At 48.9% G+C, this 136,838-nt stretch overlaps 31 protein-coding genes across 31 annotated transcripts in view; 20 read left to right on the top strand and 11 right to left on the bottom strand.

The window, feature by feature from the left end:
* Positions 1-8,539: 8,539 nt before the first annotated feature.
* LOC309682136 (uncharacterized protein) lies at positions 8,540-8,947 on the bottom strand (the record flags this gene model as incomplete). Its single annotated transcript, XM_082496160.1, has 1 exon — positions 8,540-8,947. The coding sequence occupies one exon, from the start codon at positions 8,945-8,947 to the stop codon at positions 8,540-8,542; it is 408 nt and encodes a 135-aa protein (XP_082352286.1).
* A 3,268-nt stretch (positions 8,948-12,215) lies between these two features.
* Positions 12,216-12,623, bottom strand: LOC309682131 (uncharacterized protein; the record flags this gene model as incomplete). Its single annotated transcript, XM_082496155.1, has 1 exon — positions 12,216-12,623. One exon carries the CDS (start codon positions 12,621-12,623, stop codon positions 12,216-12,218), a length of 408 nt encoding a protein of 135 aa, XP_082352281.1.
* A 1,646-nt stretch (positions 12,624-14,269) lies between these two features.
* On the top strand, positions 14,270-14,677 carry LOC309682140 (uncharacterized protein; the record flags this gene model as incomplete). Its single annotated transcript, XM_082496164.1, has 1 exon — positions 14,270-14,677. The coding sequence occupies one exon, from the start codon at positions 14,270-14,272 to the stop codon at positions 14,675-14,677; it is 408 nt and encodes a 135-aa protein (XP_082352290.1).
* A 2,043-nt stretch (positions 14,678-16,720) lies between these two features.
* Positions 16,721-17,128, bottom strand: LOC309682130 (uncharacterized protein; the record flags this gene model as incomplete). Its single annotated transcript, XM_082496154.1, has 1 exon — positions 16,721-17,128. One exon carries the CDS (start codon positions 17,126-17,128, stop codon positions 16,721-16,723), a length of 408 nt encoding a protein of 135 aa, XP_082352280.1.
* A 1,614-nt stretch (positions 17,129-18,742) lies between these two features.
* Positions 18,743-19,150, top strand: LOC309682139 (uncharacterized protein; the record flags this gene model as incomplete). Its single annotated transcript, XM_082496163.1, has 1 exon — positions 18,743-19,150. The coding sequence occupies one exon, from the start codon at positions 18,743-18,745 to the stop codon at positions 19,148-19,150; it is 408 nt and encodes a 135-aa protein (XP_082352289.1).
* Positions 19,151-21,597: 2,447 nt separating this feature from the next.
* Positions 21,598-22,210, bottom strand: LOC309682178 (uncharacterized protein; the record flags this gene model as incomplete). The annotated part of the gene is made up of 2 exons (XM_082496202.1): positions 22,111-22,210; positions 21,598-22,005 (listed from the first exon to the last, which is right to left on the bottom strand). Exon 2 carries the CDS (start codon positions 22,003-22,005, stop codon positions 21,598-21,600), a length of 408 nt encoding a protein of 135 aa, XP_082352328.1. The 5' UTR covers positions 22,111-22,210.
* A 1,441-nt stretch (positions 22,211-23,651) lies between these two features.
* LOC309682138 (uncharacterized protein) lies at positions 23,652-24,059 on the top strand (the record flags this gene model as incomplete). The annotated part of the gene is made up of 1 exon (XM_082496162.1): positions 23,652-24,059. The coding sequence occupies one exon, from the start codon at positions 23,652-23,654 to the stop codon at positions 24,057-24,059; it is 408 nt and encodes a 135-aa protein (XP_082352288.1).
* A 2,043-nt stretch (positions 24,060-26,102) lies between these two features.
* Positions 26,103-26,510, bottom strand: LOC309682137 (uncharacterized protein; the record flags this gene model as incomplete). The annotated part of the gene is made up of 1 exon (XM_082496161.1): positions 26,103-26,510. One exon carries the CDS (start codon positions 26,508-26,510, stop codon positions 26,103-26,105), a length of 408 nt encoding a protein of 135 aa, XP_082352287.1.
* Positions 26,511-28,484: 1,974 nt separating this feature from the next.
* LOC309682132 (uncharacterized protein) lies at positions 28,485-28,892 on the top strand (the record flags this gene model as incomplete). The annotated part of the gene is made up of 1 exon (XM_082496156.1): positions 28,485-28,892. The coding sequence occupies one exon, from the start codon at positions 28,485-28,487 to the stop codon at positions 28,890-28,892; it is 408 nt and encodes a 135-aa protein (XP_082352282.1).
* Positions 28,893-31,223: 2,331 nt separating this feature from the next.
* LOC309682135 (uncharacterized protein) lies at positions 31,224-31,631 on the bottom strand (the record flags this gene model as incomplete). Its single annotated transcript, XM_082496159.1, has 1 exon — positions 31,224-31,631. One exon carries the CDS (start codon positions 31,629-31,631, stop codon positions 31,224-31,226), a length of 408 nt encoding a protein of 135 aa, XP_082352285.1.
* A 2,374-nt stretch (positions 31,632-34,005) lies between these two features.
* Positions 34,006-34,413, top strand: LOC309682133 (uncharacterized protein; the record flags this gene model as incomplete). Its single annotated transcript, XM_082496157.1, has 1 exon — positions 34,006-34,413. One exon carries the CDS (start codon positions 34,006-34,008, stop codon positions 34,411-34,413), a length of 408 nt encoding a protein of 135 aa, XP_082352283.1.
* Positions 34,414-59,866: 25,453 nt separating this feature from the next.
* Positions 59,867-60,172, top strand: LOC309682168 (feather beta keratin-like; the record flags this gene model as incomplete). Its single annotated transcript, XM_082496192.1, has 1 exon — positions 59,867-60,172. The coding sequence occupies one exon, from the start codon at positions 59,867-59,869 to the stop codon at positions 60,170-60,172; it is 306 nt and encodes a 101-aa protein (XP_082352318.1).
* A 2,838-nt stretch (positions 60,173-63,010) lies between these two features.
* LOC309682170 (feather beta keratin-like) lies at positions 63,011-63,316 on the top strand (the record flags this gene model as incomplete). Its single annotated transcript, XM_082496194.1, has 1 exon — positions 63,011-63,316. The coding sequence occupies one exon, from the start codon at positions 63,011-63,013 to the stop codon at positions 63,314-63,316; it is 306 nt and encodes a 101-aa protein (XP_082352320.1).
* A 3,385-nt stretch (positions 63,317-66,701) lies between these two features.
* Positions 66,702-67,007, top strand: LOC309682169 (feather beta keratin-like; the record flags this gene model as incomplete). Its single annotated transcript, XM_082496193.1, has 1 exon — positions 66,702-67,007. The coding sequence occupies one exon, from the start codon at positions 66,702-66,704 to the stop codon at positions 67,005-67,007; it is 306 nt and encodes a 101-aa protein (XP_082352319.1).
* Positions 67,008-70,110: 3,103 nt separating this feature from the next.
* LOC309682177 (feather beta keratin) lies at positions 70,111-70,407 on the top strand (the record flags this gene model as incomplete). The annotated part of the gene is made up of 1 exon (XM_082496201.1): positions 70,111-70,407. One exon carries the CDS (start codon positions 70,111-70,113, stop codon positions 70,405-70,407), a length of 297 nt encoding a protein of 98 aa, XP_082352327.1.
* A 3,461-nt stretch (positions 70,408-73,868) lies between these two features.
* LOC309682173 (feather beta keratin) lies at positions 73,869-74,165 on the top strand (the record flags this gene model as incomplete). The annotated part of the gene is made up of 1 exon (XM_082496197.1): positions 73,869-74,165. The coding sequence occupies one exon, from the start codon at positions 73,869-73,871 to the stop codon at positions 74,163-74,165; it is 297 nt and encodes a 98-aa protein (XP_082352323.1).
* A 2,671-nt stretch (positions 74,166-76,836) lies between these two features.
* Positions 76,837-77,133, top strand: LOC309682172 (feather beta keratin; the record flags this gene model as incomplete). Its single annotated transcript, XM_082496196.1, has 1 exon — positions 76,837-77,133. The coding sequence occupies one exon, from the start codon at positions 76,837-76,839 to the stop codon at positions 77,131-77,133; it is 297 nt and encodes a 98-aa protein (XP_082352322.1).
* Positions 77,134-80,594: 3,461 nt separating this feature from the next.
* LOC309682176 (feather beta keratin) lies at positions 80,595-80,891 on the top strand (the record flags this gene model as incomplete). The annotated part of the gene is made up of 1 exon (XM_082496200.1): positions 80,595-80,891. The coding sequence occupies one exon, from the start codon at positions 80,595-80,597 to the stop codon at positions 80,889-80,891; it is 297 nt and encodes a 98-aa protein (XP_082352326.1).
* Positions 80,892-83,563: 2,672 nt separating this feature from the next.
* Positions 83,564-83,860, top strand: LOC309682174 (feather beta keratin; the record flags this gene model as incomplete). Its single annotated transcript, XM_082496198.1, has 1 exon — positions 83,564-83,860. One exon carries the CDS (start codon positions 83,564-83,566, stop codon positions 83,858-83,860), a length of 297 nt encoding a protein of 98 aa, XP_082352324.1.
* Positions 83,861-86,661: 2,801 nt separating this feature from the next.
* LOC309682171 (feather beta keratin-like) lies at positions 86,662-86,958 on the top strand (the record flags this gene model as incomplete). Its single annotated transcript, XM_082496195.1, has 1 exon — positions 86,662-86,958. One exon carries the CDS (start codon positions 86,662-86,664, stop codon positions 86,956-86,958), a length of 297 nt encoding a protein of 98 aa, XP_082352321.1.
* A 6,239-nt stretch (positions 86,959-93,197) lies between these two features.
* Positions 93,198-93,548, top strand: LOC309682163 (feather keratin 4-like; the record flags this gene model as incomplete). The annotated part of the gene is made up of 1 exon (XM_082496187.1): positions 93,198-93,548. The coding sequence occupies one exon, from the start codon at positions 93,198-93,200 to the stop codon at positions 93,546-93,548; it is 351 nt and encodes a 116-aa protein (XP_082352313.1).
* A 4,911-nt stretch (positions 93,549-98,459) lies between these two features.
* On the top strand, positions 98,460-98,810 carry LOC309682165 (feather keratin 4-like; the record flags this gene model as incomplete). The annotated part of the gene is made up of 1 exon (XM_082496189.1): positions 98,460-98,810. One exon carries the CDS (start codon positions 98,460-98,462, stop codon positions 98,808-98,810), a length of 351 nt encoding a protein of 116 aa, XP_082352315.1.
* A 6,235-nt stretch (positions 98,811-105,045) lies between these two features.
* Positions 105,046-105,396, top strand: LOC309682164 (feather keratin 1-like; the record flags this gene model as incomplete). Its single annotated transcript, XM_082496188.1, has 1 exon — positions 105,046-105,396. The coding sequence occupies one exon, from the start codon at positions 105,046-105,048 to the stop codon at positions 105,394-105,396; it is 351 nt and encodes a 116-aa protein (XP_082352314.1).
* Positions 105,397-113,976: 8,580 nt separating this feature from the next.
* LOC309682125 (uncharacterized protein) lies at positions 113,977-114,744 on the bottom strand (the record flags this gene model as incomplete). The annotated part of the gene is made up of 1 exon (XM_082496149.1): positions 113,977-114,744. One exon carries the CDS (start codon positions 114,742-114,744, stop codon positions 113,977-113,979), a length of 768 nt encoding a protein of 255 aa, XP_082352275.1.
* Positions 114,745-118,648: 3,904 nt separating this feature from the next.
* LOC309682126 (uncharacterized protein) lies at positions 118,649-119,416 on the top strand (the record flags this gene model as incomplete). Its single annotated transcript, XM_082496150.1, has 1 exon — positions 118,649-119,416. One exon carries the CDS (start codon positions 118,649-118,651, stop codon positions 119,414-119,416), a length of 768 nt encoding a protein of 255 aa, XP_082352276.1.
* Positions 119,417-121,392: 1,976 nt separating this feature from the next.
* On the bottom strand, positions 121,393-121,758 carry LOC309682162 (scale keratin-like; the record flags this gene model as incomplete). Its single annotated transcript, XM_082496186.1, has 1 exon — positions 121,393-121,758. The coding sequence occupies one exon, from the start codon at positions 121,756-121,758 to the stop codon at positions 121,393-121,395; it is 366 nt and encodes a 121-aa protein (XP_082352312.1).
* A 4,714-nt stretch (positions 121,759-126,472) lies between these two features.
* LOC309682161 (feather keratin 3-like) lies at positions 126,473-126,838 on the bottom strand (the record flags this gene model as incomplete). The annotated part of the gene is made up of 1 exon (XM_082496185.1): positions 126,473-126,838. The coding sequence occupies one exon, from the start codon at positions 126,836-126,838 to the stop codon at positions 126,473-126,475; it is 366 nt and encodes a 121-aa protein (XP_082352311.1).
* Positions 126,839-128,667: 1,829 nt separating this feature from the next.
* LOC309682160 (feather keratin 3-like) lies at positions 128,668-129,033 on the top strand (the record flags this gene model as incomplete). Its single annotated transcript, XM_082496184.1, has 1 exon — positions 128,668-129,033. The coding sequence occupies one exon, from the start codon at positions 128,668-128,670 to the stop codon at positions 129,031-129,033; it is 366 nt and encodes a 121-aa protein (XP_082352310.1).
* Positions 129,034-131,594: 2,561 nt separating this feature from the next.
* Positions 131,595-131,960, bottom strand: LOC309682159 (feather keratin 3-like; the record flags this gene model as incomplete). The annotated part of the gene is made up of 1 exon (XM_082496183.1): positions 131,595-131,960. The coding sequence occupies one exon, from the start codon at positions 131,958-131,960 to the stop codon at positions 131,595-131,597; it is 366 nt and encodes a 121-aa protein (XP_082352309.1).
* Positions 131,961-133,789: 1,829 nt separating this feature from the next.
* LOC309682158 (feather keratin 3-like) lies at positions 133,790-134,155 on the top strand (the record flags this gene model as incomplete). Its single annotated transcript, XM_082496182.1, has 1 exon — positions 133,790-134,155. The coding sequence occupies one exon, from the start codon at positions 133,790-133,792 to the stop codon at positions 134,153-134,155; it is 366 nt and encodes a 121-aa protein (XP_082352308.1).
* A 2,561-nt stretch (positions 134,156-136,716) lies between these two features.
* The window catches only part of LOC309682157 (feather keratin 3-like), a gene marked incomplete at both ends in the record, with an annotated part of 366 nt that continues 244 nt past the window's right edge, over positions 136,717-136,838 (bottom strand). Inside the window, one exon of the mRNA XM_082496181.1 lies at positions 136,717-136,838. This exon is cut by the window's right edge and continues 244 nt beyond it. Coding sequence (XP_082352307.1) covers positions 136,717-136,838 — 122 coding nt within the window.

The following is a 136,838-nucleotide window of genomic DNA, read 5'->3' as shown; positions in this document are numbered from 1 at the left end:
ACTTTAAGCATCTCTACTCCCTCCCTGTCACGTGTCCTCCTGTTAATTATGGGGAAGAAGACGCTTCCCCTCCAAGCCTCGCCTTATCTGGAACTTGAGTGCTTGTCATCTTCCTTTTAAGACAGTTTTTCCTGATGACAAGACCTGGCAGACACTTGCACGACGCGTGCCCGAAAGCCAGCCCGGCCAGGGCGGCATTGGGAAGGACAAAACTCAGGGCTCAAACACAGAACGGCAACAACACAGAGTAACCTCTGGTGGAGAAATGGCAATATTTAAACTTTGATACATGTTGGGAAGAGGAAAATGCGGGCTCCTGTGTGTTCTTGTGTCAGATATCTATTTCAGAACTGCAGATAGCTTAGGGAGTCTGGTATTTGGTGTCTCAGTACATTTTGGATCCTCAAAAGCAGCATAACATGGGCTGGAATGTAGTCAGCAAGAGCTGATTTAATTTTCTTAAATCTTCACATTTCTAAGCTAGTATTTTGGAAATAAGCAGTGTTTGGGCATGTTTGGTGGCAGAGGGGCAGTGTTAAGACACAGCAAGATGTGAGTTTTCAGGACTGTCTTGGAGGACACAGAAAATGAAGCGTTCGTTATGTCCTCAGGCACCTCAGGCTCCACAGGATGCTTGAAATTGCAGATCTGGAAAGCTAGCGTCTCCTTTTTTGCCATGTGTCAGGTAAATAATTAGTAAAGCACAAACTTGAGTATAGGAAGTTCCATCTAAACATGAGGAGGAACTTCTTTACCTTAAGGGTGGTAGAGCGCTGGAACAGGCTGCCCAGGGAGGTGGTGGAGTCTCCATCTCTGGAGACATTCAAAACCCGCCTGGACGCCGTCCTGTGCAACCTGCTCTAAGGTGTCCCTGCTCTGGCAGGAGGGTTGGACTAGATGATCTCCAGAGGTCCCTTCCAACCCTATGATTCTATGATTCTATGATTCTAAAGTCACATATAAAAGACAAAAGACATAAAAATAGAAAGAAGTACTGCAATGCAAGATCTTTTAATGAGAGTAAGAAGGACTGTACACAGCGGTTACAGCTTGTAGCAGTACAGAAGAGGAGTATCCAGAGATTCATACATTCTTTAAACAAGGAGTGACTACATGTCACAGCAGATGCTTTTGGTGGTGGTTGGTGAAGAGCAGAGCCGTCAGCGCAGCATATGGCGCGATGAGGCGTCTGCTCCGGTCTGCATCTCCTGTTGCAAAGCTACACATCAAAATACACAGCATATCCACCAACAAAGGCTATGAAGGAAGAGTTGACGCTGAAAGCAGATTATTTGAAACAACTGCAGACATTGAAGAGAGATGCTAAGCACTCAGGAACATTCCGGAGTGCTGTTGCTGTCGCGGGAGCTTAGCAGAGGGAAAATTCATACAGGAGCCATAAATCACTATTTTGCCGTTCGTTTCCTATCTGGTCGTTACACGGATGGGTTTAGCAGGGGTAGCAGGGGTAGCAGCTCCCATAGCTGTATCTACGGCTGTAGCAGGAAGAGTAGGGGTAGCAGTAGCGGGAGCTGTAGGAGGGGTAGCAGTCCCGGTAACCGCACAGGCTCCCGTAGCCCCGGTAGCTGCAAGGGCTGCCGCAGTCGTAGGTCCGGTAGCTGTAGACGCTCCCGTAGTTGCAGGGAGAGTAGCAGACGTCGTCGCACTGGTTCTGGTAGTAGTAAGTCATCTTGGTGCGATGGAGGGAGGTGGGTCTGAAACTCAACAGGAGAGAAGATAAGGTCTGCCCCAGAGAGCAAGCAGCAACTCGCTGCTTCCAGCACACCCCGTGTAAGCACGGGAATGAAGGAGAGGAGCGGAAGACGAACACGGGAACCAACCCAACGTCTCCATTCAAGGCTATACCCTGGCTCTTTTTGCCCAGCTCACTCCTTTCTAGGTTCCCCACTTTTTTTTTCTCCATAAAAATACTTTACACTGCTTTTCTTGTTGCCATTGCTTGGAATTGGCGGTCTGGATTCAGATAATATTTTAGAGAGGGTATTGTTAGGATTAGGTTGTCTGTACCGGTGTTTGATGTTTCTCTAAAAACCGTAATTGAACAGACACTAGTTCAGGAATGAATTCTGCCAGTTTTGACTGTCAAGATCAGACACCACAGAAGAAATCCTCCCCTTGTGCAAGTCAGCAGTGCCCTGCCGAAAAAAGCCGCTTCTTTGTTTGGACCCATGTCCATGCCTTAGTTGCCAGTTGAATATATACTAGCTTTTTGTTCAAAAGAATCAAAAAACTGTAATGCGTTGTCAGCTTCAAAATAAAGCAGCCTGAAATATTTCAGTATATCATAAAATAAGGTAATTTCTCATAGTGCATGGCCAGATGAGACTGTCTCCTAAGTTTATGTGCGCATCTTAATATCCTATTTTTAACGAAAAAGAATTGTATTTGCATGGCTGTGGAATCACAGCCTTCGTTTTTAAAGTTTAACTGCTGTCTGTACAGCAATAGAGCGAAAACACAGCACCTACACAGCACCTACACAGCAATAAAGACATCGTAGCAAGTCTGACTTACCAAGTTCAGTGAGAATGTAAGTCTGGAGATGCGAGTAGAGAGCCCTGAATTTCTCTGCCTTTTATATATTTATCTGACCAAGCACACTGCGCTTTAAACTCGTATTCATCACAAAACAAATTCACTTATGCACGTCATTCCTTCAGTTGATGTAATTGTTTTTCTCAGTTTGTGATTATTAGTCAGTCCTTGGCTTCCAAAAGCATGACATTGCATTGCAGTTTTCTTTCATGTTCAGACTTCCTGGGTCAATTATATTTGTAGAATTAGTGTGGCGAAATCTGAGTTATAACAGGAAAGGGAAGGAAGGATATTGAGAGCAGAATTGATTGATGTTCACAATCCCAGTTTTGGAGGAATGGACAAATGTTGGTATGTGAAGCCCGCGATGACTCTGGACTGGTTTGCGTAAAAAATAATTTTGAATTTTTTGCAGGAATAATAATTTCTAGAAAGCATTTCTTGTTTATTTTTTTCTTTATTTCAAATTTGCATTTTTACTTCAGAATACTGGCATTTTTTGTATTTATCATATTGCTCGTATTATTTAGAGCTCAAAAGCAGAAGTGCAAGAAAGGGGTTCGCATTAGAGGACGAGTCTGGTCTGTGTCTTGCTGCAATGAAATATGTATGGACGTGTAAATTGTATACTGTGACCTGCCACAGGAAAGTCATTCAGTAGAAAATTCGATTTACTTGCTTGTTATGCTCTATCAATTACTTTTACCAAACTTCAACAGCCACCTCCTAAGTCGACATAGAAGCAAACTGGGGTCCTTTTGGTGTAAGAACAGTGGAAATATTTTTGAATAAGGTAAGGAGTCGGTGACAAGACTTTATGAGAACTGAAAAGCAGGTAGCAATCAATAATAAACCTAAAGGCTTTCAAGCAGAAATAACGATATTTGAAATTTCCAGGCTCTGCACCATAGATGAAATAAACTTAAAAACTCCGTCTTCTGGAGAACCAGCCCAAGTGACGCAAATTTAATTGAATCCAAAAATATCTGCTTAGTGATTGTTTACACTTAGATCAGAAAATGATTCACTCAGGGGTTCATTACAAGGAACAAGATAAAACAACCAGGAACATATCTCTGTAATAACCGTAGTTTTCTCGAGAAGTCCCTCAAATGCTAAATATGGTTCAACGTGGCATCTTCTTAATGGTGTTGAGGTGTTTAACTTAATGTTGTTAATGACAGTGAATAATGCAGAGCCCTGTGAATGTGACCTGGTAAGCAGCAACATCCCAGTCTTCCCTGGTGACCTTCAGCTCAAAACACTGCTGTTTACTGGCATCTAAAGGAAGGATAATAACAGGCATGTCAGATGTTCTGGGCCTTTCTCTAAATTTTGAATATCAAAGCCTTCATTAATACTTATTAAAGATTTACCTGTACAAAGAGATTTATGATTTAAATATTAATACTACGTTACTGGAAACCGCCCCGGTGTTATGTAACACAGTTTCTAAAAACGTATATCAGGCTATCCTGATTCTATGCTTTATTAAGGTTGTAATTTATAGCTTCGGAAGATTTTTCTCCAAAAATACGTCATACACATGACATTTTAATTCTTATAGGCCAATTTTCTAGCTGAATCAATCAGCACAGCAATATCCTATTTGCGTGACGGCATCAAATCAAAGAAATGGTCTTTCCCCCTTTGCTGGCCACAGGAAATTTTGGAAGGGATTGGCAAGAACGTGCTGTTTCATGTGTCATTAAAGTTATGAAATACATGAAAAAGAGAGGCTACCCCTTCCACAAGTATTTCAGGAAAAAAAGGTACAACAAATTACGTGGGCCAACACACGTGGCGAGGCTGGTCTTCCAAAAGTGGTGTGTTTGGTAATTTGTATGTTTTTGCATAGTCTGTCAATTTGTTGCTGTACTGAAGAAGGGAATTCAACATGATGATACCAAGACTTAATTGCCCTATATAGTTTTGAGATGAAAGAAACCTGGAGGGTGTAGCCTGCATGTCACAGTGCCGGACCAATAATCAGAAACCCCGGGGAGAACCGGTATATCAATGAGAAGGAGTCATGAAGGAAGCAAAATGTGTTTGGTAATTGGAGACATGCCTCTCGCGCGCTGGGCGGGACCGGGCGCTCTATAAAAACCCACACCGCTGAGAATAAGGCATTCGCTTCTCCTGCCTTATCCTCCTTGCAGTAGTGGGTAAGTCAGAATAGATTTAGAAAATCTAGTGAATAATGAAGGGAAGGATTTGATACTGTTTCCCTCCCTCTTCCCCTCCCCCTCTCCCCCGGTTACTAATCTAGATTAATGCATTGGGAATTAAGATTGTGATTTGATGAGAATTATTTATATGTAAGTTATTATTTCCTCACTGGATTTCCATTAATATTTGCGGGTTTGAAGCTGTGTCCTGCGTGTATCCCTCTTTTCCCTTAAAGTCTTTATCTCAGTACGGCTATGAAGGATTTTCCAGTTTATTTCCCGGCGGCTCCCTTTTGACACAGGCGTCACGGTTGACAACCCCATCTCCCATCATGATCCATGGGCACAGCCAGTGGGGCTGTGCAGGAAAGCTCAGAAAGGCTGGGCAGGAGGGAGGATGAGGGGGAAGACCCGGCATTAAAAATAAGGATAGAACAATAGATGAGCACAGAGGGTGTCTGGCAGGGTGCCTGGGTTTGTTGGCTCTCCTGCCCTCCCTTGCAGCGTTTATTTGAGATTTACTTGCTACTGGGAGCATTGTCTTAGAGGCTTTTTTTCCCCTGTTGAGTTTCAGACCCACCTCCCTCCATCGCACCAAGATGACTTACTACTACCAGAACCAGTGCGACGACGTCTGCTACTCTCCCTGCAACTACGGGAGCGTCTACAGCTACCGGACCTACGACTGCGGCAGCCCTTGCAGCTACCGGGGCTACGGGAGCCTGTGCGGTTACCGGGACTGCTACCCCTCCTACAGCTCCCGCTACTGCTACCCCTACTCTTCCTGCTACAGCCGTAGATACAGCTATGGGAGCTGCTACCCCTGCTACCCCTGCTAAATCCACAAGGATTTAGTGGGAAATGAGGACTGGGAATTAATTACTGGATTGACGGCTGCTGTTAGGGGAGAGGGTCTGCAGGAGCACTGAGTCCAGGACTGCGGCTGAAAGCCGTAGTGCTTCGGGGAGCTCAGTGTTTCTGTAAAACTTCTCCAATGTTCTTCCAAAACGTTTTGTCTTCCTTTTTCCCTGCTGACTTCTTAACCCTACATGGATTTGGTGATGTAAAGGGAACTGGCCTTAACGTGGCCAAACAACTTCTTAACTCATTAATAGCTCTTTCCCAGCTAACATTAATGAAATCTAGAGTCTACCTGTACTAGCCTTCCTATGGATATGTTCCCGACTTAACTGCTTTGGAAGCTATACCAAAGAAACTGTAAATCATCTGATCCGATTTGTTTCATTGGACTTAAAGCAAATAGAAAAGTTTGAAAATGGAAATTGATCATCAAATGTTACAGCTGTAGCAGCAAAACTGGCGCCAATGGAACTGGGAGATTTTCTGCAGATATAAATTAGTCTCTGTAAGCCTTCTTTCTGCTTCTGCTTTCTGTATTATCTTAGATTGTGTTTGTGAGCTTTATTCTTATTAAAAATGTTATAGCATCACTATATGTCCCTCCCTGTTTTTCTTTTTCTGACTTGGATGTACACAGATTTTTGGCCCCTGCTTGATGTGTTTTACGGGGGCATACTGCGCTCTGTAGCTTTTATGAATGTCAGCTCAGCCTGAGCACATCTTTTGCAAACTAATAACCCAGTACTATCTCAGAAAATGAAGTCACCCATTCTGGAATTTCCTAGGAAGGATTTGGAAATATTCTTTTAATTTTGCCTTAGCATCACAGTGCATGTGCAGACATTGGACATAACAGCACCACATCTTAGTGATTTGTAAATGCACAGACTGCCTGCAGGCAAACTCAATTTAGCTGGGGAATAAGCCAAGAAGTTGGGAGAAAATCCCTTTTTCTCCAGTGCTTTTGTTGCTGGATTTAGAGACCTGATCTGTTAGAGAGCAGAAAGTTGCAGACTTTCCGTTCGCCTTATTAAGTGCTGGTAAGGACGAGTTTGCAAGCGTTACTACAAGGCTGCATTTGAATGACAATGAAATGGGGAGAATTTCCCAGGCTGCACAATCACACAGTTGTTATTAGGGTGAGATCCCTTGATGCAAGTCTGAAATGACTCTATTATTCATGACTGAAGTACCTAACTGGCAGCAGCAGTAACCTCTTAATAGTACGATGCTGTAACAGAGTCCAGGCATAACCCAGCCAGTGAAGTGCTTTGAAAGCCCTGTTAAACCGTAGAACCCTTGTTGTGAATGTAATTGCTGTCCTTTGAAGAACACACACAGAGGCACTTTGATTGCAGTCTCACAAGAGGAACGGAGCTCATTTGGGCTACGATACAAAACACCAGCACAAACCACTGAAAACCTTTGCAAGGAAAGCCGTGGATTACATTTCCAGCAACTTTGGGGATGGAGCTTTCTCATGGCTTCTGAGGAGCTTTGTTCCTAGGAAAGCACTCGCCAGCTTTGGTGCCTGACGTGTTCCCTGCAGAAGACCAGTGCGAATTGATGTTCAACCTGTATCTTGACATTAAGGTCTATAAATTTAGCTGGCTCTGTTCATACTTTCCATTGTTCATTAGCGAAATCAAATAAAACCTGGAAGTTATGAATAAGTTAGTAGATAAAACTGGAAAGTAGTAAGTGTCTCAGTGCACAAGTAAGAGACAATGTTAGCTTGAAATTATTGCTAATATCTCAGTAGTTCTACAGACCATTTATGGATTTAGCTGCTTTAACAGGGGACCTAGTTAAAAGAAAGAGTTAGAAATTCATTGAATGACACACACATATATGGTTCTTCAATTCCAGGAAATCTTAAGATAAAACTAGAAAGAAATCCAAATTTCTGGGATGACACAGCAAAATAAGTAATTGTAGGGTCTATCATGGTTGTTTGTACAGAACCACATTTGAATGGAAAATATGAAGGCTATAAAATCACATTCTGACTAAAGCGTATATTGCAATGTCTCAACATGTACTTCAGAAGTGACTATTATTCAATAATGAAGTACCTAACAAGAGCGGTAAGCTTTTAATAGAGTAATAACACACTATAAATGTATAAAATAGTCATGAGCATCTGAGAAGTGCTTTGAACTTCTCAGGCTATCTAGTGTGGAAAAATGTGAAGACGTATATTTCTGCTTGAGAAAAGGACCACAAAGTAACAAATAAATTCAACGATATTTTTTTTCCTTCAAAAGCGGTCCCTTCCACTGGGGCTAATAGCTTCTTCATACCTGTTGTGTGTGACAACACAAGGGTGTCCATCACAAGCTGTTGAACCTCTCAGAAGCCCTGTTCACTAACCCGCGTGCCATCTGATATTTGAACACGGGGCTTAAGCTTCATTATTAACATATCCCTGGCCAAGATGGAAAATCAGAAGAGCGAACTCGTACAAAGCAAACAAAAGCCGGGTTATTTGTGCAAGGTGGGTTCTTTAATGTGGATGGAAAATGCAATAGACAGTGACAGCAGGAAACAAAACAACACAGAAACAATGAATTGGAATCAGGAAAATCCTAAAGCTGCAGTGAGGCACAGCCCAGGGCTCCAGCCCAGAGGTTTCCCCCTCCTACTGCAGGTTGGGGGTCTCAGACCCGGGCAGAGCAGGGCAGACGCATCCCGGGATGAGTACAGCTTCGCTGTGGGGCAGATAGCGAGGAGCTCTGGGAGGCAGTGCTGGGAACCCTAAAGCTGCCAGCTGGAGATCGGCAAGGTTGCTCTGTGCAAATAGGCAAGGACCATAAATTTGGCGTCGCTGCTTTGCCACAGCCTGAGCAGGGGCTGGGAGCTTCGTTCTGCATGTGGTGGGAGGGGAGAAGAGGTGCGGCCCAGGGAGACTGAGCGTAGATGCAGCATTGAACTCCACGGACTTTTGGGGTTTAGCAGGGCCCGCAGTTGCCACTGAGGTACCTGTGGCCGCGGCGCCAGCCACCATAGCCGCAGCTCCCAAGGCCTCCGTAGCCCCCATAAAGCCCATAGCCTCCATAGCCCCCATAGCCCCCAAGGCCTCCGTACACCCCATAGCCCCCAAAGCCTCCAAAACCACCTCGGCCTCCAAAAGTGCCACCATAGCCCCCTCCAACGCCGGGGGCTCCCGCTGAGCCAACAACGCTGTACTGCGGGAAGGAGCTAAGGATGGGCCCGGGGAAGGTGACCACCGAGGCCGGGGGCTGGATCACCACCGTGGAGTCGGGGCACTGGCGCACGCAGGGCTCGTTGGCGGTGTCAGCCAGCGGGGCCGGGGCGGCCACCCCACAGGAAGGGATGCAGAGGCTGGAGCAGGACATCTTTCAGGCAGGCAAGGAGTCCTGGAAAAGACACCAGGGATTAGGCAAAGGTGTGGGGAAGGGTCTGCATGGAGGGGGACAGGGAGAGATCGCCAGGAGGCTTCCAGGATCTGGACTTACCCAGTTGATGAGGAGAGTCAAGCGGAGGAAGGTGGATGGAGGGCTGTGAAGCCCTCAGCTCTTTTATACATGTCCCAGACTGCCTGGGGCATTGGCCAGGGGGCGGTGGCGGAAATCCCAGGTCATCGTGAGATCAAGAGGACAAGCTTCATGACACTGATTTCATGTGATGTGGGAGAATTATATGCCTCTTCATGGGGGACATTGGTGTACAAACGTGCCCTGGAGAAGAAAGAGGTGATGGGAGGGACAGACTGTGACACATCATTACATGAAAAACAAAATGCTGCTGATGTAGCTGTCCTGGCGACACCAATAAACCCCGATCTCTGCCTAATCCCTCCGCTTTGCTTCTGTGCCAGAATCCTGAGCATCTTGCAGAAATGCTTTGCAATCCTGCGTACAGCCATCATGCCTGTCATTACGTGTCTTTTATGAGCTGGTAAAATGGGGCACTGGGAGGTTGGGCAAAGGGAGAAGCCATCCCACCTGCTTGGGGCGGCTCCCATGTGCCCACCATCTCCCCGTGCTGGCAATGGTTGGGGGGCTCACACGGGCCTTTTGGGACATCCCCGAGCCTTGGCCATCTCCAGACCATTGCTGGCTATTTTTGGCTTGCAGGTCCCCTTGATGAAAATGCAAACAGGAGGCTGCTTGACAGGCCTGTGCCTGCAGAGAACATGGGCACGTGCAGCCTGCCTCGCTGCGGCTGCTCAGGCAGGCGGCCTTGGCACAACCCTTGCTGCCCCGCGGAGTAATGAAGACCCTCCAGAGAGAACTTGAGGAGGACCACGCTATGCTGTGCCCCACAGTACATCACTGAGGGTGGGGGCTGCTCCATGGCCCCCAGTGTAAACTGGCGCTGGTAATCCCAGGCTTTGAGGCGAGGCATGTGCTGGCGGTGCAGAGGATGCCAGACATTACCCTGCAGCCTCAGGGCAGCTTTTGTTGCGAAGTCTCCGGCAGCAGGGCTGCGGCGAGGCATAAAAGCTGTCATGGCCCCGGGCTTCCCTCACTTCACATCCCAACCGCCTTGACTCACCAGACATGGTAAGCTACCAGGCCTGCTCCTGACACTGGCCCACAGAGCTCATAGCCCTGGTAGGAGCCAGCCTGGGTGCTGTTGGTGCTACCGAGTTGGGGATGAGAAAGGTCCTTGCCGCTGCTGGGCTGAGGAAGGGCATTCCTTGCATGCAGTGTGGCCAGGACAACAATGCAACACTGAAGATTTCATTGGTGGCCACAGGGTGGTCCCAGTGCCAAAGCACTGCAGGATGGGTGGTGTTGTACTGGGCAGGTGCAAGAGGTGGTAGGAGGATGCAGGAGAGCAGGGCTGGTGTGTGGCAATGACCAGGAGGCATGATGTAGACCGTGCAGGGAAGCAGTGGGAGGATGTGGCTCAAGGTCCTCCTGGGCTGGGAGCACTGTGAAACCCTGTCCATGCCAGCAGGTACCCTAAACACAAGCTCTGCCTTATCTTGCAGCTTCACCTCCTGAACCAAAAGATGTCGTGCTCGTGATTAGGTGGGGTTTCTGCCACCACCCCCATGGCCAGTGCCCCAGACAGTCTAGGACATGTATAAAAGAGATGAGGGCTTCAGAACCCTCCATCCACCTTCCTTCCCCGAGTATCTTCTGATCTTGTAATCCCGGTACTACAAGGTTGTCTTGGACAGACAGTGTTGTGGCCGTAGCCATGAGGAGGGGCAGTGCGTCAGCACATTGGTCACTGCTGGGGATCTCAAGCTAAGATGTCTCATCCACAATGGTGAAACACAGAGGATGGGAGAAAAGGCAGCAAAATTTCAATAGCAGGCATTATTTTTTTCCACCGCTTGTATTGAAGTTTGCACCAGTTCTCTCTGTGGAAGTTTCTGTGTCTGAGCATCCCCTCATCTGCTCAGTTCCCCTTGCACTGTCTCTCAAACATCTACCAAGTCCTGGTTCATGTGGTTTACTCTGCATCTCTGCTGTGGGCACAGTTGTGGAAACGGTTCCTGGTGACACAATCACAGCTGCTACGGGTTGGTGCCTTGGTGCCTGTGTAGAAGTGTGAGCTACATTGTAGGCTGGTGTGTGGGGAAGAGCAGCATATGGCCAGCCAAGTGTGGTCCAGAGCACGGGGCTGTGGGAAGCTCTCCTGCCATTCCTGGGCAGAGCCTTGTCACCAGGCTGCAGATGAGTGACGTAGAGAAAGCGTGGAAGACCTTCTCTCCCACCAGTGGGGGAAGACAGCACCAGAAGTGCTCCAAGGAGGATTGGGAGATGGAAGAAAAAAGGGAGGAGGATGAGGAGGTGTGCAGGAGTGTGGACAGGGTAGAATCAGGGTATTTGGGGAAGTGGAGGGGTTTGCTCATCTTCTCTGTTGACCTGTGGCCATGGAAATGGCTCTGACCTGGGCCTTTGCCCTTGACATGGCCCCATTGGCGTCCCAGTCCCTGTAGACCTGGGGCTGCAGGCGGCCTGTGCGGAATGGCCAAAATTGGTGGCAAAAACACTGCTGGGCTCAACAGCTCTTCTTGGGCTGCAGCGTTCAGGGGGCTAAGGTGGAAAGGACAAGGAGGGCAAAGAGGGAGAAGCTGTTGTAGAAGATGAGGACTGTCCGTGCTCAGGATCACCCTCCTGCAGAGGGGTGTTATACCCAAGGGCTCTCAGGAGGAAGCCGGGGAGCTCCTCCAGATACCCCTGGCAAGGCCCTGGGTGGGAGCTGGATGGGAGGCTCATGGGAACTCAATGCCACTTGGGGCACTGGGTATGGAGGAAGAATGAAATAAACACAAGGGTCGACATTGTGATGCAAGACAGCTTTTATTGTAGTTGCAAGGGATGAGGGAATTGGGAGAAGAGCAGGGCCTTGGCCAAGGGCAGCACACATCTCCTGGCTGTAGGCACAGCTACAGCGAGCATCAGCCCTGATGCAGGAATTTGCACCCAGCATGGGGCTACATCTTCAGGTGGCTGTGGGTCCTGGAGTGAAGCTCAAGTGGGGAAGGAGGAAGGCAGAGTTAGGGTCCGAGCAGGTACAAGCTTTCCAAGCTCTGGAGCTCAGCAATGCCAAAGAGATGTCTTTTCTTCGGGTGCAATATTCTGATGTGCCAGGGGCTTTTCCATAGCTCTCCTTCCTCTGTGGCCTGACCCAGTGCGGGGCTTAGCAGGGGCCGCAGTTGCCACTGAGGTACCTGTGGCCACGGCGCCAGCCGCCATAGCCGCAGCTCCCAAGGCCTCCGTAGCCCCCATAAAGCCCATAGCCTCCATAGCCCCCATAGCCCCCAAGGCCTCCGTACACCCCATAGCCCCCAAAGCCTCCAAAACCACCTCGGCCTCCAAAAGTGCCACCATAGCCCCCTCCAACGCCGGGGGCTCCCGCTGAGCCAACAACGCTGTACTGCGGGAAGGAGCTAAGGATGGGCCCGGGGAAGGTGACCACCGAGGCCGGGGGCTGGATCACCACCGTGGAGTCGGGGCACTGGCGCACGCAGGGCTCGTTGGCGGTGTCAGCCAGCGGGGCCGGGGTGGCCACCCCACAGGAAGGGATGCAGAGGCTGGAGCAGGACATCTTTCAGGCAGGCAAGGAGTCCTGGAAAAGACACCAGGGATTAGGCAAAGGTGTGGGGAAGGGTCTGCATGGAGGGGGACAGGGAGAGATCGCCAGGAGGCTTCCGGGATCTGGACTTACCCAGTTGATGAGGAGAGTCAAGCGGAGGAAGGTGGATGGAGGGCTGTGAAGCCCTCAGCTCTTTTATACATGTCCCAGACAGCCTTGGGCTTTGGCACAGGGCGCAGTGGTGGAAATCCCAGGTCATCATGAGATCAAGAGTACAAGCTTCATGACACTGATTGTGATGAGAGACAATTAAATCCCTCTGCAATGTGGACATTGCACTGTTACTGTGCCCTGGAGAAGAAAGAGGTGATGGGAGGGACAGACTGTGACCCATCATTACATGAAAGACAAGGCACTGCTGCAGCTGACTTCATGGCATCAATAAACCCTGATCTGCCCCTAATCCCTCACTTTGCTTATGTGGAAGAATCCTGGGCATCTTGCAGAAGGTTGCTGTGCTCAGCCATGCTACACTCAGCAGAAGCCCAACCATGTGCCCAGAGCCCGCAGTGCCCAACATGCCTGTGCCTTTGGGGAGCGTGGCCACGTGCAGCCTGGTGCTGTCTGGGTGCTCGGCCAGTATCTCCTGGCACAGCCCTCAAAGCCCAGTGTAGAAATAAAGTCTCTCCAGAGAGCACTCACAGGGACCATGCTCGCAGACATCAGGCTGAAGGATCTAGCAGTAACCCGGTGCCATTCTTCTTCTGCTCCGCCACATATGTCCCCACTCTCAGAGGTCTCCTATGCTCTATCCCACTGCTGTATCTATCATGTCTCTACTTGCCCCCTGTGCATTTGGTGTTTTGTCACGCACAGGATCCATCTCCTCCACTCTTTCTCCAGAGTTAAGTGAATCCAGGACCTAAAAATCCCAATGTCCTCCAGAATCTTGGAGGTGGGCAAGTAATAGAGGTGTCATTGTACACCAAGACTGAGATGCACAGCTGTTGCAGGAAATCAGAGATGGTGAGAATTTGGGAGTGAATCAGAGCAGGTGGGATGGCTTCTCCTTTGCCCAACCTCCCAGTGCCCCATTTTACCAGCTCGTAAAAGGGATGTAATGACAGGCATGATGGCTGTACGCAGGATTGCAAAGCATTTCTGCAAGATGCTCAGGACTCTGGCACAGAAGCAAAGCGGAGGGATTAGGCAGAGATCGGGGTTTATTGGTGTTGCCAGGACAGCTACATCAGCAGCATTTTGTGTTTCATGTAATGATGTGTCACAGTCTGTCCCTCCCATCACCTCTTTCTTCTCCAGGGCACGTATGTACACCAATGTCCCCCATGAAGAGGCATATAATTGTCTCACATTACAATTGGTGTTATAAAGCTTGTCCTCTTGATCTCATGATGACCTGGGGTTTCAGCCACCACCCCCTGGCCAATGCCCCAGGCAGTCTGGGACATGTATAAAAGAGCTGAGGGCTTCACAGCCCTCCATCCACCTTCCTCCGCTTGACTCTCCTCATCAACTGGGTAAGTCCAGATCCTGGAAGCCTCCTGGCGATCTCTCCCTGTCCCCCTCCATGCAGACCCTTCCCCACACCTTTGCCTAATCCCTGGTGTCTTTTCCAGGACTCCTTGCCTGCCTGAAAGATGTCCTGCTCCAGCCTCTGCATCCCTTCCTGTGGGGTGGCCGCCCCGGCCCCGCTGGCTGACACCGCCAACGAGCCCTGCGTGCGCCAGTGCCCCGACTCCACGGTGGTGATCCAGCCCCCGGCCTCGGTGGTCACCTTCCCCGGACCCATCCTTAGCTCTTTCCCGCAGTACAGCGTTGTTGGCTCAGCGGGAGCCCCCGGCGTTGGAGGGGGCTATGGTGGCACTTTTGGAGGCCGAGGTGGTTTTGGAGGCTTTGGGGGCTATGGGGTGTACGGAGGCCTTGGGGGCTATGGGGGCTATGGAGGCTATGGGCTTTATGGGGGCTACGGAGGCCTTGGGAGCTGCGGCTATGGCGGCTGGCGCCGCGGCCACAGGTACCTCAGTGGCAACTGCGGCCCCTGCTAAGCCCCACACTGGGTCAGGCCACAGAGGAAGGAGAGCTATGGAAAGGCCCCTGGCACATCGTCACACAGCACCCGAAAGAAGGACATGCCTTTGGCATTGCTGAGCTCCAGAGCTTGGAAACCTCGTACTTGCCTGGGGCCAAGCTCTGCCTTCCTCTTTCCCCGCTTGAGCATCCCTTCAAGACTCGTTGCCTCCTCATGACAGAGACCCACACTTGGTGCCTACTCCTGCAGCACAGCTGATGCTCGCTGTAGCTCTGCCCACTGCCAGGAGACAGGGGAAGACCCTGGCCAGGACTCTGCTCTTCTCCCAACTCCCTCCTCCCATGCAACTACAATAAAAGCTGTCATGCATTGCAATGTTGACCCCTGTTTTTCCTTGATCCTTCCTTCTCCTTTCCCTCTCCCCCCAAACATCGGGACATCTCAGAGTGGGCTGCATGAATCTCCCACAGCAGTGCCCTTGGAGCCTTTGGGCAGTTTGCTCAGTGTGTTACAAGTGATGAGGAGAGTCCCAGCTGGGTCTCGTAGAGCACGTCCCACTGAGCTTTCTCTGGTGTATCACCAGCAATGAACACAGCACATTCCCAAAGCCCACTTCAGAAATGTGGAAGTGCCAGAGGTGTCTTGCAGAAGCTCTTCCAAATCCGCTGCAAAACCTTAATGCCTGGCATCCCCTCCCTTTATTGCCTTCTTCGTGGTCACATGTGGAGGTGCAGGGAATTGCAGAGACAAACAAGGCATGTACAGGGCTGCTGGCCATGCCCCTGTGCCCAGCTAGAGGAGGGGGCCACTGGGAAGGGATAAGATAGACACAACTAAGTTTCCTCTCAGAGACATGATATGGCCATGGGTGTTGAGTGACATGAGCACAAAGCTCTCAGAGCAGGCGACTGGACTGCCTACCCTCCCGATTTCTCTGCTAAGTATCTTCTGATCTTGTGATCCCGGCACTGGAAGGTGGTCTTGGACAGAGAGAGTTGTGGCCAGAGCCACGAGGAGGGGCAGTGTGGTAGCACATTGGTCACTGCTGGGGAGCTCAAGAAAGATGTTTCATCCATCCTTATATCTACCCAGGTCCCCCTTGCACTGATTCTCAGCCATGTGCCGTGTCCTGGTACACGTGGTGTGTCCCGTGTGTCTGCTGTGGGCACAGTGGTGGAAACTGTTCCTGGTGACACAATCACAGCTGCTATGGGTTGGTGCCTTGCTGCATGCGTGGCAGTGTGGTCTACTTTTTGGGCTGGTGTGTGGGGAAGAGCAGCATATGGCCAGCCAAGTGTGGTCCAGAGCACGGGGCTGTGGGAAGCTCTCCTGTCATTCCTGGGCATGACTCCATTGGCATCCCAATCCCTGTAGCCCTGGGGCTGCAGGCGGCCTGTGGGGAATGTCTTACTTGGGCTACAAACTCACGGCTAGGCCCAATAGCTCTTCTTGGGCTGCAGAGGGCAGGAGACTAAGGTGGGGAAAGGTGGGCAAAGACGGAGAAGCTGTTGTAGAAGGAGATGAGCGTGGCATTGCTGTAGGCAACTGGCTTGTGTAAGAATGTGCTCTCAAGGATAGGCAGGAGGAAGAGAGGTGGCTCCAGCAAGTTCCATGTGTGGCAGCTACTGGGAAGTCTTAGGGAGCCAAATATGCCACTGGGGTATTGGGTATGGAGAAATGATGAAGAAAAAACAGAATTCAACATTGCAATGCAAGACAGCTTTTATTGCATTTGCAGGGGAGGAGAGACTTGGGAGCAGACAGAGTCCTGGCCAAGGGCAGGTCACATCTCCTGGCTGTGGGCAGGGCGATGGCAAGCAACAGCCATTCTGCAGGAATAGGCAGTCAGTGCGGCTCTCTGACATCAGGAGTCAGGGAGCTTTGAAGGATGATGATGAGGGCAGAAGGAAGGCAACGGTGGGTTCAGAGAAGGCACAACAAATCGAGGTTCTGGCTCCCAGCAGTGTCGAAGGATGTCCTTCCTTTGGGTATCGTGTCGGGATGTGCCAGGGGCTATTCCAGAGCTCTCCTTCCTCTGTGGCCTGACCCAGTGTGGGGCTTAGCAGGGGCCGCAGTTGCCACTGAGGTACCTGTGGCCACGGCGCCAGCCGCCATAGCCGCAGCTCCCAAGGCCTCCGTAGCCCCCATAAAGCCCATAGCCTCCATAGCCCCCATAGCCCCCAAGGCCTCCATACACCCCATAGCCCCCAAAGCCTCCAAAACCACCACGGCCTCCAAAAGTGCCACCATAGCCCCCTCCAACGCCGGGGGCTCCCGCTGAGCCAACAACGCTGTACTGCGGGAAGGAGCTAAGGATGGGCCCGGGGAAGGTGACCACCGAGGCCGGGGGCTGGATCACCACCGTGGAGTCGGGGCACTGGCGCACGCAGGGCTCGTTGGCGGTGTCAGCCAGCGGGGCCGGGGCGGCCACCCCACAGGAAGGGATGCAGAGGCTGGAGCAGGACATCTTTCAGGCAGGCAAGGAGTCCTGGAAAAGACACCAGGGATTAGGCAAAGTGCAGGGAGGGGTCTGCATGGAGGGGGACAGGGAGAGATCGCCAGGAGGCTTCCAGGATCTGGACTTACCCAGTTGATGAGGAGAGTCAAGCGGAGGAAGGTGGATGGAGGGTTGTGAAGCTCTCAGCTCTTTTATACATGTCTCAGACAGCCTGGGGCATTGGGCAGAAGGTGGTGGCGAAAACCCCAGGTAATGATGAAATCCACTATAAAGCTTCATGACACTGATTTCTAGAGAATTATATGCCTCCTTATCTGGGACAGTCATGTGCTACCTCCCTGGAGAAAAATTAAGTGATGGGAGGACAGAACTTGACAGGCCATCACATGAAAGTCAAGGTGTTCCTCTACCACCTATAATTATAATTGTTTCTCTAATCCTCATTTTTCCTACCTAGAAGAGTCCTGGGCATCTTGCAGAAGACTTCTGTGTTCATCCACACCACACGCGGCAGAAGCCCAGTTGTAAGCCCAGAGCCAGCAGTTACAAACGTGCCTATGCCTGTGACGAGCGTGGCCACATGCAGCCTGGTGCTGTCTAGGTGCTCAGCCAGCATCTCCTGGCACAGCGCTCAATGCCAGATGAGTAATCAAGCCTCTCTAGAGAGCACTCAGGGATGACCACGCTCACAGACACATTGCCAAGGATGCAGAGAGTGTCCCCTTCCTCTTTCTGCACTTCAGCTCCGCTCTGCACATCCACCCTTCACACAAGACCTTGCTGCCTGATCTCACTGCTCCCCACCGTGCCCCCATGTATATGGGTCTTCACACCACAGAGCAAAGAGTGCCCCTGCTGTTCGCATGGCTATAAATTGGGGAGACCCAAATACAGCCCTCAAGTACAGCCATGGAGATGGCCAAGGCTGAGGGATGCTCCTAACCTGTTTCCTCAAAAGGCCCCCAGCCCCCATGGGCACTGGCAGGTGGTGGGCATTTGGGAGTCACTGAGAGCATGAGGGATGGCTTCTCCTTCGCCCAATATCCTGTTGCCTCATTTTACCAGCTTGTAAAAGGGATGTAATGACAGGCATGATGGCTGTACACGGGATTGCAAAGCATTTTTGTAAGATGCTCAGGACTCTGGCAAAGAAGCAAAGTGGAGGGATTAGGCAGAGATCGAGGTTTATTGGTGTTGCCAGGTCAGCTACATCAGCAGCATTTTGTGTTTCATGTAATGATGTGTCACAGTCTGTCCCTCCCATCACCTCTTTCTTCTCCAGGGCACGTTTGTACACCAATGTCCCCCATGAAGAGGCATATAATTCTCCCACATCACATGAAATCAGTGTCATGAAGCTTGTACTCTTGATCTCACGATGACCTGGGATTTCCGCCACCGGCCCCTGGCCAATGCCCCAGGCAGTCTGAGACATGTATAAAAGAGCTGAGGGCTTCACAGCCCTCCATCCACCTTCCTCCGCTTGACTCTCCTCATCAACTGGGTAAGTCCAGATCCCGGAAGCCTCCTGGCGATCTCTCCCTGTCCCCCTCCATGCAGACCCTTCCCTGCACTTTGCCTAATCCCTGGTGTCTTTTCCAGGACTCCTTGCCTGCCTGAAAGATGTCCTGCTCCAGCCTCTGCATCCCTTCCTGTGGGGTGGCCGCCCCGGCCCCGCTGGCTGACACCGCCAACGAGCCCTGCGTGCGCCAGTGCCCCGACTCCACGGTGGTGATCCAGCCCCCGGCCTCGGTGGTCACCTTCCCCGGGCCCATCCTTAGCTCCTTCCCGCAGTACAGCGTTGTTGGCTCAGCGGGAGCCCCCGGCGTTGGAGGGGGCTATGGTGGCACTTTTGGAGGCCGAGGTGGTTTTGGAGGCTTTGGGGGCTATGGGGTGTACGGAGGCCTTGGGGGCTATGGGGGCTATGGAGGCTATGGGCTTTATGGGGGCTACGGAGGCCTTGGGAGCTGCGGCTATGGCGGCTGGCGCCGTGGCCACAGGTACCTCAGTGGCAACTGCGGCCCCTGCTAAGCCCCACACTGGGTCAGGCCACAGAGGAAGGAGAGCTATGGAAAGGCCCCTGGCACATCGTCACACAGCACCCGAAAGAAGGACATGCCTTTGGCATTGCTGAGCTCCAGAGCTTGGAAACCTCGTACTTGCCTGGGGCCAAGCTCTGCCTTCCTCTTTCCCCGCTTGAGCATCCCTTCAAGACTCGTTGCCTCCTCATGACAGAGACCCACACTTGGTGCCTACTCCTGCAGCACAGCTGATGCTCGCTGTAGCTCTGCCCACTGCCAGGAGACAGGGGAAGACCCTGGCCAGGACTCTGCTCTTCTCCCAACTCCCTCCTCCCATGCAACTACAATAAAAGCTGTCATGCATTGCAATGTTGACCCCTGTTTTTCCTTGATCCTTCCTTCTCCTTTCCCTCTCCCCCCAAACATCGGGACATCTCAGAGTGGGCTGCATGAATCTCCCACAGCAGTGCCCTTGGAGCCTTTGGGCAGTTTGCTCAGTGTGTTACAAGTGATGAGGAGAGTCCCAGCTGGGTCTCGTAGAGCACGTCCCACTGAGCTTTCTCTGGTGTATCACCAGCAATGAACACAGCACATTCCCAAAGCCCACTTCAGAAATGTGGAAGTGCCAGAGGTGTCTTGCAGAAGCTCTTCCAAATCCGCTGCAAAACCTTAATGCCTGGCATCCCCTCCCTTTATTGCCTTCTTCGTGGTCACATGTGGAGGTGCAGGGAATTGCAGAGACAAACAAGGCATGTACAGGGCTGCTGGCCATGCCCCTGTGCCCAGCTAGAGGAGGGGGCCACTGGGAAGGGATAAGATAGACACAACTAAGTTTCCTCTCAGAGACATGATATGGCCATGGGTGTTGAGTGACATGAGCACAAAGCTCTCAGAGCAGGCGACTGGACTGCCTACCCTCCCGATTTCTCTGCTAAGTATCTTCTGATCTTGTGATCCCGGCACTGGAAGGTGGTCTTGGACAGAGAGAGTTGTGGCCAGAGCCACAAGGAGGGGCAGTGTGGAAGCACTTTGATCACTGCTAGGGATCTCAAGCGAAGATGTCTCATCCAGAATTGTGAACACAGAAGATGAGACAAAAGGCGACAACATTTCAAGAGCAGAGATTTTTTTTTTCACCGCTTGAACTGAATTTTGCACCTCTTCTTGTCTTGTGGAAGTTTCCCTGTCTGGACATCCCCACATCTGCTTTGTACCTGTGACACTGATTGTGATCCATACACCAGGTCCCTGTTCACGTGGTTTTCCCATTGTGTCTGCTGAGGGCACAGTGGAGGAAGAGATTCCTGGTGACACCATCACAGCTGCTGTGGGTTGGTGCCTTGCTGCATGCGTGGCAGTGTGGTCTACTTTGTGGGCTGGTGTGTGGGGAAGGGCTGCCAAAGGCCAGCGAAGTGTGGTGTAGAGCATGGGGCTGTGGGAAGCTCTCCTGTCATTCCTGGGCAGAGCTGTGTCCCCAGGCTGCAGGTGGGTGACATAGGGAAAGCCGGAAAGAGCTTCTGCTCAAGCAGTTTGGGCAAGGCAGTTCCAAAAGTGCACCAAGGAGGAGGTGGAGATGGAGAAAAAACAGGAGGAGGATGAGGAGGTGTGCAGGAATGTGGAGAGGATGGAGTCATGGCAGTTGGGGAGGTGCTGGGGGCTTCTACCCCTGTCCCCTAGGGACCTGTGACCACCCAGGTGGCCCTGACCTCGGCCTTTGCCCATATGGTGCCTCCTTTCGATTTCCAATACCCACAGTCCTGGGGCTGCAGGCAGCCTGTGGGGAACAGCTAGAACTGGTGTCAAATATACTGCTGAGCCCAGCAGCTCTTCTTGGGCTGCAGCGTTCAGGAGGCTAAGGCAGGAAGGACAGGGAGAGCAAAGAGGGAGAAGATGTAGAAGATGAGGACTGCCCGTGCTCAGGATCACCCTCCTGCAGAGGGGTGTTATACCCAAGGACACTCAGGAGGAAGCCAGGGAGCTGCTCCAGATACCCCTGGCAAGGCCCTGGGTGGGAGCTGGCTGGGATGCTCATGGGAACCCATGATGCCACTTAGGGTATTGGGTATGGAGGAAGGACAAAATAAACCTAAGGGTCGACATTGCAATGCAAGACAGCTTTTATTGTAGTTGCAAGGGATGAGGGAACTGGGAGAAGAGCAGGGCCCTGGCCAAGGGCAACACACATCTCCTGGCAGTGGGCAGAGCTACAGTGAGCATCAGCCCTGAGGCAGAAGACGGCACCCAGCATGGGGTTGCGTTGTCATGGGAAATGAGTCCTGAAGAGATACTCAAGTAGGGCAGGAGGAGGGCAGAGTTGAGCCCCAAGCAGGCAGGAGATGTCTATATTCTGCAGTCCAGGAATGCTAAAGGGATGTCCTTCTTTCGGGCGTCGTGTTGGGATGTGCCAGGGGCTTTTCTGGAGCTCTCCTTCCTCTGTGGCCTGACCCAGTGTGGGGCTTAGCAGGGGCCGCAGTTGCCACTGAGGTACCTGTGGCCGCGGCGCCAGCCGCCATAGCCGCAGCTCCCAAGGCCTCCGTAGCCCCCATAAAGCCCATAGCCTCCATAGCCCCCATAGCCCCCAAGGCCTCCGTACACCCCATAGCCCCCAAAGCCTCCAAAACCACCTCGGCCTCCAAAAGTGCCACCATAGCCCCCTCCAACGCCGGGGGCTCCCGCTGAGCCAACAACGCTGCTCTGCGGGAAGGAGCTGAGGATGGGTCCAGGGAAGGTGACCACCGAGGCCGGGGGCTGGATCACCACCGTGGAGTCGGGGCACTGGCGCACGCAGGGCTCGTTGGCGGTGTCAGCCAGCGGGGCCGGGGCGGCCACCCCACAGGAAGGGATGCAGAGGCTGGAGCAGGACATCTTTCAGGCAGGCAAGGAGTCCTGGAAAAGACACCAGGGATTAGGCAAAGGTGTGGGGAAGGGTCTGCATGGAGGGGGACAGGGAGAGATCGCCAGGAGGCTTACGGGATCTGGACTTACCCAGTTGATGAGGAGAGTCAAGCGGAGGAAGGTGGATGGAGGGCTGTGAAGCCCTCAGCTCTTTTATACATGTCCCAGACTGCCTGGGGCATTGGCCAGGGGCCGGTGGCGGAAATCCCAGGTCATCGTGAGATCAAGAGTACAAGCTTCATGACACTGATTTCATGTGATGCGGGAGAATTATATGCCTCTTCATGGGGGACATTGGTGTACAAACGTGCCCTGGAGAAGAAAGAGGTGATGGGAGGGACAGACTGTGACACACCATTACATGAAACACAAAATGCTGTTGATGTAGCTGATCTGGCAACACCAATAAACCCTGATCTCTGCCTAATCCCTCCACTTTGTTTCTTTGCCAGAGTCCTGAGCATCTTACAAAAATGCTTTGCAATCCCGTGTACAGCCATCATGCCTGTCATTACATCCCTTTTACAAGCTGGTAAAATGAGGCACTGTGAGGTTGGGTAAAGAAAACACCATCCCACCTGCTCTGAGTGACTCCCAAATGCCCACCACCTGCCATTGCGCATGGCATCTGGGGACCCTTTGAGGCAACAGGTCAGGAGTGTCCCTAAGCTTTGGCCATCTCCATGCCACTGCTTAATGGCTGAATTTGGGTCTCCCTGATTTACAACCATACAAAGAGCAGGGGCACTCTTTGCTCTGTGGTGTGAAGACACATATGTGTGGCATCCCAACACAGAAAGGGTGGGGAGCAGAGAGATCAGAAGGCAAGGTCGTGTGTGAAAGGGATGCGAAGGGTGGGAGATGGAGGGCGGAAGGTGAAGGGGAAACTCTCTGCATCCTTGGCAATGTGTCTGTGAGCGTGGTCGTCCCTGAGTGCTCTCTAGAGAGGCTTGATTACTCAGCTGGCATTGAGCGCTGTGCCAGGAGAAGCTGGCTGAGCACCTAGATGGCACCAGGCTGCACGTGGCCACGCTCGTCACAGGCACAGGCACGCTTGTAACTGCTGGCTCTGGGCTTACAACTGGGCTTCTGCCGCGTGTGGCGTGGCTGAACACAGCAGCCTACTGTAAGATGCCCAGGACTCTTCTGTGCAAGCAAAGTGGAGGGATTAGAGGCAGATCAGGGTTCATTCATGATGAAAAGTCAGAGCAGCACCTTGTCTTTCATGTAATGATGTGTCATGGTATGTTACTGCCATCACCTCTTTATTCTCCAGGGCATGTTTGAATACAATGTCCCCAATGAAGAAGCATATAATTATCTCGCATCAAATGAAATCAGTGTCATGAAGCTTGTATAGTGGATTTCATCATTACCTGGGGTTTTCGCCACCACCTTCTGCCCAATGCCCCAGGCTGTCTGGGACATGTATAAAAGAGCTGAGGGCTTCACAGCCCTCCATCCACCTTCCTCCGCTTGACTCTCCTCATCAACTGGGTAAGTCCAGATCCCGGAAGCCTCCTGGAGATCTCTCCCTGTCCCCCTCCATGCAGACCCTTCCCTGCACTTTGCCTAATCCCTGGTGTCTTTTCCAGGACTCCTTGCCTGCCTGAAAGATGTCCTGCTCCAGCCTCTGCATCCCTTCCTGTGGGGTGGCCGCCCCGGCCCCGCTGGCTGACACCGCCAACGAGCCCTGCGTGCGCCAGTGCCCCGACTCCACGGTGGTGATCCAGCCCCCGGCCTCGGTGGTCACCTTCCCCGGGCCCATCCTTAGCTCCTTCCCGCAGTACAGCGTTGTTGGCTCAGCGGGAGCCCCCGGCGTTGGAGGGGGCTATGGTGGCACTTTTGGAGGCCGTGGTGGTTTTGGAGGCTTTGGGGGCTATGGGGTGTATGGAGGCCTTGGGGGCTATGGGGGCTATGGAGGCTATGGGCTTTATGGGGGCTACGGAGGCCTTGGGAGCTGCGGCTATGGCGGCTGGCGCCGTGGCCACAGGTACCTCAGTGGCAACTGCGGCCCCTGCTAAGCCCCACACTGGGTCAGGCCACAGAGGAAGGAGAGCTCTGGAATAGCCCCTGGCACATCCCGACACGATACCCAAAGGAAGGACATCCTTCGACACTGCTGGGAGCCAGAACCTCGATTTGTTGTGCCTTCTCTGAACCCACCGTTGCCTTCCTTCTGCCCTCATCATCATCCTTCAAAGCTCCCTGACTCCTGATGTCAGAGAGCCGCACTGACTGCCTATTCCTGCAGAATGGCTGTTGCTTGCCATCGCCCTGCCCACAGCCAGGAGATGTGACCTGCCCTTGGCCAGGACTCTGTCTGCTCCCAAGTCTCTCCTCCCCTGCAAATGCAATAAAAGCTGTCTTGCATTGCAATGTTGAATTCTGTTTTTTCTTCATCATTTCTCCATACCCAATACCCCAGTGGCATATTTGGCTCCCTAAGACTTCCCAGTAGCTGCCACACATGGAACTTGCTGGAGCCACCTCTCTTCCTCCTGCCTATCCTTGAGAGCACATTCTTACACAAGCCAGTTGCCTACAGCAATGCCACGCTCATCTCCTTCTACAACAGCTTCTCCGTCTTTGCCTACCTTTCCCCACCTTAGTCTCCTGCCCTCTGCAGCCCAAGAAGAGCTATTGGGCCTAGCCGTGAGTTTGTAGCCCAAGTAAGACATTCCCCACAGGCCGCCTGCAGCCCCAGGGCTACAGGGATTGGGATGCCAATGGAGTCATGCCCAGGAATGACAGGAGAGCTTCCCACAGCCCCGTGCTCTGGATCACACTTGGCTGGCCATATGCTGCTCTTCCCCACACACCAGCCCAAAAAGTAGACCACACTGCCACGCATGCAGCAAGGCACCAACCCATAGCAGCTGTGATTGTGTCACCAGGAACAGTTTCCACCACTGTGCCCACAGCAGACACACGGGACACACCACGTGTACCAGGACACGGCACATGGCTGAGAATCAGTGCAAGGGGGACCTGGGTAGATATAAGGATGGATGAAACATCTTTCTTGAGCTCCCCAGCAGTGACCAATGTGCTACCACACTGCCCCTCCTCGTGGCTCTGGCCACAACTCTCTCTGTCCAAGACCACCTTCCAGTGCCGGGATCACAAGATCAGAAGATACTTAGCAGAGAAATCGGGAGGGTAGGCAGTCCAGTCGCCTGCTCTGAGAGCTTTGTGCTCATGTCACTCAACACCCATGGCCATATCATGTCTCTGAGAGGAAACTTAGTTGTGTCTATCTTATCCCTTCCCAGTGGCCCCCTCCTCTAGCTGGGCACAGGGGCATGGCCAGCAGCCCTGTACATGCCTTGTTTGTCTCTGCAATTCCCTGCACCTCCACATGTGACCACGAAGAAGGCAATAAAGGGAGGGGATGCCAGGCATTAAGGTTTTGCAGCGGATTTGGAAGAGCTTCTGCAAGACACCTCTGGCACTTCCACATTTCTGAAGTGGGCTTTGGGAATGTGCTGTGTTCATTGCTGGTGATACACCAGAGAAAGCTCAGTGGGACGTGCTCTACGAGACCCAGCTGGGACTCTCCTCATCACTTGTAACACACTGAGCAAACTGCCCAAAGGCTCCAAGGGCACTGCTGTGGGAGATTCATGCAGCCCACTCTGAGATGTCCCGATGTTTGGGGGGAGAGGGAAAGGAGAAGGAAGGATCAAGGAAAAACAGGGGTCAACATTGCAATGCATGACAGCTTTTATTGTAGTTGCATGGGAGGAGGGAGTTGGGAGAAGAGCAGAGTCCTGGCCAGGGTCTTCCCCTGTCTCCTGGCAGTGGGCAGAGCTACAGCGAGCATCAGCTGTGCTGCAGGAGTAGGCACCAAGTGTGGGTCTCTGTCATGAGGAGGCAACGAGTCTTGAAGGGATGCTCAAGCGGGGAAAGAGGAAGGCAGAGCTTGGCCCCAGGCAAGTACGAGGTTTCCAAGCTCTGGAGCTCAGCAATGCCAAAGGCATGTCCTTCTTTCGGGTGCTGTGTGACGATGTGCCAGGGGCCTTTCCATAGCTCTCCTTCCTCTGTGGCCTGACCCAGTGTGGGGCTTAGCAGGGGCCGCAGTTGCCACTGAGGTACCTGTGGCCACGGCGCCAGCCGCCATAGCCGCAGCTCCCAAGGCCTCCGTAGCCCCCATAAAGCCCATAGCCTCCATAGCCCCCATAGCCCCCAAGGCCTCCGTACACCCCATAGCCCCCAAAGCCTCCAAAACCACCTCGGCCTCCAAAAGTGCCACCATAGCCCCCTCCAACGCCGGGGGCTCCCGCTGAGCCAACAACGCTGTACTGCGGGAAGGAGCTAAGGATGGGCCCGGGGAAGGTGACCACCGAGGCCGGGGGCTGGATCACCACCGTGGAGTCGGGGCACTGGCGCACGCAGGGCTCGTTGGCGGTGTCAGCCAGCGGGGCCGGGGCGGCCACCCCACAGGAAGGGATGCAGAGGCTGGAGCAGGACATCTTTCAGGCAGGCAAGGAGTCCTGGAAAAGACACCAGGGATTAGGCAAAGTGCAGGGAAGGGTCTGCATGGAGGGGGACAGGGAGAGATCGCCAGGAGGCTTCCGGGATCTGGACTTACCCAGTTGATGAGGAGAGTCAAGCGGAGGAAGGTGGATGGAGGGTTGTGAAGCCCTCAGCTCTTTTATACATGTCCCAGACTGCCTGGGGCATTGGCCAACGGGGTGGTGGTGAAAAACCCAGGTCATCATGAGATCAAGAGTACAAGCTTCATGACACTGATTTCATGTGATGCAAGACAATTATATGCCTCCTCTTTTGGGACGATGATATAGTACGTCCCTGGAGAAGAAAGAGGCGATGGGAGGACAGAACATGACAGGCCATTACATGAAAGACAAAGCGCTGCTCTAGCACCAATAAACATTTTTCTCTAATCCCCATTTTGCATACCTAGAAGAGTCCTGGGCATCTTGCAGAATACTGTTGTGCTTAACCACACTACACTCAGCAGTAACCCACCCATATGCCTAGAGCCAGGAGTTACAAGCGTGCCTATGCCTGCGATGAACATGGCCACGTGCAGCCTGGTGCTGTCTGGGTGCTCAGCCAGCATCTCCTGGCACAGTCCTCAATGCCCACCTGAGTAATCAAGTCCATCCAGGGTGCTCTTGGGGAGGACCATGCTCACAGACACGTGTCCAAAGATGCAGAGAGTGTCCCCTTCCCGCCCTCCAGCTCCCCTCTGCACAGCCACCACTCAAACAAGACCTTGCTGCTTGATCTCTCTGCTCCCCATCCACGTCTGTGTTGAGCCCACACACGCATGGGTCTTCACCCCACAAAGCAAAGAGTGCTCCTGCTCTTTGCATGGCTATAAATTGGGGAGACCCAAATACAGCCCTCAAGTACGGCCATGGAGATGGCCAAGGCTGAGGGATGCTCCTAATCTGTTTCCTCAAAAGGCCCCCAGCCCCCATGGGCACTGGCAGGTGGTGGGCATTTGGGAGTCACTGAGAGCATGAGGGATGGCTTCTCCTTCGCCCAACCTCCCAGTGCCCCATTTTACCAGCTTGTAAAAGGGATGTAATGACAGGCATGATGGCTGTACGCGGGATTGCAAAGCATTTTTGTAAGATGCTCAGGACTCCGGCACAGAAACAAATGGAGGGATTAGGCAGAGATCGAGGTTTATTGGTGTTGCCAGGACAGCTACATCAGCAGCAGTTTGTTTTTCATGTAATGACGTGTCACACTGTGACTCTCCCATCACGTTTTTCTTCGCCAAGGCATGTTTGCACACCAGTGCCCCCACAAAGAGGCATATAATTGTCTCCCATCACAATCGGTGTCATGAAGCTTGGCCTCTTGATCTCATGATGATTACCTGGGATTTCCGCCACCACCCCGTGGGCCAATGCCCCAGGCTGTCTGGGACATGTATAAAAGAGCTGAAGGCTTCACAGCCCTCCATCCACCTTCCTCCGCTTGACTCTCCTCATCATCGTGGTAAGTCCAAGTCTTTGCTCCATCTTTCCTTCCTCAGCAGTGGCTTTCTCAAGGCCTCCTTTGCTCAGGGTTCTACCACACATTCATAGTGCATAGTTAAGATGTGATGGGGCTGTTTCAGAGCTATGCTATTGATGGAGATTTGGACTTGTAGGTATAGCACTCTGAGTCTACCAATGCACTCAAGTCCTTTGGGTGCGCTGTGACTTTCCATCTGACATGGAGGAGGGAGTTTTTTCCTGTCTCCTGTGGGCAAATCAGGCCCAGGGAGGATGAGGGAGAGCAAGCGGTTTAGAGCAGCATTTCAACCCTGGAATGTGTTTTTGCTCTGAGTGCCTGAGATGATGCAGAGGATGTCCTGGGACAGAGGTCCAAAGGGTGAGTGAGCCAGGAGGGATTTGGGATGAGGTCTTGCACTAAGCCATAGCTCTGCCTTGTCTTGCAGCTTCACCTCCTGAACTGAAAAGATGTCCTGCTCCAGCCTCTGCATCCCTTCCTGTGGGGTGGCCGCCCCGGCCCCGCTGGCTGACACCGCCAACGAGCCCTGCGTGCGCCAGTGCCCCGACTCCACGGTGGTGATCCAGCCCCCGGCCTCGGTGGTCACCTTCCCTGGACCCATCCTCAGCTCCTTCCCGCAGAGCAGCGTTGTTGGCTCAGCGGGAGCCCCCGGCGTTGGAGGGGGCTATGGTGGCACTTTTGGAGGCCGAGGTGGTTTTGGAGGCTTTGGGGGCTATGGGGTGTACGGAGGCCTTGGGGGCTATGGGGGCTATGGAGGCTATGGGCTTTATGGGGGCTACGGAGGCCTTGGGAGCTGCGGCTATGGCGGCTGGCGCCGCGGCCACAGGTACCTCAGTGGCAACTGCGGCCCCTGCTAAGCCCCACACTGGGTCAGGCCACAGAGGAAGGAGAGCTCCGGAAAAGCCCCTGGCACATCCCAACACGACGCCCGAAAGAAGGACATCCCTTTAGCATTCCTGGACTGCAGAATATAGACATCTCCTGCCTGCTTGGGGCTCAACTCTGCCCTCCTCCTGCCCTACTTGAGTATCTCTTCAGGACTCATTTCCCATGACAACGCAACCCCATGCTGGGTGCCGTCTTCTGCCTCAGGGCTGATGCTCACTGTAGCTCTGCCCACTGCCAGGAGATGTGTGTTGCCCTTGGCCAGGGCCCTGCTCTTCTCCCAGTTCCCTCATCCCTTGCAACTACAATAAAAGCTGTCTTGCATTGCAATGTCGACCCTTAGGTTTATTTTGTCCTTCCTCCATACCCAATACCCTAAGTGGCATCATGGGTTCCCATGAGCATCCCAGCCAGCTCCCACCCAGGGCCTTGCCAGGGGTATCTGGAGCAGCTCCCTGGCTTCCTCCTGAGTGTCCTTGGGTATAACACCCCTCTGCAGGAGGGTGATCCTGAGCACGGGCAGTCCTCATCTTCTACATCTTCTCCCTCTTTGCTCTCCCTGTCCTTCCTGCCTTAGCCTCCTGAACGCTGCAGCCCAAGAAGAGCTGCTGGGCTCAGCAGTATATTTGACACCAGTTCTAGCTGTTCCCCACAGGCTGCCTGCAGCCCCAGGACTGTGGGTATTGGAAATCGAAAGGAGGCACCATATGGGCAAAGGCCGAGGTCAGGGCCACCTGGGTGGTCACAGGTCCCTAGGGGACAGGGGTAGAAGCCCCCAGCACCTCCCCAACTGCCATGACTCCATCCTCTCCACATTCCTGCACACCTCCTCATCTTCCTTCTGTTTTTCCTCAAATTTCCCCTCCTCCTTAGAGCACTTTTCACCCTGTCTTCCCACATGGCTATGACACAAGTTCTTCCTGGTTATCCCTATGTCACCCACCTGCAGCCTGGAGACGTGACTCTGCCCAGGAATGACAGGAGACCTTGCCACAGCCCTTGGCTCAGAACCACACTTGGCTGGAATTTTGTTGCCTTTCCTCATACACCAGACCACAAAGTAGGATAGGTAGGACACACTGCCACATGTGTACGAAAGGCACCAACCCATAGCAGCTGTGATTGTGTCACCAGGAACAGTTTCCACCACTGTGCCCACAGCAGACACACGGGACACACCACATGTACCAGGACACGGCACATGGCTGAGAATCAGTGCAGGGGAACCTGGGTAGATATAAGGATGGATGAAACATCTTTCTTGAGCTCCCCAGCAGTGACCAATGTGCTACCACACTGCCCCTCCTCGTGGCTCTGGCCACAACTCTCTCTGTCCAAGACCACCTTCCAGTGCCGGGATCACAAGATCAGAAGATACTTAGCAGAGAAATCGGGAGGGTAGGCAGTCCAGTCGCCTGCTCTGAGAGCTTTGTGCTCATGTCACTCAACACCCATGGCCATATCATGTCTCTGAGAGGAAACTTAGTTGTGTCTATCTTATCCCTTCCCAGTGGCCCCCTCCTCTAGCTGGGCACAGGGGCATGGCCAGCAGCCCTGTACATGCCTTGTTTGTCTCTGCAATTCCCTGCACCTCCACATGTGACCACGAAGAAGGCAATAAAGGGAGGGGATGCCAGGCATTAAGGTTTTGCAGCGGATTTGGAAGAGCTTCTGCAAGACACCTCTGGCACTTCCACATTTCTGAAGTGGGCTTTGGGAATGTGCTGTGTTCATTGCTGGTGATACACCAGAGAAAGCTCAGTGGGACGTGCTCTACGAGACCCAGCTGGGACTCTCCTCATCACTTGTAACACACTGAGCAAACTGCCCAAAGGCTCCAAGGGCACTGCTGTGGGAGATTCATGCAGCCCACTCTGAGATGTCCCGATGTTTGGGGGGAGAGGGAAAGGAGAAGGAAGGATCAAGGAAAAACAGGGGTCAACATTGCAATGCATGACAGCTTTTATTGTAGTTGCATGGGAGGAGGGAGTTGGGAGAAGAGCAGAGTCCTGGCCAGGGTCTTCCCCTGTCTCCTGGCAGTGGGCAGAGCTACAGCGAGCATCAGCTGTGCTGCAGGAGTAGGCACCAAGTGTGGGTCTCTGTCATGAGGAGGCAACGAGTCTTGAAGGGATGCTCAAGCGGGGAAAGAGGAAGGCAGAGCTTGGCCCCAGGCAAGTACGAGGTTTCCAAGCTCTGGAGCTCAGCAATGCCAAAGGCATGTTCTTCTTTCCGGTGCTGTGTGACGATGTGCCAGGGGCCTTTCCATAGCTCTCCTTCCTCTGTGGCCTGACCCAGTGTGGGGCTTAGCAGGGGCCGCAGTTGCCACTGAGGTACCTGTGGCCACGGCGCCAGCCGCCATAGCCGCAGCTCCCAAGGCCTCCGTAGCCCCCATAAAGCCCATAGCCTCCATAGCCCCCATAGCCCCCAAGGCCTCCGTACACCCCATAGCCCCCAAAGCCTCCAAAACCACCTCGGCCTCCAAAAGTGCCACCATAGCCCCCTCCAACGCCGGGGGCTCCCGCTGAGCCAACAACGCTGTACTGCGGGAAGGAGCTAAGGATGGGCCCGGGGAAGGTGACCACCGAGGCCGGGGGCTGGATCACCACCGTGGAGTCGGGGCACTGGCACACGCAGGGCTCGTTGGCGGTGTCAGCCAGCGGGGCCGGGGCGGCCACCCCACAGGAAGGGATGCAGAGGCTGGAGCAGGACATCTTTTCAGTTCAGGAGGTGAAGCTGCAAGACAAGGCAGAGCTATGGCTTAGTGCAAGACCTCATCCCAAATCCCTCCTGGCTCACTCACCCTTTGGACCTCTGTCCCAGGACATCCTCTGCATCATCTCAGGCACTCAGAGCAAAAACACATTCCAGGGTTGAAATGCTGCTCTAAACCGCTTGCTCTCCCTCATCCTCCCTGGGCCTGATTTGCCCACAGGAGACAGGAAAAAACTCCCTCCTCCATGTCAGATGGAAAGTCACAGCGCACCCAAAGGACTTGAGTGCATTGGTAGACTCAGAGTGCTATACCTACAAATCTAAATTTCCATCCATTGCATAGCTCTGAAAAAGCCCAATCACATCTTAACTATGCACTGTGAAAGTGTGGTAGAGCCCTGAGCAAAGGAGGCCTTGAGAAAGCCACTGCTGAGGAAGGGAAGATGGAGCAAAGACTTACCACGATGATGAGGAGAGTCAAGCAGAGGAAGGTGGATGGAGGGCTGTGAAGCCTTCAGCTCTTTTATACATGTCCCAGACAGCCTGGGGCATTGGCCCACGGGGTGGTGGCGGAAATCCCAGGTAATCATCATGAGATCAAGAGGCCAAGCTTCATGACACCGATTGTGATGAGAGACAATTAAATCCCTCTTCATTGTGGATATTGCCCTGTTACTGTGCCCTGGAGAAGACAGAGGTGGTGGGAGGGACAGTGCATGACACACCATTACATGAAAGACAAGGCACTGCTGTAGCTGACTTCATGGCACCAATAAACCCTGATCTGTCCCTAATCCCTCACTTTGCTTACATGGAAGAATCCTGGGCATCTTGCAGAAGGTTGCTGTGCTCAACCACACCACACTCAGTTGAAGCCCAACCATGTGCCCAGAGCCCGCAGTGCCCAATATACCTGTGCCTGTGGGGATCGTGGCCACATGCAGCCTGGTGCTGTCTGGGTGCTCGGCCAGCATCTCCTGGCATAGCACTCAATGCCAGCGTAGAAATCAAGACCCTCCAGACACCACTGGCAAGGACCATGCTTACAGACACATGGCCAAGGATACAGCAAGACAGATAGCTGAACAGACACATAGTTGAATAGCTGAAATGTCCTGGTCCTGTTCTTGTCCTCCTGCTACTCCATCCACGTCTCCACTCTATGCAGGTCACCAGTGTCTGATCTCATTGCCCTCCCACCCATGCCTGTGCCAGCACTGTTTAGATGGAGCTTCGTCCCACACGAGACCCATCTCCTCTGCTCTTTGCAGGACTGTCATGTGAACCGGGGAGCTAAAAATCAACAAGCCATGCAGTGGCAGGAAAATGTCCAATGCTTAGGGATACCCCTTGCTCCCAGTGCTGCTATCTCCCCAGCCCTTGTGTCCTGGTTTGAGACCCCAGCACGGGTCAGAGCTGACGGTTGGGAGCTGGCCTGAGTGGGTGGGATGGCTTCTCCCTTTGCCCAACATCCTGTTGCCTCAGTTTACCACCTCATAAAAGGGAGGTAATGAGCAGCGTGATGGCTGTGCAGAGGATTGCGAAGTATTTCTGAAGATGCTCAGGACTCTGTCACATAAACAAAGTGGGGGGATTAGGCACAGATTGGGGTTTATTGGTGCTGCCTGGTCAGCTACATCAATGCAGTGTCTTTCATTTTAATAGCGTGTCATGGGCTGTCCCTCCCATTACTTGTTTGATCTCTTCCCTGGTATACCCAATTAGGGTGGATATAACTGCCCAGCATCACAACCTGCTCCATGATGCTTCTCTGCTGCATCTCATGATTACCCGGGTCTTCTGCCACCGCCCCCTGGCCAATGCCCCAGGCTGTCTGGGACATGTATAAAAGAGCTGAAGGCTTCACAGCCCTCCATCCACCTTCCTCTGCTTGACTCTCCTCATCATCGTGGTAAGTCTTTGCTCCATCTTCCCTTCCTCAGCAGTGGCTTTCTCAAGGCCTCCTTTGCTCAGGGCTCTACCACACTTTCACAGTGCATAGTTAAGATGTGATTGGGCTTTTTCAGAGCTATGCAATGGATGGAAATTTAGATTTGTAGGTATAGCACTCTGAGTCTACCAATGCACTCAAGTCCTTTGGGTGCGCTGTGACTTTCCATCTGACGTGGAGGAGGGAGTTTTTTCCTGTCTCCTGTGGGCAAATCAGGCCCAGGGAGGATGAGGGAGAGCAAGCGGTTTAGAGCAGCATTTCAACCCTGGAATGTGTTTTTGCTCTGAGTGCCTGAGATGATGCAGAGGATGTCCTGGGACAGAGGTCCAAAGGGTGAGTGAGCCAGGAGGGATTTGGGATGAGGTCTTGCACTAAGCCATAGCTCTGCCTTGTCTTGCAGCTTCACCTCCTGAACTGAAAAGATGTCCTGCTCCAGCCTCTGCATCCCTTCCTGTGGGGTGGCCGCCCCGGCCCCGCTGGCTGACACCGCCAACGAGCCCTGCGTGCGCCAGTGCCCCGACTCCACGGTGGTGATCCAGCCCCCGGCCTCGGTGGTCACCTTCCCCGGGCCCATCCTCAGCTCCTTCCCGCAGTACAGCGTTGTTGGCTCAGCAGGAGCCCCCGGCGTTGGAGGGGGCTATGGTGGCACTTTTGGAGGCCGAGGTGGTTTTGGAGGCTTTGGGGGCTATGGGGTGTACGGAGGCCTTGGGGGCTATGGGGGCTATGGAGGCTATGGGCTTTATGGGGGCTACGGAGGCCTTGGGAGCTGCGGCTATGGTGGCTGGCGCCACAGCCACAGGTACCTCAGTGGCAACTGCGGGCCCTGCTAAACCCCAAAAGTCCGTGGAGTTCAATGCTGCATCTACGCTCAGTCTCCCTGGGCCGCACCTCTTCTCCCCTCCCACCACATGCAGAACGAAGCTCCCAGCCCCTGCTCAGGCTGTGGCAAAGCAGCGACGCCAAATTTATGGTCCTTGCCTATTTGCACAGAGCAACCTTGCCGATCTCCAGCTGGCAGCTTTAGGGTTCCCAGCACTGCCTCCCAGAGCTCCCCGCTATCTGCCCCACAGCGAAGCTGTACTCATCCCGGGATGCGTCTGCCCTGCTCTGCCCGGGTCTGAGACCCCCAACCTGCAGTAGGAGGGGGAAACCTCTGGGCTGGAGCCCTGGGCTGTGCCTCACTGCAGCTTTAGGATTTTCCTGATTCCAATTCATTGTTTCTGTGTTGTTTTGTTTCCTGCTGTCACTGTCTATTGCATTTTCCATCCACATTAAACAGCCACATTGCATGTACAAGTTTTTTTGGGGTCTGAATTTGTTCTTCACTGTGGCTCGAGTTAATTCTAGAACTCAGCAATGATGTGAAATGTTAGATGGCCATTCATTTGCTAAAAAGGTTTGTGGAAGGTCCACATTTCTCTCAGAAAATACTTTTGAACTGCAAGGTAGGGGAGTCGGTAGAAAATTATTACCTTTGTTACAAAAGGCAGATTTGAAATGTGAAACACCACTGTCTGTTTTGTAAGGTTTATAGAAGAATGCAAACTAAACGGGTGGCGTTTTTTTTCCCATTCATACTCTGAACCATGTTTCCCCTAATCAGTGATGATGCTCAGGGTGATGCCTCCAGCACACACCCTGTAATGTGGCCAGCGCATTCAGGAGTGCTGTCACCTTTAGATAGCCCCCCCCCCCCCGCCTTGTGACCTCGGGGAAAGCTCTGCACGATGTATGCGTGGGCTGCACATTCCTCCACCCTGCTGGCTGCACCCAGGTATTCCTGTCTTGCTTTGGGCTGGAGACAAATTGTTGGGAAAGTTGCTCTGTCCCGAGATAGATGTGGTAAATTTGGAGCTGAGCATTACCCGAGGACTCGCAGGGGCTGTTAGAAGTGACAACTGCCAGGGACTCAGGCTGGTCCTGCAGAGTGTCAAAGGTTCAGCATGTGTTTGGTGACTTTGTGTAGAAAAGTATTCCTGGGATTTTGTGATGTGTGCACTCAAAGAAGGAACACGGAATACCTACGACCAAGGGTAAATATACTATAAATCCCATTGATAAGGAAAAGAAGAAGGAAATAATTATGTGGTAATGAAAACCAGAAGACATACTTTGGTACAGAAAATTTATTTGGAAAGAGACAGCTTTTCTACAATTCTGGAACAAAATTGTACTGAATATGAAGACCATCTTTCCAGGGGTTCTGTGAGGCTCTGGCTAATCACCAGGGTCAAAGTGTTACAGTCTGTAAAAAAAGTTTGTTCTCCTTTGGCACAGTTGCTGTGTGCAATTTCTAGCATCCTAACTCACCTCTCTAAGGTCGGTGCCAGTAACACAACTGCAGTAAGACAAAGCACAGTGCAAGCAGATGACTAAACCGGAAAGCCAGAGGATAACAGACCTAAACTACAGGCAAAATGAGAAAATGGACACACGAGCCTGCCTTTCACAGGTGCTGAGCGTTTGCAGCTCCAATCCTTTTCATCTGGAGCCACACAACCCCCAGTGCTGGGGCTGGTGCCTCCAGTTCCACCCCTAATTTACACCTCCACGTTCCTTTGCTGCTTCTTCAACCCGCTCCGTGCGTGCTGCGGTTGGGCTTCAGCACATCCATCGTTTCCCGGAGCGGTAGGAATTGCAGGGATGCGTCCATTGGGAAGAATAGGTGTAGGAGTATTTGGGGCCACAGCGCGGCTCGGCTCGGGCAACGATCTTGGGGGCGAGTTTGTCCCCTGCCGCCTCCAGCCTCCCCGCCACCCCTCCTGGCAGTGGTGCCGGGGCGGGGGGCTCTGCCAGGGCCACCTCCTGGGGCTCGGAGGCTCCCACGACGGTTTGCTGCGGGTAGGTGGTGAGGATGGGCCCTGGGAAGGTGACAACGACGGGTGGCGGGTATATAATCACCCGGGAGTCCCCGCAGGCCACGACGCAGGGCTCGTTGCTGCTGGTGGCCAGGGGCTGGGGACACTTTGCCTCGCAGGGGTTGGCGCACGCCAGCTGGTCCGAAGCCATGGCCCGGCTGTGGGAGGGGAGGGCCTGCAATTCACGTACGGAATTAGAAAAAAAAAACCACCGAAACCCCACAAAACATGCACTTGGTTATTGATACTTTTAAGCTTGGCTTTAAGAGATCTTTAGACGGAGATAATTTGGTTAAAAAAGCAGCTGAGCTCTTTTCCTTGTGTCTGCCACCTTTTACTTAGCCGGCACCTATTGTCTAATTACTAATCTATTTCTTATTTGCTGCTTTCAGCTTACTCTCCTTCCTTCTCTTCCTCTTGGAGCAAAAATCCTCCCCTTTCTTTGTGTGCTGCCTCCAAACCCAGAGGTCTGCCCGAAAACCTCCTCGTCCCTTGTAATGTTTCCTGGTGACGAGTTTGAACTTGTCCCCCCCACCCCGCTCCCAGCATCTCTATTCCTCCCACACGCAGCTTCCCAGAGCGGCGCCTACAGTCTGTGCTCTCCAGGTGGCGTATAAGGGAGAGAGGGGGAAAAAAAAATAATCTAGATTTTCAATAGATTTGAGTGTTTAGCAGCCTGCTTAATTTCCTATGTTATTCTCCTTCCAGATACCTGGTGTTATCAGGCGCTAAAATGTTCCTCTAAAACCCAGGAAAATGAAGGGCTGAGAATTAATGGGAAGGTTAAAAATGCTGGTTTAATTAAAATATTTATGTTGTGGTGATATTGTCAACCCAAATAATAAAACTGCAGCTTCAGCTGGGGTACATGCATTTAATTGTGTTTATTTCTGTCTTCAGATTAAATCTTCACATAAAAGCTAGTTCTCCATGTATAGCACCGCGTTGTTTTTTTTTTTTTTTAAACTTGTAAAACAAAGATACCTTATAGTGATGAATAAGGTAAAAGTATCATTTTATTCTTAGTTAAGTCCTGTGTGCTGCAACGTGGTGGAGCTGCCGTCCTTGAGAACATTAGGCAGATGAGTAGGGGAGATGGCAGCTTTGCAGTGCTCCTTACAATAAGTAAAGAGAAAATGCAGAATGTTTCTAAGGCAGCTGGTGCCTGTTTGGGAGCTAACCTCTGAAATCAGTAAGTCTTATATATGGAGAAGTAGTATAGAGGATCCTAAAATATGTAGGCAGTGACGCTTTCTATAAATAAGCTATTATATTGCCAAGCACAAAGTAAAAAATATCTACTGAAAGCTGCTTTCCTCCACTTCGGGAGCTCAGCACTTTTTTGCCCCGTGGGCCAGCAGCATGCCGGCACAGGGGAGACGAAATGAGCTGGTTTTGGTCTATTTACTTGTCTCAACTATATTCAAAGGAAAGCAAAAGTATCCTCAAATGTATCATTCTGGGGGAAAAAAAAAAAAGGCAAAAAACATGCATAGCATTTCCCCCCCAATACCCTCAGGTTAGAATGTAGCTTTGACCTAAAAAAAAAAAAATACTTAATTTAATCTCTGTAAAAACACATTAGAATACTTAGCAAAGTTTTAATAGTTAGATATGAAAGCTTATTTCCACAGTTACATTACGTAATAGTATCTAACCCTCACTCGGTGTAGCTTGTTGTGACTCCAATTAAATTATCTGAGGATGGGTAGATTAGGAACAGCAGTTCTTTCTGCATGTCCACAGCTACACAGAACTGACTTCGAACGAGGATTTTACTTCAATAGTTATCTATGAAATCCCCCCACCTAACAACTGCTGAGTCCTCAATCGCGCCATATATGCAAAAACAGTGCTAAAATCTATTCTCAGAGCTCTTCTGAAAAATTTTCAGAATGAAGAGATTGCAATTCCCAATTCTCCCATAAAATTAACAGCCCAAAGCAGTCTTGAAAAGCCCTCGCTTTTATTTTTACGTCCTTCATCCATCATAGAAAACATATATAGAAAGATGCTTACTAATGTCTCTGAGATGAAATATTTATGCAGGATTTAGTCCCGATTTTAACAAAATTCATGCTAAAGCAAAATTAAACTCAAGGGTTTTATAGTGGTCAAATCAGACTTACTCAGTGTACCGGAGAGAACAAGTCAAGAGCAGTAGCTAGAAAAACCTTGCACGGAGAGAGTATTTATACCCTTCCCCGGATCGCCTGGAGGAGCTGAGACACCCTTTGTGCCTTAATTACTTATGAAGCAAACTTTGTTGCATGTATTAGTCCCGCAGTTGCAGTAATTGTTTTGCTCACTGTTTATGATTATCTAAAGCCGAGTTAGGTAATAATGCAAAATGCAGATGGTGCCTTGCAAGTTCTTTTCATCTCAAAATTTCCTGGTTTTGCTCTACTGATTTAATTAAGCATTAAAAATATGCTAAGAATTAATAGACTTCTGGTGACTTATCTTTGCTAAATGCATGACTGCACAGGGACTCTCAGAGGTGTCGGTGGCACAGTGTGCCAGTGCAGACAAGGTTTGCTTTCCTTGTTGGAAATACTGGCTAACATCTAGTATTTGTCTCCATGCCTAGATAAATCTCCAGAGACACAGGACTTGTTTTCCATCTGATATGATGTTAATGAGGTTTACTGATGTCTTCTTGCCTAATCCAGAGGACGTATCTGGTGCAAAAACTTTAAAGAACAAAACTGTCACAGAGTTATCTTTTAAATAAAAATGAAGCCATCACCAATTAAGAAGCTTAAAATGAGGAGTTGATTAAATAAATGTTTTACATATTTGATTCTGCATGAGGTCAGAGCAGTCTAAATCCACGAGGATATTATTACTATTAGCATGAAATTATTTCCATGTATGACGTACTAAAAGATGTTTGTGAAGTTCTTTGAAACCTCGTTTCTTGATGTCTCCAGAATATTCCTGATAAGCTCCACAGCCCAGGGGATCCTTAGGGCTGCCTCATAAAATAATTAATTCCACCAGTGCATCATGTCATAAGCACTGTGATGGTGGTGGTTTTAATTTGTTTGAATGTGCTTGGTGTTTCTCTGCAGCTTCCCATCAGAGGGAAGGTTGAGTGCGGCGAACTGATTCCTGGGAAGATGGGTGGACTGCATGCGCACTTGGACAAGGTCCTCTTGGTGGCCTCTGCCACTGGAGGGAGTCTGTGTGTCCATGGGAGCCTCCCATCACGCACAGCACCTCCACGCGTACGGGGGCAGAATTAACTCCACCAGTCCTGGCTGTTCCACCTGTGGTGTGTGCCACGGCAGAGGTAGCTTCAGGTTTGCGTGATCTGGTCCTTACGAGGTAGGATGAATGTCGTATATATCCCTGGAGGTGTTCAAGGCCAGGCTGGACGTGGCCTTGGGCAACCTGGTCTAGTGAGAGGTGTCCCTGCCTATGGCAGGGGGGTTGGAACTCAATGATCTTCAAGGTCCCTTCCAACCTAAACCATTCTATGATTCTATGAATCTATATATATTGTTGTAGCTACAATTCAGCTGAAAAATATAGTCTAGATTTTTTTTTCTTCTCCTCCCTAAGTTTGCATTATGTCTTGGATCTAATTCTTTGGTAATTTCAAACTGGAAGACCTCTCCCCTCCAAGGATGCACCCCAAAATTTCTCTTTCAAAACATGGGTATTAAAGCACATAGAGCAAGCATAAAATTCACCCTGCCAGAAGGATTCTACTTAAGCGCTCTGCATTGTCCTCCCAGTCGATCTTGGTGGCATTTCGGAGATCCCTGAACAGATCTAGGAACTGATTCCCGGCTGTCTTATTAAGATGCAGTCCCTTAACTACAACGTAACTAACTCTTTTCAAGATTCTCCCATAATGTAGCAATACTATACAGAATTTTCTTCCACCCCCATTTTTTGTGTTGCGCTCTGGAGTGACTAACAAAGGGAATAAAGGGCAAAGAGTAATGCAGACTGCATACACCACAATACAGAATATTAATATTGTCAGCGCCTATTAATTTTAAATTGTTTTAGAAAATTATATCCTTGTGTAAGGCAGGTAGGGATCGGGGTAATAATGACTCTTACCTAGCTAAGATATGGTTTATGTGGCCAAACCGGTTCTGTTCAACTTCAGAGCACAGAAGTTTTGTTTGTAAAGCTGAGTCAGGAGCTCTTGCTAATGAAGAAATAATCAAAGGAAAATGCTTGGGTATGGATGCTCTGCTGATGTAGGTCTACAACATTCATTCTCTTCACTTCAAAGAGGCTCTTCTTGCTTACATCATCTGAACACATAGTATATCAGCAAGAATTCTGCCCATTAGGAAAATATAAACTGAAATATAGGCCCAGATTGGTGGCAAGAGTTAATTATGTATTAGTGTACAGATCCACCGTTTTTTGACACTATCAGAAACCGTGGCTGTCTGATTTTATACAAACTACAAGTGAAAGTTGAATAATCCAAAATTTGAGGCAGTGAATCACAGTATAATTAGGACAATGGCAGAAATGACCTTAATATATCTCCTTTAAGGGGATGCTATTGCTCAACACTAGGCGTCACCTACAGCTATTATCATAACACAACTATTTGCATAGGCAACATATTAATAAGTGTTTGTGAAACGTTTTCGGGTCTCAGAACATTCCCATGGTGTTTAATTACACAGGGTGTTTCCAGAAACACCTCATAAATCCTAATTTATGGCAGAAGGAGCACAATTTAACAAAACTCTGCAGCTACTGGAAAAAAATAATGCATGGGCTGGGTTTATGACAGGGCGAAAGATGGTCTTCTCCAATCATGTTTGCCAGGTCAAGAGAACAGCCCTTTTTCTGAAGGTCTTTTGATAACTTTTGGTGGGTAAAAAGGGGAAATTTTCTTGTATGATGGTCTTGTGATGTGTGCAATGGCTGGCTGGCTTCTTGCTTTCCAGCCTTGTCAGGCTTCCCACGGGTCTGGGGGGACTGGGGTTCACTGGCGTTTCTTTGTCTTTACCAGCACGTTTCTAGGCTGAGCAGACCAGCAAAAAAAAACCCCAAATGCAGTAGGAGAACCCAGGACTTGTACTTTTTGTTCCCTACTAGCTGGGATTATACTAGATTTTGGCCCCGTATCTGGAGGTGTTCAAAGCCAGGTTGGATGGGGCTTGGAGCAACATGGTCTAGTGGAATGTGTCCCTGTCCATGACAGGGGGGTTGTGGAATGAGGTGAGTTTTAAGGTCTCTTCCAACCCAAACCATTCTATGAATACAGAAAAATAGCAAAGAACTGACCACAAATTATCAGTGGCATGACAAGCTTAGAGGAAATAAATGTTGAAGGAGCACAGAAGAAAAGGGAATGAAGGGAGTAGGACAGAAGAAAGACATCTCCCTCACCATGTGCTGACCAGAAGTGTACTGAAATGTATGAAATGCTGGCCTGTTCAGTGCAGGAAAGCAAATTAAGTTATTTAAATGACGTAACAGCTGTTTGGAGTATACCTACGTTTCATGCTCTCCCTAATCCCAGCATGGTTTTGTTTGTGTTTGTTTGTTTTTTTTTTGTTTTTTTTTTTTTTTTTTTGTTAATCCTCTTTCTTGGTGTGTGGGTGGAAACCAGTCATGCAAATAGGTTCACAAGATGCTGAGTTAACTCTGTAACATTTGGTCTCCACAGCTCCCTCTGGTTGCCCCGCGTGACATGACACAACCTGCCTCTCTTTCCCTTAAAAACCAAATAAATATGGATGCTGAAATGCTGGTTGGTTTCCTAGAGTTAGATAAGGAGTAGACCAGAGCGGGTTACAACTATGTACATCAGATTTATGTTACCTGTAATGTTACAATCCAAATGAAGGCTGTGTTGAGTTGGCTATGAAATAGCAACATAAGGGACAGTCCCCAAACGGGATCACGTCTAGGATGATCAGTCTCACCTGTCAAAGGGTGGAGAAGGAGCTGTTGTCACCATTTATAGACCAGGAACGAAATGCATGAAAGTAAAAGGCCAAACTGTCATTCCAGGTGAGCACAAGTTAAGGAGAAGGTGGAGCTGGGCCATTTGTGGGGGTGTATGGCAGGGGAATGAAAGGTGATGGGTATAAAGCTGAAATGAGAGGTTCAGATTGACATAAGGAGAAGGAAAAAAAACAAATTGCCCATGAAGGGGACCCTCAGCATCATAGGCTGAATTCAGTGTTGATCCTGTTTTGAACAAGAGGTTGGATAAGACACATAAGAAAACGTCAGAAATACAGAATTAGACCCTCAGCTGGTGTAAGTTTTCTTTATGAAGCTTTAACATTTCTCTATCGCTTGCAGTCATTTATCTAAATTTTTGTGCACGGATCTGAAACATTGCTTTAAAGTATAGTTGTTTCTTAATGGGCAGAAAACATACAGAATCAGTCTTGGCACATAAAAAGAACGGAGAGTTTTTGGTTGTGTGGCATCAGAGCTTGATGAAACACTGATTTGTAATACTGTGGTGCGGTGTCTGTGGAAGATGTTGTACAGCCTTCACCAAGTTCTTTGAAAGACTTTGCACTCATCCTTCAACAGGATACATTTAACAAGTGAATTTTACCCCCAGGGGAATCCCACACATTCATCTCGAATTTTAAAGACAATTTATGGCATGGAAATCTGAAGTTATTTAATCAGGAACAAACCACAGGAATGTAAACAAATTATGCAGGGGAACATAGAAAGTATTTTTAGCAGTCTGTGGGTGTAGCAGCTAAATCTGCTGTGAGTCATCCTGTGTCCTCCCTGGCAGACCTCAGACTTGGGATGGTTATGGGGCGAGAAACGCTGCCCAGCACCCTGACCTCTGCTGCCACATCCCCACCCTGGGGGGCGACTTTTAATGGAAATCAAAGTACTCACAGTTCAAGGGCTGGAATTAACAATGACAAAGTATTGTGAATGAACCTCTTACAATTTAAAGTGATGCTATTACTTGATATTTGAGTGTAAGGAGTCTCATAAGATATGGTTTGGGTCGTCCCATTTGTTTATTCCAATGTTTTGTGCAGAAAAAGCAAAAACCTGTTTGGGATGAGGATTTTCAGCTTGCCTCTTCTAAATAACTGCATGTAGGTGTTGTTGCTCAGAAGTTCCTTGAGAGGGCAGACCAAAAACTTGGTATGAGCAATGCAGAAGAAGTTGCAAATTTAGGAAATAAGCAAAGAACAAGAACGTTAATAGTCAGAGCGGTTTATCCTGGTCCTGCGCACAGGAGAAACTCTCTGAAACTGGAGAGGGAAAGAGAAGGATGTTAGGGAGAATCAGGAATGGATTCTGCTGCATGGGAAAGTTTGTGGAGTGATGAACAATCCCTTTGCACATTTGAGGCTTATTATCGGTTGCAGCTGATCCAGATGAAGTTACCTGATAGTAAAGATCTGATTCCAGGACATGTAAATTGAGTTTACATGTTGATTATATTGAGTTTACATGTTAATTGATATTAACTTTATAATAGGCACTTTGCCTATGTAAATCAATACAAAGCACTTGAGAACTATTTCGAAACTCTTTCCTTGAGGACATTTGGAGATTTCCCAGTGAATTTCTCCCGGCCGACCCTCGGAGAGGCATTTCCCACGCTAGAGGCGGTTGGGAGTCTAAATCTGATGAAATGAACCCCCAGGCTGTACGGAAGCTGCACAAGGGAATACGAACAGACTTTTAGTACGCAATCTGGGCTCGGGTTATCCTTCCCCCTTTCCTGCAGACCATATGGAGCTTCCCGGCTCCGTGATCAGTGCTGCACGCCCCTGCCCTCCTTTACGGCATGGCCATTGCCCAAAGGCCTGGGCCACGCGACAGCTGAGTGTATTCACAGAAGAATTACACCTACGCCAGGTCACTTCTGGCAATATTGACCACATTTTGGACTAACCCTTGGGGAAGGAGTAAGAAAGGACAGACACCATGCCCTTGTTGGAAATGAGGAAGGATCCTCCATCCCAGGCACGAGGAGAAGCACCAGGACAGATGTGGTGGTGGCACACAGCAGCGTGACTTTAGCGATGCATGGTAGCTACTAACAATTGACTTGCTGATCTGTTATTAAATAGACCACTACCGGAGACATGTTCATTGGGGCTAGACTGTTACAAGGCACCAGTCTTGAAAATACATGAATATTGTGTATTCACGCACAAGGCAAACTGAGCATGATGCAGACTGGGCTGCTGAAGGGCAGAGAGAGATCTGGTTTCTACTGCCTTGGGATTTGTCCCATGCGCTTTAAAAATGTAGGACAATTTGTTTAAAATTATAAAAAGCTTTTTTTTTTTTTAATGAAAAGAAAAAGCAAAATAATGATCTCACTTGGAAAATGATGCTCGCAATCCTCATACAAGTATTTCTAAAGTGTAGGTGTTGCTCAACATTTGGATGTCTAAATCCAAAGGCAGAGTCTTAGTTTTGCAATGCTCTGCATGTGTACGGATATAATTAATGTTTATGAAGCATTCTGGAAATGGTATTTGCTACTACTGAAAGCATCATATAGGAGCCATCTGAAGTTGGGATTGATTTATGGAAAAAGAAGTTGCAGATTTAATTTGCAGATTTCAGGAACTTGAGTAGATTAGTATGGTGAAAATGTCCTGAGGGATGGGGAAGGCTGTTGGAAACAGTCCGCTGGAAATTACTATGGGGAAAAGGTCTCCGTTTTAAAATCATGTGAGGTAGCAGCTTTTGTCTCTGACTTAAGGGTGTGATACTTGATGTAATTTTTCATGGATCTACTGCTACAGGCCCAGCCAAAAATTATCCACTTATATTTGTCCCTTTTTTTTTTTAAATAATAATATTTTGAAAGAACAGAACAATGAGGGAGGGAGAGAAGCGGTTGATCCTTCTGAGTCACAGAACACAGATAATTAATAGCAGAATTGTTCCTCCACTGGGCCCGTAGTGCCTCTTGGGGGGAACGTGAGCACATTAATGTTCAGCCTAATAACTCATTAGTCCTAGTTATTACCGTGTGTTGGCCAATATATATATATATTTGCTTTGCACTGTTAAGTTGCACATATCCACATTGCAGATTCTTCTTGCGCAAGTGGTCCCAACAATGTGACCCAGAGAGGGGGTTATAGTGCCCTGCTGCTGCCTGTACGTGCCTGGTCAACGATTTTTGTCCTATTTTGGGGGAATAACCTTATAAGTAGGCCATGAAATTCATTCTAGTACTTCAATTAATGCAAAAAAATCTGCATCTGCTGTGGGAGAACCTGCCTGGGAAGTCCACTGCTTCAGAAGGGGACTGGTACTGCCCTGCGCGGGGCACAGCGGTGACATTCTTCCCTGCAGAAATGCAGTTTGGATGAATTCTCGAAAAATGCCAAAGTTATAAATACTTGGTGGCGATGTAGTTAATGATGGCATGGGTGTTGAGCCTCAGGAAGGTGATGATGCCACTCGTGGTGGGATTCACAAGGGTTCAAAAATAAAGTGTAGAGGAAAAAAGGAAAACCCAAAACTGCATGCTGCATGACAATATTTAATGGGAATGAAATGTGGAATATACATGCGCAAAATTAGATGGATAGGATATAATGAGAAGAGTTCCAGGACTTCATGAGGGTCTACAGTGAATCTCCAGTTCCATGATTTTGCATAGATTGTTCTTCTTTGAGCAGAAGTACTTTACAGAGAAATATGTTATTACAATTGCTTGAAGTTATTTTTTTAGCCTGGCTTGATTCAAATGAGATATAGGCAGAAAAATAAGCTGGGAAACCATTACACCGTGGGTCTAAGCAGAAATAAAGCACAGGAAAGACTTACAAATGCCTAATTTCAAGAAATGCCAAGTAGAGCTGATTTTTTTTTTTTTTTAATGGTAAATGCTGGTTCAGCAAAGTATACAAGTCAATATGAAATTTGATAAAATATCATTTTGGAACCCAAGATTTTCAGTCATATGAATTTGAAATATTTTATGCTTTTTCTTTTGAGAGAAATTGATAATAAAAAGTCAATATTGGCATGAAAACTTGAATTTATTGAAAGATACATTTTTATCAAGCCCAAAATATATTTTTGAAAATCTTGTTTCTTGGAAAAAATATTTTTTAAATTTTTTTTTATTTCATCCTAATTTTAAATAAGATCGACAGTGGTATTTCAATTTCTCGTAGTTTGGAAACTCTAGTCCTCATGCAGGTCTAGCGTCAGGAAGCCATGGTTTTATTGACTCCACTGGGAGCTGTGGGAACTCAGCACTTCTATAATCCATTAGCCGTAAACTCAGCCGTGATCTGTCTTACTGTTCGGTTCTGCGTTTCACTTATTCCACAGACTATGTCGGATTTTAGGTTGGCCTGCAAGTTCTATAACAAAATGGTTTGGGTAAGTGAGGAGAACAAGGATTAAAGTTTCCTGTAGCATAAAATGATAATCCTGAGTTACACGCTGTCCCGGAACCACACATACCCCTAAACCCATGAAATCCCCCGGAACCGAAGAAGTTTCTGATATCGAACAACGCAGTAGATCCCACTATGGTTTGCTGAGGGAAAGTGGTGAGAGTTGGGCCAGGATATATCACAGAATACGGTGGTGAGTCAGGGTCCACTATGTCCACTATTGTATCGGGATATTTTACGACACAGGTCTCATTGGAGGTGAGGGCAAAGGGCTCGGGGCATAACACCCCTGGCGGCAGGCAGCACTCGTAGGGAGACATGTGCAAGATCCAGACCTGAAACACAGAAGGAGGGGGGGAAAGGCAGTTGTTAGTCCAGCAAGGCGCTTACGCATTAGCTATCGAGACTTTTGGGAAGATAGGGTTGAGTGCTGGATATTGCAATAGCTGGCAAAAGAGGGGATTATCCAGTTTCCTTTTCCCATCCAGCAACTCTTCTTCTTCCTAAGTAACCCCTTTGAATGTCATTGTTTCAATATCTGACGATATTTTCTAGATCACCACTGTTTTTATCTTAAAACGCTTTTGTGCTAGCGCTTCTCTTCTCCCCTTCCCAGGATTTTCAATGTGTTGTGCTGCTCTGTCTCGCTCCTCCCATTGCCAGTTCAAACCCTGCTGAAAGCCATGTTTCCAGCTCAATTCCATGCTTTAAACTTCAATTTTAATCCTCACAGCACTGGGAAACCCAAAACATGGGGGTGAACCTGGTTACCTCATGTCACCCAGTTAGAAGTGGAACAGTATGATCTGGGATAGAGATCCACCCATCTTTTATTAGTCTCATTATATATCATCTGGATTACAGTATCTTATATTTGAAATCACACAGCTCTTTAAAACTGTACCCGATATCAAGGCCAGATTTTCCTGGGCATTGTATAATTATAGATTAACAGGCTGTGCTTGCCCTGAATTGTGCCCACACTAATTAGGCAAGGCAAACAGAGTGAGGGAGAAGTGATAATTTTCTTCACTTTATCAGTGTGAAACTGATGTGGAAGAGATTAAGGGCTGGCATAAAGGATGGGCCTGAACTGGTTTCCCAAATGAGTCCCAACATTTACCCCGGGAATCTGTGGGAGAGACAAAATTTTGGGGGGGGGCGCATTTCTTGTGTCTCCATCTAAACATCTCGGGTTAGCCACGCTCCATCATCGCCTTCTCCAGTCCTCAGGGCTGCATCTTCGGCTTTTTTCCAATTGACCCTATGTCTGTGACAGGAAGGTAAGAAAAAGGCAACCACAGACTATTTTACCAGCTAAAGAGCTGGATGTGAAAGGGCTCTTTTTGCCTTTGGGAAAAGAATTGCTACCACAGATCAGCCCTAAGGGGAGGGATCCTCCAGTGGTCCAATGCAGATGAAGAATTTGTCAAAGCTCGTCCTAATAATCATGAAAAGAGGCGAAGAAGCACTTGTACATTCCTTCTAGATTTGGAATTCAGCACTATAAATATATTTTTAAGCAAAACCAGTAGCAAAGTGGCTTTTTAGTCAGAAAAAAACTGAGTTCCAGTCTCTAGGATTCTGCAAATATTTAGGACAAGTTCTCCAACTGTTACAAGACACCGTAGCTTCCTTGAAGACAGCTGAGGGTGAAAACATCATAAAAAAAATTATTTTTTTAAATGATAATTTCTTTAACGAAACCTAGTCTTTATAATATGAAAAGGATGCTTGCCGGTATGAAATTATTGAGTCTCTTTAGAGTTCTGAGGGAGCTTTATGTGCCATCCCTGGTTTAAATGAACTGCTGTCCTGAACACTAATGTAGTTTGCAAGTCCCAGCTTTCCCCTCTGAAGTGTAAAACTTAAATTGACTTGAAACTAAAGGACAATAGAAAGTATATTTCTGGAAGAATACCCCCTTGCCATTTCCTAAGTTTAACCTATCATTTGATAATATTTAGATAGCAATAAGTAATTGATTCAAAATTGACTTACCCGGATCACCAAGGAGAAGAGTTTAAGAAAAGTGATTAGAAGAGTTCCACGTAGCAAATGCTTTTATACACTTAGTCAAATTGCCTGGAGGATGTGACACCCTTTTTGCACGAAGTCCTAATTAGTTGCAAAACAAACTTTGCTGCATGCATAACTTCTGCAAGTAATGAAACTGTTTTGCTCGCTGTTTGTGTTTGTTAGCTATTGGATCTTCACGGAGCGTGCTAAATATGCACTACACCCTGCAGGCAGGATTCGCTTGAACGTTTCATGGGTCAAAAAGAACTTGATATACTTCATTAACCACATTTCAGTTATATCATGGGTTGATCAAGCATTCTTTTATTTGTGGGTTTGGTTTTTTTTTGTTTGTTTGTTTCCCCTCCAATTCAGTTTGTGGAAGGGATTCAAAGGAGCACCAGTAGCACCTTTAGTAGCTGTTAGGGAATGGGATTTTATTTTCATTTCCCAAACCTGACACATTGTGGAAGAGAGGAGACTTTGCCTCTGAAATACCTTACGGGGCATTAAACAGAACTGTTATCCCGCTCGGTGAATATTCACGGATGCGGAGAACAACTCAATAAATTCATAGCCATTTTCCCAATGAGACCAATTGTCTCTGTGTGGGATTGAATCCCAGGGAGAGAGCCCAACGTTGTCTAACGCCCCTTCTGTTGCTACAGGCAGCGCTTGCGCAGGATTTCAGTGGAGCATGTGGATTTGTTTCAGGTCTCTTTGCAGGGTTTGACCCTGTTGCAATTAAAGGCAGGGAGATGCCACCCACGTTTTTTTTTTTTGCCACTGACTCAAAGTGGAGTCACAGAGCACCGCACAGCTGGGTTGGTGGTGTGGTTGTGTTTTGTTGGTTTTTTGTTTTTTTTTCTTTTTCCTTTATTTTTTTCTCCCAACTTTTTGACCAGGTTGAAAAGGGCAATAGTTTAGGAAAGGGAAGGTTGCGATAGACTCTGGATTTTCCATCCAGGCTGTGTTTTTCTGTGTCACTACTAAGGTGAAGACCAGGGGGAAGAGTACACAAGAAATAGGTCTATCCTGATGGGAACTTAATTCAGCACAAATGAGACATGTAAGTTTAATGAATCAGAGAAAACAGGGGCCGTCAGTTTGTCAAGATTGTTATGAATGTGCCCGACACGTGGATTTAAAAATGTTTTTATAAACGTTTTAAAGAGGAAATCAATATCTCAGAAATACCATGTTAAAGAAGGAGAGGGAAATCGGGATCCACATGGAAACAGATTTCTGAAAAAGCTGCCAGTTAGAGCAGCTAGCAGTTTTTCGACGTAAGAGTCACCTGGCAGGCCAGCTCAAAAAACAGAAACAGTTTTTTTTTTAATATGTAAGAGGTATTTTTAATTAAAATTTTATTGTAATACCGGGGATAGGGATGACTTACGTATTTTGGGACACACTTAACAAGTACAATACAAGTCGCTGTGTGCCATTAGCATACCTGATGCACGACGTGTAAGTGACTGGGAATCAGTCTGAAATCTTTTGTGCTGTTCACAAGTTCCCATAAGCGCTTTTGCCTTAGGACCCCTGCTAACACCCTCCCAACCTACAGCTAATTTATGATATGAGGGAAAATTTTAAGTAAATAGTAATTACAAATGAAGGAATCCTTCCTCCCTGTTCGCAAGGGGAGGAAGGGAGGCACGTCGTCTTCCCAGCACCACGCAATGGCTGCCCTTCGCTTTGAATATGGACGAGAGATAATAGTTTCGATAGTCTTTGCCATGACATTCGGGGGCCTGACGGTTGCTTGAAGATGGTGAAGTTTCACGTGGGACTAAAAAGCTTTCTGGGGCTGGAGCAACTGAGAAAAGTGAGCCAGCTGAGAGGGCTCCAGCGGGGGCTTCCCTCTTCAGAAATGCACCAGCTGCTCTGGAGAAGGCAAAGATCTAAGGCTGAAATACACGATTTCATGAAAGCTTCGCGGCCCTGCAGAATGCCGGGAGTCAGGGCTGGTGCAAGTTTGCAGGATATTTGTTTGTAGCTTTTTTTTCCCCTGTGTTTTGGCCCCTTTTCACCTCTCTCTGCTCCGTCCTGGTGAGGAAACTTCACGCTCTGACCGCCTGCCAGGTGTGTTGCGCTCACGCCGGTGCATCAGCGTGCCTTCAGGCCTGGTGGGGGTTACTACAGCGTTTACACTCATTTGTCTAAAATATTTCGAAATCAAATCTGGCTGCTTGGAGCTATGGGGGAAAAAAATTGCCTATTCCTTCTGCATAACACACATCAGATAAAGCCTTTCCTGTTCGCTGAAGGCAGTTGTTCTTCAGGGGGGGCAAAAGGGTGTTTTTTTGATACAAATGGAAAGCATTGTCTCTTGTCTCTCGTATTGATTTTGAGCATGTGGATCTGTGGGGCAACACCAATGAGTGAAGCGGGTGCTTCACTTTTTGCCAGAAGGTGGACAAAAAAAAGAATTCCGGAGTAAAAAGGTGGATTTGTTATTCACTCTTAGTGATGTTTGGACCTTTCTTTTTTTTGAGTGAACTGTTATGACATGTGAACAATGTTGGTTTTTAGAGACGTAATAAGGAATGGGAAAAATGAGAACAGTTTTCTGATTAAAGTAGACTTTTTGAGGGCCCCAGGCAAAAAGGGTATAAAGGCAGGTGGGAATGTCCTAAGATTTACCCGTGTAATTAATCTGCCTATGCACTGCTCTGCCAGTGAGGAGCTATGTAACATTAAAGCAGTGCTGCAGGATTCATTTGCCTGAAGAGTCTCATATATATATGGAGATTCATATATGTTTGTTTTCATTCAGAAGTCATTTACTAAGATTCTGTTTCTTGCGATTTATCCATGGAGAGAGAAAACAGTTGGGTGTATCAATATAAAATTCACACAACACACTGCTCATAAGCCAAATAAAGATAAACCCGAAAAACCTGTGGGTAGAAAAAGAAATCCAGCTTTTAACTGACTGTAAACCACCGTGGGCACTGTTCTTGGGGAGGAAAGCTATCGCATGCAGTAGATCGCTTAATTGCTGGAATCTCCCCAGTAGCTCAGTTTTATATACAAAGCAGGAAGACATCCCGTGATGCTCCAGGCGTGGAGCCCCACAGCAGGAGAAGGTGTGAAGGAGCCCGGGAATGGTGGTGGCTGTGGGGTGGCAGCTCCTTCCCTGCACCCGTGCGAGCTGAGTGGCCCTGGACATCGCCTGAACCAGGGCGATGCCCCATGGAGGCTTTTCAACAAGAGCCTGGGGCAAATGGGATACTATTGGACGGGGCTTTGAGCAACCTGATCTAGTGGAAGGTGTCCCTGCCCATGGCAGGGAGCTTGGACCTAGATGATCTTTAATGTCCCAGCCCAAACTGTTCTGTGATTCTATGATCCTATAATCTGCAGTGGGACTTTTTACAAGGGCATGTACTGATAGGACAAGGGGTAATGGCTTCAAACTGGAAGAGGGGAGATTTAGATGAGATATCAGGAAGAAATTCTCTCCTGTGCGGGTGGTGAGCCCCTGGCGAAGGTTGCCCCGAGAAGCTGTGGCTGCCCCATCCCTGGAGGTGTTCAAGGCCGGGTTGGACGGGGCTGGGAGCAACCTGGGCTGGTGGGAGGTGTCTCTGCCCAGGGCAGGGGGTTTTGGAACAACATGAGCTTTGAGGTCCCTCCCAACTCTAACCATTCTATGATTATATGTTCTTTACCAAACATCCCAGGAAGATAGCTGGAAATGCCTGGTGAGAAAAACCTTAGCTGCCAACTGTGCTCATCTCCTGTTGTTGAAGCCTTTTGTGCCACTTGTCCAGGCGTAGGGTGATCCAGGCTCCTTTTCTTTTCTAAATACTGTCCCAGAGACTGCTTAGTGCTTCGTGGTCATTCCAGCCTCTTTTTACAGCCCCTTGTGCCATTGTACGTTGTGGGACTCCTTGAGAGTTTTACTCTTTTTGCAGTGTTTGGGCACTATGTAAAATGCTACGTCATGCTTCCCTTGCAACTTAATTTTTCATTGCCTTTGGCAAATTTTAATTCTAGTTATTATCTAGGTTCAATAGTGAAGCACAGAGGCTAAATGAATTGTCAGAGGTCACTTGGTGAGCAAATAGAACAGCCTGGAGTAAAACAGGCTTTCCTCATTGGCATCTATCATATTATTTATAATTCGAATTCCAGCAGCTCTTTGAAGTCTTAACTGAGATTGCATTGCATTGGGCAAACAAAGGGCAAGTCCCCACACCGAACAACAAGCGTTTGAACTGATTAGACCCGAGAAACAAAAGGGAAGGGATTACTATCTCTTTTACAAATGCAATATTAATGCAGAGGGATTAAGGGAGGGGCTGTCAGTACAGAAAAGTACAGTGAGCGCTTTCTGATATGTCCTGAAATGACTTTTCCAGTTTTACATAGGAAATCTGTGTCAGTCAGGAAGTAAACACAGACCTGAGTTTTAATAAATTATTTAATATGAAGAGTACCCATTGTACTCACATTCTCCCAGTGCTGTTTCCACAATAAAGGAAGAATTTGGTGTAACAGCTCAGTCTAGAGGATGACTGAAGTGTGTGAAACTGCAGCTAAACCAGTTGGACATGAGGACGTCCTTCTCTCTGGGACAGCCGTGTTTGCAGGAAAGATAAGAGACCTGAAATGGAATCTGAAGAGACAAGTGTCCAAAGGGATTAGAAATCCTTGTGCAGTGGAGATCCACTCGGTCTGAACAAAACATAACAATTCAACAGGGCTGGAAATTCTCAAACTGTGGTTTGTTGTTTTTTTTTTTTCCCTACTTAGAATGAATAGTAAACGGTTTATTTTTATTTTTTTTCCTCGGTCCACAAAACAAAGAAAAAAAGTACCAAGTTTTTCGAAGCTGCTTAGAGTATTTAAGACACTAATCCCTCGTTAAAATCCATGGCTTCATTTATGTATTTTGAAACCTAAGCTGTCACTTAAGAAATCTGCAATTACCAATGCCTGCAAATTACTAACTGTGGAGTAATGATCTTTGTTATAAAAATAATACACTTTAAATGAAAATCCTCCATCAAAAATCATCCCTTAGGTAATGGTTGGTTTCCAAGGAACAATTGTCTTCAACGTGGATTTATCTGCTTTCCTGAAAAGAACACTTAAAGAAGGAAAAATAAAGGAAAGAATAAGAAGAGAAATAGGAGGTCTATGTTGTGGGAACTTTCTTAAAATGATTGAAAGCTTAGAGAAGCCTTTTGTGCGTGAGGTCCTAATTAGTTACCCGGTTGTTTGGGTTTTTTTCCAATGCTAAGTTCTGCATACTGTCTGCATGTGTCAGATGAACCCGATTTGCACATTTTCTGACCTTCACATTCTTTTGTTAGAGATATCCACGAGCCTAACCCTTTGCGCAAATCATTCTCCTGACTCCTCTGAAAAGATCTCCGAGTCTTTACGAAGGATCTTAAGAAAGGGTCTTTATTTTGTTATTCCTTTGTCAATATGAGTAGTTCAGCTCTTTCTGGGACCCCTCCCCTAAATGCAAACAAAATTAAGGAAGACGTGGGGCTCATGCATGCTCTGTTTTCACCTACATAGCAAGCCAGCAAGCGCACGTTTGTGTAATTTCTGAGAAATCAGTATTGTCTTAGAAGGTTCAGGTTTTCTCTGCAGCAAGTTTCATCAGTTGCCTGTTCTGAGAAATCTGGCAGCAGTGCAAAGCTACTTTTCAAATGAAAATCAAACAAAAATGTAGTATGATGCAAGCACCTTAATACATAACTAAAGGATGTACATTAATAACCTTGACACACACTTCAGGGTGACTTTGTAACTCTGTTTTAAAACACTTGCAATCACGCTGGATACTTAAAATATGATAATAAGTGTTTTGCATGTATAAATCATTAATGAGAGTTTGCAAAGTGCTTTGAAATCCTTTAATCTGAAACTTCCGCGGGCTGTTCCCAATGACTGTGGTTGCTTTGGGATCTTTACAGAGACATCTGCTTTACAGGAATTATTTAGAAGATGAGGACCACAGGTTGAATGAATTGCTAAAAAATAGGAAAATACTGGCAACTAAGTAAATGAAATGGTTTTCAGTGGAGCATGACCGCTTTTTATACTGAAATCTCTCAGTCTTCCACAAGATAGGATGGTACCCCAGCAGTGGCAACGTCTTGCCCCAAGAGATCTCCTTGCGTAGTTACAGCAGATTGTACATTTAACCTGTAAAGTGAGGGTTTTTTTTACACCCAGCTACAAGTGTAATCCCAGCATTAGTGGGGAAGGAAGAGGGAGTCCTCTCTGCCGCTCATCAGTCTTGGCCAAAGAGCTGACTGCTAAGACCTTCTGCTGCAAAATCCCACCACCTGGCTGAGGGTAGGATCCAGCTTCTTTGGAGTACAGGAGTACTAAAATTAGGGAGCAAAGAAAAGCAAATTCCTTCTCCCTGTGTGTCAGATAATGTGAACTCACTCTCTAAGCGTGCAGGTTCCTTGGGGGTGGACAATGGCAGAGATCATGAAGGTAATAGCCATGATCTTTGGTATTGCTTCATATGGAGCTTATTGATTCCCTGGAGTCCCTCCTCTGATATCCTCGTGAGTCCAGCTTCAGAGCTGGGGGAGATGTGAGAGACATCCAGGGAGACAGGATTAAAAAGAAGTCACCCAAACCACTCCTGCTTGACCGCAAAAGCTAAAGTTTGCTCCCTAGGAAAAATGGTGGGATTTTGCTTGCCAAAGCCGTGATGCCTTAAAGGATTTTTAGAAGCCATTTGCCTTGAAAACGAGGCGTCTCAGAGCTGTTCCAAATTTGAATCTAGGGGTAGCTAGTAGTTTAGAAAGTCTGTTTATGCATTCCAAGCAGTGCACTCCAGCTCCCAGCCCATCTTCTGTCCTTACAAGCAGCACAGCTAAATATGATTTGAGGGGAAAGCTGACTAGGGAACAAGAGCATCAGATTGTTGACAGGCAGCCTACAGAAAACCCCAGCAGCCGTGCCGTCGAAGAGGAGCCGGTTCTTGAAATACACTCACAGAAAGGGGAAATAATCTGCCACTGAGATGACTTGTATACTGAGAAAAAAAAATGATTACAATTATAAGGCTTTACCCTTCATGGCAGAAATTGTGGCAATAATGTTCAAATTCATGGAACGGAGTTTATTTGTGTCTATTGGGGTCCAGGGTCACCTGAGCCTGTGAGAGGTGAGTGGGATCTAATATGAATGCCATGTAGGGAAAAAAGGCAAGGAATCATGACCCGATTAGGAGCAGATTAGTGGAATGACATACGTGAGTTTGATTTGTTTATCTTAAAAGGATATTATTACTCAATTCATGGGTGTCTGAAGCCAATACCACACTTCAAGTATAATAACACAGCGCTCTGTATGTATAAATCATTAATGAATACTTGTGATATGACATTTGATCCAAGGAGGACGCGGAGCTTCCTGATAAGACTTACTGCCCTAGGGATGCCTCCAACACACCTCATACTTTAGGAGGGATTTGCAGAAGAAAATTTTGACTGCTCTATTAGAGAAGCAAACAAGTAGCAGGTAAACAACTCCTGAGAGGAAATCTGACTGTAGGGAAGGGCAGATCTCAGGCTACGCGAGACACTTTCCCTGATTAGCTCATCCTGTGGGCTTGCAGCTTTTGGCACAACAGCCCAAAAATGAGCTACATGGGGACAAAAACGTTTTTGTCATCCTTGGTAGCTGCAGCTTTTCACCCTGATTTTTACAGACAGACCTTTTAATCAAGGTTGATGCCCAAATAAGCATCCCAAGGAACAACCAAAGCGAGAGTGCAGAATGGCACTTTATCTATCAGAAATGGTTAGAATGGCCAGAAATGTCCTTTTCTAAGAATAAGAAACAAAATACCAATTTCTGCCTGGACAGCACATTGAAATAGAAGTGGTTGTGCCACACTAGGTGTCACGGCAAGTCTCAGAACCTTCCTGGTCCAGCCTGAAGGAGCCCCTTACAGTGGGGTCACTGGATGTGGGGTTTCGCTGTGGGCAGGAGCAGACGTACGGCTCCAGCTCTGCAGATGGGCAACTTAGTCTGCTCCTAGCAGAGCTGAGAAAATTATTTTTCACTGAGAAGGACATGCTGGGAAAGATAAAGGGAGAGAAGCAATAACTTAGGATTTATATAAAACACATTTTTGTGGTAACTGCAGGGACAGGCACAGAACTTGTGGCAGCAGGCTAATGCTTGAGAAAGCGAGCGGTTTGTGCTGGTGACTTCCAAAAAAGCCCATATTCCAACCTCATTTTGTTGCCCAGAGCTGCTGCATTATATAGTCATAAGAATTTTTGAGTAGCTATGGATCTGCTCTAGAAGATTTATAAAAGGTTATTATTATGACACACACAAAACTACTTTTTAATGAAAAAAATTAATAAGCCTCGTTTCTGAAGCTATTAAATATTGCCTGCTTAAGGAGTAACCATGACTCGCAAATTTAAAGTGATGTTATTATCCAAGTGACATAACTATTTAAATTTTGTCATATACTTGCAATATTTACATAGCGTATACACTTTATATGTCTCAACCATTAATGAATATTTGGGACTAACTTTGAAGTTCTTTCCTTTAAAGAAGCCAAAGGAGAAGCTTCAATATTGTTATGCAGCCCTAGGGGTCTGCAGACAGACACGCCTCAGCGGCTTCTAAGTATGTGATGGAGGTAAATGAAAGATCAAGATTCTGATATTGCTAGGTAGAAAACTTTAAGTGAAATATACTTTTTTGAATGAAAGAATGTTTTATAAACACATCTCCATTAATCCTGGAACTGATCACTTATTCCTCCTCAACAATTACAACAGGATGCATCTTTATTCACTGTACCGAATTCTTAAAATAATAAAAATAAAATCTGGGTGTGATGTTTCATAGCAACTCTGTGGTGTGGATAATTTTATCCCTTCACAGTCAGTTTAGTTCTTGTTTTACTGTAGCTGTGATGTTTTAATGAATGAAATTAAACATTTCTTTCTTCAGAAATGTTTCATGCAATGATGTAGAAGTTTAAGCTTCAGTCTTTCTTCCTTTTTCTCCGTTTGGTAAGCCAAAATTACCTACTCAAATTATTTGAATGTAGTATAAATGATTGTTTGCTACAGCACCTGAATGAAGCATTTGGTTTTCTGTGTTTGGGGATGGTAATAAATCAACTGAAAATACGTGTCCAAGCAATTGCATTGATGCCGTCTTCTCATGTGTTCTCAATTGCTTTAATTTCTTTCCTACAGGAGAGTTGTCTGAATACTGTAAGTGGATTTTCTGGATACTAAATTGTTATGCCAGTACATAAAACCTTAGCATATTACACCTCTAATTAGACCGGGAAACAACTTGTCCAATAGTCCCTATCCAACACCAGATGCCGAACAGCGTGTTTCCTCTGACAAATTCTTTGTAGAATGATATCGGTTTGCTTTAAAAACCCCGGTGCTGAACTCCAAAGTCGGCATGTCTCAACAGCTGCAGCACTTTTTTCCATTGAGTTTCATCTCAAACACTTAATGAGATGTTTCTGTATCTTGTACTATCACAGTCTTCACTGGTCTCAGTACATGTTTTATTCAAAGTCCTGTTGTGAGAAGAGTTTTGTGTGTACTTTGTAGGTGTCTGGACTGTCTGATGTTGCACAATGGATTTGGATTGGTGTCTTGACTGTGCAATTTAGTATCTGGCCAGGCAGAAACAGCTGACCTGTCTAACCCATCGGCCTTGCAACAGTTTGAACACGAGTCCATAAAGTCTGAAAGTTTTCAGTCTCAGCTTGGTGAGACGATTCTCCTTACAAGTAGTTGCTCCATTTTCTGACTCCATGTAAAAACATAAAACACCCTCCAGGCAGACCTCAGCTCACTATTGGAAGAAGGGGAGGAAAAAACACTCTTTGAGTCTTTACAGAAATTGCTCTGCAGGTTAAGGGGCAAATTACTTCTAAATACGGCTTGAAGGTAAGTTGGCTTGGAAGACCACACTTTTTTAAACATTCTGATGGTACCATATTTTGTGATGGGGATTACAAGTAGTTGGAGATTTTACAAAATTAGAAGGTGGTGACACAATAAGCTATAAACCATGATGTGGTTTCTGAAATAAAAAGGTTAATGGTGACGGACAAGCTAAAAATTTGGTACTATGCAGGGTATGTGACCTAATTAGGCTTTTATCTAAAAAAAATATGTCACTCTCAATAAGAGATTCAAACTAGATTTGTGGCGCAATCCTAAGACACAGAGAAAAATATGGGGAAGTATATTTGCAAGAAACATGCAAATTTTCCAATTATGTAACTATCTGAGTCTTGCATCATTCTAATTTGTAAATGCCCCTGTTAAAGACAAGCCAGGGACTAAAATGTCAGACAGGGAAGGAAAAATGCAGGCTTTCCAAGCAGATCACCATAAATGCCTAAATTACCTGAATCAAGAGTACTATGCATGACATTCATTTGATCTCTAGCTATGTCCCATAAAACAGGGCTCTTGGGTGGAATGGACATGCCATTACTAAGGAAAAGGGGAGGGAGCATTGCAAATCCTGAATCAAAGCCTACTTTGCTAGTAGGTAGTGCTTTCCATACAAGATGAGCTTGTTGGTAACGTACTACGTGCGCAAAGGGTGCCTCTGGGCCTGGGGCAGTCTATAGCTGTATAAAAGCCAGTCCAAGTGCAGGCTTCCTCATCCACTTCTCTTGCCTTCTCCTGTGTGGTGAACAAGGTAAGCAGCAAGTGCCTTCATCTATCTCTCCTCTTTGGAATTTTTCTCTGTCTTCTGGCCTTGGTGTAGCTTTTGCTGAAATGCTTACTCCCTTCTTGCATTCCTGACTCTTGGCTCCTTGCCACCACCAAGGGATGTGGGAAAAGGTCTTGGGCTTTCTTTGCAAGGAAATGTGGGGGATCAGGGCTTCTACATCTCCTTTCCTCCCCCGGCAGCCTCTCCCTGCTCCCCAGCCTGAGCCCTTTCTCTTGCCGAGCAGGCTGTCAGGCTGTGCCTCACGTGCTGCCTGTGCTTTCCCTGCCCTCTCCCAGGTGCACCTCCGTCCCACAGCCATGTCCTGCTACGATCTGTGCCGTCCCTGTGGCCCAACCCCGCTGGCCAACAGCTGCAACGAGCCCTGCGTCAGGCAGTGCCAGGACTCCCGCGTGATTATTGAACCATCTCCCGTGGTGGTGACCCTGCCCGGCCCCATCCTCAGCTCCTTCCCCCAGAACACCGCTGTGGGATCCACCACCTCCGCGGCCGTTGGCAGCATCCTGAGTGCTGAGGGAGTGCCCATCAACTCCGGAGGCTTTGGTCTTGGTGGCCTTGGTGGCTTTGGTGGCCGCTACTACGGCAGAAGGTGCCTGCCCTGCTAAAGCCGGGCTGGATGTCCAGTGAGCGCATCGACCAGGAAGCCCACAGCCAGGTGCCGGATTGAGGATGGAGCTGCTGACCAGGTTTTCCAGAAGGGTTGAGCAAGGTGCCAGCCTGTGCTGTCTGGAAACATGGGCAGCTGATGTCTTCTTCTTCTCCTGCTGCTTTCTTCTCTGCATCATGAGTCCCTGTTGTCTCCTGCTCTCCTGTGCCATGAAGCAAGTTGAGAGGGGCCCTGCTCATCACCCTCTCCGCCTGTGTGTGGGAGGAAGATGTGCTTCCCATCCATTGGTGTGAAGGGGTGCCTGGTTGTCAGCTGCCCTCGTAGCAGCGTGTTCTGGGTCCCTTGCACCATGCCCTGCTTTATTTCACTCTTTAGACTCATTAAAGTTTGTGCTGCATTGTAGCTTGATGTCTCCTTGTGTTCCTTCCCTCCTGGGTTGCCCAGTCAAACTGTCCTGGGGGAATGTGATGCTGTGGAGTGGAAAAGGGTGGGCGGGTAACAGCCAGTGGTGGACTTCCATTGTGCCCGGAGCAGCTGGTACTCTCATGGGCCATGGAGGTTGGAAAAGACATGGGACACATGAGGAGTGTATGGTATCGTGTGAGTATGGAAAGCATGGGCAGGATCTCCCCCAAGGGACATGTGAGTAGCAACTGAGGTTGCATCCTGGCTTCCAGTTGATGAAGCAAACCTTTTACCTGCTGGAAGATGTTTCTGCACAGGCTAATGCCCACCTGCCCAAGGCTATGATTGCACGTTAGAGCTCAGAAAGTGTCCTTGCTCTTTCCTCCACCAAGCACTTCTTCCAATACCTGAAACTGGTGGAAATCCCACAGGAGTAGAAGGGGCATGTGACAGCTTGGGCAACTGTGCAAAAGGAAATATGAGTTCTGATTTTCAATTTTCTTCTCTTACTCTCCTTTCTGTTCTCTTCCTGTTTTTCCATGGGGAATGCTTTGCCCACCTGTCCCAGTTATCCTGCTGACAGCATCAAAGACCACCCTTGTGCACTATTCTGGGGTTAAAAATATATGTTTACTCCAAATGTAGCAGTGAGGGCAGCTGCACAAAGGGAGATAGGACCCCCCTGCTAGATTTTGGGACAATGGGGATGGTTTGAGCATAGGTGTGTAAAATGGGTAAGAGAGGGGGATGATCACAAAAAGAACACCCTCCTTCTTTCAAAAAAATTGTCAGTGTCAGTGACATGACCCGGAAACTGAGCCAAGTGCGACAAGGGAGCAGAGAAAGCATCTTTGCCCCTGCCAGAGCTGTCTTATGGTCATAAACATTCGGTATTGTGGAGTCTTTCTCTGTGTGTCATTGTGTCCTGAAGGGAAGTGTCTGTGGAGACATGAAACCTCCAGAAACCACACTCAGCTTCTGTAGGTTGTTCCTGGAGAGGTCCCAAGCAGTGATCCTTTTACCCTTCTAAACAGGCCTCATGCTGGGGAGACTTGAGGGAGTGGTACCAGGCCAAGTTGGATTTCAATCACTCCTTCCCAGGCCGGCAATAAGTTGGTCCTGTTGCTCTGGTCATACTCTGGTCATGCTTCAGGTAGCTTGTGCTGTGCTCTTCCAAATCTCCTTGCAAAGACTCATGAACCCTGCTTGCTGCTCAGCAGGGTTGGGTGTCCTGTGGAAACCCTGCCACAGCTTTCATTGTGCCTGGTGTGGCAGCAGTCTGGATGGCCAAAGCAGCAGTTGTGGCAAAAACACGGGCAGGAAGAACAAAGTGTATTGACTGGCCAGCACGTGCCTGGGTCACTGGGGTGTCTCCAAGTTTGCCAGAGGTATCCAACAGAAAATGCTGGGAGGGGTATAGCCTTCATTCTTAACCACTGGCAGTCTGGTGCTTAAGGTGGGTAGAGATGAAGGAGAGAAGGAAGATGGCAAAAGAGCTGGGCAAACTTCTGCTGAGAACAGAGCTCAGGCTCAGGGAGAGTGTCTAAAACCCAAGAGCAGAGGTGCCATGGCTGGAGAGGCGATGCATGGTACAGTGTGAGTGGGCAGAGGATGAGGAAGAGCGAGGGATGGTGCCGAGCCTTGCATGTGGATGTCCAGGCTGAAGCCTCAGGGTTGTGAGGTGACCTGCCCATTCATCGGGAAACACATTAAAGTAAGGCCCTGGAGGGCAAGGGGATGGCATTACCTGGCAGGGCGGGACACTCCTCATCACTGGCTGCATCATCAGCCTGTGCTGATGTGTCACTTCTCGGGGAAACATTTTGGCCTGTAATGCTGTCACTTGAAAGGAGGCTGTGTGGCTGAAGGGGCATGTCCTGAGCAGGGAAATGAAAAGGCAGCGTTGCAGGGCACAGTAAAAACCTCCAATTTCTGTAATTGTGATGCTTTGCATGCAAGATGAGCGTGGTGGTAAACACATTACCTTGGCAAAGGGTGCCTCTGGGCCTGGGGTGATCTGCAGCGGTATAAAAGCCAGTCCAAGTGCAGGCTCCCTCATCCACTTCTCTTGCCTTCTCCTCCTTGGTCAACAAGGTGAGTTACAATCGCTTTTGCCTTACTCTTCTCTTTCTCTTCTTCTCCTCTTTCTCTTCTTGGTCTTGGTAGAGCTTTGACAGAGACCCTTGCTCTTCGGTTGTGTTCCTGACTCTTGGCTCCTTGCCACCACCAAGGGATGTGGGAAAAGGTCTTGGGCTTTCTTTGCAAGGAAATGTGGGGGATCAGGGCTCTTTAATCTCCCTTCCTCCCCCGGCAGCCTCTCCCTGCTCCCCAGCCTGAGCCCTTTCTCTTGCCGAGCAGGCTGTCAGGCTGTGCCTCACGTGCTGCCTGTGCTTTCCCTGCCCTCTCCCAGGTGCACCTCCGTCCCACAGCCATGTCCTGCTACGATCTGTGCCGTCCCTGTGGCCCAACCCCGCTGGCCAACAGCTGCAACGAGCCCTGCGTCAGGCAGTGCCAGGACTCCCGCGTGATTATTGAACCATCTCCCGTGGTGGTGACCCTGCCCGGCCCCATCCTCAGCTCCTTCCCCCAGAACACCGCTGTGGGATCCACCACCTCCGCGGCCGTTGGCAGCATCCTGAGTGCTGAGGGAGTGCCCATCAACTCCGGAGGCTTTGGTCTTGGTGGCCTTGGTGGCTTTGGTGGCCGCTACTACGGCAGAAGGTGCCTGCCCTGCTAAAGCCGGGCTGGATGTCCAGTGAGCGCATCGACCAGGAAGCCCACAGCCAGGTGCCGGATTGAGGATGGAGCTGCTGACCAGGTTTTCCAGAAGGGTTGAGCAAGGTGCCAGCCTGTGCTGTCTGGAAACATGGGCAGCTGATGTCTTCTTCTTCTCCTGCTGCTTTCTTCTCTGCATCATGAGTCCCTGTTGTCTCCTGCTCTCCTGTGCCATGAAGCAAGTTGAGAGGGGCCCTGTTCATCACCCTCTCCACCTGTGTGTGGAAGGAAGACGTGCGTCCCATCCATTGGTGTGAAGGGGTGCCTGGTTGTCAGCTGCCCTCGTAGCAGCGTGTTCTGGGTCCCTTGCACCATGCCCTGCTTTATTTCACTCTTTAGACTCATTAAAGTTTGTGCTGCATTGTAGCTTGATGTCTCCTTGTGTTCCTTCCCTCCTGGGTTGCCCAGCCAAGCAGCTCAATGGGAAATCACAGAATCCGAGTATGATTGAGGATGGAAATGACTTCTGGAGGTCATGTGGTGCAACCCCCTGCTCAAGGAGGTTAACCTAGAGACAGTTGCTCTAGGTCCAGATGGGTTTTGGATATCTCCAAGGATGGAGACTCAATAATATCCCTGGACAACATGTTCCACTGCTTGGTGACCCTCCCAGTGAAAAAGTGTTTCCTGATGTTCATATGGAGCTTTCTGTGTTTCATTTTGTGCCAATTGCCTCTGGGCCATTCAATGGGCAGCACTGAAAGGAGCCTAACTCCTTCCTCCTTGCATGTTCCCCTCAGGTATTTAAATACACTAATGAAGCATTCCTCCCTTGAGCCTGCTCTTCCCAGCCCTCAGTCATTTCTCATATGTGTGACACTCCAGTCTCTCAGTCATCTATGTGGCCTTTCAATTGACTCTCTCCAGTATGTCCCTGTCTGTCTTGCTGACTGAGAAGACCAGAACTGGACACAGTACACCTGATGTGACCCAATGAATGCGGAATGAAGGGGGAGGACCAACTCCTTCAACCTGCTGGAAATGTTGTCTGAAGCAGCCCAGGGTACAATATTATGCTGCGTTAGAAATCGTGATCCCATACAGGGTAAAGGGGTGGCTGAAAGGATGTAATGCGCTTGTACCCTTTTAAGGGATGGAGAGTGGGTGTCCGACTGAAATGGTGACCTAAATTGGACTGTCCCTTACCCGTGATATAGCCTTCCCAAAGTCACCCACATTCCCGTGTCCTGAACATCAGACTTGCTGTGTCACTCAGCAAACCCCTGTGATGTTTTCCATGGCTCCAAGATGTTTGTGGTGTGTGACAGATGCCCAAGGAGTTGTACCCATTCACTTCCACACCCAGACCATCTCTCTGTGTCCCCCAGCCCCATTTCTGAAGTACTCAGCAATGTTGGCAGAGTCCCACAGTCAGTGTTTGGGAGTTTGAACGACCTGTGGGCCATGGCACTGAAGAGAGGGCACCTAGTGAGTCCCTCTCTGTCCCTTGCATACAAAGGAAAGGAATGAAGTAAACTCTCCAGGATGCAGCCATTGTGTCTTCCCACCTTTTTGCCCTTAACTTCAAGACCACCGATAACAGGGAGGGAAGTAACCTTGCTTGTGCATGAATTTGTCATGTAGTTGGTGAAGTAGGAAGGGAGAAGCTGCCTATCCTGTCCTCCCACATGCTCATGAAGGACATGATGTTTTCACCTGTGCACCCCAGTTGTGCTTCAGGTAGTGTGAGGAGCACGTCCTGTTCTGTCCTATACATTGTGGGAACCCACAGTGTGCTTTTCCCCACAACGAATGCCCCATCTTCCTGAAAGACAGCTGCTGTCAGTAAAACCCCTGTGTCCTGCTGGACAGGAAGGCCCTGAAGAAAATCACTCTCCATCAACACTCCTGAGCCATGCTGAGCTGAGAGCAGAAGCGTGGTGGGGTGAAAAGATCATAGCAGGCAGGGAAGGCAGCATCTGTGGCACATGAACAGAGAGAGCAGGGTACAGCAGGACGCTGGGGGCTTTGGGCAGACCCCCGCTACAGGTGCTGAGCGTGCGACTAGCAAAGGCCAGTGGGAAACTGCATGTCTGAGTGTGCTGAGATGTTCAGGAAGAGGACGCGTAGATCCTTATGTCTAGTTGCCTCCAGCATGTTCCTGCTGACGTTCTCAGAGCATGAGTACTTGTGATGAGTTTTGATGTCTCATGGAAAGCTTTCCAAGGTTTTTGCAGTGCCTGTTATTGAGTTAGTGTGTAGGCTCAAAGAAGAAGCGTCTGGTAGCCGTGAGGATGAAGAAGGATAGTTGGGAAGTCCCAAGACTGACCTTTGGTGCTGTGGCAGGGCCGGGGGGAGTTATATTATGTGTGTGTTAGAGAGGAATGTCTCTGCAATTCAAACATCCTTCTCCTGTTGATTGGAGGCTACATTAGGCTTTCCAGATAAGGTGAGGAAGGGCAAAGAGAGTATGAATTTTTCTTGATGTTAAATTGCTGAGCCTAAAATCTCACAGGGTATCCAAGGTGACCGGGAAGTTCATAACTAACTTTGATGGAGTTAGGTATTAGGTTACACAATGGATATGGTGATTCCTGTCACAGAAAATTCTTTAAAGTCTAGGCTTGTTTTTTAGGGTTACAAGAAAACATGTCCCGTTCATTATGAGAATGCTTAATGTGAGGCCCTGGAGGGCAAGGGGATGGCATTACCTGGCAGGGCGGGACACTCCTCATCACTGGCTGCATCATCAGCCTGTGCTGACGTGTCATTTCCCCGGGAAACGATTTTGCCTCTAATGCTGTCACTTGAAAGGAGGCTGTGTGGCTGAAGGGGCATGTCCTGAGCAGGGAAATGAAAAGGCAGCGTTGCAGGGAACATAAGCAGTGTCCCCATTTCTGTAATTGTGATGCTTTGCATGCAAGATGAGCGTGGTGGTAAACACATTACCTTGGCAAAGGGTGCCTCTGGGCCTGGGGCAGTCTGCAGCAGTATAAAAGGCAGTCCAAGTGCAGGCTCCCTCATCCACTTCTCTTGCCTTCTCCTCCTTGGTCAACAAGGTGAGCTGCAACCACCTTTGCCTCTTTTGTGTCTTTCTCCTTTTTCTCTTGGTCTTCTGGCCTCAACTGAGTCTTGGCCTTGGTGTAACTTTTGCTGAGAGCCTTGGTCCTTGATCCTGCTCCCAGCATCTCTGTTGCCACAATGGGGGGAGGTGGGAGAAGGTTTTGGGCTTTCTTTAGAGGGAAACGCTGGGGACCACAGCTCCTAGGGCTCTCTTCCTCCCCATGCAGCCTGTCCCTGCTCCCCAGCCTGAGCCCTTTCTCTTGCCGAGCAGGCTGTCAGGCTGTGCCTCACGTGCTGCCTGTGCTTTCCCTGCCCTCTCCCAGGTGCACCTCCGTCCCACAGCCATGTCCTGCTACGATCTGTGCCGTCCCTGTGGCCCAACCCCGCTGGCCAACAGCTGCAACGAGCCCTGCGTCAGGCAGTGCCAGGACTCCCGCGTGATTATTGAACCATCTCCCGTGGTGGTGACCCTGCCCGGCCCCATCCTCAGCTCCTTCCCCCAGAACACCGCTGTGGGATCCACCACCTCCGCGGCCGTTGGCAGCATCCTGAGTGCTGAGGGAGTGCCCATCAACTCCGGAGGCTTTGGTCTTGGTGGCCTTGGTGGCTTTGGTGGCCGCTACTACGGCAGAAGGTGCCTGCCCTGCTAAAGCCGGGCTGGATGTCCAGTGAGCGCATCGACCAGGAAGCCCACAGCCAGGTGCCGGATTGAGGATGGAGCTGCTGACCAGTGTTTCCAGAGGGGCTGAGCAAGGTGCCAGCCTGTGCTGTCTGGAAACACGGGCAGCTGACGTCTTCTTCTTCTCCTGCTGCTTTCTTCTCTGCATCATGAGTCCCTGTTGTCTCCTGCTTTCCTGTGTCATGGGTTCATCCTGAAGCAAGTTGAGAGGGGCCCTGCTCATCACCCTCTCCGCCTGTGTGTGGGAGGAAGACGTGTGTCCCATCCATTGGTGTGAAGGGGTGCCTGGTTGTCAGCTGCCCTCGTAGCAGCGTGTTCTGGGTCCCTTGCACCATGCCCTGCTTTATTTCACTCTTTAGACTCATTAAAGTTTGTGCTGCATTGTAGCTTGATGTCTCCTTGTGTTCCTTCCCTCCTGGGTTGCCCAGTCAAACTGTCCTGGGGGAATGTGATGCTGTGGAGTGGAAAAGGGTGGGCGGGTAACAGCCAGTGGTAGACTTCCATTGTGCCCGGAGCAGCTGGTACTCTCACGGGGTATAGCGGTTGGAAGAGAGATGGAGTGGTAGACAGGTATGTGGTATTGTCTGAGTGTGGAAATCATGGGCAGGATCTCCCCCAAGGGACATGTGAGTAGCAACTGAGGTTGCATCCTGGCTTCCAGTTGATGAAGCAAGCCTTTGACCTGCTGAAGGACATTTCATTGCAGGCCTATGCCCACCTCCCCAAGTCTATGATTGCATGTTACCACTCAGAAAGTGTCCTTGCCCTTCCCTCTCCCAAGCACTTCTTCCAAACCCTGGTATCGACAGGAGTCCCACTGGAGTAGAAGGGGCATGTGGCAGCCTGGGCAGCTGTGTAAAAGGGAATATGAGTTCTGATTTTCAATTTTCTTCTCTTTCCCTCTCTTCTGTTGTCTTCCTGTTTCTCACTGGGAATGCTTTACTGACCTGTCCCAGTTCTAATGCTGACATAGTGAAAGACTATTCTTGTGTACTGTCCTGGGGTTAAAAGTGTATTTTTGCACATAATGTCTGCCCCGTCTTCCCTGAAAGTAATCTGCCTTTCAAAATATTGCTGTGGCTTTATCTACTGGTAGACCCTGTAGAAATGCACTCCCATCCATTGCAAGCCATGCCGAGCCATTAGCAGATGGAAGGTCAAGATTGAGCCACGAAGGAAGGTGACAACCTCAGCACATGCTCTGAGGGAGCAGGAGTGTCAGGATACTTCAGTGTTTACGTAGACCCTCAGTATGGGGGCTGAGTTGGGGAGAATGGAAAGATGGTAGGAAATGCGTCCTTGGCATTTAATATTTTGCTTGTGGAAGGGTTTTAAGTGGAATTTCCATGGGTAAGGAACCGGCCTGCAGTATGGTTTGAGGGTAATGAAAATTTCCATGTTTGAAGGAAATCCTTCCATTACATGCAGGGCTGCTGTGTTACAGTCACACTGGGGCATCTTCTGCATGACTATTTGCTTAGATGAACATCTCCTGTCAACCTAAAAGCTCCCTTCACCTTCCTGAATGAGGAATTTCCTTGGGCCACTGAAATTAGAGCTCTGCCTGTCTCTGACTGGAGTCCCAACCTAATGAGGGAAGGTGCTTTGTCCACCCTTTGCAATGAGGACCCAGTTGGGGTTTCAGAGGAGTGCAGGTGGTGCCCCAAGGAAGGGTGTCAGTCCTCTTGGGGACATTCAGCTCCTCTTCTACTCCAGGAAATGCAGTGCAGAGCATGGAATGCTTCCCTTGGTGTGCATCTCTGGGGAGATCCTGACACCTGCTGCTCTGCAGGCTGCCTTTGCTGGCACTGCCAGCCCTGACTTGCATCTGGGGAGACTTGTGTTGTATCTGGCAGTCTTGTTGTGTCTTTGGAACAGTGTTTGCTGTCCTGTCAGTATGTAGTCAAAGCAGAAGTTGAGATATGGACATGGGGAATGGAAAAAGGAAGAGTTTTGAAGCCAGAAGATATTCTTAGGGAGTGGTTTCGGCAAGATAACAGCACTGGCTGGCTAATACTTACTTGGGGGAAAGCTAAGTTATTCTTTCTGTGCATTCTTGTTCTGGTTATTGGGAAACCCCAGGCAATGCTGAAAGAGGTGAGAAGGCAAAACATACAGGCTAATTTGTTCTAAGGGCAATGTGAGATACCAAAGAAATTTCAAAAACCCAACAGCATATTCTCCCTGATGAAAAAATAATGTCTAAGAAAGCTTAAAAGGCCTTCGAGGCACAGAGACCAATGGATTTGGCCAGTCCCTGCATAAATAAATTCTGCCCTGTAATCCTAGGTATATAATGAAAAAAAAATGCATTCATTACAACAAAGGCTAAAAGTGTGCCTCAGGAGGGTAAGATGCTGACATCACCTGAAAATATGGCACTACTCCACACAGTTGGCTGAAACATCTGCCTGATTTTTATGGTAAATTCCCCTGGAAACATTTTGGCCTCTAATACTGTCACCTGAAATGAGCTTGTGTGGCAAAAAAGGCATGTCATGAACAGGGAAATGAAAAGGCAGCATCGCAGGGAACATAAACAACCACCACATTTACTTAAGTGGGATGCTTAGCATAAAGTATGAGCTTGTTGGTAAAAACATTACATGCGCATAGGGTGTCTCTGGGCCTGGGGTGATCTGCAGCAGTATAAAAGCCAGTCCAAGTGCAGGCTCCCTCATCCACTTCTCTTGCCTTCTCCTCCTTGGTCAACAAGGTGAGTTACAATTCCATTTGTCTCTCTCTTCTCTTTCTCTTTTTCCCCTTTCTCTTTTGGTCTCGATCAAGTCTTTTTTCTTTTATGTACATTATACTGAGAACAATGATCCTTGATCCAACTGCAATAATCTCTGTCCATCTTGATCTCCACAAGGCTTAAATGAGAGAAGGTCTTGGGCTTTCTTTGCAAGGAAATGTGGGGGATCAGGGCTCTTTAATCTCCCTTCCTCCCCCGGCAGCCTCTCCCTGCTCCCCAGCCTGAGCCCTTTCTCTTGCCGAGCAGGCTGTCAGGCTGTGCCTCACGTGCTGCCTGTGCTTTCCCTGCCCTCTCCCAGGTGCACCTCCGTCCCACAGCCATGTCCTGCTACGATCTGTGCCGTCCCTGTGGCCCAACCCCGCTGGCCAACAGCTGCAACGAGCCCTGCGTCAGGCAGTGCCAGGACTCCCGCGTGGTGATCCAGCCCTCTCCCGTGGTGGTGACCCTGCCCGGCCCCATCCTCAGCTCCTTCCCCCAGAACACCGCTGTGGGATCCACCACCTCTGCGGCTGTTGGCAGCATCCTGAGTGAGGAAGGAGTGCCCATCAACTCCGGGGGCTTCAACCTCTCTGGCCTTGGTGGCCGCTACTACGGCAGAAGGTGCCTGCCCTGCTAAAGCCGGGCTGGATGTCCAGTGAGCGCATCGACCAGGAAGCCCACAGCCAGGTGCCGGATTGAGGACGGAGCTGCTGACCAGGTTTTCCAGAAGGGTTGAGCAAGGTGCCAGCCTGTGCTGTCTGGAAACACGGGCAGCTGACGTCTTCTTCTTCTCCTGCTGCTTTCTTCTCTGCATCATGAGTCCCTGTTGTCTCCTGCTTTCCTGTGTCATGGGTTCATCCTGAAGCAAGTTGAGAGGGGCCCTGCTCATCACCCTCTCCGCCTGTGTGTGGGAGGAAGACGTGTGTCCCATCCATTGGTGTGAAGGGGTGCCTGGTTGTCAGCTGCCCTCGTAGCAGCGTGTTCTGGGTCCCTTGCACCATGCCCTGCTTTATTTCACTCTTTAGACTCATTAAAGTTTGTGCTGCATTGTAGCTTGATGTCTCCTTGTGTTCCTTCCCTCCTGTGTTGCCTAGCCAAGCTTTCTAAAGGGAGATGGAATCATACACAGGGGGAAGGGGTGGCTTAAGGCATGTGGTGATCTCATATCTTTCTTGTGGGATTCAGAGCGGGAGGGAATTCCCACTGACATGGTCACCTGGAGGGGAATGTCCTTTACGTGTGATATAGCCTTCCCAAAGCCACCCACATTCCAGTGTCCTGAACACCAGACTTGTTGTGTCTCTCAGCAAACCTCTGCGATGCTTTCAATGGCTCCAAGAGGTGCGTGGTGTGTGACAGATGCCCATGGAGTTGTATCCTTTTCCGTCTGTGCCCAGACCATCTCTCGGTGTCCTCCAGGCTGCCATTCTGATGTACTCAGCAATGTCGGCAGAGTCCCACAGTCACAGTTTGGGAGTTTGCATGACCTGTGGGCCATGGCACTGCAGTGAGGGGACCTAGTGAGTCCCTCTGTCCCTTGCATACCAGGGAAAGGAAGGAAGTAAACTCTTCAGGATGCAGCCATTGCGTCTTCCTGCCTTTCCGCCCTGAACTTCAAGACCACCTACATCAAGGAGGGAAGGAACCTTGCTCGTGTGTGAATTTGTCATGAAGTTGGTAAAGTAGTAAGGGACCAGCTGCCTACCCTGTCCTCCCATAATCTTTTGTCCTGCACAGGTGATGTTTTCTCTCTGCACCCCTGTTGTGCTTCAGGTAGAGCGAGGAGCACCTCCTGTGCTGTCCAATACACTGCGGGACCTCCTACAATGCCTTTCCCCACAGAGAACACCCCCTCAAAGAAGTCTTTCCCCCCCATTGCTATGACAGATAAAGCTGGTGTCCTGTGTCCCAGGTACAGAGGAGATTTTCTTTGCTGCACAGCAGTGGCCTGAGTGCAGTAACGACAGGTCCAATGGCCCTGATGAACCTCGCCTGGGGTCTCCCATGCCTCTCTCTTCCCTTTGACCCAGGGCTCTATCTATGCCCTTAGCCCTTTCTTCAGCTGGGTCCAGGAGTGGAGGGCTCCTGTTCTTCTGCACGGTTGCCTATGCCTGACCACGACCCCTCTTGATCCGGACCCTAGGTTTCCCACTGCTTTCCCAGCCTCTCCTTGGGTCTGCCTGGTCATTGTGGCTCTGGTCAGCAACGAGTGGGCTCTGTTGGCCCAGGTTACCACTGCCGGATCTGGTCCTGACCTGTGGGAGGACTGGCCTGCTTGATGCCACTCCTGCTTCATCAACATGAAGCTGGTGGTTGAGCTGGACTCTGGGCTGCACCTGCCTACTGTCTCAGCATTTTCCTTGCTCAGGTACTGTTTAATGGCCCATTACTGGTGAGGCTGCTGCCCTCCTGGCCATGTGATCTGCTCCTCTCTTTGGCTTCCATCCCGCAGGGAGCAGCTGCATCTCACTGAGCCCTGCCCACATTTCTCTTTGGATGGACTTTCACTGTCATCATCAGGTTAACACTGTGCACCTTCAAAGCTCTCTTCATCATCTTAAATGAGGAGTTTGGCCTGGGTGTCTGTGATTAGAGAGTTGCCTGTCTCTGGTGGAATCCCAACTTAAAGGAGGAAGGTGCTTTGTCCACCCTTTGCAATGAGGACCCAGTTAGGGTGTCATAGGAGTACAGGTGGTGCCCCAAGGAAGGGTATCAGTCCTCTTGGGGGCATTCAACTCTACCTGTCCCCTGGAAATGCAGTGCAGAGCATGGAATGCTTCCCTTGGTGTGCGTCTCTGGGGAGATCCTGACACCTGCTGCTCTGCAGGCTGCTTTTGCTGGCACTGCCAGCCCTGACTTGCATCTGGGGAGACTTGTGTCGTGTCTGGCAGTCTTGTTGTGTCTTTGGAACAGTGTTTGCTGTCCTGTCAGTACGCAGAGCCAAAGCAGAAGTTGAGGTATGGACCAAGGGAAGGAGGAAAGCAGAGGTATTTGGTCCCCAGCATGTTCCTTCGTTTAGGGGGGACATCTCAGTTTAGCAAGAGTGGCAAAGTAATACTTGGTTGTGGCAGAGCAACGTCCTTCCTTCGGAAAGATACCTGTGCTGGTGACTGAGGGCCTCTAGAGACTGCTGTTAGAGGGGAGAGGGAAAACAGCCAGGCTTATGGCTCCAGAGAGCAATGCACGATATCACAGACGGACTAATGCCCAGGGGCAGAGCTGACATGTTTGGAAAACTGGTGCCTGAGATCACCTGAGCTGGTTGATAGGGAAAGCTGAGGATGTGGCTGGTCCTCCCACAGGAACCTCGTTGGAAGTCTGGCCTTTAATGATAGGTTTGGAAGGAAATGAGGTCCCATCGTTGAGGACAAAACCGCAAAACCAGCCCTGGGAGGCTGAGAGGCTGTTATTACCCGGCGCGGTACGCCATCTCCTCCTCTTTGTCTGCATCTTCTTCCTTCATTTCTCTGTCATTTTCCCCGGAAACGTTTTGGCCTCTAATGTTGTCACTTGAAAGGAGGCTGTGTGGCTGAAGGGGCATGTCCTGAGCAGGGAAATGAAAAGGCAGCGTTGCAGGGAACATAAGCGGTGTCCCCATTTCTGTAATTGTGATGCTTTGCATGCAAGATGAGCGTGGTGGTAAACACATTACCTTGGCAAAGGGTGCCTCTGGGCCTGGGGTGATCTGCAGCGGTATAAAAGCCAGTCCAAGTGCAGGCTCCCTCATCCACTTCTCTTGCCTTCTCCTCCTTGGTCAACAAGGTGAGTTACAATCGCTTTTGCCTTACTCTTCTCTTTCTCTTCTTCTCCTCTTTCTCTTCTGGTCTTGGTAGAGCTTTGACAGAGACCCTTGCTCTTCGGTTGTGTTCCTGACTCTTGGCTCCTTGCCAGCACCAAGGGATGTGGGAAAAGGTCTTGGGCTTTCTTTGCAAGGAAATGTGGGGGATCAGGGCTCTTTAATCTCCCTTCCTCCCCCGGCAGCCTCTCCCTGCTCCCCAGCCTGAGCCCTTTCTCTTGCCGAGCAGGCTGTCAGGCTGTGCCTCACGTGCTGCCTGTGCTTTCCCTGCCCTCTCCCAGGTGCACCTCCGTCCCACAGCCATGTCCTGCTACGATCTGTGCCGTCCCTGTGGCCCAACCCCGCTGGCCAACAGCTGCAACGAGCCCTGCGTCAGGCAGTGCCAGGACTCCCGCGTGGTGATCCAGCCCTCTCCCGTGGTGGTGACCCTGCCCGGCCCCATCCTCAGCTCCTTCCCCCAGAACACCGCTGTGGGATCCACCACCTCTGCGGCTGTTGGCAGCATCCTGAGTGAGGAAGGAGTGCCCATCAACTCCGGGGGCTTCAACCTCTCTGGCCTTGGTGGCCGCTACTACGGCAGAAGGTGCCTGCCCTGCTAAAGCCGGGCTGGATGTCCAGTGAGCGCATCGACCAGGAAGCCCACAGCCAGGTGCCGGATTGAGGACGGAGCTGCTGACCAGGTTTTCCAGAAGGGTTGAGCAAGGTGCCAGCCTGTGCTGTCTGGAAACACGGGCAGCTGACATCTTCTTCTTCTCCTGCTGCTTTCTTCTCTGCATCATGAGTCCCTGTTGTCTCCTGCTCTCCTGTGTCATGGGTTCATCCTGAAGCAAGTTGAGAGGGGCCCTGCTCATCACCCTCTCCGCCTGTGTGTGGGAGGAAGACATGTGTCCCATCCATTGGTGTGAAGGGGTGCCTGGTTGTCAGCTGCCCTCATAGCAGCGTGTTCTGGGTCCCTTGCACCATGCCCTGCTTTATTTCACTCTTTAGACTCATTAAAGTTTGTGCTGCATTGTAGCTTGATGTCTCCTTGTGTTCCTTCCCTCCTGGGTTGCCCAGTCAAAGTGTCCCGGGGGAATGTGATGCTGTGGAGCGGAAAAGGGTGGGCGGGTAACAGCCAGTGGTGGACTTCCATTGTGCCCGGAGCAGCTGGTACTCTCACGGGTTATAGCGGTTGGAAGAGAGATGGAGTGGTAGACAGGTATGTGGTATTGTCTGAGTATGGAAAGCATGGGCAGGATCTCCCCCAAGGGACATGTGAGTAGCAACTGAGGTTGCATCCTGGCTTCCAGTTGATGAAGCAAGCCTTTGACCTGCTGAAGGACATTTCATTGCAGGCTTATGCCCACCTCCCCAAGTCTATGATTGCATGTTACCACTCAGAAAGTGTCCTTGCCCTTCCCTCTCCCAAGCACTTCTTCCAAACCCTGGTATCGACAGGAGTCCCACTGGAGTTCAAGGGACACGTGGCAGCTTGTGCAACTGTGTAAAGGGGGATGTGAGCCTTCTGCTAGATTTTTGGCACAATGTGGATGGGTTGAGCATAGGTGTGTAAAATGGGTAAGGGATGGGAATGGACCCATAGGGATTCTCCTCCCTCATCTGGAAGTGATGGGTAGCATCGGTGACATGTCCTGGAAGCTCTATGGAGGGCTACAAGGGAGCGGGAGAAGCATCTTTGCCTGCACTGGATCATTCTTGTGGTCAAAAGCATGAAGTGTTGCAGAGTCTTTCTGTGTGTGTCACTGTGTTCTGAAGGGTCATGAGTCTGGAGCACATGTACAACAAATCCTACAGAAACCAAATTTGGGTGCTGCGTTGGCGATTCCTGGAGAGGTTCCAAGCAGTGATCCTTTAGCCCTTCCAACCAGGCCTCAAGCTGGGGAGTGGTGACATGCCAGTTTTGTTCTCCGTCACTCCTTCCCATGTTCTTGCCCTCCTCAGGCAATACTTTGGTCCAGCTGCTCGCGTCATACTTCAAGTATGGCAGGAGGCACAGCTTGTGCTGTGCTCTTCCAAATCTCCTTGCAAAGACTCATGAACCCTGCTTGCTGCTCAGCAGGGTTGGGTGTCCTGTGGAAACCCTGCCACAGCTTTCATCGTGCCTGGTGTGGCAGCAGTCTGGATGGCCAAAGCAGCAGTTGTGGCAAAAACACGGGCAGGAAGAACAAAGTGTACTGACTGGCCAGCACGTGCCTGGGTCACTGGGGTGTCTCCAAGTTTGCCAGAGGTATCCAACAGAAAATGCTGGGAGGGGTATAGCCTTCATTCTTAACCACTGGCAGTCTGGTGCTTAAGGTGGGTAGAGATGAAGGAGAGAAGGAAGATGGCAAAAGAGCTGGGCAAACTTCTGCTGAGAACAGAGCTCAGGCTCAGGGAGAGTGTCTAAAACCCAAGAGCAGAGGTGCCATGGCTGGAGAGGCGATGCATGGTACAGTGTGAGTGGGCAGAGGATGAGGAAGAGCGAGGGATGGTGCCGAGCCTTGCATGTGGATGTCCAGGCTGAAGCCTCAGGGTTGTGAGGTGACCTGCCCATTCATCGGGAAACACATTAAAGTAAGGCCCTGGAGGGCAAGGGGATGGCATTACCTGGCAGGGCGGGACACTCCTCATCACTGGCTGCATCATCAGCCTGAGCTGACGTGTCATTTCTCGGGGAAACATTTTGGCCTGTAATGCTGTCACTTGAAAGGAGGCTGTGTGGCTGAAGGGGCATGTCCTGAGCAGGGAAATGAAAAGGCAGCGTTGCAGGGAACATAAGCGGTGTCCCCATTTCTGTAATTGTGATGTTTTGCATGCAAGATGAGCGTGGTGGTAAACACATTACCTTGGCAAAGGGTGCCTCTGGGCCTGGGGTGATCTGCAGCGGTATAAAAGCCAGTCCAAGTGCAGGCTCCCTCATCCACTTCTCTTGCCTTCTCCTCCTTGGTCAACAAGGTGAGTTACAATCGCTTTTGCCTTACTCTTCTCTTTCTCTTCTTCTCCTCTTTCTCTTCTGGTCTTGGTAGAGCTTTGACAGAGACCCTTGCTCTTCGGTTGTGTTCCTGACTCTTGGCTCCTTGCCAGCACCAAGGGATGTGGGAAAAGGTCTTGGGCTTTCTTTGCAAGGAAATGTGGGGGATCAGGGCTCTTTAATCTCCCTTCCTCCCCCGGCAGCCTCTCCCTGCTCCCCAGCCTGAGCCCTTTCTCTTGCCGAGCAGGCTGTCAGGCTGTGCCTCACGTGCTGCCTGTGCTTTCCCTGCCCTCTCCCAGGTGCACCTCCGTCCCACAGCCATGTCCTGCTACGATCTGTGCCGTCCCTGTGGCCCAACCCCGCTGGCCAACAGCTGCAACGAGCCCTGCGTCAGGCAGTGCCAGGACTCCCGCGTGGTGATCCAGCCCTCTCCCGTGGTGGTGACCCTGCCCGGCCCCATCCTCAGCTCCTTCCCCCAGAACACCGCTGTGGGATCCACCACCTCTGCGGCTGTTGGCAGCATCCTGAGTGAGGAAGGAGTGCCCATCAACTCCGGGGGCTTCAACCTCTCTGGCCTTGGTGGCCGCTACTACGGCAGAAGGTGCCTGCCCTGCTAAAGCCGGGCTGGATGTCCAGTGAGCGCATCGACCAGGAAGCCCACAGCCAGGTGCCGGATTGAGGACGGAGCTGCTGACCAGGTTTTCCAGAAGGGTTGAGCAAGGTGCCAGCCTGTGCTGTCTGGAAACACGGGCAGCTGACGTCTTCTTCTTCTCCTGCTGCTTTCTTCTCTGCATCATGAGTCCCTGTTGTCTCCTGCTTTCCTGTGTCATGGGTTCATCCTGAAGCAAGTTGAGAGGGGCCCTGCTCATCACCCTCTCCGCCTGTGTGTGGGAGGAAGACGTGTGTCCCATCCATTGGTGTGAAGGGGTGCCTGGTTGTCAGCTGCCCTCGTAGCAGCGTGTTCTGGGTCCCTTGCACCATGCCCTGCTTTATTTCACTCTTTAGACTCATTAAAGTTTGTGCTGCATTGTAGCTTGATGTCTCCTTGTGTTCCTTCCCTCCTGTGTTGCCTAGCCAAGCTTTCTAAAGGGAGATGGAATCATACACAGGGGGAAGGGGTGGCTTAAGGCATGTGGTGATCTCATATCTTTCTTGTGGGATTCAGAGCGGGAGGGAATTCCCACTGACATGGTCACCTGGAGGGGAATGTCCTTTACGTGTGATATAGCCTTCCCAAAGCCACCCACATTCCAGTGTCCTGAACACCAGACTTGTTGTGTTTCTCAGCAAACCTCTGCGATGCTTTCAATGGCTCCAAGAGGTGCGTGGTGTGTGACAGATGCCCATGGAGTTGTATCCTTTTCCGTCTGTGCCCAGACCATCTCTCGGTGTCCTCCAGGCTGCCATTCTGATGTACTCAGCAATGTCGGCAGAGTCCCACAGTCACAGTTTGGGAGTTTGCATGACCTGTGGGCCATGGCACTGCAGTGAGGGGACCTAGTGAGTCCCTCTGTCCCTTGCATACCAGGGAAAGGAAGGAAGTAAACTCTTCAGGATGCAGCCATTGCGTCTTCCTGCCTTTCCGCCCTGAACTTCAAGACCACCTACATCAAGGAGGGAAGGAACCTTGCTCGTGTGTGAATTTGTCATGAAGTTGGTAAAGTAGTAAGGGACCAGCTGCCTACCCTGTCCTCCCATAATCTTTTGTCCTGCACAGGTGATGTTTTCTCTCTGCACCCCTGTTGTGCTTCAGGTAGAGCGAGGAGCACCTCCTGTGCTGTCCAATACACTGCGGGACCTCCTACAATGCCTTTCCCCACAGAGAACACCCCCTCAAAGAAGTCTTTCCCCCCCATTGCTATGACAGATAAAGCTGGTGTCCTGTGTCCCAGGTACAGAGGAGATTTTCTTTGCTGCACAGCAGTGGCCTGAGTGCAGTAACGACAGGTCCAATGGCCCTGATGAACCTCGCCTGGGGTCTCCCATGCCTCTCTCTTCCCTTTGACCCAGGGCTCTATCTATGCCCTTAGCCCTTTCTTCAGCTGGGTCCAGGAGTGGAGGGCTCCTGTTCTTCTGCACGGTTGCCTATGCCTGACCACGACCCCTCTTGATCCGGACCCTAGGTTTCCCACTGCTTTCCCAGCCTCTCCTTGGGTCTGCCTGGTCATTGTGGCTCTGGTCAGCAACGAGTGGGCTCTGTTGGCCCAGGTTACCACTGCCGGATCTGGTCCTGACCTGTGGGAGGACTGGCCTGCTTGATGCCACTCCTGCTTCATCAACATGAAGCTGGTGGTTGAGCTGGACTCTGGGCTGCACCTGCCTACTGTCTCAGCATTTTCCTTGCTCAGGTACTGTTTAATGGCCCATTACTGGTGAGGCTGCTGCCCTCCTGGCCATGTGATCTGCTCCTCTCTTTGGCTTCCATCCCGCAGGGAGCAGCTGCATCTCACTGAGCCCTGCCCACATTTCTCTTTGGATGGACTTTCACTGTCATCATCAGGTTAACACTGTGCACCTTCAAAGCTCTCTTCATCATCTTAAATGAGGAGTTTGGCCTGGGTGTCTGTGATTAGAGAGTTGCCTGTCTCTGGTGGAATCCCAACTTAAAGGAGGAAGGTGCTTTGTCCACCCTTTGCAATGAGGACCCAGTTAGGGTGTCATAGGAGTACAGGTGGTGCCCCAAGGAAGGATATCAGTCCTCTTGGGGGCATTCAACTCTACCTGTCCCCTGGAAATGCAGTGCAGAGCATGGAATGCTTCCCTTGGTGTGCGTCTCTGGGGAGATCCTGACACCTGCTGCTCTGCAGGCTGCTTTTGCTGGCACTGCCAGCCCTGACTTGCATCTGGGGAGACTTGTGTCGTGTCTGGCAGTCTTGTTGTGTCTTTGGAACAGTGTTTGCTGTCCTGTCAGTACGCAGAGCCAAAGCAGAAGTTGAGGTATGGACCAAGGGAAGGAGGAAAGCAGAGGTATTTGGTCCCCAGCATGTTCCTTCGTTTAGGGGGGACATCTCAGTTTAGCAAGAGTGGCAAAGTAATACTTGGTTGTGGCAGAGCAACGTCCTTCCTTCGGAAAGATACCTGTGCTGGTGACTGAGGGCCTCTAGAGACTGCTGTTAGAGGGGAGAGGGAAAACAGCCAGGCTTATGGCTCCAGAGAGCAATGCACGATATCACAGACGGACTAATGCCCAGGGGCAGAGCTGACATGTTTGGAAAACTGGTGCCTGAGATCACCTGAGCTGGTTGATAGGGAAAGCTGAGGATGTGGCTGGTCCTCCCACAGGAACCTCGTTGGAAGTCTGGCCTTTAATGATAGGTTTGGAAGGAAATGAGGTCCCATCGTTGAGGACAAAACCGCAAAACCAGCCCTGGGAGGCTGAGAGGCTGTTATTACCCGGCGCGGTACGCCATCTCCTCCTCTTTGTCTGCATCTTCTTCCTTCATTTCTCTGTCATTTTCCCCGGAAACGTTTTGGCCTCTAATGTTGTCACTTGAAAGGAGGCTGTGTGGCTGAAGGGGCATGTCCTGAGCAGGGAAATGAAAAGGCAGCGTTGCAGGGAACATAAGCGGTGTCCCCATTTCTGTAATTGTGATGCTTTGCATGCAAGATGAGCGTGGTGGTAAACACATTACCTTGGCAAAGGGTGCCTCTGGGCCTGGGGTGATCTGCAGCGGTATAAAAGCCAGTCCAAGTGCAGGCTCCCTCATCCACTTCTCTTGCCTTCTCCTCCTTGGTCAACAAGGTGAGTTACAATCGCTTTTGCCTTACTCTTCTCTTTCTCTTCTTCTCCTCTTTCTCTTCTGGTCTTGGTAGAGCTTTGACAGAGACCCTTGCTCTTCGGTTGTGTTCCTGACTCTTGGCTCCTTGCCAGCACCAAGGGATGTGGGAAAAGGTCTTGGGCTTTCTTTGCAAGGAAATGTGGGGGATCAGGGCTCTTTAATCTCCCTTCCTCCCCCGGCAGCCTCTCCCTGCTCCCCAGCCTGAGCCCTTTCTCTTGCCGAGCAGGCTGTCAGGCTGTGCCTCACGTGCTGCCTGTGCTTTCCCTGCCCTCTCCCAGGTGCACCTCCGTCCCACAGCCATGTCCTGCTACGATCTGTGCCGTCCCTGTGGCCCAACCCCGCTGGCCAACAGCTGCAACGAGCCCTGCGTCAGGCAGTGCCAGGACTCCCGCGTGGTGATCCAGCCCTCTCCCGTGGTGGTGACCCTGCCCGGCCCCATCCTCAGCTCCTTCCCCCAGAACACCGCTGTGGGATCCACCACCTCTGCGGCTGTTGGCAGCATCCTGAGTGAGGAAGGAGTGCCCATCAACTCCGGGGGCTTCAACCTCTCTGGCCTTGGTGGCCGCTACTACGGCAGAAGGTGCCTGCCCTGCTAAAGCCGGGCTGGATGTCCAGTGAGCGCATCGACCAGGAAGCCCACAGCCAGGTGCCGGATTGAGGACGGAGCTGCTGACCAGGTTTTCCAGAAGGGTTGAGCAAGGTGCCAGCCTGTGCTGTCTGGAAACACGGGCAGCTGACATCTTCTTCTTCTCCTGCTGCTTTCTTCTCTGCATCATGAGTCCCTGTTGTCTCCTGCTCTCCTGTGTCATGGGTTCATCCTGAAGCAAGTTGAGAGGGGCCCTGCTCATCACCCTCTCCGCCTGTGTGTGGGAGGAAGACATGTGTCCCATCCATTGGTGTGAAGGGGTGCCTGGTTGTCAGCTGCCCTCATAGCAGCGTGTTCTGGGTCCCTTGCACCATGCCCTGCTTTATTTCACTCTTTAGACTCATTAAAGTTTGTGCTGCATTGTAGCTTGATGTCTCCTTGTGTTCCTTCCCTCCTGGGTTGCCCAGTCAAAGTGTCCCGGGGGAATGTGATGCTGTGGAGCGGAAAAGGGTGGGCGGGTAACAGCCAGTGGTGGACTTCCATTGTGCCCGGAGCAGCTGGTACTCTCACGGGTTATAGCGGTTGGAAGAGAGATGGAGTGGTAGACAGGTATGTGGTATTGTCTGAGTATGGAAAGCATGGGCAGGATCTCCCCCAAGGGACATGTGAGTAGCAACTGAGGTTGCATCCTGGCTTCCAGTTGATGAAGCAAGCCTTTGACCTGCTGAAGGACATTTCATTGCAGGCTTATGCCCACCTCCCCAAGTCTATGATTGCATGTTACCACTCAGAAAGTGTCCTTGCCCTTCCCTCTCCCAAGCACTTCTTCCAAACCCTGGTATCGACAGGAGTCCCACTGGAGTTCAAGGGACACGTGGCAGCTTGTGCAACTGTGTAAAGGGGGATGTGAGCCTTCTGCTAGATTTTTGGCACAATGTGGATGGGTTGAGCATAGGTGTGTAAAATGGGTAAGGGATGGGAATGGACCCATAGGGATTCTCCTCCCTCATCTGGAAGTGATGGGTAGCATCGGTGACATGTCCTGGAAGCTCTATGGAGGGCTACAAGGGAGCGGGAGAAGCATCTTTGCCTGCACTGGATCATTCTTGTGGTCAAAAGCATGAAGTGTTGCAGAGTCTTTCTGTGTGTGTCACTGTGTTCTGAAGGGTCATGAGTCTGGAGCACATGTACAACAAATCCTACAGAAACCAAATTTGGGTGCTGCGTTGGCGATTCCTGGAGAGGTTCCAAGCAGTGATCCTTTAGCCCTTCCAACCAGGCCTCAAGCTGGGGAGTGGTGACATGCCAGTTTTGTTCTCCGTCACTCCTTCCCATGTTCTTGCCCTCCTCAGGCAATACTTTGGTCCAGCTGCTCGCGTCATACTTCAAGTATGGCAGGAGGCACAGCTTGTGCTGTGCTCTTCCAAATCTCCTTGCAAAGACTCATGAACCCTGCTTGCTGCTCAGCAGGGTTGGGTGTCCTGTGGAAACCCTGCCACAGCTTTCATCGTGCCTGGTGTGGCAGCAGTCTGGATGGCCAAAGCAGCAGTTGTGGCAAAAACACGGGCAGGAAGAACAAAGTGTACTGACTGGCCAGCACGTGCCTGGGTCACTGGGGTGTCTCCAAGTTTGCCAGAGGTATCCAACAGAAAATGCTGGGAGGGGTATAGCCTTCATTCTTAACCACTGGCAGTCTGGTGCTTAAGGTGGGTAGAGATGAAGGAGAGAAGGAAGATGGCAAAAGAGCTGGGCAAACTTCTGCTGAGAACAGAGCTCAGGCTCAGGGAGAGTGTCTAAAACCCAAGAGCAGAGGTGCCATGGCTGGAGAGGCGATGCATGGTACAGTGTGAGTGGGCAGAGGATGAGGAAGAGCGAGGGATGGTGCCGAGCCTTGCATGTGGATGTCCAGGCTGAAGCCTCAGGGTTGTGAGGTGACCTGCCCATTCATCGGGAAACACATTAAAGTAAGGCCCTGGAGGGCAAGGGGATGGCATTACCTGGCAGGGCGGGACACTCCTCATCACTGGCTGCATCATCAGCCTGTGCTGACGTGTCATTTCTCGGGGAAACATTTTGGCCTGTAATGCTGTCACTTGAAAGGAGGCTGTGTGGCTGAAGGGGCATGTCCTGAGCAGGGAAATGAAAAGGCAGCGTTGCAGGGAACATAAGCGGTGTCCCCATTTCTGTAATTGTGATGCTTTGCATGCAAGATGAGCGTGGTGGTAAACACATTACCTTGGCAAAGGGTGCCTCTGGGCCTGGGGTGATCTGCAGCGGTATAAAAGCCAGTCCAAGTGCAGGCTCCCTCATCCACTTCTCTTGCCTTCTCCTCCTTGGTCAACAAGGTGAGTTACAATCGCTTTTGCCTTACTCTTCTCTTTCTCTTCTTCTCCTCTTTCTCTTCTTGGTCTTGGTAGAGCTTTGACAGAGACCCTTGCTCTTCGGTTGTGTTCCTGACTCTTGGCTCCTTGCCAGCACCAAGGGATGTGGGAAAAGGTCTTGGGCTTTCTTTGCAAGGAAATGTGGGGGATCAGGGCTCTTTAATCTCCCTTCCTCCCCCGGCAGCCTCTCCCTGCTCCCCAGCCTGAGCCCTTTCTCTTGCCGAGCAGGCTGTCAGGCTGTGCCTCACGTGCTGCCTGTGCTTTCCCTGCCCTCTCCCAGGTGCACCTCCGTCCCACAGCCATGTCCTGCTACGATCTGTGCCGTCCCTGTGGCCCAACCCCGCTGGCCAACAGCTGCAACGAGCCCTGCGTCAGGCAGTGCCAGGACTCCCGCGTGGTGATCCAGCCCTCTCCCGTGGTGGTGACCCTGCCCGGCCCCATCCTCAGCTCCTTCCCCCAGAACACCGCTGTGGGATCCACCACCTCTGCGGCTGTTGGCAGCATCCTGAGTGAGGAAGGAGTGCCCATCAACTCCGGGGGCTTCAACCTCTCTGGCCTTGGTGGCCGCTACTACGGCAGAAGGTGCCTGCCCTGCTAAAGCTGGGCTGGATGTCCAGTGAGCGCATCGACCAGGAAGCCTACAGCCAGGTGCCGGATTGAGGACGGAGCTGCTGACCAGGTTTTCCAGAAGGGTTGAGCAAGGTGCCAGCCTGTGCTGTCTGGAAACACGGGCAGCTGACGTCTTCTTCTTCTCCTGCTGCTTTCTTCTCTGCATCATGAGTCCCTGTTGTCTCCTGCTCTCCTGTGTCATGGGTTCATCCTGAAGCAAGTTGAGAGGGGCCCTGCTCATCACCCTCTCCGCCTGTGTGTGGGAGGAAGACATGTGTCCCATCCATTGGTGTGAAGGGGTGCCTGGTTGTCAGCTGCCCTCGTAGCAGCGTGTTCTGGGTCCCTTGCACCATGCCCTGCTTTATTTCACTCTTTAGACTCATTAAAGTTTGTGCTGCATTGTAGCTTGATGTCTCCTTGTGTTCCTTCCCTCCTGTGTTGCCTAGCCAAGCTTTCTAAAGGGAGATGGAATCATACACAGGGGGAAGGGGTGGCTTAAGGCATGTGGTGATCTCATATCTTTCTTGTGGGATTCAGAGCGGGAGGGAATTCCCACTGACATGGTCACCTGGAGGGGAATGTCCTTTACGTGTGATATAGCCTTCCCAAAGCCACCCACATTCCAGTGTCCTGAACACCAGACTTGTTGTGTCTCTCAGCAAACCTCTGCGATGCTTTCAATGGCTCCAAGAGGTGCATGGTGTGTGACAGATGCCCATGGAGTTGTATCCTTTTCCGTCTGTGCCCAGACCATCTCTCTGTTCCCTCCCGGCTGATGTACTCAGCAATGTCGGCAGAGTCCCACAGTCACAGTTTGGGAGTTTGCATGACCTGTGGGCCATGGCTCTGGTGTGGGGGGACCTAGTGAGTCCCTCTGTCCCTTGCATACCAGGGAAAGGAAGGAAGTAAACTCTCCAGGATGCAGCCATTGTGTCTTCCCGCCTTTCTGCCCTGAACTTCAACAACACCAACATCAAGGTGGGAAGTAACCTAGCTTGAGCGTCAATTTGTCATGTGTGGTAAACTCCACTGGTATGTTGAGGTAACTCTTGCCAGAGGGAATACAGGAGAGGACCAGCTGCCTATCCTGTCCTCCCACATGCTCATGTCCTTCACAGGTGATGTTTTTACCTGTGCATCCCAGTTGTGCTTCAGGTAGTGTGAGGAGCACCTCCTGTTCTGTCCAATACACTGTGGGAACCCCTACAGTGCCTTTCCCCACAACGAACACTCCATCTTCCCCGAAAGACAGCTGCTGTCAGCAAAACCCCTGTGTCCTGCTGTACAAGAAGCCCCTCAGGAAAATCACTCTCCATCAACACTCCTGAGCCATGCTGAGTTGAGAGCAGAAGTGTGATGGGGTGAAAAGATCATAGCAGGGAGGGAAGGCAGCATCTGTGGCACGTGAGCAGAGAGAGCAGGGTGCGGTAAGGCAGTGGGGCCTTTGTGCCCAAAGGTGCTGACACTGAGAGTCTCGAGGTCTGGTTGGAGGCTCTACCTGTGGATTGTCTGGGGCAGGGATCGGACTGAGAGTAGCCTCAGAAAAAAAGATAGATTTTGCACTTATGAAATGACTGCAAGCTCCCATCTTGAAGGAAAAAGAAGTCCTTCCCCTCGTTGTGACAGATAAAGCTGGTGTCCTGTGTCCCAGGTGCACAGGAGATTTTCTTTGCTTGCACAGCAGCGGCCTGAGTGCAGTAACGACAGGTCCAATGGCCCTGATGAACCTCGCCTGGGGTCTCCCATGCCTCTCTCTTCCCTTTGACCCAGGGCTCTATCTATGCCCTTAGCCCTTTCTTCAGCTGGGTCCAGGAGTGGAGGGCTCCTGTTCTTCTGCACGGTTGCTTATGCCTGACCACGACCCCTCTTGATCCGGACCCTAGGTTTCCCACTGCTTTCCCAGCCTCTCCTTGGGTCTGCCTGGTCATTGTGGCTCTGGTCAGCAACGAGTGGGCTCTGTTGGCCCAGGTTACCACTGCCGGATCTGGTCCTGACCTGTGGGAGAACTGGCCTGCTTGATGCCACTCCTGCTTCATCAACATGAAGCTGGTGGTTGAGCTGGACTCTGGGCTGCACCTGCCTACTGTCTCAGCATTTTCCTTGCTCAGGTACTGTGCCTTAGACTGTTTCTTCCTTTTCTTGTGTGTCATTTTCCCTGGAAACATTTTGATCTGTCATACTGCCACTTAAAAGGATCCTTTGTTGCTAACCGGGCATGTCCTGAGCAGGGAAATGAAAAGGCAGCGTTGCAGGGAACATAAGCAGTGTCCTCATTTCTGTAATTGTGATGCTTTGCATGCAAGATGAGCGTGGTGGTAAACACATTACCTGCGCAAAGGGTGCCTCTGGGCGTGGAGCAGTCTGGATTGGTATAAAAGCCAGTCCAAGTGCAGGTTCCTTCATCTACTTCTCTTGCCTTGTCTTCCTTGGTCAACAAGGTGAGCTGCAACCACCTTTGGTTCTTCTCTTTCTCTTCTTCTCCTCTTTGTCTTTTGGCCTCAACGAGTCTTGGCCTCAGCATAGTTGTTGCTGAGAGCCTTGGTCCTATATCTTGCTCTCATTGTCTCTCTTCTACTTGTTCTCCGGTGTGGGGAGAGAGAAGAAAGTATTTTCTGTGTTTGCAGGCACCCCATTGGGACCGGGGCTTCTACATCTCCTTTCCTCCCCTGGCAGCCTCTCCCTGCTCCCCAGCCTGAGCCCTTTCTCTTGCCGAGCAGGCTGTCAGGCTGTGCCTCACGTGCTGCCTGTGCTTTCCCTGCCCTCTCCCAGGTGCACCTCCGTCCCACAGCCATGTCCTGCTACGATCTGTGCCGTCCCTGTGGCCCAACCCCACTGGCCAACAGCTGCAACGAGCCCTGCGTCAGGCAGTGCCAGGACTCCCGCGTGGTGATCCAGCCCTCTCCCGTGGTGGTGACCCTGCCTGGCCCCATCCTCAGCTCCTTCCCCCAGAACACCGCTGTGGGATCCTCAGCATCTGCGGCTGTTGGCAGCATCCTGAGTGAGGAAGGAGTGCCCATCAACTCTGGGGGCTATGGCCTTGGTGGCTTTGGTGGCCGCTACTACGGCAGAAGGTGCCTGCCCTGCTAAAGCCGGGCTGGATGTCCAGTGAGCGCGTTGACCAGGAAGCCCACAGCCAGGTGCCGGATTGAGGATGGAGCTGCTGGCCAGGGTTTCCTGAGGAGTTGAGCACATTTGTGTTCTTCTGCAAAGGAGGGTGGGAATTAAGTTCTGTCTGGAAACATGGCCATCTGATGTCTTTTTCTTTAAATTCCTGCTTTGATGACTTTCTTTGCATCTGTTACTTTGAGTTTCATAGTGATTTGTTATAATGCTGTACTTTTAAATTGTCATTGGAGGTGTTTTATTCAGGAATTAAGGAAAAGTGGAGTCTTGCTTACTGTCTTCCAGTTGGACTGGTTTAAATGGCTTCTTTCCCTTATATAATTTTATTTATACCTTTTGTTTTGCACAAAGGTACTTGACTTTTTATCATTAAACTGATATTGCATCTGAATTTGAGTTCCATTGTGGTTTTCTTCTTTTTTCATCCTGTTGGGGAGGAATATGTCATTATATGGAAAATCTATTTAGAGTACCTTCTCGGTGGAAAATATGAGTTGAATAGTCACCACAATCAACCTCATAAACATAATTTCATTGTTGTTTATGGTCTTGTGAAGCATTGAACAGGTTTACATATATATTTCTCTTGCTAGTTTTTTCCAAAATTTTTTCCTCATCTGTGTGGAAAAATACAATTTCAGGCTGGGAGTTTCTGATCGTATGACCTATTTGGCATATTTGAAACTCCGAGAATTTGAAAGTGCATAATAAGATTTTCAGAAGGAGTATTTGGGTTTTGATTTTTAGTTAGATTGAATACTACCAGACTCTGATGCTTTAACCCTGAGAAGCTTTGAGCGATCTTGACTCCAGGATTCTAAGTTGAAGTGAGTGTTCAAATCTCAACAGAGTAATAAAAGTCTTCATATGATTGTATCATTAATACATTTTTATGACGGGTTTTGATGTCCTCTCTTTAACTCCTTAAAGAAAATCCAATAAATTTTATTCCTTAGCCAATCCACAAAAGAACATGAGTGAAGAACTAGACAAATGGCCATAGGTATTTCCCTTAAGAACAGTTTGGTTTTAATCCCGTTACTCACCATCTAGGAATTTTGTCAAAGATGATAAAATACAGCACAGTGAAAGACATCAAAGAATAATAAAGAATACCCTTGTCTGTAGGTATATAAGCTTTGAGAAATTTATCCAAGTTTTTAATTGTGTTGACTCCTTTGTTCTCCCACTGGAACTACATGGGTTCTGACAGGACATAGCACAGGAAAGCAAGAAGAAGGAGTGTTGTGTAATTTGATGACTCCACCTTGTGCAGTGTTTTCTCTTTTAGACCCCACTAATATCTATTTGAAAATTCAAGTATCCTAGTGCTGAGATAGAAATAGTGGAGGAAGCAGAGGGAAGATACCTGCCATTCAGGTTCAGTGCTGGAACCAGTCTAGATGTCCACACAGTGGGGGGGAAAAAAGTAGGTTTATTTTTTTCAAATATTTTACACTTAGGTTCTGAGTTTTCTTTGCTTAAGAATTATCTACTTGCAAAGCTACCAAAGTAGGGAAAAAAACAGTTTAGAGAGAAGATGCGATATGTCCCCTTTTAGGCTGTGGCTTGAGGCAGCAAAAGCGAAGTACAAAAGACGGTAAATCAATAGCTACTAGACCAAGTGGAGTCTTGGCTTAAAAATTGGTTTCCATAAGCGTTTTCTAAACAAATAATTGAAGGGACTGGAATTGCATGCGCAAGCATATAGTGCCCTGCTGACAGAACTGGTATGACTGAAGTAATTAGTTATTCACTCAGATCTGTGAGGAATCACTGATTGCACTCTGATGTACATCAAAGAATGGCTTCATTCTTGGTGGCAGGAAGGCGTCTTTCTATGATGTAAATGGACTTGTAGCATAAAGAATCCAGAAATGTATTTCAGGAGAATGAAATGTCTGGTTAAGTGGCCTGTGTCCAACAACAGCATGTCCTGAAAGGTCCGTTTGCGGTGCTTGTTGTGAATGAAAAACTTGAAGAACTACTCTCTGCTGTAAGCTCCTGATTCTATCTTGCTGATTTAAAAGAAAAAAGAAAGCAATGTCCTGGAACTAGCCATCTTCAGAGAGCATGGCATCATGGAGTGTTTGTGCAGGATGTTGAGGCCTTTATTAAAAGTATCGTTAGAGAAGCAGTTGCTGAAGAATGTAAACATCAATTTGAAAGCTATGTCCTCTTTATATGTTAAGATTGGAGAAATGGGTACAATAACAATGCATATGGTTATTCACAAATTTATGAGACTATTGAGGTTTCCTTTTTTGCATGAATTAGTTCTCACATACATTTTTGCAGGTGGAACCTTTTCTTGATAATGAAATTGTTTTGCTTTGTTTTCCAGCCTAGATTCACCCTGGCATTGCATGAGAAGCATACTCTACCCATTAAAAGTTCTTTCATCTTCACCATTTATGGGTACTTTTAATTTCTGGCACTTTTAAACTGACTCTATTAGTGTCAATATGAAATTACTCCAAGCCCAGCCTAATAAAGACTTTTTTTTCAGCTCCTCTGCAATTTGTTAGCTTGTGGTTGTCTTGGGAGCACAATCTAAGATCACTTTCATGACATTTACTAAAGCTCTTTGTGTGCAATTCCCTGCCTGACCCACTTAAGAACAATTGCCAGTTAACTTGTTCACCATCTTTAAAAAAATCTCCAAGGAGGGCTTCCAGTCTCTTGGATGAGTTCTTTGAGCCAATCATACCAATTTGGAGTGGTCAGGAGACAGTTCAGGAGTCTTTTTGAAAATACTTCAGTGATCTCTGATGAGTCTGTTCTTAAAATACGAGGTAGTATTCCAAATAGAAGCTCTTGTATTAGTAGAAAGAAGCAGAAGTGTTGAAAACTTCTGTGGATATTGTTATAATTTTTACGGGAAAAATAATTCTCCAAGTTGCCAGTAAGCACCTGGTACTAGAGAAGAATTTGTATTTAAAAAAATGTACGTGTTTACATGTTTATGGGTTCATAGCACTGTTTAGATCTGGAAAGGAAGGGAAATATTTAAGAGCATAGGTGGGACACTTTAGATAATGTTATTGGAATATGAAAAGCAGTTTAAAATTTTGTAAAACATCGTTTTTTTTTTTTCTTTAAAGAATTGTTTGGTGTTGGTTTTCATAGAGTCTTAAAATACAAATGGCTTAACTTTGTGAAGGTATAAACTTCTTGGTTCAGAGGTTTTAAAGGCATCCTGTTGGGCAGATGATGAGGGTATTAAAACCTCATCATATGTCGTGAGCAGTTTGATAACTTAATTCTGTGAATATGCACATTGTTAATGAAAATTTTGAAGGACTTTGAAGCCTTTCTTCTTTAGGAACCCAATACCAAGAACTTTTATTTCCCAGATATCTATGAATGCACAATATTCAATAACTCTTCTCCAAGGAGAGGTTCCAACCTTGTAGTTTGTACAAGAGAGATTGCAAAGTAAAGTTAAAAAATGTATTAAAATTTTGTATATATATTCCACTCATGCAATAAACTTCCATCAATCTGGAGAGTAATCATTGTTGTACTGCTGTTTGTAGTGAGGGAAAAAATACAATGGCAAACAGGTCCTTGTGTGGGTTTTTTCCTCCAATGACTCCACAGTTAAGCTTGTGGAAGGATAATACCTCAAAATAGTTTAAAATTCATGTCTGTCTTCAATATGAGTTGTGAAGTGCTAGTCGTATTGGTGGTCTGAGATGGTACAGAGGGGAGTTATTGGTTCATTTCATAAAAGAACAGATAATCCAGGTTTCGATGTCCCCTTGTGCTAGGAGCTGTGCCACAAACTGTGTTACTGAAGTGTAATAGGGTGCTACTGTCCGAATTTGATATAATATAATAGTATTTTTCTCTGAATTTCACACGGGGATCTGATTCTTTCTCGTAGGATTCAGTGGGGTTTCAGGTGTGCATTTGCTTGTGTTTTTTTGCAGGGCCTTCACAAAACACAGGAGTTCAGTCTAGATTGTTCTTATGCTTGGCTGGAGCCAGAGCTTTGTAAATATTGGTGGAGACTAGAATTTATTAAGGATTTACACCCATATTCTTAATAAAAGAACACCTTTCAGTGATGAATTATGTATTGTATAATTTCTTCTTAATATTTTTCCTTTTGACTAAAGTGAAGCATACACTGGAGCATAAATTTTGTTGTGACTGAAAAGTGGCACTGGAATAAATTTGGTCCATAATACCAGAAGATGAGAGAAACTTGTATGACGGAATATGTATGTCAGAAGATAAGGAAGTGAAAACAAAATAATAAACAGTAAGGAAAAGACATTTAATCAGTTGGAAGCATTTTGCATTCAGGACATACTCGTTGGTAAATAATTTCATGCACAAAGGATGTCTGTGGTCCTCAGGCCATCTGAGATGCAGTATAAAAGCTAACTCAACTCAACGTCCTTCCTCGCACTTCTCTTACTTTTTTCCTCTTTTGTGAACAAGGTTAGTTCAAATCTACTTCTCTTTTTCTGTTTGCTGAATTCTTGCCTTCATAACAATTTGATTACTTACTTTTTTTCTCCACAGTATTTTGCTCATTGCTGGATTGGTTGGAGGGAAATATTTCTCTTTTAAAAAGTTGGTGTTTGTTTTTTTTTTTTTTTTCTGTTAGAATTGCAGGTATTTCTGCAGCCCTGACTTGGCCATATAGATGCTTGAAATGGTGATATGAATTTACTTAAATGTGGGCTTTCAGACATGCAGAGTGACTTAGCTACTGCTGCTGCTGCTGCTACTACTACTACCACTACTGCTGCTACTACTAAAAAAAGATTAACAAACTGAATGGGTACAATACCTGTGCAGGGCGATTGGAACTAGGTGATCTTTGAATGTCCCTTCCAACTCAACCCATTCTATGATCGTATGATTACAGAGATCTATGTGCTCCATCATCTTTCAAGTAGCAATGTGGATTTTACGTCTTTTAAGGGTCTTATCCATTGTCTGTTATGCCTGAAATTTCAGCTGGGTTGATATGAAAACAACAGTGTTTGAAAAGGATGGGGATGCATGTATCTTCTGAAATGTCATCCAGAAAAGTCCTTTTCTTTGCTGTTTATGCCATGAGAGGCTTCTTCAGTGTTGCCATTTTTGTTATGATGAATCTATTATTGGGCACAGTGGGAAAAAAGAGGGTAAAATGAACCATATATTAAAAGAAACAGCTGGAGAGCAAGGAAACGAGGAAGATTTAAAGTAGAGTTTTGTGGGTTTTAAAAATCAATTATGTCGAACCACAAGCTTTTGAGCTCTAAATACTACTTTCTAAACGAAGACAAAATGATGCTGCGTACTGAGATTAGAAGGAATAGTCATAGTGAGTTCAGCAAGGATATTGGCTCTAATCACATACCCTCAGCCACCTTCTGCTGTAGTAATCAACAGACTTCATTATGATAGACATCATCAAAAAGTTCTGCTTGGTGTTTTAGTGTTGCCAAGTTTTGAAACTACATTATGGGGTACAGTGACATCTGCAAGTTTAGAGAGATGGTTTCAAGGACTGTGAGGACAAGGGAAAAGAATAGCAAAAACTAGAGGAGAGCTGAGCACTCAAAAGACTGAGATGGGCACAGGAAACAGTGACTTTGTGTTTGTTGGTGTGTTGGAACTAGATGCATGGAACTCCTGGCTTTCTCATAGATGGTACATCTGTGGACAAGTTGTCTGGGAAAGATTTCCACAGACCTCAGCTTCAAGTATGCCTAACTGTATTGAAATTTGTATCTCTTCCTAGGCAAAGTTGGAATCTGAAAAATAATTCTTTATCTAATTTTCCAGCTGTCTATTGAACCCTATCCATAAGTACGTTTGTGGTTGGGTATTACTCATAATTACTACTTCTACAGTGCTCTGAATACCTGGGGCTGGATCTCAGTAGTGTCTTTCCAGACATACAGCCAATCAAAATACTAAAATTAATGATACATGTATATGTCCTTTTCTTCTGCTGCCAGCTATTCTACCTGGTCACCAACAAATGAGAGAGGATTATTTCAGCCTCCGTCTTCTTGTAGCAAATTGAAGAGTTCGGTTTCCTTCTCAACTCACTCCCCACCCAACTCCTAAAAGGATCCCTGGAAATCTCCTGTTGTAGTGATGCCTGAGCGGAGCAAATGTAAGTGCAAAACAACTCCTACATAGCATTCACTTCTGGTCTTGTGTTTCAGACTTCCCTCCACCCCACAGACATGTCCTGTTACGAGCGGTGTCCTTCCACCTCCTGCAGCCCAACCCCGCTGGCGAATAGCTGCAACGAGCCCTGCGTCAGGCAGTGCCAGGACTCGACAGTGGTGATCCAGCCCTCTCCCGTGGTGGTGACCCTGCCCGGACCCATCCTCAGCTCCTTTCCCCAGAACACCACTGTGGGATCCTCAGCATCTGCAGCTGTCGGGACCGCGCTCAGTGCTGAGGGAGTGCCCATCTCCTCCGGCAGCTCCTTGGGATTTGGGAGCTTTGGCTATCCAGGCCTGGGCAGCAGCTACAGCCGGCCCTACCGGCGCTACAACACCTACCGCAGTGGCTTCTATGGGCCGTGCTAAAGCGTGAGGAGCGAGCAGGAAGAAAGGACCAGGAACACTGAAGCACGACCCGACACAGGACTGAGCTCATGGCCATGGTTTTCAGAAGCGATGGTAGATACCCACAACTCCAGCTCAAGTTAATGGAGCTGTGGGAGTTAGTCATTCCCTAAAATGAGGCCCCTTCTCTTGTTATACTACTTAATATTTCTAATCAAGTATGTAGTTCTGCTGTGCATCACTGTGTTTGATACTGCATGGTGTAAAAATTATTACTTTAGACAGTAGATGGAACTACTGAAAGAGGAGTTCTGTCTGTGGAATACATCACCGTGGGATGTGCCATTCTTCCCGTATTGAAACCTGTTCCTTTGCAGTATTTTAATCCACTCTTTGGTATTATTAAAGTTATGCTTTTATCCTATCTCCAGTCTTCTGTTGTTTTTTTTTGTTTTGTTTTTTTTTTTTCCTTCCCCTCCTACCTTCTTTTGAATCGTTTTCTGGGTGAAATTCATCATTGCATAGATCATCACTACCAGAGACATGATATGAATGGCACTGGGGCCACTAATAAGAGGAGAAGAAGATATGTTTAGTGCTCAAGATCAGAAAAATATTTAATTTTGCAGCTGAAATGCATATTGACTCCACACTGAATCATCATAATACTTGGCTTTCTGCATCTCTGCCAAGAAATTATGCTCCAGGCTGGAAGCGTTTTGTAATCTAACAGAAAGGCAGGGTATCTAATCTAGCATGTAATTATATTTGTTTTAAGGAATCCTGTTGTGATTCATACTCTCAATAACTGACCTGGAGCTGCAGGGTGCAAGGAAAGATTTACATACTTTTACCATCAAATCACTGCTTGAATGCTTGGATTGGTGAAGGAAAACATGAATGGCAGCAGAAGCCTCAAAGGAGGTATACACACAGCTTTTTGCAACAGAGAGCAAAACTGTTTGATCTATTTACTTGTTATTTACTACACAAATATTGTGTATTATAAAAGCCTGGTTGTCTTTACTGTCCCGGCTGCAGCCCTACAGATTTCGAAAAAAAAAGCTCATGACAGGAAAAAGAGTGTGCTAACATAAAATAAATACAGAAATCCTTGCAAGTAAATGATTTTTGTTAAATTAAGGACCTGAGATTTAAACCAGATTTGCAACAGCCCCTGCAGCTACTAAAATTATAGATTTTGGGGAAGAATTGAAGAGATTCTCATCTTGGGAAAGTCTGAGGCATTCAAATAATTCCAATAATTCTGTTGTAGCTAGTTAAATTATCCCCAATAGTTAAATTGTTCCCAGTACTTAAATTGCTTATGGTTTATGTACCAGTCTAGTCTCATCCTGGCCTCAGATGAAAAGCCTTCCTCCAAACTTCTTTCATCTCAGACCTGTGGATCTTTTGAATGCCTCGTCCTATTACACTTAAGCCTCTGAAGTCACCATAAAGATGATACAAATTTCAGTTCTTGTAGGTAATTTGTCAGTTCTTGGGCAATTTGGTAGCTCACCAGCCTGTCATGGGAGCACTCTGTTGTTACACAAAGGGTTTTTAATTGAGTGTGTGGAATGCAAAACTCCATTTCTGATCCATAAGCCAGGGCTGTTACGTCCCGGTTCACCAGCCTTAAGAATCCCAAAAAGCAAAATCCAAAGGCTCTCAACCTTTTGGGTGAACTCTAGGTGCTAATTAGACTATACTGGCAGAATATCAACGAAAACATTTCCAGGCTGTTAATGAGTCTGTTTCTAAAATATTATATACCCTCCAAGAAAAGCTGTTTATGTTCCTAGAGGGAAGAATGAGGAAAAGTTAGCATTCCTTGTCTATCTCAGTCTACAGATGAAAAGGAAATTAATTCTCCAGGAGATTGACTGTTTTTGCCAGCTATAAGGAAATAATTTTTCAAAATGTATAACAAGATGACAGGTAGTATGTTGGATAGTAGAGATTTTGAGGAAAGGGAAGAAAAAGCCTCTCTCCTTCTTTTATAGAAAACGAGAGCAGAATTTTCTCGTGGAGGATCATTAATATACATTATAGGATTTTACAGAAGATGAAGGTATGGCTTTATATTTTTAATCAATTATGAAAATTTTTAATAAAATAATTAAAGTTTCTGAAGGTGTTTACCTTGAATTAGTTTGTGAAGTCCTTTGAGTGATCTTGACTCACACACTTTGAAATTAGGTTATTAGCCAGGTGATGCTGAGATCTTGCCACGTACCTTGAACATTAGGTAGCATGAAACTTTGCATATTTGAGCCATTAGTGAAAAAGCTCTTCTGAACTTTGAAGTCCTTTGTTCTTCTGAAGACCAGGACCAACCTGTGTATAAAGACACCCTTCATTTAGAGTTAATTCGTATCTCTTGGTGGGGGACGGTGGTGCTAAGAGGAGAGATTTGATCCCTGCTTTTTCCATACTTTCCATCTGTGCAAGTATTTCCGGCAGGTTGGAACAGAGCCAGGGCAGGCCACAAAACAATCATGTAATGATAAATGTAATGGAGAACTGCTGGGTGGAACTCCAATTGACGCTGTAGTTTGGCTCAGGCAGAGCCCTGCCTCTAAGAACCAATACTTGAAAGCAATCTTTAACATGCACCTTCATACTTAATTTTATGTGAAAATTGCTGCACATCTGAGCAACTTACTGAGATTTCAGGTGGGAATAATGGTGATTCCTCAGATGAGAGACTGCACCGAAATGGTATCGAGAATTAGAGGCAGTTAATAAATGTCACAAAGCAATAAGATCATGTAATCAAGCGCTTTCATTAAAAGTGTGATTGTTTGTCTTTGTCATGGGAAATGAAGCCAAGTTTTATGATTGGGTAAAGAAATGCAGTCTTATATGTGTTTGTATTAGCTCTATTCATGCAAACTGGAAAAACTGTGGGTCAGCCCAAGCAATTTTAGAACGTGTTTTATTGTCTCTGGTCAGCAGTTCTCGCCAGTCTTAGTTTTCTTTATCCTTTGCAGTCCTCCTGGAAATTTGGTGCTCTTCTCAGCCATACACTTGTGTGGGATTGAAATAGTGCAGAAGTGCAAAATTTGGGAATACCTATTATACAGCTTGTCTTGTGGTAAAGCTGAGTCCTTGAAATGGAAATGCTTGTGGATGGAGCCCAGGCCCCCAGCTCAGACCTGAATGATTATTCACCTAAAGGAGTGAAGTCTTGAATAAGGACGAAGCATCACATACACTCCCCTTAAGCAGTGTCTTGATGACTAAAACGAAGCATAAAATGTACATTGGCCTTAGGAGGGAACATAATTACTGCTGTAATTCAAACGAGTCGCCACAGTCTTCCAAGCAATTAAGTGAGTGCACATTGGTGAAGATGAAAGCTTTGTCTATTCTGGAATGTGAATGTAATAAGGGGAGGGGAAAAAATAGAGCAATTCTAAAAGAGATTTTGAAAGGGGGAAAAAAATAGGGTTGATCAGTTTGGGGGATTTTGCATGCAAAAGTACGGATCATTAAATAATTTCATGCATAATGTATGTCTCTGGTCTGCAGGCAGGCTGGAACATGGTATAAAAACCTATACAACACAAGACTCTTCCATCCACTTCTCTTGCCTTATTCGCCCAGGTGAACAGGTAAGTCTGAATCTACCCAGTCTCTTTTTAAATGCTAAACTGTTACTTTGATGACTGCTTTTTTTGTTGATTTTTTTTTTTTTTTGTTATTCTTAGTTCTTTATAAATATTGCTAGCTTTTTTGGTTTTGGTAAGGAAAATTAGAAAGGTTTACTTCTATCAAAAAGAAAGGCTCTATTGACTTGTAAAGCAGGGTGTAACGAGACAGGAGTTAGAGGACACTGGCAATATTGTCTCTCAAAGCAAGCAGCTTCATGCTCCATTTTAGAGGCCAATGCTAAGGGAGTAGCTTGCCAATGAACATGGTTAGAAATATAGTTGCATCTTGAGAAACTGGGACTAGTAAAAAAGGAAAAAAACTGTGCTGAGTATCAGGCTCTATTCCCAAGTCCTGTTTTGCACAGGCAGAAGAGCAGGGATCTGAAGAGCAGCAGACTCTAATACACTGAATTCAAATCAAGGCAGAAACCTCTGATCGGGTAAATAATCCTTCTTTGCACTCCAACTTTGACTGTTCTGGTCATATGACATTTGGGAGCAGAGGATCCTTCTCAAACACTTTTCTGTAGTTCTGCAAATGCTGCTGGCTGGGTTGTTAGCTAAATCCAGTTATGGGCCAATGTTCAGCTCAGGGCCACTTTCACTGCCCGATGAGAGCTCCGGCTGCTGCTCTCCATCCCCTGGTACAGTTACAACTGCACCTTCTCCCAAGGGACTGTACGAAGAGAAACTACCAAAGAATGGGAAATGCCTTTGCCGATGTGGGTTAGGGTTAACCACACCATGCCTGGCACCACGGTTCAGAGGCCAGCTGCAGAGTGGAGACATCCTCATAAAAACCAAGAGAAACCCCTGTGCTATTTTCATACTGCCTACTGTGGATCTTGGTCTAATAAATCATAGAATCATAGAATGGTTAGAGATGGGAGGGACCTTAAATCTCATCTCATTCCACCCCTCTGCCCTGGGCAGGGACACCTCCCACCAGCCCAGGTTGCTCCAAGCCCCATCCAACCTGGCCTTGAACACCTCCAGGGGTGGGGCAGCCACAGCTTCTCGGGGCACCCTGCGCCAGGGGCTCACCACCCGCACAGTCCAGAATTTCTTCCTGATATATCATCTAAATCTGTCCTCTTTCAGCGTAAAACCATTCCCCCTTGTCCTATCCCATTACCCCTCATCTTATCTGACCACCTACCCTAGATACTTTCACATATGTTATCCTCTTACTTGACTTTTATAAACTTAATAGAGCTTTTATATTGCATTTACTTTCTTCCCTGTATTCCAGACTTCCCTCTGTCCTACAGCCATGTCTTCCTACGACCTGTGTGCTCCCACCTCCTGCAGCCCAACCCCACTGGCGAATAGCTGCAACGAGCCCTGCGTCAGGCAGTGCCAGGACTCGACGTACGTGATCCAGCCTTCTCCTGTGGTGGTGACCCTGCCCGGACCCATCCTCAGCTCCTTCCCCCAGAACACTGCTGTGGGATCCTCCACCTCCGCAGCTGTGGGCAGCAACCTCAGCTCTGAGGGAGTGCCCATCTCCTCCAGCAGCTCCTTGGGATTTGGGAGCTTTGGCTATCCAGGCCTGGGCAGCAGCTACAGCCGGCCCTACCGGCGCTACAACACCTACCGCAGTGGCTTCAGTGAGCCGTGCTAAAGTGTGAGGAGCGAGCAGGAAGAAAGGACCAGGAATGCTGAAGCATGACCCGACGCAGGACTGAGCTTATGGCCATGGTTTTCGGGAGTGATGGTAGATACCCACAACTCCACCTGAATTTGTTGAAGCTGTGGGAGCTCAGTATCTCCTAAAATCAGGCCTTTGCTTGTCTTATTCTTTGAATACTTCCTACTTCTGATGAAACTTTTTTTTTTTTTCTTCTGTTGATGTAGATGGGATTTTATTGTCTCATTTCACAGGAGCCCTGAGAAAAGAAACCCAGGATGAAAAGACACATTAGCCGTTGTCTTACTGAATCCTAGAAATATGTACTTATACTTTGTACGTTTTTATTCTGCTTTTTGCTCTCATTAAAGGTACGCAGCATCACAATCCCAGTCTCCCGGTGTTTGTTTGAAGATTTTTAGCAGCTCACTTTTCGTCAAATTTCATACTGTTCCTCTGTGCTGTTAATTGAAAGCGACATTTTCATGCTGCCTCGAAATAAGGATTTGGCTGGTGACCTCTTATGTTAAGAAATCATTTTACAGCCGCAAAACTTTGGGAATGTTGTTATAAAGTATCTACCTTGTATATGCAAAGTAGAGGATGTTAGTGGACGTGAATTAGATACATTGTAGCAAAGCAGATGCTGTATATACACACAGAACCGATCTTTTGTATATAAGTGCTATAGATTTGCTACATTTCCTTTCCCAGGTCTGGTTTTAATCATGAGAATAAGACCACGCACTTAAAAGTGCATGTTTTCAAATTCCTCCTCTTCGTCAGAAAACGTTTATGAGGGCCATGGTCTGCGCAAAGCGGGACCCCAAAGAGAAATGAGCAGAGGGAGTTTTGGGGCAACTGCTCTAAGAGGAGATCTGCTCCCCCTGCAAAATTATATTGAGTGCTTTTTGCAATTTATGCCAAGCTGTCTAAGGCTGCTCAAATGTAGATTTGTCCGTCATGTTGTAAACCAAGCTCCTGCAGCCTCTGGGTGGATCTTCATGGGCTGCTGCTGAAATGGTTGGCCTTGGCAGAGGTACTTGTGCGCGCTTGGCTGGTTGCAGGCGTCTGTGGAGTTAAATGAGAGGCTGAATTTTCACCCCACACAAAAGTCTGTAATTTCAGTTTATTTTGAGTATGAAACCCCTTACCTCCTTACTGGGATGGAAAGGCTTGAAACGAATGTGTCTTATTCCTGGGTCTCCAGCTGCAAACAAGTAGGGTGTGATCTTTTCCTTCCTAAATGACTAATGGAAATAAATGTAAAATTGGGGAATTGGCATGTAATTGCAGCAAAATGCAGGTGAGCGTTATCTCATGTCACCCTTGGTGGAAAGAAACCACGCTTCGTGAAAAGGGTTTGTATCGATGCTTATGGGCAATCCCTCGCCCTGAGGTGCTGGGTTGCAAGTGCGTATTCATCAGTCTTGGTGGCACCAAGGCATCCTTCTGCAAGGAAGGTGGATCTGACACGTAGGGGCATGGGTAGAGAAATACTAATTGCACCCTTACGATTGGGAGTATAATTAAAATCTGCATTTGAAAAATTATTCAAACGTATTTAAAAAATAACTAAAGCCCACCCATTTTGGGTGTGGTGTTTTGCAGATGTTCTGGTGCATAAATAATTTCTTCGCTCCAGGGGAAATTAATTTTTGTTGTTGTTTTCTTCTACTGTTCCCCATTGAATTTCAGCATAACAACTGCACTACACCTGACCCTTTGCAGGCATACTCCACAGATCTGTATGCAGTAGTTAGTTACATTTATTTTTTGACAAAAAGGGAAATTGTAACATAAATTATTTAAGCTTATTAGACCACAGTAAGATGCCAAACCAAACCTCAAACTATAGTCATTTTAAAGTTTTGTATTTGAATAACATTAACAATGAAAACAACTATGGTAAGGTATGAACTTTGAGGACTCCATATCTACCGATGGTTGAACACCTTTGCCTTCAGGGAGCTATTTGAGTGGCAGAAGCTGAAGTTGTGAACCTCAAGTCACAGGTTCTGCCTACACCAAAAGGCAACTCAGATTTCACATGCAGCGTGCGCTGCTCAGCTGCCAGGGCCAAACAACTAATTACAGCCAATAACTAGTGGTGGGCTGCAAGAGAACCAGCAATGCCATGCAGAGGCATGTGGTCTGACTGGACTGAACCAAACAACCTGAAACTATTGATACATTTTTTTTTTTTTTTTTTTTTTTAAGCGGTAAGCCAGGAATTGCTAATAATGCGAGGGCATGAGCCGAGTCCACTTGCAGTGGACTGGAACCAGGTGCCCAAATTATTGTGTGAACTTCAGAGGGCGGTGTAGGACACTCAGGCTGTTGCTAACACTGTCAATAAGCATTTATATTAGCACAATTAGCTACAAATGAGGTCTGAGAGAAAAGCAAGAACTATCAGAGCTGGTGTGAAAGGTGAGGGAAGGGAATAGCATAGGAGGGCTCTGAGTTGCAAGAACTTTCACAGATTTGTTCAAAGGCCCAAAGCCTCTGAGGCCTCCATTTCTTTATAATGAGCTAATAAATTGCAATTCAAAATTTATTGCAGGTGGCACTTTTCTTGCTAGGGAAACTTCCATTTTCTGTATGTTTGTTTCTCCATGCACAAATTTTTGGGGTCATTTTTGTGCCTGGAAATGTGACGTGGGGATTACTGTGAGTAACCTTCCAGGTCTGTTTTGATTAAGGATTTTTTTCTCAGACATTTAGTCACTCACGGGTGTCTTGGGTGGATGTTCTCATGTTATGCAAAAAGTTTTAATTATAATCTGAATATATAGGTCTGTCCTTGATTATACAAAAAAACCTGTGAACTGCTGATTCACTCACTTTGATTCCTCTCAAAGATCAGGCCGCTAAGTCATTCTGACCGTAGAATAAAATGGCTGGAGTCAGAACAATAATTATTGTAATTATTTTCACAGAAGGCTGTAGACATCTCGGAAAGTATTGCTCGATTTTTTTTTTTTTCTTTCTAAACTCACATTATTATTTTAAACGTATTTTGTGTTTTCCAAGCACAGCTTGGGTGAAGGAAGAATAAAAAAATATTAATGAAAACAATCTATGGATACTGTTATGCAAATTAATTCCTCAAATGGCTGCTATAAAGGAAATTATTTTCAAAAAAACCTGCTAATCCTTTAGAATATAGGCAAGTACTGAGGAATGGACAGGGCGGATGAAGCTAAAAAAGGCTAGGGAAATTTATTTTAGAATCTCCTTGAAATATGAGCTGGCTTAAACAAAACCTTGAGCTATCTTTTTAAATTAAAAATAAAACTACTGTAATTCCTGCAGCCGGGAACAATGACATAGATTTTAGAACCCAATGTCTGACCTGCGCACCCAAATCTTAATAATATATTATTACAGAAGTGATATGAGAATTCAAATATGGGTGACCTATCTTAAATTGGTGCATAATATGATACTTTGCATGCCAAGCACTTTAATAAAAGCTTCTGATAAAATTTGAAGTTCTCAGGAACCTATGACCAAGCCAAACAAGTTTCTGTTCCCAGGGGATCTTCACAAAGACACTCCTAATTTAGAAGTGATTTACATGTCTCAGTAATTAAAGCGCTAGGAGAGCAAAACCCTCAGTACTAATCTCTGTGTCTAGGATTGCTTATGCATTTTACCCTCTGCAAGTCCCCCTTATAGAAGAGGCTCAATGTTGTTGCGCAATCCAAAGATGGTTGTAAAGTGACAGCAAAATTGCCTGCAAGTAAAGAGATTATTGGCATTTTATATACTTTTCACACTTCTCCAACTGGCTACCGTTGATCTATAACACATCTGTACCAGGTGCTGCAGAGACAGCTGGGGAGATGAATGCACAATAGGAAAGGAAGAATTCTTGTACGTGATTTCTTCTGCCTCCACAGCTGAGTTTTGCAGTCTTATCATTTGCAGAACTCTTCCTTGACAACAAATGTCACTAAGTGACACAATATAGTTATGCATATGGAAGCTAACCTAAACACAGTTGCTGATGTTTTGAGGTCTGAGATAAGAATAAAAGTGGATTTGTGGATTCTTTAGATAAAGAACTCCTAAGAGATCAGGCCCAGGATTGGAGACAGCCAAGAAAGATCCTGTGCTAATAAGACTTGACCTTCAAACTCTTCCACAGAAGTGCTATTGTTTGATGTTATCTTGTTAGACCAGACATCTAATAGTCTTTTTTTTTATCTTTTTCCACGTCAAAGAAGCAGTATCAAATGTGGTTCTATATCTCAGCCTTCGTACACAGCCATAACACTTTTCAGTTCCTCCCAACTCTCACAGGAGTCTTCAGTGTTGTCTTTAAATAGCATTTGTGCTGCTTCTCTCATCTGGGGGCTGGAGTTGGGGGTAAAATTATGTGTGTATTCTTGGCCATTTTCTGAAAAAAAATCACTCTCTCCTCTTTTCCCTACAAGCAGCTTGAATTCCCAAACTACAAGTGTTTGTGGGTTGAATTCCAAAAGCTGAAATTCTTCATGATTTCCAACAGTATTTACCTTGCAGAGTAGGGTACAAGGGACTGCATTATGTAAATTATGCTTAATCGCCTTTAATGGCACCAGGCACATCCAAAAGGGTTTTGAAGGCAGAATAAATTATTCTGAATTAATCATTCTAGTGTTCCCAGAAATTAACTTGGCCCAGAATATTTTAAGATGAAAGAGACTTGTGGTCAGATAGACATGCCACAAGATAAGGAAGTGAAGCAGTAATAAACACAAATACTGAGGGAAAAAAAACATGTAATCAGTTAGTGGCTCATAAATAACTTCATGCACAAAGAATGTCCCAAGTTGTTGGGCAACTTGGGACTTAGTATAAAAACCTGAGCAACTCAAGGCTCTTCCATCCATTTCTCTTGCCTTCTTTGCCTTGGTGAATAAGGTAAGTCTGAACCCATTTATTCTCCCTTTATTTGTTGAACTCTTGCCTTGCCGATTTTGTAGCTTTTCCTTGCAAATGTTGGAGTACATTTCGGTTTTTCTCTGAGGGAGGAAGGGGGTTTCGTGTGAAAGAGGAAGTTTTCTGTACGTGGTCAGTTTTGAAAATCACTGAATGGGGCAATTAGCCATAAGTTGGCCAGTTAGGTCTGTTTATTCAACTGTGGAATCCAAACAAGTTTTTGGATCCTGCAGCTGAACATAAAATACCTGTAGTGAATTCTTGGGTCTGTTCAGAGCAGTGTGCTGGTCGGTGGAAAATTCAGCTAAGGCCAGAGGATCAGAAGAACTCGGGGATACTGGCCAAAACTGGCAGTTCTGGGTCACTGGCTTTCCATGTAGAGAGCAATCATCGGTCCATGCTTGCTTTGAAACATAATTCATAGTTCTTCCACCGGCAAGGAGTGACCTTTAACCAGTTGCTTCTCCATCCTCCAAACAACTATTGACAGACTTGCACTGTAGCTTCTGAGATCAGCTGATGATTTTAATATAGCAATACACAAAAAGAGAAGCGTTCCTGAATTCAGCTGCCTGTCCTTCCAGTTCTTACTGTACAGATTTTTGTATGCTTAAGCTTCGGTTTCCCATTTTCTAAAAGTGGGAGAAGGGACCTCCAAGATGAAACATGCATGAGAGGAAGTGAATGAAATGGGAAAGGTTATTTGCTGTATTAGAGTTAGGTAGGAAGTTTGTCATCATTGAGTGTTTAGCAAAGAGGCAAGCCTTGGACCAGGAATAATGAGCTGTGTCTTACTTGCTCCAGCAGAGCACCTTCATCTGAAGGCTGCAGAGTCAACCTCCATTTCTCTAGGACACACAGAACCCTAATAGTTTTCCTGTGTGCAGCCACAACCGCACAGGGAAGTGTTGAAAATGCCATTTCCCAAGGGTAGTGTTACAGCCATGTGGTTAGGGCACTCTCTGCAATGAGAATGAAGAGGTTTTCAGCACCGGTATGTGCCATGGTTCCTGGGTGAGTTGACTGAGCATGGAGGCTTTAGGGTAAGTTCCTGACTGAGATGCATCAGTGTTACCTTCCCTATAGTGTCCTTAAAGAAAATGCAAGCTCGACCCTATTTTCCAAGTACTTCCTCTGGATCTGGTGAGAAATGTCATCTTGCTCCCCATGGAATCTCTTGTTAGTTTGTTATGTACTCCCCTTTATCAGAGAATTTCAGCTGTACAAAGAGTTTTATTTAAATTCTTGTATTACATTTCTTTCTTTTGTGTTTCAGACTTCCCTCCACCCCACAGACATGTCCTGTTACGACCTGTGTCCTCCCACCCCCTGTGGCCCAACCCCGCTGGCGAATAGCTGCAACGAGCCCTGCGTCAGGCAGTGCCAGGACTCGACAGTGGTGATCCAGCCCTCTCCCGTGGTGGTGACCCTGCCCGGACCCATCCTCAGCTCCTTTCCCCAGAACACCGCTGTGGGATCCTCAGCATCCGCGGCTGTCGGGACCGCGCTCAGTGCTGGAGGGGTCCCCATCTCCTCCGGCAGCTCCTTGGGATTTGGGAGCTTTGGCTATCCAGGCCTGGGCAGCAGCTACAGCCGGCCCTACCGGCGCTACAACACCTACCGCAGTGGCTTCTATGGGCCGTGCTAAAGCGTGAGGAGCGAGCAGGAAGAAAGGACCAGGAACACTGAAGCACGACCCGACACAGGACTGAGCTCATGGCCATGGTTTTCAGGGGTGATGGTAGACAACCACAACATGAAGTAGATGGAGCTGTGGGAGCTCAGTATCTCCTAAAATCAGGCCTTTGCTTGTCTTACTTCTGTTATGCTTTATATTTCTGATCAAATGTCTTGTTCTCTCATGCTTTTTTTTTTTGTATTTGACAATGACTAGGTAAAATATGTAATTATTAGAAATTATTCTGCATGACTGAATTAGTACAGTCCTCTTAAACAATGAAGAAGGAAGATCTCATTTTGCTGAGCGTGTCATTGTGAGAGGGATGAGTAGGTACTGTCCTTGGTGGACCATGGAAATGTATACCCTACACTTTATGTTGCTTCCTTCCATTCCTCAGCCTCATTAAATTTGTGCTGCATCATACTCCGAGTCTGCCTGTACTTCTTTCTTCTCCCAGCCCCTTTTCTCACTTGCCTGTAGTGAAACAGGTCCCTTTGCAAGTCATCAGTTCCAGAAAACACTGTGCAAATAACTTCATGCCAACTGCCAAGGGAGAACAAGGCAGAATTCAGTTGTGGAAAAAGCTTTTCTTTTGTCTATACATGGTAAATCCAGCCTGAGACCGTTTATCAAAGGAAAGAGATGATGTTCACCTGCAGTGGGTGCATCTCCTGTTGTAGCATAGCAGAAAATCTTAAAGTAAGGGAGCTGCTTCTCTTTACACTTTAAAGACCCTTTACCTACTGCACCACAGAGGTGGGAAAAGGCCCTTTAACTGTTTTAGTATTGCTGTTTTATGAAAAAATGTTTTGAGGTGGATGTCTTTGAAGAGGGATGAGAATGGGGCAATAAGGTGATTTGAGAAGGGGAATTAGCTCCCCTTCATTGAGAAGTGGAATAGCCTGATTTCAGGGGAAAGCTCACTGAGGGGAACACTTTCTCCTTGTCCTTCTGTAGAGGTAGCAGACAAGAGTATCTACATAGAGAAGAGGACAGAGAGGTGCAGCAGGAAAATCTACAGGGGCATAAGGAAAACTAGAAATCATTGGAAGAAAAACCTTTTTCTGAAGTGCTACCTCCACCCATCCATTCTCATCTTGCTGCACAAATAGGATATATGTGCTGCTACCTGGGAAACGAGAAAGAAAGTTGTGGCTTGCTTTACCCCATCTGTGATGTTTTGGAAGACACCTTTAAAAGAAGGGGGGAAGATGCTTTTCCTGAGCACAGCTGAGTTGGCTCAGGGCAGAGGTGGTGGGTGGGAGGGCAGGTGAGCAGCCAGCCAAGCAGTGCAGCCCAGAGCTTTCTGATGGGTGCAGAACCTCTTGGCAGTTGAGACCAGGCTCTGGTAAGTCTTGGAGGGGAGAGAGAGAAGGCTTTGTGGTGTTGTTGCAAGGGAATTGGCCTTTAAAATTTGCTGCCCTGGGAAGCAGGTCTAGGAGAAAGAGATTAAAAGATTTTAAGTTCTAAACCTTTCTCAGATACTTCATAAACTGACTTGTACCTGTTGTACTTAGTAGATGTGAATTTTATCAGGCATTGCTTTGTTCTAGCTTGATCATCTGCGTTGCAATAAAGGTGGTGTTTAGAGACTGGGAGCTTTGGTCTCTAAAGGAAGGTTTGCAAAGTTCTACTTGAAGGCTCTGGGTGATTCAGTGTCCTGCCAGCCCATAGAACTCACAGCCTGAAATCTGTGAAATTTCTTGCTTGGAGTCTTTGACTGTGTCTGTACAGACGGATGCTGAACTATAATTAAAGCCAGGGAAAGATGTTGACAAAGTTATATTGACTACAGTCATTAGTGGAGTTAAATTAAAGCAGGTACACCAGTTCCATGAGAGAACTAATAATTTTAAGCAGTAGATTTTATTAACACACAACAGAAGAGAACGGAAAGTTAGCAGTTTGCTATTATAATACAGCAGAGAGTTGGTCTGAATTAAACCTGTAATATATTTTTTTTGCCATCTCAGCTGAAGCTGTTGCTTGATCAAAGGGGGTACATTCCAAAGCAGTCGTCTTTCATTTGCAATTGTTGCAAATTAGCTTTCTCCTATGGAAGTCAACCTGTGTATCTAACACAGCAGAGAAGATACAATTCCACAGTATTGGTATGGTTGGAAAGAGTTATGGCTGAGGCACTACAGCGAAGGTGTCTTTAACATATTCAGGTGGACAAATAATGACATTTCTCATGGCAAAGTACAATTGCCTACTCTCGCAACCCCCTTCTGCAATCCTCTGTTAATATTTCTCCTAATCAACTGCACCAAAGCCCTCCTCAGAGGTGCATGTATGCCCTCCCCTGTGCATGTATGCTTTTTCCAAATTTGAGATCTTTCCCTCAAGCATTCAGAAATTGTAGCAGAAAGGTCTGGTATGCGGCTCACTTCTTCAAAAGAAAACCCAAACCCAATCCTCAAACTGCCACCTTTGGGTTAAAACTTATCGTAGCAACAAGTTCCAAAGTAAAAGGTTTCCCTGTTTGGTTTTGCAGTTGATCAGAAAGTGTTTTATTCACTGCTGCAGAATATGATCTGAATTATCGTGTTATAGAGAAAATTTTCTAGGAAAGACAAGCTCAGGTGCTGCCTGCCAAGTTGTTATTGTGTTTGCTTTGGAAATTTTAGACCGTGGCTTATGCAATCAGGCAGCGTGTGTGCAATAACACATAGTATTAGACAATAAAACAGCAGCATAAACCCCAGTGCACGGTAGAGCACACGTGCACTGAACAAAAGAGCTCTCTGTATCTTCTCTTTCTTAATTTATAAACTTGCATCTGTTAATATCTGTCACTGAATAGCTGGAACAAGTTGGTCCCATAGAAAAAAGAATAACATGAGTTGTTTTTGCAGAACACCAAGTATTTGCTACTACTGTTGGTGAAAACTATTTCAATACCACATTTTGTAAAGCTGAAAGCAGAATTGTAGCATCTGCTGTGCATACAGGGTCAAGGGAAGAGGCAGGAAGGCTCTGAAGAGCAAGAGCTTTTATAGCTTTCTCAGGCTGCCTGGAGGATCTGAGACATTCTTGCACATTTACTAACTAGTTCCTGTGGGTTTATTTGTTTGAGGGTATTTTTTGGTTTGGTTTTGTTTTTGTTTGTTTGTTTGTTTGTTTTACCTTCCCCCCCCCCCCCCCCCCCCCCCCCCTGCATATGGCTGGGTTCCCACTAGTGAAATTGTTTTGTTTACTGTTTATGTTTATTGCCTGGACTTCTCCTGGCGCTGGATGAAAACCGCGATCCATGGTGTCTCTTTCATCTTTCTGGTTTGCATCCATTAAATATGCCTGGCTCCATTACACTGACTCCACCTTCCCAAAATGTGGATGAGTCAAAATTCGATTTGGTTAGGAATTTTGTCTCCTCTTTAGCATTTTGGTCACACTGGCCCATAGGAGTACCACCTGCTGTCACAGCAAGAGCTTTTAATTTAAGTCCTGAGTACACAATTTCATCTCTGATAAGTGATTGTGAGATTTAGGATCATTACTCTTTGCAATATTCCAACAAGCAATATCCCAAAGCTTTCAGGTCCTGGGATGAGGAGACTGCGCCAGCCAGGCTGACCTGACATAGGATCACCTTCAGGAGGGGACTTGTGATCCTTTTTCTCATCACTATACTTTTTGATGAGTTTGTTTTCAAAACCACACTCTTCTCTTATGGTCAATAGATAGTTATTGCTATAAAGGAATATGTTTTTTGATATTTTGATACACTGCAGTAGTGTGCCTGTGTGTGTGCATGGGTCAGAGCATCGGGGAAAGACTGGTGAATCTCAAGGGACAGAAGAGCTTCAGTCAGTGGTGTCACTGATGGGCGTCATCACATACCTAAGGACACCCAGTGACTGCTGATTGGAACGGAGTTTTTAACATGTGATTTTGTGCAAATACTGACTTGTGTTTTAAGTAAGAAATGGAAAGACTCCAGTTTATGACACCACAAAATGTGAGGAAGTTTTTGAAATTCATTTGTAATCCTGGTCACAAATTTAAAATGCTGATCATGTTCAAATAGTGTCAACTATCTTCCCATTTTCTGATAATGTGTTATTTGCGTGTCTGAGCCATTGATGAAAATATGTTGTGAGCTTTGAAGCCTTTTGTTCTTCAAAAGTGTACAATCAGCATTTATTTTCCAGGAGATCCTCATGAAGATACTCACAGTTCAGAGATAATTTGCATGTCTCTACCTCAGTGCTTTAAACATTAGGAGAGGAGAGCTCGGAATACAGATCCCCTCCCTAAAGTCTGCTTAGGCATGGTATGCAATTACTTTTTAATCTAGAAATTGTCTTTGAAAAAGAAATTGAATTGTTGCTCATTGCAATGTTCTTTAAGATCATGCAAAATGAAGACAAAATTATTTGCTTTCAAAAGAGGAAAAAAGAACACGAATATTATAAGCTTCTGTAAGTAGCTAACATTAATGTGGAGTATAATTTTGTATAATAGTGTAAGATACAGTAGGGGAAAATAATAATTTAATGGCAAATGTAAAACTCTTTGGCGACTTTAATAAGCCCATAGGTAAGCTTGTGCAGGACTTAGAGTCCCAGCATCTCTGACTAGCCTAAAATTCACATGCCTCCTCAATCTGACCTGAATTGTTTTGCTGGAGTTTGATGTAGGAAGAAAGCTAAAAGCGCAGACTCAGATCACAGACTTTGACACTCAGTTCCCAAATTGAAGAGCCGTGTCTCAAATTCCTTCATGGATGTGTAGTAGTTTAATATTAAAATGAATATATCAGACTGCTGATACCCTTTCATCCTATCTCCTGAGTCAAGGAAGTAAAACAATACTGTCCCTCAAATATATCTATTTCCCAGTAAGTACCTTTGAGACTGGTAAAGTGTAATCAGCCCTGCAAAGTGCTTCCTGTAGCAATATTATTTTCTGAATTTGGCTGGCTGGCTGCTTGAGAGAAATTTGGCAAACTCACAGTCCAATTTAGAGTCAGAAATAGTATCTTCTGGCTTTTTCAGAGTGATATGTGTCAAAAACTCATGCTCTCCATGAAGAGGGAAGGGGAATTTCATGGGGCAGATCACATGCGTCTTTCCTAATATATGTATTCATCTCTGTCAAATGATGTACATTGCATATATTGTCCTTAGGATGAAAAATAATTTCTTTAGTAACTCAGATGAATCAGTTGATCTGACCAGGAATTAACTGAGCTTAAAAGATTTTAAGATAAAAGAAAACTCTATAGTGGAACGCATATGTAATGGTGAGGAAATTAAATCAAAGCAATAAATACAAACAGCGAGGAAAAAGCAAATCATCAGCTGGGAATATTTTGCATACGAGAAGTCTTTAGCAATTGGCTGGTAAATAGCTACATGCACAAAGTACGTCTCAGGTCCTCAGGCGCTCTAGGACAGAGTATAAAAGCCAGCACTGTGAGAGTTGCTGCCATCCACTTCTGCTTTATTCTCCTGCTGGAAAGGGTAAGTCTGGATCTGCTCGCTGTCTTTCAATGTCCTGAATTGTTGCCTTCATTGTATTTTAGTTTTATGCTCTCTTGTCTACAGCAGGCTAACGTTTACGCTCTTTATCAGTGTGTGTGAGACACCTGCAAGCGGCTCTTTCTCTAAAAGCAGGTAGCTGTTCTTTGAAGGGTGGCAGTAGCTGGACACGGGATTCCAGACTCATTTTTCATGTGTGTCGCTGGATCCTTCAGTTCCAAGATGTTCAAATCTCTGCATGTGAATTGCTCAGCAACTAGGAGTAGCTGTGGAGAATCTGTACAGAGTTTTTAGCTTTCTCGGAGCTTTTTGTGTAGATAAACAAGTCAGCGGCCTCAAATTTTCAGGAGTGTGCTGAGCAATATTGAAAGTATATCCCTTCTTGCACCAGGATACCATGAAAATAATCCTCCTCTGTTCCTAAGCACTTTGGGACTGGAAATATTTGAATCATCTCCTTCTAAAATGCTCTGAATACTTTGGCACTAGATCTCCATTGCAGCACCTCAGTAACCTGTAACTGAAATACCAATAGTAAAGTTTCCGCCTGTTCTATTTGCTTATCAAATGATTTTGGACACTGTCAACTTCCATTTCTTTCCCCCCCTCCCCACCTTCAGAAACAGCCAGAAAGTGGCTTTCTCTGTAAGAGTAGTGTAAGAGGAAGTAAACATGAAGAAAAGGGCATGATTAAATAGGAATTAGGCTGAATATTTGTTCTTTTGCTGTTTAAGACACAAGGCCATCTGTGTGGAGGATCGCAGCTCCCTTTGGCAGGTGAGTGTTGCATTATCAGGTTATGCTCCTCACTCCTACCTGCTGAGGAATTTTTTCTTCTTCCCCCTGTTATGGGGCAAAGATTCTCCTCCCCGTATCACACAGGAGATCATAAGCCTCGTCCCTCTCTTCCCACCTATTGCAGGGCTGTATGCATTCTGGAGGACTGTTGTGAGAAATGAGCTGCCAAAGACCACTGAGGAGCAGGTCGAATCATGCCTTGAGCCATCCTCTGTAGTGTAGAGGAGTCTGGGACTCGTCAAAGTCTCCCTTCAACCTAACACATTATTCCATTCTCCACATAGTCTCTAGTTAGTTCCTTGCACTCTTCATCATCTCAGCAGCTTAATTACATGACTATAATTATAACTTCTTTATTGTATTTTCTTCCTTCCCTGTGTTTCAGACTTGGCCTCATCCCGCAGACATGTCCTGCTATGACCTGTGTCCTCCCACCCCCTGTGGCCCAACCCCGCTGGCAAATAGTTGCAACGAGCCCTGCGTCAGGCAGTGCCAGGACTCAACGTACGTGATCCAGCCCTCTCCTGTGGTGGTGACCCTGCCCGGCCCCATCCTCAGCTCCTTCCCACAAAATACTACAGTGGGATCCTCGGCGTCTGCAGCTGTAGGGGATGCTCTCAGTGCTGGGGGGGTCCCAATCTCCTCTGGCAGCTCTGTGGGACTCGGGACCCTTGGGTATTCGGGTCTAGGTGGCCTTTATGGGAGGTCCTACCGTCGTTACAACCGGTGTGGGCCATGATAAAGCCTTGGGGAAAAACCACAGAGCAACAACCAGAAGCTTAAAAGCGTGATCCGGATGCAGGACTGAGTTCATGACCATGGCCGTGTGCTTGCTGACCACCCTCAGCTTTGCCCTAAGCTAATGGGACTGCAGGAGCTTGGCATTTCTGATTTAATGCCTTTCTCTGTTATTGATGAGGTGAAAAATGTAACTTTTATTGTTGCGTGTAGGAGCTGGGTGTCCAGCTGTAAAGCATTGCCTTGAAATGGATGATTATTTTTGTCCATATTCAGCCCTATTGCTTTCTTATGCTGTACATTTTTTAAAATTCTATTTCTCACTCATTAAATTTATGGCGCATCATAATCTGTGTCTTGCAATGTTCTTTTCCTGTTTGGAGCCTTCTGTGGGCGAAATTTGCCTGTGCATAAATTGTCAGTAGCATGCAGATCTTCATTTAAATCATACCATACCAATTTGTAAGGAGGTAGTAGATAAATGTAACCAATGAGTAATACCCTCTTTTTTTGATAGGGTATATTTTCCCTTAGTCACACTTCTTTAAGTACAATAGGAAACAACAATTCCTGGCTAACAATTAATGGGGCAAAAGAGGTGGGAAAGCTAAATGACCTTACAGGTAATACATCATTTCGTCCCTTGGTATTCCAATTCCTTGGAGCTCATAAAATCTCAGCAATCTCTGGTATTATTTTCATACTCACTTTTGGAGAAGATTTTTATACTCACTAAGGAGAAGATTTTCCCTTTAACAAAGAATAACAGTAAATATCAGGAAGAACATTTAAAAATCAACAAATTAAAGAAAAAATTAGGTATGATTCTTCCTTTGTTGGCTTGCTAGTTTAAAAATGCTCCAATTATGTGGTAATTAGTTACTAAATTATGTGGTGATTTGGGGGCCTTTGGGGTGTCACCAGAAATCCTCAGAGCAATAACAATTGCCCTGCCTGTTCTGAACCTTGGGGAAGATAATGACTGCTAAATTGCTAAGCAAACATTCATGAACACAACACTGTTGATGCCTTAAGGATCCCAATTAAACTTTCATCCCACATTTTAAAGAGAGATTGAGCAGGGCAGATTGTTTGATAAGTTAACTCAGCACACAAGGGAGTATTTCTCCTGGAGGAGGCTGAAGAACAAATGAAAACCCAAGAGGTTCTTGTGCAACACCACGGGGTTTTAATGAAAGAAGCAGAGCACCCGCTTACAGAAAATCAAGGCAATACAAGGGGAAATGCATGAGGCAGGTATCCCGCTCTGGTACCCGTGCCCTGCTCAAGACCCAGGGGACGGCCCAGGGGATGGAGGAACGCAGGGGATCCCGAGGCTCAGCCGTGCAGCCAGGGCACATGGTGGCAGAGGGCAGTGGGCTGCTGGGCACACACAGCCTCCTCCTGTGCCCGTGCCAGGGCACCTGGGGCATGCTGCTGGTCCCCATGGCTCTTGCTCCATGTCCTCGAGCTGTGGTCCTTGCTTCAGGGCTGTTGCTGGCTCTGGGCACTGTCCTGGGAGGGGTTAGAAAGCCCCGCAGCTCCCATGGCGAGATCTGCCCCACCTCTGGGCACCAGGGAGGTAATACCCCGTGCCAAAGGAGGAGAAGCCAGAGCTGTAGGACCTCCCACAATTGCCAAAGCTGCTGGACCCATAGCCCAGGGAGCCCCCATAACCCATGTCATCTCCATAACCGAGGGAACGACCATAACCAAGGGAGCCCCCATAGCCCCCACAGCCTCCCAGACCAAAGGAGCTCCCATAGCCCTGGGAGCCCCCATAGCCACAGAAACCCCCCAAGCCCAGGGAGCTCCCATAGCCCTGGGAGCCCCCATAGCCACAGAAACCCCCCAAGCCCAGGGAGTTCCCATAGCCCCGGGAGCCCCCATAGCCACAGAAACCCCCCAAGCCCAGGGAGCTCCCATAGCCCCGGGAGCCCCCGTAGCCAGAGAAACCCCTCAAGCCCAGGGAGCTCCCGTAACCCCCATAGCCGCCCAGACCAAAGGAGCCCCCATAACTCTGGGAGCTCCCAGAGCCCAAGGTGCCCCCAGAGCCCTGGGGGTTTCGCAAACTGAAGGAACTCCCCAACCATGCTGGGCCTGACGATCCCACAACGCTCTCCTGAGGAAAAGAGCTGAGGATGGGGCCCGGGAACGTCACCACAACTGGTGGGGGGACAATCACTGCTCTGGAGTCGGGGCATTGCTGCACACAGGGCTCATTGCAGCTCTCGGCAATTGGCTGAGGGCAGGTCACCTCGCAGGGTCTGCAGGACTCACTGTAGCAAGACATCCTTCTTGTGGTGGCTGTGAGTCTGAAAAGCACAGCAGTAAGGAGGTTTCAGACACGGAAATTTTCACCTGACTCTAGCTGCCTGTGCTTGCTTTATGGTCTGTGGAAATTTGACAGCCCAGAGGTCTGTATACCTACATGTGGTCACACACATCACATCCTAGACTGTTTACTGTCAAGATTCCCTAGATGTCATGCACAGATGCAGACATCTAATGTCATATATGATGAATCCCACACTTGATATCACTGCTTTTGCTTGTAACATGATGAATCTAATTGATTAAGACCAGCTGAAACAGACTAAAGTATGGCATTTACAGCAAGTTAAGAAAGATATAGCCAGTTATTTCTGTAGTTTCTTATTTCTATAGTTTCTTATTGCTTCCCTAGTAGCACTTCACTTCCAAATAGGAATATTTGCCCTTATTGGGCACATACTACTATGAGATACTATGATTGGTCTGATATTTTTAAATTTTATAATGCACGTAGATCCTGAACTGGAACTGAAATGCCTGGGAAATGGTTATTCAAAGTGGCTGGCATAGTAAAACTTCCCATTTTGTTCTAAGTATAACACCTTCTGACACCCGCAGTTCTCTAACCTGCTGATCCATAACATCACGTAGAATTAAGCATAAAGAGAAAAGGGCTTGGGGAGGATGCAGATTAAGCCAAATCGGACTTACCCTGTTCACCAAGGAGGAGAAGCCAGGAGATGTGGATAGAGAGGCTGGGAGTGGAGACGGCTTTTATACATTTCTCAAATTGCTTACAGATATGAAACACCCTTTGTGCCACAGGTCCTACATAGTCAGAAAACAACCTTTACATTGATGGATTTAATTTTGCTTGCTTTGCACTGCCACTCCCCACCTTCCAAACCATGCGTGATACAATGTCAGTACCAACTTGTGGGCACTGGTCTGGTGAATGACAAGATTTTTCCGACATCTATTACCCAGCATCAACATTGGGGCGTCTGCTATTTAATTGCACTTTAGGCTTCAAGATAGGAAGTTTGATTTTTAGGGTAGATGAGTAAGTCTTTTAAGAATAGTGCCATTTAAGCAAATACTATGAAAACACCGCCCTGGAGGTGTTCAAGGCCAGGTTGGACAGGGCTTTGAGCAACCTGGTCTAGTGGGAGGTGTCCCTGCCTATGGCAGGGGGGTTGGAATGAGATGGTCTTCAAGGTCCCTTCCAACCTAAACCATTCTATGAGTCTATGAAAATGCATGCAATTTGGATAAGAGAAGGGAGAATGGTCATAGAAAGAGGAAGAATTTCAGGTATCTGCATCTGGTTTAGAAACATGGGGAGGTTAACATCTGCACTTGCACAGCAAATATCATTAATTACTCATGAATTATAAGGTGGATTCCATTGTTATTTTTACTGCTGTCTTTTGAAATGTCATTGAGGAAGTAACACTTTAGAGATGTTCCAGATCCTCCTCGGAATGATAAGAGGCTTTACAAACACCCATTAAAAATTCATATTTGATGTGTTGTACCATTGTTGTACACAAACAGCCAACTATCAGCACGCAAATCTTGTGCAAGAGCATCAGTTCAGGGATGTGTGAATGAAGTGCTCCGTGTCATCAGGTACAGCTTCATGCATAAGAGAGGGAGTCATTTAGAGGTGAGAGCAAGTGATCTGGAAAGCCTAGAGCAGAGATTTTAGGATATCGGTTTGAGACCCTTGGTTTTTCAGAACATGGAGAGATAGCTAGTTAAGCCTGAAAATTCAGATAATTTTTAATGGGGCTCTTTCCCTCCCCCCCTAGAATTTAAGGCAACAGACATTTCAGGCATATTAGCAAAATACTGGCTCATGAAGGGAGATTAAGTTCTTAACTACAGTCTGTAGCATGGACATGTCATAGTCTCCCTAAACACACTAATACTTAGTAAAATAAAGAACTTGATATCAGGAATGAAAATCAAATCATTGCAAGCATTGACATTTTAAATCACAACTTGTTTAGGGAATCAAAAGGAGTGACATTGGTTGGCATAATTTCAAATGATGCTGTTTCATAACAAGAGAGCTTCTAAATCCTGTCCTTCTTCATTTAATATGATAATAACAGAAATTGCAAGCACTAAGTATTAACGAGTATTTGTGAAGCAGCTTAAAGTCATTATCTTCCAGGTGCTTCTCATTATTATCAGTGAATCCTGATGACACTTCAAAGGCACAGCTACCTTACAATTTAGAGGTGATTTATAGCCTACCTTTTGCAATATTGTAAAATTAGAAAACAACAGATTTGCAAATAACTGTATGATGCCACAGATTTATCCAATTAAAATATATCCTTTTAAATACTATTTTATTAATTTCCCACTTGTTCTTAAGTGGTCAGTACTTTGGGGGGGGGGAATAAAATTAGGATTGTTTTTAAGTGTATTTCTAACTGAACTTCCAGAAGTAGCAATTTCAAATGAAATTTTGAAATGTTTGGTATTAGTTTTAGACAGAGACCCTGGCAACAGTTGCGGCTATATCAATAAGGCCTTTTCTGCCTCTTTGGAGGTGTCACTCAGCCCAACTGTTCCTCTATTAACCTGGTATCATGTGAATGGTCTTAGAAGATTTGAGAGGAGGATGTTGGGAGAAGTTTCAACACACCGATGCTTGCTCCGTTTGGGTTGTAGTTCATATTTCTAGTGGTGATGGGACTATATCATCCCCCTCTATCATTTGACAGGTGCAGCAAATCAGACACTGATCATCCTGCCTGGGTTAACTGTAGGTAAAATGAAAAGCTTAGAGCACAAGCTAAAAACTTGGCCAGGGTTTACTGCTTTCACGCTGTTATTAGCAATAGTGATGTCCCATCAGGAGTAAGCCTAAATCATGTCAGCTCTTTGCTCACGTCCTCTTCTAGCCAAACTTCTAGCTCATGTTGGATGACCTTCACCTGGTTTGTGCCCAAAAAGGGCTCCACACCATGTGAGCACTACCTCGGACATTAAAATGGGACTAATGTGACGCAAGACGCTTGTTCTGGCTTTTGGTCGATGACTGTATGGCAACCCTTCAGCTGCAAGTTCCCAAATCCCCTAAAATGACACTGACAGGTAACTGATTGCCAGCAGCAGTTGTATCACACCCACACTAACATTTGGGAGGGACAGTGCTGAGGTGGCAAAATTAAAGCTCCCACTATCATGTTTGTTTTGTAACAAATTATGACCCAGAGGCACAAAGGGTGGCTGAAAGAAGCATATAAAAGCTTGTATCACCCGCAGCCCTTCTATCCACTTCTCTTGTCTCAGTCTCCGCAGTGAACGAGGTAAGTGTGGTTTCACGCATTCTTTCTGTTACCATTGGCTTTTACTCTAACAGTGCTTTTGTCACAGAGATGATTCCTGCATGTGTTTTTACACATATATTCTTTGTTTGCTTCTGAAAATGTGTCTTTGTCCAGATGGAGCATCAGAAGTTGTTGCATTAGGATAGGAAGTAGATCTCCAAGCTATAGAAATACTTTGGGTGACTTACACCTCAAGAAGTCTCAATTAATACCTATAGTCAATAAGCATTTTCTTCAGTTCCTGTTAGATTTTTTTTTCACTAGAGTGTGTCCTCAACAGTCCAAGTTGCTACCAACAGCTCTGTCTAATTCAGCCAGTACTGAATTTCTGTTTCACATCATAATTTACAAAGGTGATCATGATGACAGGAAAGAAAGGCTAGAAGTTGAATTGATAGGGGAATTCTATGTGTTAGCGTGTATAAATTTATCTGTTTTCCTGTTAACTTCAGTCACAGAGTTATTGCTTAATAATCTTGGTTCATCTTCTCCCAGACCAGGTCTGGTACTTATTCATTTACCTTAAACTTCCTTACTGCTGTGCTTTTCAGACTCACAGCCACCACAAGAAGGATGTCTTGCTACAGTGAGTCCTGCAGACCCTGCGAGGTGACCTGCCCTCAGCCAATTGCCGAGAGCTGCAATGAGCCCTGTGTGCAGCAATGCCCCGACTCCAGAGCAGTGATTGTCCCCCCACCAGTTGTGGTGATGTTCCCGGGCCCCATCCTCAGCTCTTTTCCTCAGGAGAGCGTTGTGGGATCATCAGGCCCAGCATGGTTGGGGAGTTCCTTCAGTCTGCGAAACCCCCAGGGCTCTGGGGGCACCTTGGGCTCTGGGAGCTCCCAGAGTTATGGGGGCTCCTTTGGTCTGGGCGGCTATGGGGGTTACGGGAGCTCCCTGGGCTTGAGGGGTTTCTCTGGCTACGGGGGCTCCCGGGGCTATGGGAGCTCCCTGGGCTTGGGGGGTTTCTGTGGCTACGGGGGCTCCCGGGGCTATGGGAGCTCCCTGGGCTTGGGGGGTTTCTGTGGCTATGGGGGCTCCCGGGGCTATGGGAGCTCCCTGGGCTTGGGGGGTTTCTGTGGCTATGGGGGCTCCCAGGGCTATGGAAGCTCCTTTGGTCTGGGAGGCTGTGGGGGCTATGGGGGCTCCCTTGGGTATGGTCGTTCCCTCGGTTATGGAGATGACATGGGTTATGGGGGCTCCCTGGGCTATGGGTCCAGCAGCTTTGGCAATTGTGGGAGGTCCTACAGCTCTGGCTTCTCCTCCTTTGGCACGGGGTATTACCTCCCTGGTGCCCAGAGGTGGGGCAGATCTCGCCGTGGGAGCTGCGGGGCTTTCTAACCCCTCCCAGGACAGTGCCCAGAGCCAGCAACAGCCCTGAAGCAAGGACCACAGCTCGAGGACATGGAGCAAGAGCCATGGGGACCAGCAGCATGCCCCAGGTGCCCTGGCACGGGCACAGGAGGAGGCTGTGTGTGCCCAGCAGCCCACTGCCCTCTGCCACCATGTGCCCTGGCTGCACGGCTGAGCCTCAGGATCCCCTGCGTTCCTCCATCCCCTGGGCCGTCCCCTGGGTCTTGAGCAGGGCACGGGTACCAGAGCGGGATACCTGCCTCATGCGTTTCCCCTTGTATTGCCTTGATTTTCTGTAAGCGGGTGCTCTGCTTCTTTCATTAAAACCCCATGGTGTTGCACAAGAACCTCTTGGGTTTTCATTTGTTCTTCAGCCTCCTCCAGGAGAAATATTCACTCTTGTGCAAGGGAGAAACGCCTGGAATCCCTGAGCATTCTTTACAAAAATCTGAACTTGTTTTCATCCCTTTATGCAGTTCTTAAGTGTATCTGTTTTTTTTTTTTTGTTGTTGTTTTTTTTTTTTTTTCCCAGTACTTTATTCAATAGGTACTCTGCAAGTTTTTTGTCAGTGCAAAGTGATTTAAAAACGGCTTGAAAATAGTTTTCTGTATTCGTGCCGTTATGTTGAAACACATTGCATGCACAGATTTGCTTTCAGTTCTTGTTACCTTAAACCAAGGGAATGAGGGGAAGCTCCAGGAAAGGTACGAGTGGGATTTCTGCAGGATTTATGAACTGTTTTTGTCTGCTGGGGATGAGGATGGAAACCTGATACCAACAGCTGAACTTCACAGTTTGTAAGACTGTTAGCAAAGCCACCCTTAAACAAGGGGGGGAAGCAGAAATATGTTTGTATTATACAGCAGAACTTTAATACGAATGAAAGTTAGAGGAAAACAACATAAACCTCTCCTTTGTTGACAGAGTTTAAAATCCCCACATTTCTTAAAGTAGTCCATGACAAACGTCCTCAATCAGCATAAGATGAGACCCAAGACAGGAAGAAAGTAGATCGTTAATCCAAAGAAAAAGGAGATTAACTCCTTCATGAGATGAACTAGAGATGCTCCTGCTACCTTTAGCATGGCCCCCAGCTGCTGCGGAGGAACTGGCTGTACTGGTCTGACCACTGTGGGCTGCAGTATCCACTGCTTCATATAGAGAAGGCTGAAATCCCATAGACGAGAGGGGCCCTGGAGCTGTACAAGTAAGGGAAGGGGCTCCCCAATACAAGGTATTGCCCAGAATCAAAACAGCAGCAGGAACTGGTGCTGCTCCTGGGCAGAGAAAGCCAGGTAAGGAAACGCTGCCAGCACTGCTCCTGCCCTCTCCCTAGCTCCTGCAAGACCCACCAAAAGCCTCTCTCTCTCCTGCCTGCACCCTCCCTCTCCCAAAACTGCCCACCTGCACCCACCCTGGCAATCTCAGGACCAGCATTCGCACTCCAAAAGCTGCGGGGCCCCCGCCACCCGGATCTTCCTAATTAGTATTTCCAGTTTGGGACAAGGAGGGAGGGAGACAGGGCTTGCATGCAGGAAACCTTTATTGTGCCCAGAGGGGCAGGAGAGATTGTCAGAGAGACGGTGGGCGAGACCCAGAGAGGCTGCATGCCCCGTGCTGGGGCAGGCAGAGGGCTCTTCTCCACAGCATCGCTTCAGGCTCCACGTGCCCCCTTGAGGCAGCATTCCGCATCCCGAGGACTCGGCCCATGAGCCCCGCAGAGCCTTTGGGGTGCAGGTGGTGCCCCGTGCACCAGCTGGGAGGAGAGGGCAGGGGAGGAGAGCAGAGGGCAGGAGAAGAGGGCAGGGAAGGGCCACGGGTGTGCGGCACTGCCCCTGCCCCGGCGTTGGCTGGGGCTGCTCAGCACTGCTCAGTGCCGCGTGCCCGCCAGCTCAGCCCTGCGTGGGTGGTGGTGGTGGCATTGGCGTCGGGTCTGGGGGCAGCGCGTGGGGCTGGGCTGTGTCTAGCAGGGCCCACAGGTGTCCCAGAGCTTCTTGCTGTAGCGGGGCAGGACGCAAGGGCTGCAGGCGGGAGCAGCGTAGGCTCTGCCAAAGGTGCAGAGGCCCCCCGAGCCCTGCGTGGCCCCGGCCCCGTAGAGGCCCCCCAGCCCCAGGGAGCCCCCAAAGGTGGGTGCTCCGGACGAGCCCACCACGGCTTGCTGGGGGAAGGAGCTGAGGATGGGGCCGGGGAAGGTGACCACCACGGGGGGCGGCTGGATGAAGGCCGTGGAGTCGGGGCACTGGCGCGCGCACAGCTCGTTGCAGCTCTCAGCGATGGGCTGTGGCACGGCGACGCTGGTCTTTGGTGGGCACAGGTCGTAGCAAGACATCTTGTGGGGGTGGAGATTGGTTGGCAACAGGTAGAGATGGACAAAGCTAAAAAAAAAGGCAGAAGAATTTATGAGATAAATTTCATAATGCTGATAGGAGTGAAATTGCTATGTTCTGCTTTCCTGTGCTATAGTGTATGTTTTGTGTCAGCCTTGATGAACCTGAATAACAATAGTTGGCATCTGCGGGCAATTTTTCTGACTTTATAACGTCCATCCCAGGAATGACCAGACCCCACAGATGGATCTTTCTTCTGGCCTTGCATGGAAATGTCTTAGAATTCCTGCAAACACACATCCTGAAGAACAATGTGAGAACCGCAGTGCCATCTACTACAGAGTTCCCCGAAGTGGGAAAGCAGACCCTTGTAAATTTAAAGCAGAATCTTATACATTTGTCTTAATTTTTATAAAATATTAACATAATTATCTGAAATAACAGTATTGTCATCAGTAATTTTTAAGCTTCTATTTGGCTAAGAACACTCAATTTTTCAGAGTTTCTACACTCACACCCAGCCTCCCAAACCCTGTGTTTCCCACTGTTTTCCCTAAGAGTAGTTACAGACAGAGACAATCTAACGCCACTCAAAATGTAAGCGTACCTATATGAATCTTCTTCACCTATTGTGAGACAGGTTACAATTAAAAATATAGAAAGAAATCAAAAAATCATACTCACTAAGCTCAGCAAGGTGAATGAGCGAAAGGAAGTGTCTGGGTGAACTCAGGGGCTGGAGCTTATATAGAATTTCTCAGCATTCCGATAGGATTTGAAACTCGCTTGGTGCTGGGGGTTGCGTTTGGCTGACTAACAGCTTTGAGTGATGAAAGTTGTGTGTTTATCGTGGTTATGATTTTTATTCAAATTCTCACACTGTGTGATGTCCATGTTACACCACCCTGATTTCTTTAATCTTGGGTCTTAATTGGCTAGTGTAATTCCTGGTATCATTATAGTGACCTCACTGGAATTACCACGTGCATTAAGCTGACTGCACGTTACTTCTCCCTTTACAAAGTTGTCATAAGTTTGTCTGCTCAGAGGTTTTGTAAGACTCATCTTTGGCTGACATGTACATTTTTCCTTAACAGCCCTTTGAATTTATCTGGTAAATTAATTGGAGACAGAACACACCTTATCCTAGGACTACCCAGGAATATGTCTTTTCCATCCTTAATTTAGACAGACCTCGTTGACCTAAGGTGGATTTCAAGTGGTCATGAATATGAGCTGGGATCATACAATAAACATGACAATTCCCCAACAGCTTTCCATTGAGAGGAACAGTCCTTTGAGTCACAACTCAATCCTACGTGAAAATCATTTTGTTTCATTAAAAGAGTTGAAATGGAAATTGAAATTCACCTTTAAAGGGGCCTATGGTTGTGCTGACAGTGATTTGAGCTAGGAAGCCAAAGAAATCACCATCCAGAAACATACGAAATCCCACCCCTGCCCATGATCCACCAAACCAGGTAGCAATTTTGAGGAAAAGTCAAAGCAGCAGACAAAGGGATTTTGTTAGATATTGCAGGCATTAACTCTTATCAAGTATGTTCTGAGGCTTCTGGAGAAAAAAAGTGCTTTGTAATGATATCAGAGACATTCATTAGCTGGTGTTCAACCCAGCTAATGTCTGGTGTCGTGCTAATGTATGAAAATGTGTGAGTGATTTAGACACCTCAGTGTTACACAATCACAAATGCTTTAATGTGCAGGAAACAAGGTGGTGCATGCTATTAATTTAATTAGATCATGTTTTGTGCCATTAGAAGTAATGGGTGAATGTTAATGTAGCTCTTTTTTTTTATTCATTAAAGAAATTCTTTCAATATTCTTGATCAAATGCTCCATTAGTATAAGCTGTCACACTTGTTGTATAACAGATGAAAATATGTCATTATTTCAAACTATATTTCCAGGAAAAATTCTACATACATTTGTGATTATTTACGCCTTTTCTGTGCTTTTTCAGAGGACAGTCAGTATCTTTTATTCCAAATTTTAGGTTTTTACACGTCTGAGGCATTTTACAACCTGTTTTCATTGACATCCCTGAGAACACCCCCAGAGCCGAAATACCTGGTCTTGATTCCTGCAGTGCCTAAACTGAATATTTCTTATTGTGCTACAGCTTCACTCCAATATTTTCCTTTTCTCTTCAGGTGACAAAGGAATTGTGTTTAGGTTTCTGGTTGGGTTTTTTTTGTTGTTGTTTGTTTTGTTTGGTTTTGCTTTTTTCTTCCCCCCGCCCGATGTATTTTTGCAGGTTGGGAGGAGTTGTGGCTGGGGAGACAAGCAGAAACAACAGCTGGCTAAAGTGACTTTTTCCCCAACAAAAACTGCCCTGCATTTATTTTGAGGGAAGACAAAAGACTCTCCAGGCATAGAAAGTGAATTACTGCAATCCACATCTCCCAGCTGGGGGGTGACTTCTTTGCCTAGATTTACATTTAGTCTGCAAGTCAAGGCAAGTTGTGGCTCATTACTCTGTCTCGGGGCAACAAACCCTCTCCACATCAAAGTCCTCTATTTCCTCTCTCCGCTTGGTAGCGTTACTTTGTACTTAATAACATTGTGATTTAAATGCTCTCCAAATTACAAAATGTCTTTTGGGGGTTCCCGTGGGAAAAAAAGTGCTTATTGCAGATTTTCTCAAGCAACTCGTGAACAAAAGATATCAGAGCACTTCAGAAGCACTGACTAATGATTTATGCATGCTGTTTTCTTGTTATAATGTGACTTGCATGTCCCAATGGTGAGTAAGAACATCAGTCTAAACCAGGACACACTGTCAGTCCTGTCACTCCGCTAATCAGACCTTGGTTTGTAGCCACTGGGACTGGCCACCTCTGTCCCTGTCCTGCTTTCCCTTTTGTATCACCCAAGGTAGTCTGCTCAGTTCACAGAGTGTCTACAGCTGTCTCCAGCGGGAGCCTGGTGAATTTGATAAAAACTTTCTATTCTTTCCGATGTCTCTCGAGAAATTTAAGCAGCCAGAAAGGGTGAAGTTGAAAAGATGGATGTTAAAGAGAGGAGATTAAGAGAGTTGAAAGGTGATATTTTCAAAATTAATCATCACTTCTGCATTTTAAATGGGAGGCGGGAATACTTCACTGGTCTGGAAGTCTCTCAAAGTACCTCTTAAAACTAAAGGAAGTGTGACAAAATTTATCATAGAAGAGAATTTAGAATGTATTTTCATGGAAGATAAAGAAAGTGATAGTTTTATACCATAACAGTAACAACATCAACCAGGGAAATTTCATTACATATTTTAAAATACATTGATAGTGATATCACAGAATTGTGAGAGTTCCACCCCTCCTACCCTGGGTAGGGTCACCTTCCACTTGATCAGGTTGCTCCAAGCCCCGTCCAACCTGGCCTTGAACACCTCCAGGGATGGGGCAGCCACAGCTTCTTGGGGCAACCTGCACCAGGGGCTCACCGCCCTCACAGTCAAAATTTCTTCCTAATATCTCATCTCAATCTCCCCTCTTTCAGTGTCAAACTGTTCCCCCTCGTCCCATGGCTCCCCTCCCTGACCCAGAGTCCCTCCCCAGCTCTCCTGCAGCCCCTTTAGGCACTGGAAGGGGCTCTCAGGTCTCTGCGGAGTCTTCTCTTCTCCAGGCTGACCCCCCCACCTCTCCCAGCCTGTCCTCCCAGCAGAGGGGCTCCAGCCCTCCCAGCAGCTCCGGGGCCTCCTCTGGCCCCGCTCCACCAGCTCCATGTCTCTGCTGTGCTGAGGCCCCCGAGCTGGAGGCAGCACTGCGGGGGGGTCTCCCCAGAGCACAGCAGAGCGCAGCAGAGGGGCACAACCCCCCCTCGCCCTGCTGGCCACGCTGCGGGGGATGCAGCCCAGGATGCCAGGGGCTCGCTGGGCTCCAGCACACGGTGCCGGCTCATGTTGAGCTTCTCATACTAATTAATAACAACTAAGCAGAAGAGACAAGAAAAAAACTTACAGGATTAAGGTGCAGGAGATAATTTTTGAAATTAAAGAAAAAACTTAAGAGAAAGAAAACATGTATAGGATGGAAACAGCTATTTTAGTCTTTAACTCTGTTGCTTGCTCCACTAAATATATACTAAATTGGCCATGAATTAAAAGTACTACTCAAAATAATCAATAGCAGAAAACATAACAAGAGAAAATGTAGCACATCACTGGAAAGAAAGAAAGAATAAGGACTACGGCAGTGGAGCAGAATATTATATATATTATGAAGAGGTATAAAGTCAAGTGAATCCTCAATAACTTTTACAATAAAAACAGATTAAAAAAAAACCTAAAAATTGGATGCATAAAAGTTTATTGGAAAGCGAGGTGAATAAATCAGACAGAGTATAGAAAACAAAATACAAGAAGACAACAGGAAAAAAAGAAATTAAAAAATACAGCTAAAATTTTCTACTTTTACAGCTGAGAGGTGAAAATTCATAACAGCTAAATACATATTTTAAAAGACATTCACAACATAGAAAATAAACACCATTAAGCAGTGAAAGAAATCTGAAATTGTAAGATATAAAAAATTTACAAAACAGCATATTAGGGAAGATATCAGTGAAACTGGAGTGAAAGCAAAAGATTAAGAACAAAAAAGTAAAACATTTGTAGCAAATATAAACAGATGCAACATTTTGTATGACTAGCTTCTTCTAAGATTCTGAATTCATGACAGATATGAATGGTCTGCGCTGTGTCTAGCAGGGCCCACAGGTGTCCCAGAGCTTCTTGCTGTAGCGGGGCAGGACGCAAGGGCTGCAGGCGGGAGCAGCGTAGGCTCTGCCAAAGGTGCAGAGGCCCCCCGAGCCCTGCGTGGCCCCGGCCCCGTAGAGGCCCCCCAGCCCCAGGGAGCCCCCAAAGGCGGGTGCTCCGGACGAGCCCACCACGGCTTGCTGGGGGAAGGAGCTGAGGATGGGGCCGGGGAAGGTGACCACCACGGGGGGCGGCTGGATGAAGGCCGTGGAGTCGGGGCACTGGCGCGCGCACAGCTCGTTGCAGCTCTCAGCGATGGGCTGTGGCACGGCGACGCTGGTCTTTGGTGGGCACAGGTCGTAGCAAGACATCTTGGTGCGGTCTGGGATGGTGCTCTGCAAGAGGGCAGAGATTGCAAGAGAGAGTCAGAGGGGAGAGCCCGAGGTGGAGGAGCCGGGACCGGAGGAGGGACCCAGGGGGAGAAGCGCTGGCAGACTTACCCTGTTCCCCAAGGAGAAGGTGGCCAGAGCAGTGGTTGGGAGAGCCTGGCAGAGGCAGAGCTTTTATAGCTGCCCTGCCATTGCTCAGCACGCGCTGGGCCAATGTGCAGAGGCGGCACTCCCTCCTGGCCAGGAAGATGGGGCTCTCCTCCTCCTGCCCCTCCCTGAGTCAGCATCCCCTCGCCACAGCACCACATGCCGCTTCCCAGCCTTTCCTCCCCTTCCTGCTCGGTGGGCTAAAGGACAGCAGGCATCTTTCTGCCACGGGTGCCCACTCCATGAGGGGGCCGTGCTCCTGCTGCTCCTGGCTGCTGGCCTTGTGCTCGGCGCTGGGGTGACATCTGTGCCCCGTGCCCGCATCCCAGTTCTGCTGGGGGAGAGCCGCCAACACCAGCAGGGCCAGCCCAGATGGGGGCTGCTGCTGTCGGGCCACCAGACACAGCTCCCAGCACCCATGGGGCAGCCCCTGCCCAGCGAAAGATGCCAGCCATGGGGGTCCCGTGACACTTGCGAGGGGTTGTCAGGGCTGGGGAAGGGCTGGCAGGAGCCTGTTCCCCATGGGCCCCGGTGGGCTCTGTGCTCCTTGCACCATGCACCTCGAGGAAGAGCACCAGGGCTGGTTCTCCCCCAGGCTTGCAGGGGACGATGGCCAACGCCTGCAGGCGCCTGGAGGCCGGCTGCGTTGGACTGGTGAGTGATGCACGGTGCTGACCAAGCAGTGTCCGAGACGAGTGCCTTTGATTTGGCATTTCGTAACCTCTGCAGATAACAGCAACCCTACGTACGTCATGCGGACACTGGCATGCGGGAGCCCTTTGCAAGGCCGCCTTCTTTGCCAGCGCCACGACCCTGGGCTTCCTGCTGGCTCTGCAATGAAAGCTTGGGGCCACCCCAAGACCAAGCCCTTGGGCAAGAGCGATGGCATTCCGCGTGCTGTCACTCAGCCTTTGTCACGCTGCGTGCCCTCTTACGCAGCGAGCTGATGAAGAGAGCGGTGCTCGTTTGGCCCATGAGGTGGCAGCTGGCAAGCGTGCGAGCGGGGTAATTGCAGGGGCTGATAGAGCGGGTTGGGGCTGCTGAGGAAACGATGTCAGCAAAACAGCCCCACGCCACGCAGGGAGGAGGCAGGGGCTGTTCTGCCACGGGCCACGTGCCCCCAGCGTGGCCAGCTCCTCCCCGCCCTCCCCGGCCCCGCATAAAAGGGCTGCCCTCGCCGAGCACTGGCATCCACTGCTCCTGCCTCGCTCTGCTCAGGAAAAGGGTAGGTGTGTGCCGGTGGGTCTGTGCCTCGTCTGGCAGGGGCCGGCGTGGGGCCTCCCTGGCCAGGAGAGCTGTGGCGGCAGCGGGCGTGCTGGCAGCAGCCTTGGCCGGACAGGGCGGGCTGAGCTGCGGCACGAGGAGGAAGGAGCCCCGTGGCTGTGGCAGCCAGAGCCAGGCCCTGCACGGGCTCTCGGGGAGGCCTTGTGTGCCCTCTGTGCACGCAGAGAGGGCAAGGCGAGGGCTGCGCAGAGCAGGGCGCTGAGTAGGGCTGGCTGGGCAAAGGGCAAGCGGTGGGCAGCGCGGGACAGGCGGTGGCTCTGGCCCCTCCAGCTCCAGGGCAGCCCTGACAACCGGGCACTGCTCGGCCGCGGCAGCTCCTCCTCGCTCCTGACACCTCTCCTTCCCACCGTGTCTTTCAGGCTCAGCTCTCTCACACCAAGATGTCTTGCTACGACCTGTGCCCACCAAAGACCAGCGTCGCCGTGCCACAGCCCATCGCTGAGAGCTGCAACGAGCTGTGCGCGCGCCAGTGCCCTGACTCCACGGCCTTCATCCAGCCGCCCCCCGTGGTGGTCACCTTCCCCGGCCCCATCCTCAGCTCCTTCCCCCAGCAAGCTGTGGTGGGGTCGTCCGGAGCACCCGCCTTTGGGGGCTCCCTGGGGCTGGGGGGCCTCTACGGGGCCGGGGCCACGCAGGGCTCGGGGGGCCTCTGCACCTTTGGCAGAGCCTACGCTGCTCCCGCCTGCAGCCCTTGCGTCCTGCCCCGCTACAGCAAGAAGCTCTGGGACACCTGTGGGCCCTGCTAGACACAGCCCCGAAGAACCCAGACACCCAGAGACACCTCAGCCTCACACCTCCTCGCCTTTCTCCCCTCCTCCCCCTCTCTCCATGACACCTCTCTGCCGTGATCCTGCCCGTGCCCAGTTGTTCAGCTCCATCGTCATCCCGTAGGGCACTGGCTGCTCTCTCCAAGGACCACCGCCTGGAAGAAGCCTGAAGGAAGAGCTCTCTGGAATCTGGGGGGGACACCTGCCTGCCTCTTCCTTCTATGTCTCTCTCCACTGCAATAAAACACACCTGCATCCCACACCTGCCTCTCCGTTTGTCCTCTTGTGGCCAGCGTGGGCTGTGGGGCTCCCTCGCCCCACACGTGGTCCCCACCAGCCGGGCCAGGGCCATCTCTCAGCCCCAGCAGAGACAGACCCAGCTGCCTTTGGGGAGAGCCCCCAGCCCTGGCACCTCTGGCCACTCGCGCTCCTGCAGCTCATCTCCAAGGGTGCTGCCTGACCGCAGGCTGCTCCCGTGCCTGCAGGACATGCAGCCCTGGGGCGTTTGCAGACCTCCAGCCTCCCTGCGCCTGAGCGCGGCTGACCCAGGGGCTGGGAGCCATCCGGGAGCTATTCCTGCCATGGCTTCAAGCCCCTTTGTGACTCCACTGCTCTCCTCTGGCTCTGGGACAAAAAAATCTCTTCCACTTCTTTTTCCCTGTCCCCTTCACCTTTTTCACTCCTTCTTCTCTCCTTCTCCTTCCGCTTCTCCTTCCTTTTCCACCCTAGGTACCTTCTCCTTACATTTCCTCTTCTTTTACCTTTCCATTCCCATTCCCTTCCCATTCCTGTCCACCTTCCCCCTAACTCAACCCCTTCCCTCTTCTGCTTCACTTTCCCTTCATTACCCCTTCCACTTCCCCTTCCATTTCCACATCCCTTTCCCATCTCCAGCACAGACCAACACACTCCATGCTCCTCTGTTCTCTGCCGCAGACACAAAATCACACCAGTCACAGCCTCAGTACTGTGGCAGGAGCCTTTGCAGGCCATCGTGTCCCTCTGCCGCCTCCAGCTCCAGCAGTGCCACCCAGAGCCAGCTGCCCAGCACCACCTCCACACCACTTTTGCCTGTCTGCAAGGACGGGGTCTCCACAACCTCCCAGGGCAAGCGGGGCCAGTGCTCGGTCAGCCTCACAGTGAAAACAGTGTTTTGGGATGTTGAGGCAGAGTTCCTGTGTTTCACCTGGTGCCCATTGCCTCTCGTCCAGGCTCTGGACTCACCTAAAATGAGCATGGATCCATCTTCTTCATGCCTTCCCTTCAGGCCCGTATGGACATTGGTAAGCCTCTCAGAGCCTCCTCGATGCCAGAAGGAACAGCGCAACATTTCTCAAGCTCTCCGCAGAAGAGACAGGCTACCTGTTCCCTCACCATTTTCCTAGTTTAGACCCCGCTGGAAACTAAACACCACAGAGCAGCTCATTCACTCCACATCTGGTGGCATGGGAGAGAATCAGAGGGGTAAAAGGGAGAAAGCTCGTGGGTGGAGATCAAGACAGTTTGATGAGTAAAGCAGAAGTCGTGCACACAGGCAAAACAAAACAAGGAATTAATTCGCTACTTCCCATCAGCGACAGGTCACCCAGGCATCTCCATCATGCATAAAGGCTGCTTTGGAAGACAAACACCATCCGTCCAACACCTCCCCCCTTCCTTCTTCTTCCCCAGATTTCTACTGCTCTGCATGACATCGTAAGGTATGGAATATCCCTTTGGTCAGCTGGGTTCAGCTGTCGTGGCTTTGTTCCCTTTCATCTTCTTGTGCATCCCCATCCCACTCGTTGGCGGGGTGGTGGGAGAGGCAGAAAAGGCCTGGACTCTGTGCAGGCACTGCTCAGCAATACTGAAAATGTCCCAGTATTATCAACACCGTTTTCAGAACAAATTGAAAACTTAGCTCCATATTGGCTACTCTGAAGAAAATTAACTCTGTCCAAGCCAAAATAAACAGAATCCTCTGCATGAACCCTCGCTCTCCTCAAACCACCCACCCGCACCAGGCCTGGGAGTCTCAGGACCAGTGTTTCCACTCCCACAGCTGACGGGCCCCAACCACCGGGGGATTCTGAACTTGGAACAAGGAGGGAGGGAGACAGGACTTGCATGCAGGAAACCTTTATTGTGCCCAGAGGGGCAGGAGAGATTGTCAGAGAGACGGTGGGCGAGACCCAGAGAGGCTGCATGCCCCGTGCTGGGGCAGGCAGAGGGCTCTTCTCCACAGCATCGCTTCAGGCTCCACGTGCCCCCTTGAGGCAGCATTCCGCATCCCGAGGACTCGGCCCATGAGCCCCGCAGAGCCTTTGGGGTGCAGGTGGTGCCCCGTGCACCAGCTGGGAGGAGAGGGCAGGGGAGGAGAGCAGAGGGCAGGAGAAGAGGGCAGGGAAGGGCCACGGGTGTGCGGCACTGCCCCTGCCCCGGCGTTGGCTGGGGCTGCTCAGCACTGCTCAGTGCCGCGTGCCCGCCAGCTCAGCCCTGCGTGGGTGGTGGTGGTGGCATTGGCGTCGGGTCTGGGGGCAGCGCGTGGGGCTGGGCTGTGTCTAGCAGGGCCCACAGGTGTCCCAGAGCTTCTTGCTGTAGCGGGGCAGGACGCAAGGGCTGCAGGCGGGAGCAGCGTAGGCTCTGCCAAAGGTGCAGAGGCCCCCCGAGCCCTGCGTGGCCCCGGCCCCGTAGAGGCCCCCCAGCCCCAGGGAGCCCCCAAAGGCGGGTGCTCCGGACGAGCCCACCACGGCTTGCTGGGGGAAGGAGCTGAGGATGGGGCCGGGGAAGGTGACCACCACGGGGGGCGGCTGGATGAAGGCCGTGGAGTCGGGGCACTGGCGCGCGCACAGCTCGTTGCAGCTCTCAGCGATGGGCTGTGGCACGGCGACGCTGGTCTTTGGTGGGCACAGGTCGTAGCAAGACATCTTGGTGCGGTCTGGGATGGTGCTCTGCAAGAGGGCAGAGATTGCAAGAGAGAGTCAGAGGGGAGAGCCCGAGGTGGAGGAGCCGGGACCGGAGGAGGGACCCAGGGGGAGAAGCGCTGGCAGACTTACCCTGTTCCCCAAGGAGAAGGTGGCCAGAGCAGTGGTTGGGAGAGCCTGGCAGAGGCAGAGCTTTTATAGCTGCCCTGCCATTGCTCAGCACGCGCTGGGCCAATGTGCAGAGGCGGCACTCCCTCCTGGCCAGGAAGATGGGGCTCTCCTCCTCCTGCCCCTCCCTGAGTCAGCATCCCCTCGCCACAGCACCACATGCCGCTTCCCAGCCTTTCCTCCCCTTCCTGCTCGGTGGGCTAAAGGACAGCAGGCATCTTTCTGCCACGGGTGCCCACTCCATGAGGGGGCCGTGCTCCTGCTGCTCCTGGCTGCCGGCCTTGTGCTCGGCGCTGGGGTGACATCTGTGCCCCGTGCCCGCATCCCAGTTCTGCTGGGGGAGAGCCGCCAACACCAGCAGGGCCAGCCCAGATGGGGGCTGCTGCTGTCGGGCCACCAGACACAGCTCCCAGCACCCATGGGGCAGCCCCTGCCCAGCGAAAGATGCCAGCCATGGGGGTCCCGTGACACTTGCGAGGGGTTGTCAGGGCTGGGGAAGGGCTGGCAGGAGCCTGTTCCCCATGGGCCCCGGTGGGCTCTGTGCTCCTTGCACCATGCACCTCGAGGAAGAGCACCAGGGCTGGTTCTCCCCCAGGCTTGCAGGGGACGATGGCCAACGCCTGCAGGCGCCTGGAGGCCGGCTGCGTTGGACTGGTGAGTGATGCACGGTGCTGACCAAGCAGTGTCCGAGACGAGTGCCTTTGATTTGGCATTTCGTAACCTCTGCAGATAACAGCAACCCTACGTACGTCATGCGGACACTGGCATGCGGGAGCCCTTTGCAAGGCCGCCTTCTTTGCCAGCGCCACGACCCTGGGCTTCCTGCTGGCTCTGCAATGAAAGCTTGGGGCCACCCCAAGACCAAGCCCTTGGGCAAGAGCGATGGCATTCCGCGTGCTGTCACTCAGCCTTTGTCACGCTGCGTGCCCTCTTACGCAGCGAGCTGATGAAGAGAGCGGTGCTCGTTTGGCCCATGAGGTGGCAGCTGGCAAGCGTGCGAGCGGGGTAATTGCAGGGGCTGATAGAGCGGGTTGGGGCTGCTGAGGAAACGATGTCAGCAAAACAGCCCCACGCCACGCAGGGAGGAGGCAGGGGCTGTTCTGCCACGGGCCACGTGCCCCCAGCGTGGCCAGCTCCTCCCCGCCCTCCCCGGCCCCGCATAAAAGGGCTGCCCTCGCCGAGCACTGGCATCCACTGCTCCTGCCTCGCTCTGCTCAGGAAAAGGGTAGGTGTGTGCCGGTGGGTCTGTGCCTCGTCTGGCAGGGGCCGGCGTGGGGCCTCCCTGGCCAGGAGAGCTGTGGCGGCAGCGGGCGTGCTGGCAGCAGCCTTGGCCGGACAGGGCGGGCTGAGCTGCGGCACGAGGAGGAAGGAGCCCCGTGGCTGTGGCAGCCAGAGCCAGGCCCTGCACGGGCTCTCGGGGAGGCCTTGTGTGCCCTCTGTGCACGCAGAGAGGGCAAGGCGAGGGCTGCGCAGAGCAGGGCGCTGAGTAGGGCTGGCTGGGCAAAGGGCAAGCGGTGGGCAGCGCGGGACAGGCGGTGGCTCTGGCCCCTCCAGCTCCAGGGCAGCCCTGACAACCGGGCACTGCTCGGCCGCGGCAGCTCCTCCTCGCTCCTGACACCTCTCCTTCCCACCGTGTCTTTCAGGCTCAGCTCTCTCACACCAAGATGTCTTGCTACGACCTGTGCCCACCAAAGACCAGCGTCGCCGTGCCACAGCCCATCGCTGAGAGCTGCAACGAGCTGTGCGCGCGCCAGTGCCCCGACTCCACGGCCTTCATCCAGCCGCCCCCCGTGGTGGTCACCTTCCCCGGCCCCATCCTCAGCTCCTTCCCCCAGCAAGCCGTGGTGGGCTCGTCCGGAGCACCCGCCTTTGGGGGCTCCCTGGGGCTGGGGGGCCTCTACGGGGCCGGGGCCACGCAGGGCTCGGGGGGCCTCTGCACCTTTGGCAGAGCCTACGCTGCTCCCGCCTGCAGCCCTTGCGTCCTGCCCCGCTACAGCAAGAAGCTCTGGGACACCTGTGGGCCCTGCTAGACACAGCCCCGAAGAACCCAGACACCCAGAGACACCTCAGCCTCACACCTCCTCGCCTTTCTCCCCTCCTCCCCCTCTCTCCATGACACCTCTCTGCCGTGATCCTGCCCGTGCCCAGTTGTTCAGCTCCATCGTCATCCCGTAGGGCACTGGCTGCTCTCTCCAAGGACCACCGCCTGGAAGAAGCCTGAAGGAAGAGCTCTCTGGAATCTGGGGGGGACACCTGCCTGCCTCTTCCTTCTATGTCTCTCTCCACTGCAATAAAACACACCTGCATCCCACACCTGCCTCTCCGTTTGTCCTCTTGTGGCCAGCGTGGGCTGTGGGGCTCCCTCGCCCCACACGTGGTCCCCACCAGCCGGGCCAGGGCCATCTCTCAGCCCCAGCAGAGACAGACCCAGCTGCCTTTGGGGAGAGCCCCCAGCCCTGGCACCTCTGGCCACTCGCGCTCCTGCAGCTCATCTCCAAGGGTGCTGCCTGACCGCAGGCTGCTCCCGTGCCTGCAGGACATGCAGCCCTGGGGCGTTTGCAGACCTCCAGCCTCCCTGCGCCTGAGCGCGGCTGACCCAGGGGCTGGGAGCCATCCGGGAGCTATTCCTGCCATGGCTTCAAGCCCCTTTGTGACTCCACTGCTCTCCTCTGGCTCTGGGACAAAAAAATCTCTTCCACTTCTTTTTCCCTGTCCCCTTCACCTTTTTCACTCCTTCTTCTCTCCTTCTCCTTCCGCTTCTCCTTCCTTTTCCACCCTAGGTACCTTCTCCTTACATTTCCTCTTCTTTTACCTTTCCATTCCCATTCCCTTCCCATTCCTGTCCACCTTCCCCCTAACTCAACCCCTTCCCTCTTCTGCTTCACTTTCCCTTCATTACCCCTTCCACTTCCCCTTCCATTTCCACATCCCTTTCCCATCTCCAGCACAGACCAACACACTCCATGCTCCTCTGTTCTCTGCCGCAGACACAAAATCACACCAGTCACAGCCTCAGTACTGTGGCAGGAGCCTTTGCAGGCCATCGTGTCCCTCTGCCGCCTCCAGCTCCAGCAGTGCCACCCAGAGCCAGCTGCCCAGCACCACCTCCACACCACTTTTGCCTGTCTGCAAGGACGGGGTCTCCACAACCTCCCAGGGCAAGCGGGGCCAGTGCTCGGTCAGCCTCACAGTGAAAACAGCGTTTTGGGATGTTGAGGCAGAGTTCCTGTGTTTCACCTGGTGCCCATTGCCTCTCGTCCAGGCTCTGGACTCACCTAAAATGAGCATGGATCCATCTTCTTCATGCCTTCCCTTCAGGCCCGTATGGACATTGGTAAGCCTCTCAGAGCCTCCTCGATGCCAGAAGGAACAGCGCAACATTTCTCAAGCTCTCCGCAGAAGAGACAGGCTACCTGTTCCCTCACCATTTTCCTAGTTTAGACCCCGCTGGAAACTAAACACCACAGAGCAGCTCATTCACTCCACATCTGGTGGCATGGGAGAGAATCAGAGGGGTAAAAGGGAGAAAGCTCGTGGGTGGAGATCAAGACAGTTTGATGAGTAAAGCAGAAGTCGTGCACACAGGCAAAACAAAACAAGGAATTAATTCGCTACTTCCCATCAGCGACAGGTCACCCAGGCATCTCCATCATGCATAAAGGCTGCTTTGGAAGACAAACACCATCCGTCCAACACCTCCCCCCTTCCTTCTTCTTCCCCAGATTTCTACTGCTCTGCATGACATCGTAAGGTATGGAATATCCCTTTGGTCAGCTGGGTTCAGCTGTCGTGGCTTTGTTCCCTTTCATCTTCTTGTGCATCCCCATCCCACTCGTTGGCGGGGTGGTGGGAGAGGCAGAAAAGGCCTGGACTCTGTGCAGGCACTGCTCAGCAATACTGAAAATGTCCCAGTATTATCAACACCGTTTTCAGAACAAATTGAAAACTTAGCTCCATATTGGCTACTCTGAAGAAAATTAACTCTGTCCAAGCCAAAATAAACAGAATCCTCTGCATGAACCCTCGCTCTCCTCAAACCACCCACCCGCACCAGGCCTGGGAGTCTCAGGACCAGTGTTTCCACTCCCACAGCTGACGGGCCCCAACCACCGGGGGATTCTGAACTTGGAACAAGGAGGGAGGGAGACAGGACTTGCATGCAGGAAACCTTTATTGTGCCCAGAGGGGCAGGAGAGATTGTCAGAGAGACGGTGGGCGAGACCCAGAGAGGCTGCATGCCCCGTGCTGGGGCAGGCAGAGGGCTCTTCTCCACAGCATCGCTTCAGGCTCCACGTGCCCCCTTGAGGCAGCATTCCGCATCCCGAGGACTCGGCCCATGAGCCCCGCAGAGCCTTTGGGGTGCAGGTGGTGCCCCGTGCACCAGCTGGGAGGAGAGGGCAGGGGAGGAGAGCAGAGGGCAGGAGAAGAGGGCAGGGAAGGGCCACGGGTGTGCGGCACTGCCCCTGCCCCGGCGTTGGCTGGGGCTGCTCAGCACTGCTCAGTGCCGCGTGCCCGCCAGCTCAGCCCTGCGTGGGTGGTGGTGGTGGCATTGGCGTCGGGTCTGGGGGCAGCGCGTGGGGCTGGGCTGTGTCTAGCAGGGCCCACAGGTGTCCCAGAGCTTCTTGCTGTAGCGGGGCAGGACGCAAGGGCTGCAGGCGGGAGCAGCGTAGGCTCTGCCAAAGGTGCAGAGGCCCCCCGAGCCCTGCGTGGCCC

Source organism: Vanellus vanellus, assembly GCF_965231255.1.
Source record: "Vanellus vanellus genome assembly, chromosome: 27".
NCBI lineage: Eukaryota > Metazoa > Chordata > Aves > Charadriiformes > Charadriidae > Vanellus > Vanellus vanellus.
Note: the sequence above shows the minus strand (reverse complement) of the source record. Positions and strands in the feature narration are given on the sequence as shown.